General features: G+C 44.9%; 14 protein-coding genes across 18 annotated transcripts; 8 read left to right on the forward strand and 6 right to left on the reverse strand.

Moving 5' to 3' along the window:
• Positions 1–5269: 5269 nt before the first annotated feature.
• On the reverse strand, positions 5270–14386 carry LOC128304033 (uncharacterized). The gene is made up of 4 exons (XM_053041156.1): positions 14090–14386; positions 13941–14018; positions 6655–6824; positions 5270–6593 (listed from the first exon to the last, which is right to left on the reverse strand). The coding sequence occupies exons 1-4, from the start codon at positions 14240–14242 to the stop codon at positions 5384–5386; spliced, it is 1611 nt and encodes a 536-aa protein (XP_052897116.1). The 5' UTR covers positions 14243–14386; the 3' UTR covers positions 5270–5383.
• Positions 6989–12539, reverse strand: LOC128300370 (little elongation complex subunit 1). Its single transcript, XM_053036398.1, has 2 exons — positions 10868–12539; positions 6989–10585 (listed from the first exon to the last, which is right to left on the reverse strand). Exons 1-2 carry the CDS (start codon positions 12537–12539, stop codon positions 7815–7817), a joined length of 4443 nt encoding a protein of 1480 aa, XP_052892358.1. The 3' UTR covers positions 6989–7814.
• Positions 14387–14954: 568 nt separating the features above from the next.
• Positions 14955–54054, forward strand: LOC128301524 (ankyrin repeat domain-containing protein 11-like). The gene is made up of 6 exons (XM_053038063.1): positions 14955–14975; positions 15507–15657; positions 15725–15892; positions 16372–16629; positions 50011–51583; positions 52071–54054. Exons 1-6 carry the CDS (start codon positions 14955–14957, stop codon positions 53836–53838), a joined length of 3939 nt encoding a protein of 1312 aa, XP_052894023.1. The 3' UTR covers positions 53839–54054.
• An 88-nt stretch (positions 54055–54142) lies between these two features.
• On the reverse strand, positions 54143–55464 carry LOC128301528 (probable malonyl-CoA-acyl carrier protein transacylase, mitochondrial). Its single transcript, XM_053038068.1, has one exon. The coding sequence runs from the start codon at positions 55390–55392 to the stop codon at positions 54205–54207; it is 1188 nt and encodes a 395-aa protein (XP_052894028.1). The 5' UTR covers positions 55393–55464; the 3' UTR covers positions 54143–54204.
• Positions 55465–55593: 129 nt separating this feature from the next.
• Positions 55594–57228, forward strand: LOC128301527 (cytoplasmic tRNA 2-thiolation protein 2). Its single transcript, XM_053038067.1, has 2 exons — positions 55594–56647; positions 56723–57228. Exons 1-2 carry the CDS (start codon positions 55653–55655, stop codon positions 56979–56981), a joined length of 1254 nt encoding a protein of 417 aa, XP_052894027.1. The 5' UTR covers positions 55594–55652; the 3' UTR covers positions 56982–57228.
• A 302-nt stretch (positions 57229–57530) lies between these two features.
• LOC128301525 (probable ATP-dependent RNA helicase DDX17) lies at positions 57531–65693 on the forward strand. Of its 2 annotated transcripts, XM_053038064.1 has the most exons (4): positions 57531–57633; positions 58119–59383; positions 63096–63274; positions 63351–65693. In XM_053038064.1, coding segments are annotated over exons 1-4 (2172 nt in total). In that variant the 5' UTR covers positions 57531–57631; the 3' UTR covers positions 64077–65693. The 2 variants fall into 2 exon arrangements, with proteins under 2 accessions (XP_052894024.1, XP_052894025.1); XM_053038065.1 differs by lacking the exons at positions 63096–63274; positions 63351–65693 and having other exon boundaries at positions 58119–63089.
• Positions 65694–67076: 1383 nt separating this feature from the next.
• Positions 67077–68888, reverse strand: LOC128301526 (b(0,+)-type amino acid transporter 1-like). Its single transcript, XM_053038066.1, has 4 exons — positions 68310–68888; positions 67959–68229; positions 67247–67890; positions 67077–67157 (listed from the first exon to the last, which is right to left on the reverse strand). The coding sequence occupies exons 1-4, from the start codon at positions 68791–68793 to the stop codon at positions 67093–67095; spliced, it is 1464 nt and encodes a 487-aa protein (XP_052894026.1). The 5' UTR covers positions 68794–68888; the 3' UTR covers positions 67077–67092.
• A 3918-nt stretch (positions 68889–72806) lies between these two features.
• On the forward strand, positions 72807–75386 carry LOC128302503 (nitric oxide synthase-interacting protein homolog). The gene is made up of 5 exons (XM_053039341.1): positions 72807–73030; positions 73098–73312; positions 73388–73697; positions 73780–73888; positions 73974–75386. The coding sequence occupies exons 1-5, from the start codon at positions 72855–72857 to the stop codon at positions 74043–74045; spliced, it is 882 nt and encodes a 293-aa protein (XP_052895301.1). The 5' UTR covers positions 72807–72854; the 3' UTR covers positions 74046–75386.
• A 733-nt stretch (positions 75387–76119) lies between these two features.
• Positions 76120–97245, forward strand: LOC128305045 (protein cycle). Of its 4 annotated transcripts, none has more exons than XM_053042327.1 (10): positions 76120–77431; positions 91515–91733; positions 93371–93442; positions 93518–93848; positions 93917–94034; positions 94290–94475; positions 94604–95413; positions 95500–95616; positions 96247–96480; positions 96548–97238. In XM_053042327.1, exons 2-10 carry the CDS (start codon positions 91540–91542, stop codon positions 96682–96684), a joined length of 2199 nt encoding a protein of 732 aa, XP_052898287.1. In that variant the 5' UTR covers positions 76120–77431; positions 91515–91539; the 3' UTR covers positions 96685–97238. The 4 variants fall into 4 exon arrangements, with proteins under 4 accessions (XP_052898287.1, XP_052898289.1, XP_052898286.1 ...); XM_053042329.1 differs by lacking the exon at positions 76120–77431 and adding an exon at positions 88842–88899 and having other exon boundaries at positions 96548–97240; XM_053042326.1 differs by lacking the exon at positions 76120–77431 and adding an exon at positions 89760–90242 and having other exon boundaries at positions 96548–97245.
• On the reverse strand, positions 97133–101190 carry LOC128305046 (probable cytochrome P450 305a1). The gene is made up of 3 exons (XM_053042330.1): positions 101103–101190; positions 98801–99050; positions 97133–98733 (listed from the first exon to the last, which is right to left on the reverse strand). Exons 1-3 carry the CDS (start codon positions 101188–101190, stop codon positions 97557–97559), a joined length of 1515 nt encoding a protein of 504 aa, XP_052898290.1. The 3' UTR covers positions 97133–97556.
• A 1269-nt stretch (positions 101191–102459) lies between these two features.
• Positions 102460–104108, reverse strand: LOC128302885 (probable cytochrome P450 305a1). Its single transcript, XM_053039731.1, has 3 exons — positions 104018–104108; positions 103702–103954; positions 102460–103633 (listed from the first exon to the last, which is right to left on the reverse strand). Exons 1-3 carry the CDS (start codon positions 104106–104108, stop codon positions 102460–102462), a joined length of 1518 nt encoding a protein of 505 aa, XP_052895691.1.
• Positions 104109–106096: 1988 nt separating this feature from the next.
• LOC128302416 (methyl farnesoate epoxidase-like) lies at positions 106097–108182 on the forward strand. Its single transcript, XM_053039237.1, has 3 exons — positions 106097–106242; positions 106518–107182; positions 107255–108182. Exons 1-3 carry the CDS (start codon positions 106155–106157, stop codon positions 107996–107998), a joined length of 1497 nt encoding a protein of 498 aa, XP_052895197.1. The 5' UTR covers positions 106097–106154; the 3' UTR covers positions 107999–108182.
• Positions 108183–109938: 1756 nt separating this feature from the next.
• Positions 109939–111678, forward strand: LOC128303885 (zinc finger protein with KRAB and SCAN domains 8-like). The gene is made up of 5 exons (XM_053040967.1): positions 109939–109970; positions 110027–110153; positions 110219–110402; positions 110479–111411; positions 111476–111678. Exons 1-5 carry the CDS (start codon positions 109939–109941, stop codon positions 111583–111585), a joined length of 1386 nt encoding a protein of 461 aa, XP_052896927.1. The 3' UTR covers positions 111586–111678.
• Positions 111679–111855: 177 nt separating this feature from the next.
• Positions 111856–114079, forward strand: LOC128301274 (probable cytochrome P450 305a1). Its single transcript, XM_053037666.1, has 3 exons — positions 111856–112392; positions 112471–112723; positions 112800–114079. Exons 1-3 carry the CDS (start codon positions 112302–112304, stop codon positions 113992–113994), a joined length of 1539 nt encoding a protein of 512 aa, XP_052893626.1. The 5' UTR covers positions 111856–112301; the 3' UTR covers positions 113995–114079.
• The last annotated feature ends 385 nt before the right edge of the window (positions 114080–114464 follow it).

Genomic DNA, 114464 nt, shown 5'->3' on the forward strand with positions numbered 1-114464 from the left:
AAGATGGCGGACAAGATGGCGGACAAGATGGCGGACACAAGATGGCGGACAAGATGGCGGCCAAGATGGCGGACAAGATGGCGACCAAGATGGCTGACAAGATGGTGGACAAGATGGCGGACAAGATGGCGGACACAAGATGGCGGACGAGATGGCGGACAATATGGCGGACAAGATGGCGGACAAGATGGCGGCCAAGATGGCAGACAAGATGGCGGCCAAGATGGCGGACAAGATGGCGGACAAGATGGCGGACAAGATGGCAGACAAGATGGCGGACAAGATGGCGGCCAAGATGGCGGACAAGATGGCGGCCAAGATGGCGGACAAGATGCCGGACAAGATGGCGAACAAGATGGTGGACAAGATGGCGGCCAAGATGGCGGACAAGATGGCGGACAAGATGGTGGCCAAGATGGCGGACAAGATGGCGGCCAAGATGGCGGACACAAGATGGTGGCCAAGATGGCGGACACAAGATGGCGGACAAGATGGCGGCCAAGATGGCGGCCAAGATGGCGGACAAGATGGCGGACAAGATGGCGGACAAGATGGCGGCCAAGATGGCGGACTCAAGATGGCGGACAAGATGGCGGACAAGATGGCGGACACAAGATGGCGGACAAGATGGCGGACAAGATGGCGGACAAGATGGCGGACAAGATGGCGGCCAAGATGGCGGACAAGATGGCGGACAAGATGGCGGACACAAGATGGCGGACAAGATGGCGGACAAGATGGCGGACACAAGATGGCGGACAAGATGGCGGACATGATGGCGGCCAAGATGGCGGACACAAGATGGCGGACAAGATGACGGCCAAGATGGCGGCCAAGATGGCGGACAAGATGGCGGCCAAGATGGCGGACAAGATGGCGGACACAAGATGGCGGACACAAGATGGCGGACAAAATGGCGGACACAAGATGGCGGACAAAATGGCGGACACAAGATGGCGGACAAGATGGCGGACAAGATGGCGGCCAAGATGGCGGCCAAGATGGCGGCCAAGATGGCGGCCAAGATGGCGGCCAAGATGGTGGACAAGATGGCGGCCAAGATGGCGGCCAAGATGGCGGCCAAGATGGCGGCCAAGATGGCGGACAAGATGGCGGCCAAGATGGCGGACACAAGATGGCGGCCAAAATGGCGGACATGATGCCGGCCAAGATGGCGGACACAAGATGGAGGACAAGATGGCGGACAAGATGGCGGCCAAGATGGTGGACAAGATGGCGGACAATATGGCGGCCAAGATGGCGGACAAGATGGCGGACAAGATGGCGGCCAAGATGGCGGACAAGATGGCGGCCAAGATGGCGGACAAGATGGCGGACAAGATGGCGGACACAAGATGGCGGACAAGATGGCGGCCAAGATGGCGGACAAGATGGCGGCCAAGATGGCGGACAAGATGGCGGACAAGATGGCGGCCAAGATGGCGGACAAGATGGCGGACAAGATGGCGGTCAAGATGGCGGACAAGACGGCGGACAAGATGGCGGACACAAGATGGCGGACAAGATGGCGGACAAGATGGCGGCCAAGATGGCGGACACAAGATGGCGGCCAAGATGGCGGACAAGATGATGGCCAAGATGGCGGCCAAGATGGCGGACAAGATGGCGGCCAAGATGGCGGACAAGATGGCGGCCAAGATGGCGGACAAGATGGCGGACAAGATGGCGGCCAAGATGGCGGACAAGATGGCGGCCAAGATGGCGGACACAACATGGCGGACAAGATGGCGGACACAAGATGGCGGACAAGATGGCGGCCAAGATGGCGGACAAGACGGCGGACAATATGGCGGCCAAGATGGCGGACAAGATGGCGGCCAAGATGGCGGACAAGAGGCGGACACAAGATGGCGGCCAAGATGGCGGACAACATGGCGGCCAAGATGGCGGACAAGATGGCGGACACAAGATGGCGGACAAAATGGCGGACACAAAATGGCGGACACAAGATGGCGGACAAAATGGCGGACACAAGATGGCGGACAAGATGGCGGCCAAGATGGCGGCCAAGATGGCGGCCAAGATGGCGGCCAAGATGGCGGCCAAGATGGTGGACAAGATGGCGGCCAAGATGGCGGCCAAGATGGCGGCCAAGATGGCGGCCAAGATGGCGGACAAGATGGCGGCCAAGATGGCGGACACAAGATGGCGGCCAAAATGGCGGACATGATGCCGGCCAAGATGGCGGACACAAGATGGAGGACAAGATGGCGGACAAGATGGCGGCCAAGATGGTGGACAAGATGGCGGCCAAGATGGCGGACAAGATGGCGGACAAGATGGCGGCCAAGATGGCGGACAAGATGGCGGCCAAGATGGCGGACAAGATGGCGGCCAAGATGGCGGACAAGATGGCGGACAAGATGGCGGACACAAGATGGCGGACAAGATGGCGGCCAAGATGGCGGACAAGATGGCGGCCAAGATGGCGGACAAGATGGCGGACAAGATGGCGGCCAAGATGGCGGACAAGATGGCGGACAAGATGGCGGTCAAGATGGCGGACAAGACGGCGGACAAGATGGCGGACACAAGATGGCGGACAAGATGGCGGACAAGATGGCGGCCAAGAAGGCGGACACAAGATGGCGGCCAAGATGGCGGACAAGATGATGGCCAAGATGGCGGCCAAGATGGCGGACAAGATGGCGGCCAAGATGGCGGACAAGATGGCGGACAAGATGGCGGCCAAGATGGCGGACAAGATGGCGGCCAAGATGGCGGACACAACATGGCGGACAAGATGGCGGACACAAGATGGCGGACAAGATGGCGGACAAGATGGCGGCCAAGATGGCGGACAAGACGGCGGACAATATGGCGGCCAAGATGGCGGACAAGATGGCGGCCAAGATGGCGGACAAGAGGCGGACACAAGATGGCGGCCAAGATGGCGGACAACATGGCGGCCAAGATGGCGGACAAGATGGCGGACACAAGATGGCGGACAAGATGGGGAACACAAGATGGCGGACAACATGGCGGACAACATGGCGGACAAGATGGCGGACAAGATAGCGGCCAAGATGGCGGACAAGATGGCGGACAAGAAGGCGGACAAGATGGCGGACACAAGATGGCGACCAAGATGGCGGACAAGATGGCGGGTGGTAGGTGGTGACTTTTGGGTGGAGGGTGGTGACCCGTGGGAGGCGGGTGGTGACCAGTGGGAGATGGGTGGTGACCCGTGGGAGGTGGGTGAAGACTCGTGGGAGGTGGGTGATTACCCGTGGGAGGTGGGTGAAGACTTGTGGGAGGTGGTTGGTGACCCGTGGGAGGTGGGTGAAGACTCGTGGGAGGTGGGTGGTGACACGTGGAAGGTGGGTGGTGACCCGTGGGAGGTGGGTGGTGACCCGTGGGAGGCGGGTGGTGACCCGTGGGAGGCGAGTGGTGACCCGTGGGTGGTGACACGAGGGGGGAGGTGACACGAGGTTGGAGATGACTGCTAATTGACGGCTAATTGACGGCTAATCGACGGCTTTCGGCGGTTTTCGACCAAAATTGCTGTACAAGGTGCTACCTCTTCCGTGGATGCTCTCCTGGTACTATGCACTCGGAAACTGGAGTTTTCGAAGAAATTTTTCACGACCAACGGGAAAGTTAATGTTTAAACATTGCATACCTTTCGGCGGTTTTGAGCAAAATTGCTGTACTAGGTGCTCTTCTAGATGCTGGACGAAGAAATCGTAGAAGGCGTTGGACTAATCAGGAATCATAAATGTACGTAAATCGTAGAAAATGTGATCCAAGTAGTGGCGTTATGGTTCTCCTCGGATTGGTTATCAAGACTCGGATTACAAGTTACGGTGGTGAACAGATCTGGTTTGCCCAAAAGCACAAACAATGATCATTGAATTTTGATACTGTGTCCTCATGTATCCGCTGCAACTGAGTGTTGCATGGCGAATATCCCGGAAGCACTGCGAGCGAACCAATTCGATGGCAAAGTGCTCCTTGAATGCTGTAGCTGTAAATTCCACCACGTGCTGCTTCTCGAAATTGGCGCACGTATGATTGTAGCTCCATTTAGAAGAGTACAGGTACAGTGGTAACTGGTGTTGGTGGTGATATAGCCGGTTCCGTTATTGTATTCGAAGATGGTGATGGCCCTGGCGGACCATTTGAAGAACATGATTAGGGGTGGCCCAGCGGCGAATAAGACGGTAGGCGGAGTAGGCCCTTTCTTACTGTGCTTTTCGCCTTGTCTCATTTCAAGTCCCCTCAATGTTCCCCTTCCCTCCTGCATCGTTTTTAAAATTAGAGGCCCCAACTATAATTCCGCCCTAGGCCTCCAAGGGGATTGATCCTCCACTGCAACAATCAGTGTCTCCGTCGAGCGCCAAGATGCTCACTCATGCTCATAACGTGCGGCATGATTAGGTAGCGAACAGCAGCAAACCCGACGGCAGGTCGATAATAAATGATCATTACATTACTAAACATTGTTTGTGCCTGTACGCGTGTATTCCTTTTCGGAACAAAAACGTCGCAGTGCCGGAATCAAAACACCAAACCTGTTCCCGTGAAGGCAAGAGTACGCTTTGCCTTTTCAACTGGACAAGACATAAAAGAAGGTGGGCAGCAAAAGGCACGAGGGCAAATTTCTTACCGATTACACTTTTTTTTTTGATGATTAGTTGACGGCTTATCTTATCAGGAATTACATAGCCAAGATTGAGAAACAATGATCGGTGCTTCCAGTAGATACGGTTGCGGTTAAAATAGCATGCTTTAACATGAGTAGGAATTCCAATCGTACCGTAACATATAAATTACATATGGTATATGATATGATAGCGTTGCAGTGCAACTCTGCTACCGAACCTATTTTTAAGGTAATTCAAAGAATTTTTTGTAATAAAAAGTTGTGACATGATAGTTTGATTGCCTACGGGAGAGTTTTACATATGTCAAACACTTCGTGACCCGTTGTTACTAAGGGATCAGGAGTCCATCTTGCGGATAATTGTTGAACTACTCGGAGCTAGTATTTAATCGCATCGCAAATATATTATCGATTCAATCTTTAATTTGCTATCATGAGAAAAAAAGGTGAGAATTGGTGAAAAAAAAATTAATATTTTTGCGTTTTGTTCGTAAAATGTTGCAACTAGATGAAAAACGAAACGAAATTAGAGCAGAAAATCAGTAAATGAAAGTCATCACTTACAAACTTTTTTTACACATGTTTGTTTTCCCTCTCTTATTAATATTAAACGGCATTTGAACAGTTCTATCACGATCGCTGTATCTAACCTTCATAATCAAGATCTAACAAAATGTTTAAAAGATAATAATAAAACAAATCGATTGAAAAGCATCATAGCACTGAAACGATTACACCATCTCAAAGGGACGCTTTTCAGTCCCAGGTTTCGTCACAGTCTTCCAACGTCATGGCAACTACCCCCCGGCTGGCCTTGGCTTCCTCATTATCATCCCACGCAGGATACCGATCGTCATCATCGAGCTCTCCGCCATCATCGAACAATCGTTCCTCGTCTGAATCATTTTCCTCTTCATCTTCTAGCGGTAAGTTTACTGTATCATCTTCACCAATACGGTAACCCGCCCGCAACAAGGATTGTCGCACCTCGCCGATGGTTGCCAGCTCTACATCCATGCAATCATGTATGGTCTGCAGCGGTATGAGGTAGTGATCCTGCTCCGGGGCGAGAAAATCGTCCCCAAAGTTGCGCAAACGGCGCAGTTGATATTCAGCAGCATCCTGAATGTGTTGTTCGCGTGATCGATTGTCCGGTTCTGCCACCGGGTACACTTCACTCACCACCATCCAATACTCGCGACTGGCTTCAGCCACATCTTCTTCCTCGAAGTTACCGCTATCGTTTCGTGTGCGCAATGTCCGTGCTACCTCCTCCGGAACATACATATCGTACATGATATCGTCCTCGTCGTCAAAGTCACCGTCGGAGTCATCGATATCATCAAGTATTTCGTTGTACTCTCTGTATCTCTCTTCTGCATCTACATCATCAGCACCACAGAGCACATTTTCCACCGCTGCATCGCCGACAGCAGGTACTCTACCGGCCACCTCTAAAATGGCATCGTCCGTTGGCGGTTGGATGAGAAGAATCTCTCCATTTACTTCGATAAATTGCGAATTAGGGCGTGCAGGCTCTCCGATTTGTGCGTTTGGTGTCCGTTGCTCAACTTCAGCCGATTCGTTCGAAACTGGAACATTTTCCTCCTCTGTCGTAACTGACGCCGCTACCGGTGGAAAGCTGGCGAGAAAATCATGGCGCACAAAAACCGCCATCTGGCTCACACATCCAACCGTTTCGGTACCAGCCGGTGCAGGTCCGATGCCAAAGTACTTCACACAGTAATCGGGATACCGTTGGCATATCGATTCACCCCATTGCTCGAACTGGCCCCGGGTCCACTCGAATTTATGATCTAAATGACGGAATCCATTTTCGTACAAACCATCAAACAGCACGTTATACTCTGCGTTCGGTGTTGAGAAGAATGCAACCTTGGGCTTAATGAAACCGAACACATTCTCGGGTACCTTATCCAGAACCGGTTGGTGCAAATGTTCGATACTAAAATTTGAGGAATTAGTTAGATAACAAGCGGAAGATAACAGTTTCGAGGAATACTTACATTTCTATCCCAACTACTACATCCGTTCCTTCGAGGCATTCGTAAGGTTCGGCAATATTGCCACGCCAAACTTCTACGGTGAGTGGTTTGGCTGGAGGTGATAAGTAATCGCTGAGCATTGGCCGCACAAGATGTCGCGATTGGTGTAAAATGTTCTCATCAATGTCAACCTGGAAGAACGAGTTTCGACAATCGTAAAGTTTAATCGCCATCAACAAATTACTGAACTTATAACTTTAATTACAAAACGTCTTTTGAGTATTTATTTCCTGTTATCCGAGGATGGACCTTTCCCATAAGTAGTAGAGTAAGTTAATTAAAATATTTAGTATTCAGACATATTTCCAATTTATAAGTTTTATTGAATCTGGTTAACTTAACGACAATATTAATGAAATTATAATACTATCCACCTTTAAGTTCTTTCTACTTGAGATATATACCGTCGGGATACGTAGTGGAATCATTTAATTAATTTGATATCGTGACATATGATCGCATAAGCCTGCCTACTGACTACCATTGCAAAGAAAGGAGGAGCCAACAAACCACGTTGGTGTTATCACCAGAAAAGTCTTCACACAAGTGTGAAAGTCTGCAGCCTGCCTGTGAGGTTCAATTAGTACATCAGTGATATCGACACGAGAATAGCTCGAAGAAAAGTTCCTTTTTTATTATTTGCACTATACAATTCAAATAAAATTTATTATAATTTAATTTATTTTGTATTTACAACTAAACTTTTATGCAATCCTGATCAAACAAAAGCTCATTTAAAGATACTCAACCTAGCCAGGAACTGGCAAGAAAAAGGAAACAAGCAAGGTCGTTCTACTGTTTAGCGATGAAAACTCATTTCTTCATAACGCGGAAACAATTAGTCGAACAATTAGTAAAGGTAAAACATACAGTGAAAAATTGATTGAGTAAAGAAGCAATTGAATCCTAATCACAGAAATCGAACGTCGGATGATCCACTAGTGAGAGATACCCGCAATGAGAGCGCCTTGAATGGTGTGATTACAGTTCGAAAACAAAACTAAAACTCTCCAAAATGTTAGCACGAATTTCGACACGATTGATGCCCAATTAGCCCCTCTCTTTATACACAAACACACCGGAACCAGTGGTCCCACCGGTTTCTCTTCTCGATTTTTTCTTCACACAATTCGATTTTCCATTAACTGTTTCCAGAAGAGAGGCGGTTTCCGATACACCATCGTCATGAGCATTAGCTTCATCCGATCGCTGATCGGATATCCCGGGTTCCAGCTGCTCAATCGCTGGAACACGTCCACAAACCCGAAGCGGCTGAACTTTATCAGTCCCGCAATTGCCTCCTCCTGAATCGCGCGATTCCCTTCTGCCAGCTGCACAATGGTGGTGAAAATTTGCATCACACGGGACGCATCTTCGTGCGACGGTTGCGTTTTCATGATGGATGCAATCGTAAAGATGCAGGTCACGATTCGATCATCCAGGCTACCCATAGCCTCGCTGCTGCTACCGCTCGCAGTAGCACTCATTGACGAAGGGCAACCCGTTGCGGTGGTGGTGCTGGCTCGCATCAATTCGAATTGCTTCAGATATTCGTTCAGCAGTGGATAGATACGCTTCTGAATGATGTGTAACCGGGCCCAATCGAAACCGTTCCGCTTGGCGACTAAAATCAGCGAGTGCGCCACATTGCGCAACTTGTTGGCTCGGATCTTTTCGACCAGGTTCACCACAAGCTCCGCGTACGATGGGCTCCCCTGCTGATACCCGTAGGTGTTCTTCAACAACCAAAGCAACTCCCGTTTCCGGAACAGCGCAGATTCCGGCAACCCCACGCAGGTGTCCGAATAGCTTACGTTCATCAGGATCGTACGTATCGTTGCGATCATCGCATCTGAATTGTCGTAGTGTGGGCTACCTTTCTTCGGCAAAGCGAATGGAAACGCTCGCAACAGATAGTACACCAGCGGTAAACCTTTAAACCCGAAATAGTACAAACATTTGAAGATGTACAACCGAACATTGTATTCCCGCTTCCAAGGGAACTCGGAAGGTTTGCTGTCCTCCAGACCAATGTACAGAAACGTAAGTGCGATCAATGCAGTCAGTGGAAGCGTTTCTCCTTTCAGCTGGAACATCCGCCTGTCCAACTCACGCATCAGCACCTGTTCTAGCGCTTCAAGGCCGTATCCCAGGTGGCGCACTATTAGGATAAGCTTTTGCTGTACCAACGGCAGAGGTGGTGCGGGTGGCGAGCAAAGCACATTCACCGTAATATCCGCACAGGAAATTACCATTTCGAGCAAGGCCAGCGTCATGAGGCGTACGTCTTGTGTGCAGTTCAGCACTGCCGTTATCGTTTCGTTTACTGCCGTCTCCGTCCAGTCGGGTCGCTGCAGATAGTTGGACAAAATCTCGCCCAGCTGCTTTACCACCTGTTGCTCCTGTGCATTGATTTGGCCAGTATGTTTATGGGACGGTTCTTGCCCATTTTTCGACTTGTGAAGCGCAATGAATGCATAGATGGGTTCATTTCGGTCGTGAATCTGTTGCCGTAGTTGCGAATGCAGTGCAGCGTGAAACAGCGGTATTTGCACCGGAGTGACAGATGGTGTTGCTTCGCGATCTTTGGGCAGTGGTGGTGAGAGCGGAGAATCTGTCACACAGTCAATGTGGCTTGTTGGTTGTGCCAATACCGGTAGGCCTGTTTCATGCGCCGGTGGTGACATTGGAGAATCCCACACGGTACATTGATTGTCCGATACAGGATCAATATCGATAACTAGTTCACCGATACTGCTGAGACTTACATTGAGCTCTTCGTCGATCTCTCCATCCTCTAAAGCACTTGGCAGCGCAATGGTATCAATCTTACCATCTGTATCATCCTTGGAGGACATATCCATATTTACAGGAACGTTTTCAACGATCGTGTCGAACACGATTGGATCGGTTGCCTCTGGCAGTGTGTTGATTTCTTCCGATGATCTCCTTTCGATCGGTAATTTATGTACCGGTAATTTGTTTCCTTCATTAGACTCTTGCGGTGTGTTGCTTTCTTCAGATATTCTCCTCTCCACCGGTCTTGGTGAACTGTTCGCGCCTTCAAGTTCTTGCCGCGTGTTATTGTTGGCTTCTGCTGACTTTGTGTCTTTTGGCTGTGTGAAACAATCCGCAGAATCTCTGACTTCAACTGTTCGATCGTTAGTTGGTGTAATACTCGTTACCGGATAAGTTTCTGCATTCATACTATGATCTGTTGGCGTAATTGCTAGCTGCTTCGATTCAGACAGTAAATTATCCGCTTTCTCTATTTCCAGATCTTCGCATTCTTCGAACCGGTCGGTGATCGGTGAAAGCGGGGTAGAATGGCTCTCTTTCAACGGCCCAATCATGTGTGCCTTGATAGAGGAAAACTTTTGATCCCAATCGTCTTCCAGCAAAAACTCGGTCGTAGGTGATGTACGTCCTGAATTCGGTTGCGTGACAAACCGCATCCGTTTCGAGGCATGAGGTAGCATTGATTCGTCTGAAGAAGGACGAGCGCGCTGCTTTCGCTTGCTAATAGGCAGCTGAGTCGGTGTTTTGAACTGATCCTTCACTAGCTGATTCGTTTCCTTTACCTTTATCGGAGAAAGGAATGTTGCCGTAGTGCTTGTAGAGTAACAACTCGTCACGTTTGCAACTGCTGGCGGTGTCGAAGAGCGAGGTGGTGAAAATAGTGTTTCATCTTTTGTTACAGGGAAAGAATATTCTAATTCTGGTTCAGGCACACTTGCTACTTGCAGCATACTTTCAAGCTGCTCAGAAGGATTGTCGGACGTTTGTTGGTTAGACGCGTCTGCGTTAATAACCGGCGTTTCCGAGGCTCGTGTTGTTCGCACCCCTATTGAAAGCTCGTCATCGCCTTCCTCCATCAGCTGCAATTGGTGTTCTATCCGATCGACTTCTTCGTCTAGTAGTGAAGAAGTCATATCAGACGTTGATGGGGTTGTTAAAGGTGAAATTGTCTTGGTCTGTTCCACGTTCTCGTTGCTGCATTTCTCCGATACCGTTTCGATATCATTACATTCTATGCTTTGAGCTAATGGAAGGAATATAGATGTTAAAACAGGAGCATTAACAAAATAAATAAGAAACAATGGTTCCCACAGGAGGAAATGTATGATGAATACCATTGACTACTTACCATCGATTCTCGATTCGTCGATTTCACTTTCAGTAATTTGCCGTTCAGGAGAACTGGATGAAACTAGCTCTGGTTCTACTAGGACTACTGCATCGTTATTGCTTAACTCTTTGGTTGCCGAAGCGCACAACTGGGTGATCTTTACCGGCACTGTGTCGGTTTCCTTTTCGACGATCACGACGCCACAATCATCTGCAGGCACTGCACATTCGGATCTTCTTACCGGTACCGTCTGCCGTGAAGTCTCCGTACTGGGTACAACGTTTGGTGTCAGTGGTGTGGTGCCCCGATCCTTCCCATACCCAGCGGCCGCTACCACCGTCGCACGCACGTTGGAAAACATGTCGCTCATCAGTTCCGATTCGCGGCGCCCATCCGCTACGATCATATCACGTATGGTAGCGAGCTGCTCGTTTAGCATGTTATAGCACTGATTATCAAACCGTCGGCCACTGTTCATCAACATGAATATGCTTTCTCCCAGCAACCTCCAGATGGTAGAGAGATGTGGATGCATGCTACCAAATGTATCATCTGTGTCGAAATCAAAACCCGATGAAAAAGGATAGTCTTCTTGCTTGATCTTGCCAAACAGTTGTTCTGCCATGGACGTGTACTGTTGTTGAAAGGACGTCATTCCACCTTCCACTGCACGGTAATCGATGCGTTTGCGAATGTTTTTCAAATTCGTCATTGTTCCACACGTGACATGAGCCAACTTTTCTACGCTAGGATCAGTTTCTACGGGTGGATCGGTTTGCGTACTGACGGATTCGTACATGGGCAGGATATCGGTGATGGGTGAAAGGAGTAACGGTGGCAGCGGGACGCATTCACGCAGAATTTCGTCCACCGATTTGAGTGTCACCTCGGGGAAGTTTACCCCGACGTCCACACGCTTAATGAATACCGACGTGCACGTCGCTCTAGTGATCGTGGACATGCTATGCATGGTGGCTTTATCGCAGAACGTCTTGTTGACCGGTTGCTCCTTTGGCAGGTAGGAAACCTCTAAAGCATCCGTTCCACAGTCCCTTACTTCCGGTCGCGTCGGATATGATTGGTCCGTGTTGTTTGCGCTATTTCGCATTTCCATTACTGACGTTTGACACTCCTGATCTTTCATCGTAGCAGACTTGGTGCGTCCTTTTCTTCGTTTACTGCGATGGTGTGGCGCTTGCTGAATGAACGTTTTCACCTCGTCCGGAAGTTTGAGAGCTTCCACCATCGCTAGATGTTGCTTTAGTTCACGTTTTTTGCCGGAATCAGTATGATCACCTGGCTGGGAGAAGTAGCGTATGAGATCGGTTATGAGCAACCGGTACCGTCGTTCATTCTCCTCGCTTTGCCGATCGTTTTCCGCTAACCGTTCCATCAGTATCAGATCGGCATTGATCTTGTCACTGTCGGCTTCCAGACACCGTTCCTCCAGCTGTTTACATTGGCTTACGTAAGATGCTAGCTGCGCTTCGACACGCACTACTTTGGCCACCTCCGCCTCGTACAGGTTCTTTATCTGCAGGGCTGATTCACGCAAGGATGTGATCTTTTCTCGCAGCAGATCGTTTTCCTCCTTTTGCTGCTTGTTCTGCCTCACCAGCTTGTCCGTATTGACGAGGGTACTGGCGATTACGTTCAGGTCGAACGCGCTCATGTTATCATTTGTGATGGCGCTATAAATAAAATCGTCCCCGCTCATCGTTTGTTCTACACCGCGGCCGGAACTGCTTGCTTGTTGTGAAGGAGTGGAATGCACGCAGCGTAAGTAAACGCCTTCGAAGAGGTAGTTCAGCGTATGATGTTATCCGCAGGCAACACCACCAATTTCCTCCAAATATCCTGACGCTAGTTCATTAGTTCGCGGTGTAGATGATGAAGGAAGATTCGGACCGCACAAGAAGAAAAGAATACACTGGAATACAGACCACCACCGGCAAAATGAAGCGGTGAATGATAACATCGGCTTTATGCAGCGACCGGGAAATGCCGGGTAGGCTTTGGTACGGGTTAACTCCGGCTTGCGTATACGTTAGTGTACCGTGTCCTTCGGCCTTTGGTACACTACCAATTTCACAATCAATCACTTTTAGTTTCACACACGCGTACAGACGAGGATTGGCAACGGTGCAATGACTGCTGTTGGTATGGGAGAAGGGTCAGGGTACTCCTGCAGATTCACACGCTTCTTGCACACACTCCGTTTTCGCTGGCACGTTCTGCCCGTAGCTTCGATTCGGAAAATCGAAGCCAACCCTTGGGGATGGCTAAATTTTCTCACAATTGGTATGGTAGATTGTTTTTATCGTAAACGCCATTTCGAATGCTATTTTTTGCAGTGAAAGCTGTGGAGCCCGTGGTGGTGAATCTATTTCTCACAGCGCATTTCACATGTTTTGACAACATGCGGCATATGTCAAACAGACGTCTGTCATCCCTTCGGAAACGTGAGCTTTGGTAGAATTGGCAAGCACGAAAAGAGCGAACATGCTGGAGGAAAAAATGCATCGCAGCACATTCACGCAATTCTGGTGAATACCAATAACTAAATAAAAGTTTTTGCTGACGATATGCCGATCGTTTCATATGCCTTCGTACTGATATTTATTCTGAACCAAAATCTTAAAGAGTCTCGAACTTGATGTATACAAGCAGACAATATTCTATTGAATATCAACGGCCAGAGTGTACTTTACGAAATAAAAAACAGCCTTGCCGTCTCAAATTAGATAAATAAAATATAGAGCAAATAGAGTATAGTTCGATTGGAGGCTGGTGGTTGTTGATGTAGCTAACCCGATCGAAAGGTTGAATTGTACTGTTGCTCATACGCAGTACTAACGATTAGGGTACGGAAATTAAACTGTGTAACTAGCAAAAAGAAAAAGAGACAAGATTAAACCGCCAATGGTTATAGAGTCAACCAATTGAATAAGAAGTCCCAAAACCTTCGTTCTCAATGAGAAAATCCTTTCCTTTACACTATGTACCACCACTGTGGCGCTCGTTGAAAGAAGAAGGCTTCTTAACCTACGTAATCCTTAACATTAAAGCGACCCGTAATGGTAAAAGATCTCGAATCTTACGTCTAGATTGTAAATACCTCCAATATTTTCTCGACCGCTGGTAATGTACGCAACAAGCGAAAAAACTTCATTTCCGCACAGCCAAATTCAACAATCTGGAAAGAAAATACGACCAGTGAGAACAACCGAATCTAAAAGCTGGACAACAGTTTTGTCCATTGATCACCTTCTTGAACGAAGTTTTCCAACAATCTAGCTCGAGCAATCGTAGAATGGTCCAGTATCGCTGCTCATAAACTGGAGGATCAAAGCGAATTTTCTTGTTTTCATCGTAGAAGCAACTGTTAGTAAAGTTCGTCGTTACTTTTATTTGATCCATTTTGATTTGCCACTACAATTCGGGGATTTAATTACACAAGACATTCAAGGCAAACATTACTTTGTAACACTTGAAATAGTGAAGCAAAAGAACTTGGAAACAAGGATAATCGCAGTAATATTTCGTGTATGGTCGCTGATTCGGCGTAAATGTAAACAAATCAAAAACGGCTGCTGTTCGGAACTGCTAATGACAATTCTACTTCTACAAAACAAAATCGCACAACGATCTTATGTGGATTTAACTTCAGTCAAAAATATCATAATGAATTATAAAATGTAAAGGAGATCAAAATTCCGGCTCTATCTGCGTGGATATGTTCAAATATGAGTGGAAGACGGCTTTCATTCATTTGTTGAAATGTATTCTTCTTCACCGATAGTTATGAATTTCCAACTGTTCAGTAAATCACATAAAAAGCTCGCAAATGATCCACAACATGAGAATCTCAACTGACCCTAAATCATGAAACCTGCCATGCAGTTCTTTTCAAAGATATTCAGGCTAGTTAGTATCGGTATTGAATATTTCGCTAATCGCAAACAGTAAATATAAACATTCCCAAATAAAATGTTGGAGAGATATTTTTGTGAATATTTCACTGTGCACTGAATAGCCAAAAAATTCGATGTCAGCAAATGTCAGAATAAGCTGTCAAAGAAAATGTCGCAGCTAAAAACAGAAAGAAGATGAAACCATTTGTCACTTTGAAATGAGCAACTTCCAAAAGAAAGTGAGTTTAATTTCGATAAATTTGTTGTGTTCCCTTTATTAAATCGCGCCAACGATAGTTTTTTATCGTACATGAACATCTCCACTATGTTCTTCCTGTGACAGAAGTTACTCAACGACTAGAAGTGATTCATAATTTACGACGCAATGTTCACCGTGTTTTGAGAGTTTCACGCGCTTGGTGGTTGCTTCGATACCGAAAGATGCATTTGACCGGGAACGTCAATATGTTTCGTATTCTTGGACTTGTGTATATTTTTGTTATGGTTCAGCAATGCTGCCCGTATTTGCCGTACACTACCCGCCTGATCCGAGTTTGAAATGGGATAAAAAATGCGTTCCAAGATGGGCACTTGGGGGTGTACGCGTCCTTCTTCCATGCTCGGATTGGTTTGTTTATATCGATCCATCATGACGTGCGGTATCCTCCTGGAGGGAATTCCAATTGTTTTCGACCAGCCTTTATGTCCTCTATTGAAATTCTTCTAGTCTACACCTTCATTTCGCTAACAATGTTGCTTCTCGATTACAGGATGTAAGCGGTATGCCTTCATCATCAAGACCACGAGGAATGTCTGGGGCTGGATCAGGCGGATCTGGCCGACCAGCTGTTACAACGCCAATGTCCGAACGTCAGCAGATGGCACTGCTTATGCAGATGACTTCTGGCACAAACGATGCGGGTAAGAATAGACGGTCTGTACAATACACTTTCGATGTTCAACTATATGCAAATTTTGTCCATTGTAGAAATGAGCCCCGGAGGTGGAAGTAGCAACTCAGCACACTCAAGATCTCGGGATCGTATCAACGAGCGTGGTGAAACTGCACTTCATATAGCGTCGAAGAAAGGTGACCAGGATTCGGTTAAAAAATTGTTAGAGCAAGGAGCTAACCCGAATGTAACCGATTTTGCTGGTAAGTTAAAAAAAAAACCCAGAAGGATGCCGGTATTCCGGGTCCCTATAGCCAGCTGTTCAATGCTGCGTAGTCTTTCAAGGTCTTTTAGGGTGAGATCCAAACCTGGAACTGGATTGTTAATGTTAATAATCCGTACTTTCTCGGCTGTATAAAGTATTTATTATTTGGATCTAGAATCATCTGTGTGGCTTAAATTTGAAACACAACTCCCGTTTTCTGAGGCGTGGTTTATTAGAGGTATAGACCGAACAGGGTACCGTGCCATTATTATCAGAAACTTTTATATTAACATTATCTCCAATATTGTTTAATTAACAGTTTTAGAAAATGAATTTATGCTTCTTGGCTCATGATTTAAGTTAAGCAGTTAGCTGTTTGTTTACCTGATATTTAATGTGGATTTGCAAATTTCCAAATATGTTTTGTATGTTTATATATAAATTTGCTCACATTTTTAAACCTTTATTGCTCCACAGGATGGACACCTTTGCACGAGGCCTGCAATCACGGTCATTACAATGTTGCACTGGCTTTAGTTAAAGCGGGAGCGAACATCAATGCTACCGGGTTAGAAAACGATACACCGTTGCACGATGCGGCCATTACTGGACAACTTAAGCTGGTAAAGATGCTCGTCGAGCGTGGTGCAGATCCGTCATTCAAAAATCAGAAAGGAAAGACACCGTGTGACGTAGCGGCACCGGCTGTGTACAACTATTTGACCCAAGCGAGAGGTAAGTGCATAATTTACTACTACAAATTACGTTTATTTACTTTATATCACACTGGTGCTACACTATTGAATGCGATTGGTCAGCTTCTTTGATTTCGCCAACAAAATTCAACATGTGCCAAAGTTGGAAATGTTTTGATATCGTTCGCAATATATTTGAGCACATAACAATACACATAAGTTCACCGATGGATTAATAACATTCTTATAATTATTAGTATGTTTACTATTTAGTACGACTGTTTTGAACGCGTTTTTATTGCTTCATCTTTGCGTTACGAACTACGTTACGAAATGAACGTTGGGCATTTGGTTTACTACAGTCAATTTTACCATAATCATTCCTTGTTAAGGGGGACCGGTCTTGTCGGGTGACAAACTAGCACCGTTACCATCTTTATAACTTAGTATACCCGTACGAAAAGGCTAAAGAAATTCGTCCTACCATAAAATGTTGTTGATGACGATTAACAATTATGTTTCCCTTTCGGGAACAAACTTTACAATCCACCATGAGCAAACGAATAATCGTTCGAAACGACCTAATTGGTTTATTAGCATCCGTGTGTCCGTGTCCGCAAACTGACGCAGATTTTCGATCCACCACTGCTCTAATACGCGTTGTGGCGCCGTTTGGCTGTGGTTGTTAATTTAAAATGCCACTTTTCTCACGTCATCTGCCACCCTGTTCGGTCATCGAACGTTGACGCTTTCGTTTCTTGATGCTTCCCCCGCGTTCACAGCGTTTGCCTTTGTTCATCTTCTCCACAATTTAAGCGATCAGCGAAAAGAAATTCCATATTTTCACGAACTTTAGTGGCACTCCTTGTACACTCGTTTTGGTTTTTGTTTTCAAACCTAACGAAGCTGATAATCTCAAGTATAGATGACCCCTCTGCTCCATTGCAGAGGAAAAAGTTATTTCCATGATGAACAAATGATCAACGGAAGGTCGATAAACTTAATCGATGTAAAAATGAAAGCACGTACCCGACAAACGTGAACGCGCCCGTATCTGCTATGCTCATCAATATTAATCACAACCCGCGCCAGCTTTGACGGATTGCCTAATAAACTAAATAACCTTCCATGCTCCCCCCAGCCGGTTATCTTTTATCAATCTGTCCTTTGGTTGGTGGTAAACAAGGCTGCACAGAAGCTTCATACCTCACAGACTAGATATTTCGTGAATATGATGATGCTATTTACCCTACTATATTATTAGATGTTGTGCTGAGGGAATGTCGTCAAGTTAGGTTGGTATAATTTGGAAAATAAATTGTAATTCTCCATTAAATACTTTCATTTAAAGGTCCTTGTACATGCTTAATGATGTCTGATGAATACAGCTGCTATGCTAATGATCGGAATATGTAACATGTACCATTTCAAAGCCATTCAAGATTCCAAGCAAGATTCCGGTAGCATATTGGTAATGGTTAAATAAAGTCGAAAAAAGCCATAAATGGTTAGGCCTAGACCTCTTGAGGTTGTTGTGCCGCTAAAGAAGAGGAAGAAAGAATCCCAAACTACGACAATTTGTTCCCAAAATTCCATTAAAATGTTCGAGGAAATAACTGCTGAATTGTTTTGCTTTACGATCTTCAATCTCATGCCCGTCGCATATCGGTTTTACCACGCAAGCGGAATAAGCAGTCCTTGATTTCGATGGCTAGTCTCGTCCAGAAGGGACTCACGACTCTCGGTGTGACAGAACGAACATCGAAGTACGAAACCGTGTTCAAAGAGACCGTCAGAAATCACATATTTGATCCATTTTCGCTTAATGTTTCAGTTTATTCGTGATTATTATTGTTCATTAGTACATTTTCGGGACGATACTAATAATTTTACGTTATATTACTAAAAGCAGTAACAATACAGTACTTATTAATAGTAAAGAGTTTCCATTATGTACCCAAGGCAGCAGCCAGTAGCAGGCAAAGGCAAAGTACATTGAAGTGTGATAATTCGTTAATATATTTTCATTGCTTTTCAGAACGCCACCCTGCTGCACTACTGTCGAGGGGTGTGTGTTCTGTCCAATACCCTGTAATGCTCTACCGTCTATTTGATAAATCAGACCCACGAACAGAGACCGCGCCTCTGGCCGAATGTGTGGAGCAGAACTAGGAAAGGGAGAGAAAAAAAGTTCACACTCCGGACGATAATTAAGTCTAATTGAAATGATGCACGCACGTCCCCCCCACCCCCACACACACACACACACACATACATACACGCACATGTCCAGCGGGAGTTCACAAAACACCCCTCTTCTCGTTAGCATTGCGTCTCCTTCGCAATTCCTAAAACCCCCTTATAGCAGTAACCAAACGGGTGGCGGCGCAATCCCCACTATGATGTTCATCGCTCTTCAAGCCCCGGTTGTTAGCTTCCACCGAAAACGGAGTAATTGTGTGTGGAATGTGGAGCACCACGCGTGTACATCCCATCCCCCATCACGCTTTTCCAACTTTAGCGCAGATTTTCTATCTTCTCCATTTTCCTTCCCCACCAAGACTCCCGGCTTCGTCGGTACGTCGGTAAACCCATCGGGCGGGGATGAATAATTTAAATGACTCAATGTAAAGGTTATCGGCAAAGATTAATGGGCGTGAGCGTGCGTAAGAGAGAAGCGCGCGGGAAACAACGGCGGTGGTGGACTGAAGATGGGTCGGCTTCCTTCTTTGGGGTTACGGTTTTCGCGCGGCTTCCTCCCAGGCGAGCTTACGGGTTTCTCTCGTTGATTTCCTAATTATTCGCTCACCTTGCGTCGGCTCTCGGACTCCTCGTTGGTTAGATTTGGTCTTTTTTGTTTGAAGCTTAATATTGAATTAGAGAACGTCGTCGCCGACTTGTCGGTCGGTTACTATGATGCGTTAAATGCTTACGACTTGCTGTATCGGCTGGAGCTGGTCTCTAGGGAGATCGATTTCCGTTTGCCATGGCGACCTCTGGTATGCGTACGTGTACTCTGCTAATCAAATTAGTATGCCCACATGCGTTGGCACAATTCTGTGTGGTTTTTATTCGCCCGGATTATGGCAACTTTATCACACGCAGCAGTCGATCCGACAGTGACGCTTATTTGCATAATCGAATCGATGGCAAATTAGTTCACAATCGCGTCTGTTACAATGAGTACCGATTCGCATGGGGTAGTTGCAACTTTTTAATGAACTTTCATTAATTACTTGTGATAGAAGGGCATTCGTTGTTTTTTATGTCCATAGCTTATTTTTCCTACAATTCGGATACGGAAATGGTGATGATTTTCCTTCTGAGCTGTAACATTAACGAGTTAAAGCTCAAGTTCACCATCCAGCGCAGAAAGCTTTCCCCAATCCCATCATCTCTGTCCCCCGTTCAAGTGTTACCGTGTATTTGTCTCTTTGCTCTCCGCCTCGTTTCCAGCAATGTTGAGTGGGGGATGATGCTAGAAAACACTGAAGGGTGAATTGACGCGCGTCTGTTCCGATCGCCGTTGGGAAGGTTGATCACCTTACCATCGCTTGATCATCAGCATGATCTACGGTTCGGTGGTGCTCGCTAGCGAAATGAACACTAGCACGTCCCAGGGACGGTCGTCTCGCTGGAGATGAGATCTTCAGTTCATTTTCTTCATCGCCAGTTCTCACTCAAAGCGCTCCCACCTTGTTCTCCGCCGCCGTTAACGATCGCGCGATACTGCTTTGTGTGTGTGTGTGTGTGTGTGTGTGTGTGAGTGTGTGTGTGTGTGTGTGTGTGTGTGTGTGTGTGTGTGTGTGTGTGCGTATGTGTCCCTACTCATACATTACTCACTCTCGCACGGTATACGCCTTTGCCCATAAGGACTGCGCAAGCCTTGGTGCTCTTCTCCACGCTATCGATGCAATTTTTAATACAATGCATCCGATGCACCGATTGGTTAAGGGGGAAAAGAGATGAATGGTTTGGAGCAAAATAGGGAAGCATTTTCCTTCTCGTTGCACACTGTTGCTGCTGCCGCATCAAGCATCCATCCGCGCTACGTCCGCTTTGTCGTTGCCGGATGCAAAGAGTTGGTGGTGGTGAAGTGTGGAGCGAATGCATATCATTTGCATGCGGCAAATCGTGCATGAAGAAAATGTATTCCCGTCCTCCATCAAGACGGGTCCCCCCCCGCCTCCCTCCTCCCGGCCGAGCTCTCCTGACGCTCGCCTACCGTTTTGCACTCCACTTCGTTCTGTTGTGATAGGGGCTAACCCTCACGTCCCTTTTTTTTTGTCAAAACCCGATCCCTGGGCCAGTTTTAATCCATTTTTATTTTATCATTATATTTACATGTGCCGTTGCCTTCTTGATGGCCCTCTCAAACCCGCCCAGTCCACCCCCAGTATGCAGACGCGAATGATGGGTGTGGGTTTGTGTAGTAAATCACAATCCACTCGATAGGTTTTACAGTTCCCTTTTTACCACCGGCTCGCCAACATCTGGCAGGTAGGAGTGTGTAGTCGTTTGCTCGGGACCGATAAATGTCGCCCGGTACATGCATTCCGGTACATTCCAGTTTGCATGTAATAAATTAACTTTTTGTTTTGGTTTTGCTTGAACCGAGCAGACTTCAAGGGCATCACTTTTAAGAGGTAGCCTCTGTGCGGTGAAGCGTACTTGGGTAAGTGAATAAGGTGTTTTTTTTATGATGAAAGTGATCCTATTTACGGATATTTGATAGCACTCGTCTTCGAACCCTTTTTGTACCCCTTAGCTAAGTATCATTATCAATGCTTTTACATATAATGCTTCAGAATTATGTCAATAACATACTCCTACTCTCGTCTTCTTGATTATGGTAATGATGCGATTTAGTCATGACGACTGAAAAATTCATCATAATCCTATTTCGACTCCCGAAATAACGCTTTCAAAACACAAATGCCAATCAACCTATTAGCATATGGTCGCATGGCGCTGTATGGATGCGAGTAGTCGACCCCAATTGGAAAATGTAGCTACTCTCTCGCCCCCCGTCGACACAAGTTTGTGTCAATCGGATAAAAAAGTGATGATCCATCACTTCCGTTCACCGGTTACCGGAATTCTCGTGCACTCAAACGTTTTCCCGCTGAGTTTTCCTGTGCGTCGTGAGAGAGCGCGCGAGTCCCCGTTGCTTCCTGTTGCGTGTTCGCCCGCCTGGTGGCAATGTATTTTCATGGTGGCCTTTTTCTTTCACCGTACGAGCGTGTGTGAGCGAGAGATTCGATCAAGAGGGAATGCGTTGGAGGGAGAAGATACTAAATTTAGTTGGTAATCGCATAATTTTTCCTTCCAACCTTGGCGAAATGAATGTTATTGCCTTACGGATGTGGGCTGGAGTCTAACTTGCCCGTGTGTTGGTGTACCTCAGGAAAATCTTTGTTGCTCAGCGGGGAAGCAGGCATGGGTGAAGGTTCAAAACGGTTTTCATTCTTTCTCTCATTAACAGAGACACGGTTTTGCGTGGGAGGGGCGGGGGTGGGGAGGGGGAGGGGTATGCTTGTTTCGGCTTGTACGGTGCGATATTTCAATCCACAAAGCTCCCTTCAAACAGCTCTTTATCGGAAGCGATCGGATCTGAAAATCTGGCCAACACAAGAAAAAACAAGTTCATTCTTGGGTTGTTATTTGTTTTATCAATATTATGAATGCCTCCGTGAACGGTAACGCATAAACGCACAACGTTAGATGTGGAAGATTGTTTTCATTGTTTGAAACCATAAAGCAAAGGATCGAGAACCGGAATAAGGCTAAGCGATAAATGCCGAGACGGGATGGAGAGGGGAGAGTTGGGGAAGAGGGTAGGTGGATGGAATCAGCCTCCAGTAGTGCAATCAATGGTTGGTGTTAATCAAATAATTTAACAAACGCTAATGCACCCCCCTCCATCTCCCTTCTTGCGATGTGGGCCAACTGCATCGATGAAGCTGCAAAGAACGAGATCGACCCCTCGGTATGAGAAGGGAGGGACTCGCTCACGCTCTCTCACACAGTGAGTGAACAGTGTCGGTGAACGTGCGTGAGAAAGAAATATGTAAATAAATTCCAACATGGAAAAAGTTGGATTTTTTATGTGTATTTATATTATTTTTGCAATTCGAACTGTTCGCCAACAACAGAAAGTTGTGCAATATTAATTACTGCTAATGAGGTTACCCATCAGATATTTTTATGATAACATTTGTTGAAAGTTTTCTTCGATTATCGTGGGATTTACCCTTAGATATTTACCATAATATATATAAATTGTGGACAAATTATTCATTTCCAAAGATCTTTAATAAGTAACATCAAGATTTCTTGTATTTAAAACAAAAAAAACCCTTTCTGATTGACATTTTGAAGTGTCTTTAAATTTTCAACTAAACGGTTTAGTTTTGTAGTGTTATTTGTTTATGTAATTGTTAAAAAAATGTTAAGCAATCATTTAAATGCCGTTTGTGGTGTTAAATCCTAAATTCGAATATCGTTAGGCCTGTAGATACGAAAACGAACACCAACACACGCGATGGTTTCGCGTTGCGTTCACTCGTCGTTCGCACACCGATGAACGCAGCTCATTCTCACGTGCGGTGAGTCAGTGGGTCATCTCACCATCTCATCGCTGTGCCTTTTAAACCCGGTTGCACCGCTGCGCGGTGTTCATTCGCCAACTGTACGTGCATCGGTACGGAACCGGGGGCCCGCCAGGAGCCACAGCACGGTCACAGCGCGCAAGTTTCGCGTCCGCGCTTCTGCTTTCTCGCGCATTTGCACGGTCGTCTGCCTTGCTCGGCTCTTGTACGTACGAATCTTTCCGACCACATCCATTCCATCTGCCGTACGTCCGTTCTTTGTTCGCCTTTCACGCCGGCGTATCGGTCTGGTTCTGTCGCCCTCACGCACGGTTGCGGACCTTTTTTGCTGCCTTTCCCCCTTTACGTACGCACGGTGTAGTCTCCGGGGTGCCGGCTTCATCTCGGTGCGCGCGTCCGTCCCGTCCGTGTAGTAGTTCCGCTGTTGCTTGTTTGTGGGGCCCGTTTTCCGTTTCACTTCCGGGCGCCGCAACCAGATTCAATTTCATCGTTGCCGCCGTCATCAGACGTTGCTTCCGTTATTTCGTTTAGTTTGTATGTGATTGTGCGTGTGTGTGTGTGTGTGTGTGCGTGTTTTTTTTATTGTTGCTACGAGATTTCTTCTTCTGTTGCGGCGAGATGTTGTGATACCTATCATCACTCTCATCCACATCATTCAACAGCGGCCAAAAGGGGGTTTAGAAGAATGTTGCCGACTATAGTTCCGTGTAGTTGACGATCGGTACGATCAGCTCTTGCTGTGTGCTTTTGTGGAATTGCCAATGTCAAAGATCTCTGGGAGAGGTGTATCAACAGCAATAGAGTTGTTGTTACTAATCCAGCACCCTGTGTATGTATGGCCGTTTCCGGTAGTGTCCACCGTGCGAAAGAAGGGATGATTTACTATCACCAGCTAGTGGGCTAGCTTTCGGCCATCTACTCAACAATGTGTACATGTGTGTGTGCGTGTGGAGTGGGAAGCTTAATCTTAGTGTCGTTCTCTAGTGGTGCTGCTGTTCACCAGCAGTACACCCGCAGGGCACCGAGTGTGAAGCGTTTGTTCTCATTCCAAAACAAGTGTTCCTTTTTTGTGTGTGTTTTATTTGTTCCTGTCTAGTTTATTATGTGCTATAGCATCGTTTTTTTTTTTATTGTACCATTGGTGTGTCTCGATGGTTGAATTCTTGCTGCCCTTCCTTTTGCCGACCGTTTCTCACGACACTATTGCCTCGTCTCTTATCCTGCTATTGCTTCTGCTCTCGTCCGGCCAGGCGGTCACACATCCAAACCAACAATAGCAACAGTCTTCTTAATGACGATAACCACCCAAGAGGGTGCTGGACGCGGAACGTTGTGAGGGAGTGGGGGTGGGTATACCGCTGGCCGTTAAGCGGGCGCGTGGTATTAGGGCGACCAGCAAAGGGCAGGGAATGGGGTTCATTCACCTAAAAAGAAGAACCACAACAGAATGGATAAAGTGTAGAACCACCGTACTCAGGGGGACTTTTTCCGCCGTTCTCGCCTTTTGCTACTACCGTACCATCCTTCCATTCCTGTGCCCATTGTTTCTGTTTTACGATCAATGAAATCCCCCTCGCCCCCCTCCCCCCCCACGTTAGAGAAAGGTTTGAAGTAATCTCATGGTACTGTTAAGTGAACTCTTTAAGTTTTGGGGTAGTAAGTTGTAAGAAAAACACTACTTAATTTGAGTAAATGGATAAAGCATGCTTAATAAATTCATGTTTCTTACCCTTTTAGATGAAAGATTAAACATTTATTGATATCTTATAGTGCTCAATTTCTGATAATCAGAAATAGTCGAAATTGTATGAAAATTGACCATCTTAACGCTATGATACACGCTTAAAACGCTTGGTAGTTTTTTAGTGTTAAATGTTCTTTGAACCATTCCTTTCATCTTCATTAAACCGTCCTTTGTGAAGTTTAGTGTTCGATACGCTGTACGATTTATGCTCCATTCCCAAACGACTAGAAGCGCTGTAAAATATTATTCCCTCGTGTGGTCATGTCGTAACAACGGTCCTACCGCCGTAAAATGCATGCACATCGTGTTTAGCGTGAAGAAAAGGGAAACATTTGAGCATGAAAGAGATCGAAACAGAGAGAAAGGGGTGATTGAGAGCGAGAGAGAGAGAGAGAGAGAGGGATGAAGAGAGGCTGAAGGAAAAGAGCTTGAGAAAAGGGGGTGGTGGTGAAAAGAGATAGGGGTTTGCAATTCGCGAATAATGGTGGCATGCAGCCGTATTCCACTTGGCACTGTAATAATTCATCCAATGTTGGCTCTGTATGACGATTCGGTGGATTGGTGCGGCACTAACGTTGGAATTGTGCTAGACATTTATAAGATAAATATGATTTGTGGATGAAGAGAATATTTTTTATCAAATCTCACATTTATATAGTTCTTAGTACTTAGTCAAATTCTGCGAGACATACATGTGTATTCAGTTCCCCTGAAAAGGCTTGAAATTCTCGCGTCAATAACAGCATTTTCACCCTGTCTCAAGATGTAGAAAAATAGACGACTTCATAACGTTTATTGTTTCGGAGAATATTTTCCCCAGCTGCTGCTTTCGTTTTCGCGCACGAATGGCGGCAACCGACAACGGTTTTAATCTAAACACCTTCCGAATTGTTGTTTGTTTTTTTTTTGTTCACTCCTATTGCGGGGAGACATAAACGGGAGAGCATTTCTGGGGTTGTTCTCTCGCGGTTCGTTTTTTTTTGCGTTGCGTTGTGAACTGCTTTCACACAACCGCCGTTCTTTTTCAGTGCCTACTCACTCACATGAGCTAATGAGTGTTGTACTACGCGGTTCACTAGACGTAGCCGCGGCTACTACGATGATGGCGGGGAAACAAAAGATTCATTGCGTGTGCTGGAGCGAGACAGCACCGTACGCACGTACCTCACAAACACACTGAACGACAGGGGTTGAATGTCGTTCGCGGCCTGCTGTCACGCAAATGTTCGCGGTGACAGACGGCGATGCGATGCCCATCACTGCTACTAACAAACGACGGCAAATAGTACGCGCGTAGTGTAGAATGCAAACGTGCGCTACCAACACACGGCCATTTTGTTTGGGTGATACTATGCACTACCACCACCACCACCGTCAGCGCGATTGCAAGCAGGGGAGGGGGTTGCTTAGATGGGGCAACCCGACACAGCTGAGAGCCACTCGAAGTGCGTCTCTCGAGTGTGTGGTGTAGGTTAGTAGTGCACACACCGGATAAGGGTGTACAGTTTCGTTGGTGTATGTTATCGCGCGACCGGAACCGGTGAGGGAAATAGTATCGGTAAGGGCGATATCATCCATTTGCGTTGGTTTGCCTTGGTCGGTGGTGCAAGCACTTCGCTCGTACACGATAAATTGTCTCGGGTTGATGTCGTTTACCTCCTTTTATTTGTACAATGTGTTTATCAATGTTGTGTTGAAACAGGGAACAAGTGTCTCGATGGGGTAGTTTCCGTTACCTATAAGCAGCAGTAGAGAAGAAGGAAGTACTCATCGAATCTAGTTCGAAATCGCTCGTTTCCGTTTCGTGTGCCCTCTTTGTTCGAGGTAGTTAATATCCCATTGTCAAGTGCTGAATGTGACACCCCGGATGAATTATTAACGGGGGTTTATGTCATCCCCCAAAATTTAATTCCCCTGTGCGTGCGTGCGTGCGTGCGTGCGTACGAGGTACAACCACATACACTCTTGCGGGTATTGCTTGCCTTTCTCGATAATAACAAAACCGACCCTGTGTGTACACACATGCTCAACGAAAGGGGAATAAAACGTTGCACATTAAAATTGGACCAACGGTTGTGAAGCGAGATAGGGGGATGGTTTTGTTTGCACGCACTCTCGCTCCCGCACATGGCACGAGTTGCGTTCCACTTGGCACGCACGAAAAACTCGTCTTTCGCTCTTCCCACGATTCATTCATTTCCCAACACTCTCGCTGCGTTTGTGTGATATGCCATTTTCTCGCCACTCTCGCGTACTGTTTGCTGAAAATCGCGAGCGGAAACACATCCCTGCTCGGTGTGCTGTTTTTGTATGGACTTTTTTTTGTCTGTTGATAAATTCCATCTAGTATGTGTTCAGCTATTTCTCACCTTGCTCGCTGGTAACCTTGTGGTTTGATGAATGGTTGATGGTGAAGCAGATGATGTCAATTATGATGTAGTAGTGTGGTTGCATGCGTAGAAAACCAGCACAAGAGTACACGCACCAACACAAACGGAGGTGATGCGTAAAAATGTAACAATTAAAGTAAAGTTTATGACTGACTAATAAGGGTTGTTTCAATTGCAAATGATTTGAATGCTGTTAAGCGTAGTGGATACATTAGTAGAATAATTCGTCTCACTATGCAACGAGAGCGATGAATGAATGAAATCGTATCGTATCGTGAGAAGAGCAGATGCACGATGAGTGAACACGCGTTCTTCGCAAGGATTTATGCTTCTCACGGTCATCTCACCTTTGTTGAGATTGTGTCAGGACGAGTGAACAGCGGAAAATTCTTGGAGTGCCATTAAACAAACGGAGCGTAAAGTGTATTATTGTTGGGAGTTTGTGTCAATACAAAATTGATTTGTTATTGCCGTGACTCCGTGATATTGCTCTTCATGTTAACAGAAATGAAGCTACAAAAGTTTGGTAGAAGTTTCAATGGCCAAATTTGCAAACACCAAACACTCGAAGCACTTAGCTCGAACCGAGTGGATATATGATATTATAATCAACATTTACATCATCAATCCGCAACCACAATTTCGTTTCAAGCAATTGTTTATGTGTGTGTTTATTAGCAAATACGCATTGAAAAGAAGTATAAATTTCATCTGCTTTATTTTTATGTTTTCATTCTATTTATTTTGCAACGCAAAGCTGGTTGTACAAAAATAAGACAAGGTCGTGTCGCTAATTGCCTTATGACTTGAGACAGCAGCAAAAAAACAAAACTGCCTTATTAAGCTAATTAATCATTGCCCCGCTTATCATCTCCATAGATGACATGAGCTGATGGCACCCGTCTCGTGATGACACGTTTAGTGTCACTTTTTTCTTAGCTTACACTTAGCATACACATCTACGTAAATGCAAGTAACGGAAGCAGTAGGAAACACACAAGGTGATTTTATTTGGTAGAGGCGCCGTAGGAATAGCTAAGTGAGATTGAATAAAGGGGAGGAAAAGTTCATCCAATCAAAAAGGGTGGGTGATTGTCAAATGTTCATGATCCCTTTTGTTCTCCGCTGAGGCGTGAATATTATTCAGTGCTGAGCAGTTTATCGGTAAAACAATTAGCATTTTCCTTGTTGAGGCTTTCTACTTTTTTATCTCAATAAAGTTCATTAACCCATAAAAAGGAAAATTGAAACATTGAAATGTTTTATTGTAAATCTTCAAGATATTAAGGATAAATCATGCAAGAAATTTGTCACACAATTATGATATCCTTTTTTTGAACGATTTCTATTCCAAAAGTTTTTTGTTTTTTTTTCAGAAAATTTGTTACATTTATTGAGTTTTATTGAGCAGCATCAAATGTAAATAGAGCTTTATAACAACAGTTAGAGTTATCATTGAAATGTTTAAGCCTGTGTAAAATACGAATATCAGCAGTAGTTATTCCTTTATATCATAGTGAAACCTTCTATATTATTTACCGACATCTGTGTTTTGTTCACCCGCGCAACTAATCTTTCAAAGAAACGTAAGAAACGAATTGTAATCACCCAAGGAAACCTTATGTTGCTCATCGCAACAAAAGGTAGTGTGAAAAAGGGTCTCTACACGGTTCAGTGTAACCGTGTATCCCCCGAAAGTTGCACACCTACCGCAACATACCACGTTCGAAACACCCCGAACGCACACGTACCAATATCAAAGGAAACTTGTATATGTGTGTGTGTGTGTGTGTGTGTGTGTGTATGTGTATGTGTGCACGTGTGCTAAATTGACGTTCTTGTCTTTATCGTCGTTTGATTCGTTCGATATTCCATATTCGTTGCACCATCAAAACACTGTTAACATGCTGTTAACATGTGTGTGCGGCTTCTTCGGTCGTTGAAACACGGCATATGTTTCGAGTGTCCCTTGTATTGCCGGGGCCGGTTCTTCGGCGGCCGGTATTAGGTCTCGGACACACAACACATTGTGAGGCGAACCAGCTGAGCAAATAAAGGCAGCGCAGGCATTGTTGTGGGTGTTTCCGCAGTGAAATGGAAGTTTGCTGCTCTTGTTTTGTCGTTTTTTTTTTCGTGTGGAAAATGTCTTGTTTATCACCGTTAGATATTAATTTCAGTTCGTCAAGCGAGAAGGAAATTTAAAACCCGGCTGAGTTGCAAGAATTAGAGACATTTATGTTGGGAGCTCGACGCTTCTCGTTTATAAAGTACCTTTAAACATTTCCTTACGATTGTTAAGCTTTTTGTAATGTTCAAATGTAATCATCATTAAACGCTTGAATCGTGAATGTTACAATAATAAAACCATATCACCAACCTCCTTCTGGGTGCTAAGCATTTCCAGAAGGAGTAGTAATCTGTTGCTTCTGCTACAGGACGATGCTCAGCGTTGGATTACTTCCGCTTCCGGTGCTTGTGGGAGTGTTTCGTACCATTCCAGCCGGATTCTACTCTGCGCATCTCCTGCGCGTAACAGCAAACCAATTCCGAGCGTGTCCTTTTGCATCTGGCTTTTTGCTACCGGGGAGCGACAAAAAGATGAAAATTCTCGCTCGCCCTCCGGGTATGCATCTCACGTTCGCCGCTGCAAATGTGTGTGCAGAACATCACGCGCGGGCTGCAACACCTTTTCCTTTCGCAACCTCTCGCAACCGAACCGACCATTCTTGGCATGATTTGTTTATTTCGCTTCAATTACAGCGGAATTAATGTGTTTTCGATGGGTGCAAAGCCGCGTTTTGCCCGTACCGTTGGCAACATTGGCAAGCGAGAAAGTGCAACGTTTAGGATTCCGTGTGAGTGGCAGCGCGGAAACGCGGGAGACTTTCTTCATTCGGTGCTGTTCGCTGCTGGGCTGCGCCTTGAACGACGGTGCACTTTTATCGGATTTTCATTGGCAGTGTTGTATCGCGATCTTTGCAAGACGTTGTCGGGCGTTTTTCTTTTTTTTTTTTGGGTGTTTTCTTCGATGGCTTAGTTTTAACCTGCTGGTGGAGACAAACCACAGTTGTGGCAGGCAGGGCACAAGCGCAGTCGCACGCAAAGGTTAGATTGGCTCTTTTTTTATCTTCTTTTGTTTCGCTTATTTACTAACCTTCTAAAGTGGAAAAAAAAAGTTTCGTTCTTTTCTTGGTCGGGTTGGTTGTTATCTTGTGGCCCCGCGTCTAGGCATGCTGCATGCACACCGAACAGGAAGTTTATTTGTTTGTGTTTGTTTATCTGTTTATTTTCGTCCCGAAACGAATAATGTTTACGATCGGGCTCAAATTCTATTGGAAGATTGTAGCACAAGCATTGATGGGACGGTTGCTTGCTCTGCTCGTGGTGTTGGTTAGGGTGATACATACGGTTGAGTTGTTTCTCCGGAATGCACCACTCGATCATTCGAATTGCATACAGAGCCGTAATAAAATCTTGTGAATCATCGCATTTTTAGACATCGTAGACAAAGAACAGCGATTCAGGTTTAAAGGTTCCGGTAATTCCGATTACGTTTGAAAGCAAGAATGATATTATTTGATGTAATATCACTCCAACATCAGCTAAGTGAGATAGTTCAAAAAATTGCTACAGATTGATTCCGGCGATCCTCATTTGCATTCCAGATGTGCGCCACATTCTCACCTAAGCCGTTTATTTATTTGTTCGAACGGTTCTTTGCGTTTCCACTGATAACCGTGCACAGACACCCATCCCATCATCCCATCCCGTCGACGTCGTGTAACGAGGGGTGAATACAAATGCAAATAGCTCCCGACGGCGGAGCTGACGACAATCGGACTCGCACAATCGCCATGAGCGATGCAGCCGGTGACTGCACCGCGGTTGCATCCAACTGCACACGGGTGGCAGCGCGGAATCGTTGTTTTACATAATCTTGACTAATTGATAGTGATAGAGTGGCATGTCTATTGCCAATCGCCCATCGAAGTTGCGGATTCAGCGAGGTCAAGTAGCCATTTGCCACACCAGGTGTAGGATTCCGTAAAGATGGGCATAATATTGTGATAACAACGATAGTTTGCTTCGGGAGTTTGAAAGATTTTGTAGATAAATATATTGACAACTTCATTCCGTTGATAATTGAGTGTGATGTTTTTTAAACATTTAAAAATTAGGAAGCGATGAAAGCGCTTGTTTTTTTATATGTTCTAGAATTGTATTACTTTGTTTGTAAAGCAACGAATGGAATATATAAAAGTTTTTAACCAGGCCTTTCTATGTGTTCTATATTCCACAACCACCATTACCATTGGAACTTTTGGGGAAATACAGAGCTAAATCAATGGTTATGTTTGTTTAAACAAACTCATGTGATGGTATTAAATAGAACTCTCAAAATAATATTAAATTTAATTGGGATTTTGTATGACTACTGCTACTGTCTGGCGAGTTATCAACCGAAGAGAAATGAACTCAACAACTTAATTTATTCTCATTTACAAAACAACATCTGATGCAAAACACATTTATGATACAAAATATTCCAGATTAAGGAAACTATGAACTGCGATTATTCGATGAAAAATATAACTATTAGAGGGCGATAAATTCTGATAATATGGCAAAGAGTCGTTGTATAATTATAAAAAAAACGATAATTTCTATTTACATCTGTTAGTGCGCATCTGTTAGTAGGTTATGTATAAAACATGCACTACAGCAGCAAATCAAGTTAAAAAAGTGCAATTTTGATCGCATGGTTCAGTTTAATTGGTGTGCAGTTCACCTATGTCTAATATAGTACGAAGGTTATATTTAGACCATTTCCTTGATGAATGAGATATATTAATTGCAATTTAAAATACAAAACAAATTGGGTTCTTCGTTAAGTTTATAACTGTACCTTAGTAAAAAAGAAACTGTGTTGTATATATTTTTGTTGTTTTTTAAATCATTCTTCCAATTGATTAATACCCTTTGTTAAAATCATACTCCAGATAAACTTGTTTACGAATGGTCATTATGTTTTGAGGCATTCTAAACCGCAATAAGTTGAAGAACTGTCCATCTACCTGGTTTATGGCGGGTTCTGTACAACAGTCTATTTTATCCATCAATAACACCATTGCATCATGGTTGTGCTATTTTAGCCAATTTTATTTCCAATATTAAGTAGAGCTGGCGAGTTGGCGACCGACAACAATAATGTTCGCTCTTCCCAGCAGCCATTGTCAATACGGTTCGTTTATTCATATGGTACGACGAATATGATTTTCTCGTTTAAGTTTCCATCGTTTGCGTTGCGGAGAACGCGATAGGAACGCAGAGCACTGATGAGGGCTGTAGATCGAGGGCTCCAGCTGTCGGTTATTTGGCCTTCATTCAGCTAGGCGACACCTTTTTCCCTTTTTCTGCGCGCTTACTCTCACTTCCAACCGGTGCTCTTCACTGTCGCTGGTTTTCATTTTGACTTTTCAAACACATCATTACTGGGAAGGTACTTGTCAGCCACCACCGAGGCCAACATCAATGGGGGGTGGGTGGGTTGGGTGGGCGGTAGTTGTTTGTTACTGACGCTCATCGTTACCTTGCCGAGCCATCCGAGGGCAGTGCAGTGCACCGGCTTCTGTTGGGGCAGCCAGCCAGAGGCATCTGATATCGGTTTCCGAACGGTGAGTACTGGTTCGGGGCGCGGTCACACCCCAGTCCAAGAGCGGGCTGGCGAGTTGCGATTCATTTGGTGCTCCGGATCACCGCCGGGGGCCTTACCTTTCTGCTTGTGATGCTGCTGGGTGATGTAATATGCGGCTCCAGTGTAGGCGAATGCCGCGTCCACCTTCCTACGGACTGTCGATGCTTCCGAACCGAAATAGAAACCGGTAAAAAGCTGATCGAAACGAGATGTGTACTTGTTGCTGGGCTTGTCCATCCGGGCGGATTCCTTCCAGTCGATAACCGTAGGCTGGTTTTGGGTGACGACAGAGTAACATAAACGGAATTATTAACGAAGGATTTAGCCGTTCTGGCCGTCCATGATGTCGCAGGATGTTCGAGATGGTCGCGTTCCGTTTGGTAGAAAGGTTAAAAGTTATCACAGCCAGGGGAAGCACTGGGACTGCCATTGATTTTCACTCCAACGCACACTTTGCCGATCGTTTTCACGCAAAAACACGTGTAAGTCGGCTGGAAGTGGGTTTGGGCCATCGAGCTGTTGTTTGTTGCCACTTTGCACGAGGAGATGTAAAAGGTACCAAAAATAGCAATCGCACTAAAATTGGAATCCGCTTGTGATGCTAAAAATATAATGCAGTTAACACACACACAGCGTTCTGCTGATTGTACTGCTCAACGGAAAAGTTGGAGAAGGAGCAGATTGGATGCTCATTGTGAAAAGCGATACTTAATTGTAGTTATTTTTAAACTTAATTAACCTAATCGTTGATGGGTGCATCTCTCTGGGTGCCTTCCTAAACCATCTGTAGCTTCATTCGCAACAGCTAATCAATCCAAAATTAGGCCCCCGTTGATTGCTTGTCAAATTTTCCAATTCAACTGGTTTCTTTTCATTATAGTGTGTTTTTTATTCGTTTTTATCCTTTTTTTTTTTTTGTTGTTATCCACCTGGTAAAAAAAGCTTTATAGACTAGACTTATGTGGGCTTACAGGCGAAGAACATGTCGACTTATGAGTAAATGTATTAAATCGGTGTGTTTAATTGCCTCTTGAAGGTTCCCTCTCCAAACTCGTGACTCATACCTTGACGTACTTCAACAGTGTTCCGTCGTTCACAGGTTCTCGAAAAAAAAGACTCCTCTACCTTTTGCTTTCCATCGCATCCACAACCATCGATAACAGTGTGTTGTGTGTGCAGTGTTTAATTGCGTATCGTTTCACCAACTCAGTGACACTTGCCATGGGTACCGACGTTGTTGTGCTACGTTTTACAGTACATCAACCAATCCCACCGTTGCCTAAATAATTGGATGCTCCTTCTGCTATCAGCGATTGACACAGTGGGTAAAGTGTGTGTAGATAGAGAGCTGCACAAAAGAAAAATCCTAAACAAACTCGAATGGATTCAGCGTCCGCTTCGGTTAGCTGTTGCAAGTAACGCGCCTTTCACCATCCTTTGCGCTGTGTCGATCCCGATCGATACGAAAATTGCACCCCCAAAACCATCCCGCGTCACCGCGACCGGTGCTGATATGCAGCGCCGTGGCGGGATGGCCCCGGCTGCAGTTTTATCGCAACAGCAGCAGCAGCAGCAACAGCAGCAACAGCAGCAACAGCAACAACCACATCATCATCCACCACCACCGCGGAGTGAACCGGCGACGGTTTTGGCATCGCAAAGCAAAGGTAAATAAATAAGCCCACCCACTCCCGGGTGGGCGATCCGGGCAAGAAGCACCGGGCAAAGGAAAACGATAAGCCCAGTGTGGTAAATGGCCTGGTCCTTCGCTGATTACGAGCAATGCATCATCGGTGACGGTGACGGTAGCCAGGAACCAGTTTGCACACAGCTTCACTTTATTATCATCTAATTACTGTGGACTTTGAAGTGTGTTTACAAACTACTACTACGGCTTGCCGATTCTGTCCGCAACTTCGCTGGTGATGTGCGGTCACTAAATATGTGGTTGGGGACGTCCAGCTGTCAACAAAGCGCTGCACTAAGAAGTCATCCTAATCCACAGGATTGGGATGGGGTTTTCCCATCGGTTCGGCATGTGTAAGCTGTTTGGTTGTCGGGAATTGCAATTGTTTTTCATTTTGTATGTCACTTGTGCACGCTTCCCAGCTCACAGTTACGACGGCAAGTGACTAAGTAATAGGTTCAATTGGGATGAGACCAAAGTCAAATTGGAATGTTACGTCAACGAAATCGCGTAATTGGTTAGAATTCTTATTCTTTTAGAATTGTATTACTAAAGAATGAAGCAAGTAGTCTACTAAATTACGAAGGACAGATTCGTGCTAGCTCGGTAAGAACGGCTCCTTCTCTGTTATGTGTGTGGATTTTTGTCAGACAAAATTGTCTTTAGAGTACCAATTGTTCATGTGTAGTAATACGAGAAATATTAATTATAATAATATTCTTGAGAATCACGTCGTTCTCTTACATACAGAGGAACCTTCCAAATTATACTCCATAACATCTTCCTCTCTACAAAAGGTACTACAAGAGCCTTGAAGAACAATTGCATCGGATGGATACGCGGACACACACACACGCAGTGCTTAATCTAGCACACTCCACCGCAAGTCACGAATTGCAATGCAGGTCCGGATCGACCTCGGCCGCGCTGTACGTGTTAAATCGACTACGTGTTCAACATAATAAACTGACCAACATAAGGCCACAATCGTCAAGTTAACCTCAGAGTTAGACGCCGAGTTTTAACGCAAGCGACAATATTTGATCAGTCTAAGCTACACCAGTAGCAATTATGATCAGCGGCGGATCAGTAGGCGGAGTCGCCTAGGGCCTCGCCGTGTTGGGGGCCCCAATAAATTTGTGCCTATTGTGCGATTTTTGAAAATTTTAAAACAAAGTTAAATTATAGCAAAAAAAAAATAATTTACAAGGTAGAAAATTGATCAAAAATATCTTCCTTGGTTATATAAAACATTTTTTTCTATGTGATAAATTAAATGCAGAGAAGAATATCGACTTTGTGACTTTAAAGTATAAACGAAAATGCACCAGGACCAGGACACTAATTTTCCCGTTGGTCGAGAAAAATTTCTTCGAAAACTACCTGTTTCCGAATGTATAATACCAGGAGAGCATCCACGGAAGAGGTAGCTCCTGGTACTGCGCCGTAAGGTATGCAAAGTTTATACACTAACTTTGCAACCAACTTGCAACGCAATGCACCGTAAGGTATGCAATGTTTATACACTAACCTTGCAACCAACTTGCAATGCAAGTTTGGTGCATGCAAGAAACTTGCAGCAAGATGGCGCACAAGATGGCGCCCAACTTCGTACTTGCATGCAACAAACTTGCATGCAAGCTTGCATACAAGAACTTGCAAGTTTGTTGCATGCAAGTACGAAGTTGGGCGCCATCTTGCGCGCCATCTTGCTGCAAGTTTCTTGCATGCACCAAACTTGCATTGCAAGTTGGTTGCAAGGTTAGTGTATAAACATTGCATACCTTACGGCGCATTGCGTTGCAAGTTGGTTGCAAAGTTAGTGTATAAACTTTGCATACCTTACGGCGCAGTACCAGGAGCTACCTCTTCCGTGCATGCTCTCCTGGTATTATACATTCGGAAACTGGTAGTTTTCGAAGAAATTTTTCACGACAAACGGGAAAGTTAGTGTTTAAACATTGCATACCTTTCGGCGGTTTTCGAGCAAAATTGCTGTACTAGGTGCTACCTCTTCCGTGGATGCTCTCCTGGTATTATACATTCGGAAACAGGTAGTTTTAGAAGAAATTTTTCTCGACCAACGGGAAAGTTAGTGTTTAAACATTGCATACCTTTCGGCGGTTTTCGAGCAAAATTGCTGTACTAGGTGCTACCTCTTCCGTGGATGCTCTCCTGGTATCGGCAATCTGAAAACAGCTGGTTTTGTATGCAATTTCGTACCAGCTAATGGCGATCCAAGTAGTGGCGTTATCGTTCTCCTTAGCGCATACAAACGTTTATATGTAGAGACTAGCTTACTAGGCCCGTTTACAGGGCTACGCAACAGAACTCTGAGATGTACGCAAAGGAGCTTTCTTTCCGAGACTTTGCTGGTGTTGTTACATCATGTTTGAAGTACATCTCCCTAACACCGATAATGCCGTAGCAAAATTATGGGCCCCCTTGAAAAATTCCGCCCTGGGTCTCCAAGGGGATTGATCCTCCACTGATTATGATTCGCAGTATGATGCCATAAGGCGCACATTTAAATTGATCTTTGTTATCGATAATTTCACCAAAGTGATGTTTGGAATTTCCAATGTGAAACTTGAGTGACCTTGTTTTGTGGTAACAATATTGAAGCGGATAGGGATCTTTTAATTTATAAAGATCACAGACTATAATGACGCCATCCTTCACGATTTCTCTTGAATATTACAATAAGTCCCTGTTTTTGCAGGAGTCAGGGAGTCAGGCACTGATCAACGCACCACAATACTGTGGAAATTTCATAATTAAAATTAAAAAAATTCCTCATTTCCCTACATTACACTCGAATGCCTGAATCTGTAATCCATTGACATTATCCAAGGTGCTAAACCGTTGGGATTATTGCAAATCTCTCTATGGCCAAACACACACAAAATGGCCAACCAAACACCAGAACCTTCCTAGCTTACCGATAATGTCCATTTCTGTCATCGGGAAACGGTCCAATTCTCGAACTCCACCACACACTTGGCCGTGTTGTGTGCCCGATGTGGTGAGCGCAATGGAGATGCAATCCCCTTGCCGGCGAGGACACTCAGGCACGAGTCGCGAGTTGCAGCACTGATGTGTGCGGATTAGACCAAGCGGCAACCGTTTTTGGAGCACAATTCTTCCCCCGGTGGGGCTGCTGTTTCGTCTCTTTCTGTCGCGTATTGTTCGGAGGGGGCGGTGGTGGCACACACATTACCTTATGTACTGCTTGCTGTGGTGCATATTTGTTTAATCAAGGCTGCAAAACTGCACTACCACCGGGGTCACCGGCGAGGGCAATCGGTGTTAGTTGATGGCTGAGCGATGGCAGCATATAAAATGGGACAGCAGCGGAACGACAGAGGGTCATCATGGAAGGGAAAGGGGGTGTGTTTGAGTCGCATGCAAGTGCGATAAATAGTACACACATCTGTACCCCTACCCTGCCCACTGTCGTCCCTTCTGGTGGAGAGGGGGGTGAGATGTAAGGTCGTCTGGTTGACTCCATGCAACGTTTGTAATGATGGTTACGTCCAGGTTCGGTCCAGCCGGAGACGGAAGCCATTTGTTCTTCTTGCCACCGGGCAAGTATTTTTTGCTTTCGCTCTACGCTCTGTCCCCACCCGCGCTGTGCCACCATTTTTGTGGCTCGTTGTTTACTACTAGCCGGAGCGAGTGTTTTGTATATGATACACACCTTTCTATTAGCGGCCGGAGTGAAACAATTGTCGTTCGCGCACTCACTGTAGATTGCATTTTATTCGCCTTGTTTTGCATAACGCAGGCCAAACGTTACGTTTCGAGTATGGTTGGCTGTTCGAACTATTTTTATGATAAGGCTAGATAGATTGTTTTACAGTTGTAGTTGTAAATGTTAACGACATGAGCTTGTGGTGGGGTAAAAATTTAGTTTAATTTACATTTTCAGTTTACAATTTTCCACCAAATTACAAATCCATAACTCAATACGGATGTGAAACATGTTTGAAGTCGAGCGCTGCACAAAGCTCGTTGTGCGCCATTTTGCGTTGATCAGGGGTTGATAACTTCATTCCGGCTGGAAAGTTTTTAGCTTTCCGATAGCACAAAACACTAATTCTGCTTTTTTTTGTTATCTTTTCGTTATTTAATTTCCCGTTAACAAAAAAAAACGAGGAGAAACAAAACCAAAAACGGTTTCAAACTTTACCGCTGGTTTGATAGTTTCTCGGTTGGTCAAATGTGTTTTTTTTTTGGCCCATGTTTTTTTTCCGTGTCAGGGACGGACCACAACACCCCAATGGGGGCCACCACCACCGTTTGGCACACCACACCCCCGGTGTTGGTGGGTCCCGTGAATGTGCCCGTTCGTGTGTGTGTGGTTGAAGTCAGTTGTGTGAGGAGAACGAGATAGGGCAATACAATGTTTCATGTGTGATTTTTGCTGCTTTCGGTGCAGTGTGTGTGTAGTGTGTCTGTTGGTGAGGTGAGGTATCGAGCCATTTCGTCGTCCCGACACCGGGCACCGGGCGTGTTCCGTCCGCCCAGTTGTGCCAATTTATTCCGGTCTCGATTTCATTTAATTCCATTTTATTATCGCTACAAAAGAAGCATATGAAGTAGAGCAACTTACCCGCCGGTCTCTCTCTCTCTCTCCCTCCCCCTGCCTTGTTGTGACCTCCACCCCTCCCCGTTACGCTTACCATTTCTTGAGGGTAAGTTTATGGTCTGTTTCCTTCGGGGACTCGGGCTCCCCCTCCGCCGCCGCAGCTTTCTTTGCTCGCGAATGCAACCGAACGTGCGGCAATGATGCACTTGCAACAAAACGTACCGCCGCGTCCACCGGGTGGTTGCATTCCTTCCATTCCACGTCGGCAGTGACAGTTCGTCCTCGAAACGTGGAGAATTGGGGCTGCTTCCTGGTGCCCGTCACCAACTCGAACCACCGAGAGTGTGACGAGTGTGACGTAAAGTCTGTGCGGTCGGCAAAGCCAAACAGCCGAAGCTGGAAAATAAAACTTCAACCAACCACGTTGTGTTACACATTCCAAAACTCGCGGGAACTCTGAAAATGTGGTGCGGTAAGCTGGGAATCATTGATCGAGCAATTTGAAGTCACCGAACAAGACATAGGGCGGGAGGTTAGTGCACAATGTTCGGTTTTGTCGCGTTCGTCGTACGGTTAATAAGACAAATCACCCAAGGGACAAAAGGGAGAAATATAATGCTGCCGATGAGTGCTGGAGTGAGCTGTATTCTGCCAGTGCCACTTTGCCAGGAGGACATTATTTGTGTGTTTTTTTTTCGTTTCGCTTTCCGATTAGCTTGCGTTTTAGCTGGACTCGGTATGTTTGACTTTTCCGGAGCGCAACCCCTAACTAAATGTTCCACTTTTATACATATTTCACATCCTTTCCAGAAAGCCGATGCAGCCGAGGGGGTGGTTCCATAGTTCCGATAAATTAGTCCACCGGGCTATGAATAATCTTTTATCCCCCTCCCTTGGGTGATACTAAAAACCGCACGGGACACACTCTTGGGCTGTGTGTGGCAGTGTCTGGCATCTGGTAAATGTTTATTATGAGATTTAAGTGTTTTACACTACGGATGAATGAACCCGCATCATGCTCGTGTGTGTGTCTGAATGTTTGAGTGCTGATGATTTAGTAGCTTAGTCATTGTTGGAGAAATTCTTCACTTATTTCGACTTTTAATAACATCTGACTAACATTATGGGATACAGAGCTTCAACTTGTCGTATTAAGGGATTCCACGTTACGAAACAAATTCAAAATTGATATTTCTAATTTGTTCTAATGAGGAACTACAATAAAATGTTATGTAAATGTATTCTTATAACAATGATATGTAATGTTTTTGCAATTTGAAAATTTTATTCTGCATACAAAAACAAATTCGTGAAATGTCAAATTTTTAAAATTTGCATATCTCCGAATCCTCTTAAAAAGAAAACCGCATAACTCCGGGAATTGACTGTATTGGAGTTTTGTTTGTAATTAAACCAGGGAAATTGCCCGCATTTTTGACGAATTTTTTTAAGGTTGTATCTCTAAAAGTTCATTATTTTTCCCTTAATATTTGTATGGACACAGTCGAATTATTTGTTAAAGGGGTTTTAATTTCACGCAGTTGCAAAGAGAAAGAGATAATTGTACATTTTTTAATAGTTCTTGTATCTTCAATCCCTTACTCCTTATGCCCTTAACGGGAGGCGAACTGAGAAGTGATATAATAGTGTTTTGTAAGGAAATCTATCACCTCTCGATTACTCACTTCTCTTTGTAAAAGTGTTTAACAATGATCCGTGTTATTACTTATGTTCCTTGTGGAAGCAAGCATGAATCATGTTAATATGTCGTAAGCAAATATTTTGACGTGAGTACATGAGTACTCACCAATTTGCAAAAATAAGGAAGGTGGAAAGGAGGGGATGCATGGAGGCACAATGAACTCAATTCCGAATGTGGAAGTCTGCTTTTCTCTTGAGAAGAAATTGTTACATACCTCTCTTTCGGAAAAATTGAAAATAAATGTTTTTACGTCTCACATGAGACTTTTGCTCTAGTTTTATAGAAATTACAATTCATGTTCTTATGGTAACCTCTTACCTGTACGATGAGTTCCACTCCTCCTAATATTTATTTACCTACAACCAATTAAAGTACCACAGTGCTAGGCAACCGCCACAAGTGTGTGGTTCTAATAAAAGATAAATGTACGAGGTAGCGTTCCGGACCATTGGGCACTAATTTAGTGTGTTAAACTAAATATAAGAGCGGCCTCCGAAGGGTGGAAAATTAGCTCACCCAAAGGCAAAGAAAACACAATGAACAATGCGCTAACACGGGTAGATGTAGATGTGCGGTTGAACCTCCCCGGAAAAATGGTCTGTAAACGCTGGTGGGGATATAAATGTACGAGCGGCGCGTCATAATAATGAAGTGTGATTTATTGCGAATGGCCATCGCCCGTTTCGCCCGTTTCGGTCGTGCATAAAATTTGCCCCGGCAACTTCATCCCCCCCGCCAGTAGCATCTTGCCCTCGGGAAACCGTGTCCTTGCCGGGGAAAACAGGGGGGGCATTGCTCGTGTGTGTTTGAGTGTGGCAGTGTCACACCGAGATTGGTTGCCGGTTGGTTCCTCGGAGAGTATGCAGGACAAGTGCTGTTGAGAGAATAATTTATTGCTGATAAAGAGCGAAAGGATCCCCAACAAGCGTGAGACATGTACCGTTCACACCGCGTACGGCGGGAGCAATCTATCGAGCCAATCGAAGGATTTCCACGACGTTCGACTGCTGTTGCTCCTTGGGCGAAGGGTGGGCAGGGAGGATGTTTGGTTAGCGCAAAGGACACGCACGGTACCGGCGTGCCCGACGCTCCGCCAGTTGGTTAATATACTTTTGTTTTATTGGCAAAGTTTTCCTGCTTTAAATTTGCATGTTTTATGCTTGTGGCATTCATCATGCGAGCGCGGTGTACCAGATATCGAAAGAAAAGGTAAAATGGCAATACTGCCCCACGTACAGCAGCAGTGGTGGCAGCAGCAGTAGTATTATGGGTCGGATGTGATAAAATAACAGAGCTGAAACTTTCCGTTTTCCGTGGTAAACTTTCATTTCTCGGTTTAGCTTCTTTCATTTTTTTTTCTCCTATTTGTTGTGCCCTTTTAAAAGCACTGAAACGATGGAGAGATTTTAAAAACAAATGCTCCCCTCGGTACTACTACTTTTAAATGGGCAGGTTAAATGATGCTGACCGAGGAAGAAGAGCTTTTTGGTGTTGCAATTATAGGTGTTGTTTTTTTTTTATTCATTTGATATGATTTTTCCAACATTTTTTTATGTTTGTTTTAATTATTGGCAATGGAGTAGTGAGGTAATCAAAAAAGTATCCTTCCCTTTCTGACTTTTGCCCTTTTAAATATGCGGATTTTACACGGTGATTTCATTAGTTTTTCAGTCTACGATCGATCTAACTATTTTCAATTTCAATTTTTGTTATAAAATTACGGAAATTCCAGGCGCTTCTGGCTTCAATTTTTGGGTTTCTTTAACCTGATTAGCGCATCGAGGGTCCAAAATTTATTCGTGGGCATTATGATCCCGACGGGATTAGGTACCAACACTTTCGTGTCAAGACCAGCACCGCTGCCACTAATCGAGGATTTATTAGGTTCCCTAAAGTTGTAAATTAATAGGACAACTTCCTATCTACGTCAAGGAACATCAAGGTATCAGAATAGTATATACAATAGTAAAGTTTTTGAAAAAAGAAATGAAAACATAAAGCATGAATTAGTAATGTGAAAATAATTGCACTATTAAACAAAACCGAACAACAATAACAACCATCTCTGACCAACCGTTTTCCCTTGACGACGACAGCACACTTCGTCGCGTGAAAGACCGATGGATTAAGCGCAAACTCCACTAGTCAGTGTTGCAGGTTTGGAGAAAAAAAACGTACACTCGTACACACACATTTCCAAGTGCGGCGGCACAGCTCAGGGCTCTCGGGATGGGGGAATTAGCGGACCACTTCTTCATCGGTCACCAAGCCAAGTCATCGGAAGCAAACACGCGCGACAAGTGCACACACCACGACGACGGCTTCCCTTGGGGTGTCAGCTTCCCTTTTGCCGTTGAGCCTTGGAGATCTCAATAATAGCTTCGGGGTTGGTTCGGTTACATTTCACATCGGTCTGAAATGGAACTTCCTTCGGTGCTGTTTCGCGTTTGTTTCTACTCGTTTTTTTTTTTTTGTTGCAATAGCGTCATTTTGTAGCCTCATCGGGTTGGATATAGTAGACACAGAGACAGAAACAGCGGCAGTGCTGCTGCTACTACCCCCCGGCGGGAGTATGGTGGTGCTCAAGCTGGGTGGGTTTGCTCTAATGATTATGTGCTTAGTGATCATTTTCAATTTCTTTTTGCCCTTTTTGCGCGCGTTCAGGTTCGAAAGGCGGGACGGACGGCGCAAGATATCTCGAGAATCATGATATTTATGTTTTAATTCAATTGTTGTTTACATTTCGAAGCAGCAGTGTTGCTCGAACCTCGTCGACCGACCGTATGGTCCCTCGAGCTTTTTGCGGGCTAATGACAAACCATTCCTAACCTTAGAATGGCTCCGCTACTTGCTAATTCGCTGGTGGGAGTATGATCCACTGCAATCGGTTGCGACGCACTGGCGCCCCGTTTGCGCGTTTTTTTTCTCCAAGCAATTTCTAATTGTTATGGCTACAGAAATGCAAACCGTTGCCCCCGGTGTGTACGGCATTCCCCGGAAGTAATGTCCTGTCCGAGGGGCAAGTAATGCTCGTATTCTCGTTAGCATATTATGAAACGCGTTGTCAGTACGTGCCTGCACAACAGTCGCCATCGAAAAAATAGGCTATTTATCGCTGTTGGTTGATTGAGATGACAACGGATAACGGGTAATGATAGAAAATTGTCAGGCGTGTGGCACAAGTACGCTGGTTTTAACAAGAACATTATTTCTTTATTGCGAGAATTGTTCTTTCACCCGTTCAACATCCTTAGCATCTCAAAGCATGTAGCAAGAACTGATTATCCGGCTACGTGGTAAAGTAAATCTAATACATCAGAAATGGCATACATCATGACCTAATGAAGGGTGTCCCATATCAAATTGCTCCACGGGTGAAACGCTGAAGAAGATTTACGAAGAAGAGGTTACCGTTCCTTTTCTAACTTCCAGGCAATGAAATGTAACCCTCAAGTAAGCTTTTGGCCATTCAGCTTCAATACCATAACTCCACTCCAGTTAGATTCTGTACAACATCTGGCTGCAGTTTCGTCTGCACTCGAACTCATTTCTGCTTCATATCTGCATAAGAATTGACCTTTTTTGAGATGGATTCCTAGTGTCTGATTCATCCTAGCATTTTTCGTTGGGTCTTAATTCCGGTGCGTTTGGGGTGGTTCATGACATTGGGTAAGAAAGTGAGCATCTTCGCTTTGTATCATTCCAGGGAAAAGAAATGATCAGACTTGAAAATCATTGAGCCCTAGTGTTGTTTCTACATAGGAAACGGACACATCTCTAGGCATTTCTTTGGCTGGATCTTCCCCGTTTACAGTCTCGGTAGTAACGACCCAACGAACGCGTACTATTTTGTTTGTGCACATGAGCAATTCTTTTGTCAAATCATGTAATTTCCAATTTGTCGGTAAATTTTGTAGGATTCTGTAACCTAAATGCCTCCGTACATCAAATTTGTCATCGGTGATGAATAACAGTATCTCTGAATCCATGATGGAGACAAGAAGGCTTCGACAGCCTCTTGGGACGCAGTTTTCCACATGTTCGCACAAATTAAGTCTTTCCAATTTTATAATAATTGATGTCAGTAAAACATCATTATAAACAATACACCCTAAACTAGCTCTACTCAAAATGTCAAAAGAAAGTACCCAACTGGTAATTTTCTAGTGCGTTTCAACCATGATGCAATTTGATCTGGACTATCCTGTGGATCGTTAGGCCAAAAAGAGAGAGATTCTTAATAACCTGGAATACCCTCTTTTATTCTCTCTATCGACTCTTTCACATGTTCATTTCTTCAAGTATCATCAAATGGTACTGATTCATTTTCCCAAAGACTGTACTGCTCCTTGCATCTGACCAGTTCTACTGGATTTCAATTTTCGAATACCTTCGAGAATTAGAGGAATGGCCACTTATAGCCGTATTATTAATGAATATAAGTGGCGAGAGTAGAGCTGTACTATTGAGATCTCTGTATGCTGCAGCAGTGCTTTGCGTGATATTGCCAGGACCTTCTGGATATTCGAATACAACATCGTCTCATCATTTATTTCATTTGTTTAAAACACTATTGATTGTGCTAAAGCTAATAAAACTTATGTTTTTATTTAGAAAACATATCCAAAGAGATTTTTGAACGTTTCTTAATAGAGTACTTGGGTTAAGATATTCGTTTAGAAGGTTAAGGATATATGTATCTGTTTGTTCTTTATATTTAGTGATATAGCTTCATTAGCAGTGGTTTGATAAATGCAGTTTCATGGATGAAATTTTGTTCTTTTCAACGCTCGTAAGGGGAGGGAAATAATCTACAAAGCATTCGATTTAAAAGTTGAATATTCTCGTAAATCATCATAAATCAGTATTATAGTTCTTAATTTTATTTTTACACAAAACTTTACCCATCCTTGTACGCGGTTTATCTAAAAATCCTATTAAAATTTTAACGAAATTTAAACGCCTCAGATACTTCTAGCAGCACAGAAACACCATCCATCCGTCAATGGTATGCAAATTTCGTGCCTTCGCTTGTGGAGACGCGTCCATAAAATGAAATTAAATTATTATTTCTGCTTCCACGGCTGCGGGAGATGGCTGTGCGTTCATGTCTGTCTGTTTGGATGATATGGGGAGAAGTGATGGTGGTGGTCGCACGATAGCGTCATAAATCCGAACTCCTGAATTCTCGCACCTTCACCTCACCTCCGCCGTGTTTGCAATCGGAGGCTCTAATTCATTTTTACTGCACCAGCCAAAGGGGGTACCATGTCCGTGCAGTATTTAATATTGCAGTATATTTCATTTGCACTGCATAGAATTCATTTTTTGTTGTGTGTATGTGTGTGTATGTGTGTGTAATTTGTATTTTGTAATTTGTGCAAAATGATGCCGTAAAATGTTATTCCACCCATTGTGCAATTTCGCGCGATCATTACATTAGGGGATTCGTGTGCTGATGATGGACTGTAAAAAAGATGGCGGCAGCTATATGAGCGAGGAAAAGTCAAAGGGTAACACATGGCCAGCAGCAGTACTAACAGTGGTCAGACCAGTTACACTCGTTGTGGTGCAATAAAGTGTAGAGCTTTGGGTCGGACACATCAATGCATCGATAAGAAGGCGTTGTGCACCTCCAAGTGCATCTCTGCATTCGAAGATTTGCCAACGTCCGAGCGATCGATAGCTCGGGGGTGCCATAAAAAGTCATCCGGTCAGCAAAAGCAGTAAAAGATGATCGCGCTAATCCACCACCACAGCGCACTTTCCGCGGATGATTGTAAAAAGCTCAAGGATTCGTTAGCTGCACACGGGGGAACACGATCATTTCAAAGCGGCAAAGCGGGTTTTCTCCACACACATAGACATGGACAGTTTATAATTAGCGCACGCCAATTTAACATAACTAATTTAATTCTGTTCCGAAATTGCATTGCAAAACCGGAAACTATTGCTGTCGGCGATCATTAAAATGCCAGCGGTTCAAGGAATTGTCTTTGCGGGTTTGATGAGTTCCTTCAAGCTTTGTGTTGTTGTCCTCCTTAAACTGAATCCTTTTTTGTGCTTGTGGTGGCTGTGTGTGTGTGTGGCTTGTTTTTTTTTTTGTTGTTGTTCCAAAGTGCTAACCAACTGCTCCAGCGTGTAACCTTTTGGAGGTTTGTGACTGGTCGACTGGTGCGGTTTGTATTTTTTACGCCGTTTTATTTTTTAGTGCTTCCTACACGGCGCACCCTGGCTGGCCCCGGTTGTTAAGCGATAGCGACAAAGCGACCCCTCTCCGGGCAAGGAGGTGGCAATAAAACGGTTAGCGTTTTTCAAAAAGCGCATCGAATAGTTTGAGACGAAAACCGTTCACACGTTCTCCGCCGGCGCACTGCTAAGCGTTGCTAGGAATCTGGCTTCTCGTTCTCGGTGGCAAAAGAGACCCCGCAGTACGGTCGTAAAACTCTCCGGTCCCGGAACGGTGGTGATCCGGAGATGATCCTTGTAACTTGCCGGAGTGTGGCGTCCGGGCGTGGGGGGCAAACAGGAATGCAATGTCCGCGCTCGTGCTTGTGTTGTTTGTCTGTTTTCGAGCCCTTTTTTTCCTGGTTCGGTTAGGGTGTTCGGTTGGCGAAACTAATAAGCCAGCAGCAGGTCAACAGCAGTAGGGTTTGCTGCGGTAGTAAAAACTCATCCTTATCCTGTAACATTTTTCACCATTCTCATCTCTGCGTGGTTGCAAACTGCTTATCTGCCCTTGCTTCACGGAGGTCTTGCCCGCACCAAACACCACATGCACAAGCCCTTTTTTTCGTTGTTTCGTTCTTTCGGGGTTTTTTGTTTAGTTTTTGCAAACTGCTTCTTGGTTTAGTTTAAAGTCAAGCCTCTTAAACCGATCAGTTCACGGTCGTGTATAGGGGCTGGTTGGCTGGCGATCGATCGCGAATATCAGCACAAAATTGACGAATTTCAAACGAATTTCAATTTCAAACATAAAACGGGTTGATTTATGGATGCGTGCGTGTATTTGGCTTTGTGTTGTGTGCCGGGAAGCGTGTTTTTTCAAACCAGCGGGGGAATATTTTCAGCCAATAAACACTCCAACTCCAACACCATCCCCGCCAGTCAAACGAAAGGGAAAGAATGTGCCTGTGGTGCGTTTTGTTTAGATGTGAATACGAACGAGGAAATATTCATTTTTAATTTAAACCCGTTTTGGAGACATTGCTTTTGGGTGGGGATTTTGGTAGAAAGGTATTAGGAAAGGTTTAATTCATATTCTTAATATCTCAAGCATTAAACACCAATGCCCTCTATCGATCTTTCTGATAGATTCGTTTCGTCCATAACAAATTTTTCTCTCCTCATTTTAGCGGTTGGGGATATGTTTAAACTAGAGATGTGCACGCTGAGTAAGAGTGAGTGAGTGATTTGAAACCTTGAAGAGAGTGAATGAGTATAAATTAGCACGAAGAGTTTTTATGATTCCTTTAACCACTCTTTTGTGCCTATACTCACTCTCACTCATCATCAGTGTTTACAATCTCAAAAGAGTGATAATACTATTTTACTCACTCTTGCAGAGTGATTATAATCCAAAGAGTGATAAAACAGTTATACTCACTCCTGTGTGAGTTTCTAGTCGGCACAGAGAGTGAGAGTGAGTATAGGCACAAAAGAGTGGTAAAAACATTAATGCAGTGTAATACTTTTAATGAATCTCAAAAGAGTGAGTAAAGGTTTCAAATCTTTAAACCCACTCTTTGACTTTGATTCAAATCCTTGAAAAGAGTGATTATTCTCATCTCTAGTTTAAACACATCTTTGAAGATGGTGCCGCCATCCAATCATATCCATATGTATACACGGACCTCATTATGACGGTCATCACTTTATGATGAATTCAACGAAGGCGGCACCCCCGGCAACCCAGACCCGAATCGCAATAAACTCACCCGCGTACATGCGCGGCTCATCAGCGTCTCGGAGATTGACACCAGATTGGAAACATATCTGGTGGCAGCACACAACATAAAACCGTGCAGAAAAATCCATAGATTGGTGGCGATATCATAAAAAGAGTCCCCCCCGCACCGCCGCTCTCTGGACACGCTGAAGATCGAACCCAAGAAGCCACGCAAACGTATCGTCGGCGCACGCGGGCTCTCTCTTGCCGGCGGTCGGTCGGTTGGTCGGCGTCGTCTGTGCCATCACGTCGCAACCCGCGAATAAATGCATACAGTCATGTGTGTGTGTGCGTGTGTGGGTGGATGGGGGGAGGGGGGGTGGAGGGATATGCGTGTGTTGTGGCGGTAAAGGCACATTAAATATTTCCCTTCGATCCGCGCGAGGCCATCGAACTTCCTTTTTTCCATAAGAACGAGTCTGTGGTTTGAGCTGCAAGGAGCAGCGGCGAAGGTAGAAGAACCGTTGGCTGCGGGGAAGTCAAGAAAACCACTAAAATAGAACAAATATTATCGCTGCGCCGGTTTGTGTGTTATTATATCGAGAGGTTCGCGGTTTCTTCATCACCGTTTCGTCACGTGGAATCGGTTCCACCGTTTTGCAGTGTGTTTGCTTGCCCTCATTACATTATGGGAGGATATGGCGCGCACGGCGGTGGCCATGAGTCAAAATAATGTGTGTATGTGTGTTGTTGTGTTTTTTTTTGTTCCCCCCATCCCCTCTCTCCCACCCAGGCTATTTTAATAACACTCCAGCAAAGAAGCTACTTATCGCTGTTGCAGGTCTCGGTTTAGGACGGGAAAATAAATACTATTTTGTGATAAAGATTTGCACTCGTGCGTTCGTTTGCTTTGGGTTGGAGGGAAGTCATTAGCATCTTCGTTACGGAAAGCGCTCTGGACGGTTTATCGTTTAATATATAAAACGTTATTGCAAATATCATTCTCTTCGTCGCCTATGACGCATGGTCGTAAAACTGTGGTCGGCCGGCTTGCGCACACACCAGCAGATTGAACGATGTGGTATTAAATTTTATTTCATTCTTTATTTCCAGACAATGCCGTCTCCCGTCACGGGCAGCATTTGAAGAAATCATCTTCGTCCGATACCGGTGGTAGCAACACCGGCAGCAGTAGTAGCGGTGGAAGCGGTGGAACGACAGCTGGTTCTGGGTCTGGCACCACAAGCAAGCGTACGCACGGAACCGGCACGAACACGATGGGTAACACCCACCAGGACAATGACCATACCGGTGAGAACACGGGTGTCGCGGGGGGCGGTCTGAGCAGTTCCGGATCGGGATCCACCACAAACAAGGATAAAGACGAGGACGATATTTACGAGTTTAAATCAACGCCGAAAGATTCCAGCTCGAGCTCGAGCGACGAAAAGGAAAGTGGTGGCACGTCCAGCAAGAAAGGATCATCCGGGGACAAATCGGGCGAGCTAGATAAGCAATCGGCCGGTCCACAACAACACCATGACAATGAACCGCACGGCTCACAGGAACACGCGCGGGAAGGTACGGGAAGAGAAGGAACGGCCGGTACGCAACAGTCACGGGACGATTCGCAAACGCAGCACCCGTCGCTGCAACAATCCTCGTCGGAAGGCGGCGAAAAACAGTCTCAGAAGGAGGGACAATCGACAGGGACATCATCTGCATCGTCGGGGGTTTCTTCCGGGAATAGCACGATCGGTACGGATCATGGACCGGGCAGTACACCCACCAATAGTGGCAACACAACCAGTGGCACGAGTGCTGGTGCGGAGCGATCTAATACGGGTTTATCTGCAGGAGGAGGCAGTGCGAGCGGCATATCGTCCTCCTCATCATCCGCTTCCGGAGTTCCGAAGCGAGCATTTTCCGAACTCAACGATGGCGCCGACGACGGTGGCACCACGAACGAAGATGAAACGAAGCGCAAAAAGCGCAAAGAAACAGATCCACTCGGTGGTTTGGGTGGCGTTGGTAGTGGGGCTGGTGGAAAAGATGCTTCTTCATCCACTTCTGGTCCGTCTTCTGGCAGTGGAACGGGAACTTCATCCTCCTCTTCGTCGGGCAAATCAAGCGGCAGTGTAAGCGGTAATCGTGGTTCCACGCCGCGTCAGGAAAAAGGTACAAAGTCAACCGGTGTCCCATCGTCGAAAACACTCGGTCTATCGGGCAAAAATGCATTGGATCGTAAAAGTCCCTGTGCTAGCCCGAAACCATCGCAGGGTGGTGTGGCTGGAGCGGGTGGAAACAATGCCAGTGCCGGCAACGCTTCGTCATCGACAGGAGCAAACGCCGGGAGTAGTGGTGGGACGTCCACGGGTGGAGGATCTTCGTGTACGGGAAAGGGTGGATCGTCTGGTACGAGCAGCAGCAACGATAGTGATGGCGAAACTGGCAGTACCGCCACGATGGGTGGCACCGAAGATGGAGTGGGAGGAAAGGGCACCGGCGAGTCCGGGTTTGGCGGTAGTTCCGGCGGTGGTGGTCCGAAAGTTCCTCCGCTAAAGATTGTCATCCCGCAGCAGAGTACGACGGGTGATGCGGAGGTTGGTGGAAACACGCGGAATGGAAAGAACGCCTCGACCAGAAATCATGCCGCCCTACCGTATGTGGTTGCGTCCTCCAATAGGTAAGCTTCAGGGGCATAGGAGCGTGAAGAGCACGCGAAAAGATTGATGGTGGGCCTAGTGCATAAAAGAGTTGTTTAAGGATAATTTACAGGGTTTCCAATTTGAAGTGGAAAATTTGTGCTATTTTATGATTGGATTTAAGTAGAAGTAGTGTGTTTGGCAGTAGATGGGGAATCTCTCCTACGATAAAGGAAGAATGGAAAATTCGCATAAACTAGAAAAGTAAATTGGATTTTATTTCGTCAATTAATGTATAATTGATTTAGATGTGAATTAGATGTGTAGTTTTTCCCCTTCTGAAGCTTTTACCAAAAGAAATAGGTTATTTACCAAGCTTTTAGACATGACAGATATTCTACCTCTAGTTCCAATTGTAAATAGTTCCAGTTTGTTCCCCAGTGCTCGTAAACCCTTTAACATATTCGAATTCGTCTGAAGGTTGACCGTAACACTAACTTAAATCGTTGTTTTTTTTATGTGTTTTAGTAACGATTCCACGGCGGACAAGGAAAGCACATCTTCGCGCAGTGCCAGCCCAGCCGATTCGAAAAGTTCGGATGAGAAAAATCCATCCCAAGGCAGCACGAAGGACGAACGCACGCAACAACGTGTCCTGCGCAGTTCGCATCGCGGTGGCAACGGAGGCAATAGCAACAGTTCCACCAAGGATGGCAACACGTCCGGTGTCGATCGGTCAAATAATTCCTCTCCTCAGATGCAACAGCAAGGCAACAGCGGTTCACCCTCCCCACTGTCGAATGCTAGTGGATGTGATTCGGCCGAAAGGGGTACCGGAGGGTTAGGAGCATCTGGGACGAACGGAACTGACGGTGGTCGATCAGCCGGCTCAGTTCAAGCAAATAGTCCGGCCAGCAGTGGGGCACCGACGGTAACCGTGGGTGAGGGTGACAATGGAACATCGGCTGGTAGTGGTGGTGGTAGTGCTGGATCCGGTGGGAATGGCAACCCAAAAAGTCCTTCCAGTGTGAGTGGTACAACAGGAGGAGCAAGTGCTGGTGGTTCCTTGACTGGCGGTGCTAGTAACGCTGGATCGGGTGATACAAATGGCGGAGGTAGTGGAATCACCGGTGGAGCTAATAGCGCTGGAAATGGGTCTTCCGCTTCTTCCACTAATCCTCCCGGAGCACCCAATACTACTACGGGAACTTCTGGCAATGGAACTTCTGCAACCGGTGGACAGTCTTTAGCTACTGGCACCGGGAATGGATCAACACAATCTCAAACAACCGGTATCGGTGCGACCCAAAGCACCAATTCGTCCTCCTCCACGTCCTCATCCTCTTCATCATCTTCTTCCTCCTCCACATCGGAAACATCCGTCCATCCGCGTAAGCGTAAGATCAAAACGAGCAAAGAACAATCCTCTGCTTCGTCCGCAACCTCCGTTGCTGGTAGTACGACCGGATCTAGTGCATCCGCGGGAACGGCACCGACCGGTTCTGCGTCCTCATCGACCACAGCCGGATCTGGGAGCAGCGCAGCAGGTACGGCCACGAACGACGAGAAGAAGGAAACGCGCGAAGAAACTCCGGACGTTCATCCGCACGATCAACCGATCACGAACTGTTACCAGATGTATCTGAACATCCGCAAGCAGATCGAACGGCGTCAGAAAAGTTTGTTCCCGGTACAGCCGAAACCACCGCAGGGTTTCAAGGACTATCTGATGAACCGCTGCACGTACGCACTTGCCGGCAAAACTCCGACAGAACCGAACGTTCAGGTGCCCGCTACTCTGGCTGCCTCGCTGAAGGATCTTTTCCAGGCGCAGGAAAAAGAACGGCACAAACTCCGCATGCAGCACATCGTCGAGAAGGAGAAGCTGGTGCTGGCGGTAGAGCAGGAGATCCTACGCGTGCACGGACGGGCGGCACGGGCTCTCGCCAACCAATCCCTGCCATTTTCCGTGTGTACCATCCTGAAGGATGAAGAGGTGTACAACATCATTACGCCCGAGCAGGAGGAAAAGGATCGGAACGCTCGCAGCCGCTACAATGGGCGGCTGTTTCTGAGCTGGCTGCAGGATGTCGATGACAAGTGGGAGAAGATTAAGGAAGCGATGCTGCTGCGCCATCACAACGAGGCGGAAAGTCTGCATGCGGTACAAAAGATGGACTGGGAGTGGAAGATGAAGGAACATTCGCTCTGCGAGTTTAAAGCGAAACCGATCATCGACGATACATACGTGCCGATGGTGAACGTGAACGATGATTTCGATCTGCTACCAGCATAGGCTTTTAAGTTTAGTGGGAGTGTGAGTGTATACTACTGCTCCGGTATACACGGATTAGTATGCGTTTCGCGTTTTTTGCGAAACACGGACATTCTTTTGTATCAATTCGAAAGGGAAAAGGATAGAAGAATAGAAGATGTTACTTCTAATAGCAGGGTAAGCGAGAAAAAAGGACGATTGTTGATGTAAATATACGTAGTTCTAATCTGCTACAAATAAAAGAACTAAAATTTAATAACGCTTTCTATGTTATGCGGCAGAATATCTAAGGTAAAATTAAGACAATTGAGAAAGTTCACGACTGGGTGTTTTATACACTTTTTTATTTCTTTATCAACTAAACCCTATATGCACACGTTGTGTCGTCTACGCTTCCACGTTTAGCGTCGTATCCCATGCCTTGGCATTGACCTGCTTCAGGATCGCTTTCAATCCTCGTCCGGGTCCACACTCGAATGTTCGTGGAAAGTGTTCGCCCTGCTGCCGCTCGTACATGATGTGTAACGTCTGCTCCCACTTAACCGGTCGTACGATCTGTTTTGGCAGCTGGCCCACAATGTGTCCCGCGTTCTTGTAACACTTTCCGTCCACGTTAGAGTGCACGCTGATGAGTGGATCTTCGATGCGAATTTTTCTCAACGCCGTAGCAAATGGTTCCACCGCTGACTGCATTAACTCCGTGTGAAATGCCCCGCTCACTGGTAATCGCTTCAGCCGGCGTATGTTGAAGCGTTTCGCATTTGCCTCCAAGAATCGCAGCGCTTCCTCGTTACCGGCTAGTACCTTGCAACCGGGATAAAGATAGTTCGCTACCCGACAATCCGGACTCTCGACACCCTTCTCGATGCACCAATTTTGTGCTTCCTTGCATGCCTCTCCTATTCGCCCATCCGCCCCGAACAGTACCGTGGCCATACCACCTTTCGTTTGCTGGCTCGCTATCTGCATGGCTTCCGCACGGATCTGTACCAACCGCAGTCCCTTATCGAAGGGTATGGCTCCGGCAAACACAAGTGCGGTTAGTTCACCCAAACTGAAGCCGGCGGTTGCGAAACAATTTTCAATCGCATTCGGACGCTCCTCGCGAAGCTGTTCGAGAGCAGCCAGGGATGTTACCATCACGGCTGGCTGACAATATTGTGTCTGGTCGAGCTTACTCTTCGGCCCCTCGATACATATCTTCAGCAGATCGTACCCAAGCACCTCGTTAGCCAGGGCAAAGATGTCACGGGCACCGGGGAACTTCAGCAGCTTCGAACCCATCCCCACGTACTGGGTGCCCTGGCCGGGGAAGATAATCACATTCGTTTCCCGCGGGTCAATCTTAGGTCGAATGGCTTTTTTCGACTGATCGCGGCTGATGTAAGTGCCGGCAACGTACGGAAGTGTGGCCCACTCGTTCTCCATTCCTTCGGACGATGTAATGTCCTCGAAGGTGGCTGCATTTTCCAGCAGTTCTTTGACTTTCTCCGTGCCGACCGGAGGCACTTTGGCATCTGTCCCCAGAAGGCGTAGTGTCCGGTGTAACCTACGATGAAATGCACGGAATAACATTACGGAAAAGAGAGTATTGCTGAAGTAAAGATAGAGGAAGTTAGAGTGCTACAAAAGGCCGCCCCAGCACACCGGTTTCGATCGTTATGTTTACAGTAAATTCGTCCTTGACAACCGGAACTGTCATAGTGACAGCAGCGCGATAAACAACGTGCTATTTGTTATTGTTTTCGTGCGTATTCAAAGACACCCTGCTGTGTGTAGTGTATTCCGCGCTTCGAAAGGTTTGTCCTATTTTATTTTAGTCCCCCCTTCTAAGAATGTGCAGTATTGTGGAGGACGATTTTGGTGACGATGGAGGAGCGCATGGTATGAAGGAAGACACACCACAACCGGAGCTAGCGGCAAACGAGCTGTGTCGAAAGTGTAACACCGAGATGGCCGTACTGAAGCTTAACCTAAAGGAGCCGCAGTGTAGGGGTTGCTTTCTGAATTACGTTCGGCACAAGTTCCGTGCATCGCTGGGATCAACGAAAATTGTACGCCTAGGGTCACGAGTGCTAGTTATCTTTACCGGCGCAGCGGAAAATGTTACCCTGCTTGATATGATTCGTTTCGGGTTGGAACAGGATTCGTTCAAGCAGCTACGAATAGTACCCATCTTGCTGTACGTCGACGATGACTTTGTAGAAAAAACAGATGAACTAAGAATTCATCAGCTTACAAAACGGATAAATGTTCTGAAACAGTTTAGCAGCTTTCCATCGTACTATACCGTGTGCGGATCTTCAAAGTATGCTGAAATAACTTTCGACGATTTATTTTCTCCTTCCGGGTTCGAGCAAGATGAAACGCGACTATTGCAAGTACTGGAAGCGCTCCGATCGGTATCTTCCAAACAGGATCTCCTGGAACAAGTGCACAAGCAAACGTATCGTACAATCGCCAAAGCACTCAACTGTAATTACGTGTTCCTCTCGGACATCGGGATCGATCTGGCAAAAACGCTGCTGTCCAACGTGGCCCTGGGACGCGGTTGTTCTCTTGCGCAGGATGTTGCATTCTGCGACGATCGTGACGATGCGACGAAACTGATACGACCAATACGAGATCTGAACCCGGATGAGGTTAGCAATTATTTGCAGTTCGCAGAGCCACAACTGCTCTATCTTTCGCACGTGAAACACTTCGAGGATAAACCAAGTTTGCAGAATTTGACTTCAAAATTCATCGACAATCTTCAGCAAAGCTTTCCTTCGACGGTGTCTACCGTTTTTCGTACCGGCGACAAACTTGATGTACTGAAATCAACCCAAAAAGCAACTACCAATGAGGGGGCAAATTTTCTGGAAATGTTCGATAAATCACTTACGTTAAACGATCAATCGGTGGGAGAATGTTGTCGGTTTTGTGGCGCTGTTCTGGATTATAAAGGATCGAAAACGCTTTTCGCTACCGAATACTCGAGGCTTGTGTCCTTAAGAATAAATGCCGCCTGTAACCATGAGGATATTTTGCAAAAATCAAAACAAATGGAGCTAGACGCCGAACGTGCTGTGAATGGGGAGGAAAATGAAGAACAACATTCTGTACTATTGCAGCACCTGTGTCATGGTTGTAGGAACATATTTGAAGATATAAATGAATAACCGAGATAAGCGATTGAAGATGTATTACTATTTGCTTTTAAAAAACCCAATTTACTATTGTGCACAGAAACATTGTGAGGTACGTTACTACATTGTTCGTAGTAGAACAAGCAAACGATAGATATACGGCCTGGCCGTTCTTCCGTTAAATAAAAAAAAAAAAACAACAAGCAAACGAAATTTTAAATAAATTAAATAAATATGGTTCAAATTTCCATAAAGTTACTGTTCGGTTTTGAATCAATTGAAAACAGAACAGGATTGAATTGAAATCCCGCCGTAAAATAAATTTCGCCCGAATTCGCCACACTGTGGGAGCCTTATATGTACATCTAAAATTACGGTTTTAACTTATTATTCGCTGTTAGTTTGATCGAAACATTTCAGGATGAATCATAAACAATATAAAAAAATTTACGAACCATTATAAAATAATTATGATCGCAGCGAATGTGACGGCACAAATTGGGAATTTATTTTTTTTCAAGGCGTGTGCTTATTTTTGCAGCTTACTGTGCACAGCATATGTCAATAAGGTGTCAAAGTGTTGGTGAGCAAAAACGGAGAAGGTCGTGCAAATCACACCGTGAACTTTATTATCCCGATTTTGTCTCGTTATCAGCAAGGATCCATCTCAAAACTCCATCAAAATGTAAGTAAATGCTTCTGTTTCAAGAATATTCATATATTTTGTTGGGGGAAATGTTTTCCTGCACCGGAATTGCGGTTGAAAATTTCATCATTAGCAGTGAGCCCCGAATAGTGAATTTCAAGATGGCGGCCATAGAAAAGGGAATAGAAATTTTTTCCATCAATTACCTGTCCTAAATTTTAGTACGGTTGCTATGCACCAGTGTGTATCATATGGCTGGAAATCATGATGAAACTGATATAACAAGACAGCTGTAATAAACTATAGTGACTTCGGATTATCGAAGTATTATAAGCCACTTGCAATTATGTAGATAATTATTGATTATCTACGTCACGAATTAAAGCGTCCACTGCTGAGTGCTGTGAAGATGATTGGATTTTCTTTAATGAGTCGGCGCAATGTCGATTTGTGGATGCAGTTGATTTTAATAGTAAATTAAGGTTTATATCTAAGCACGTTTTCTCTTATGTTTACTGCCACAGGTACGGAAGTCGCCCACAACCTGGTAACGGAGGTTTTAACCGCGGTGGAATGCAGGGCGGTCGGCCAGGTGGCCCAATGGGTGGTGGATTCCGACGTGACGGAGGGGCTGGTGGTTACGGGGGCGGTAACGGTGGTTCGTTCGATCGTCAATCCAACAACGGAAAGAATCTCCGCAATGTCAAGTGGGAACCAGAGGATCTGACACCTTTCGAGAAGAATTTTTATCAACCATCCGCTGGGCTCATGAGCTTGACTGTCTCGGACATTGAGGGCTATCTGAACAAGCATCAGATCACGCTGAAAGGTCGTGATGTGCCCCGTCCCAGCATGGAGTTTGAGGATGGTGGTCTGCCCGTGTACATCATGGAAGAGCTGAAACGACAAGGATTCAGTAAGCCAACGGCCATTCAGGCCCAGGGCATGCCGATTGCTTTGAGCGGTCGGGATATGGTGGGTATTGCACAGACCGGATCCGGCAAGACGCTTGCCTACGTAGTACCTTCGTTGGTACACATACAGCACCAGGCGAGCATTCGACGGGGTGATGGCCCGATTGCATTGATTCTTGCACCCACTCGTGAGCTAGCGCAGCAGATTCAGCAGGTCGCAACGGACTTTGGAACGCGTGTTAGCGCGAACAATACGTGCGTTTTCGGTGGCGCCCCTAAGGGACCACAAATCCGAGACCTAGAACGGGGTGCAGAAATCGTGATTGCCACCCCTGGGCGGTTGATCGATTTTCTCGAGCGCGGCATAACTAATTTGCGCCGTTGCACTTATCTGGTACTTGACGAGGCCGATCGCATGTTGGACATGGGTTTCGAGCCGCAGATTCGTAAAATCATGGGACAGATCCGTCCCGACCGGCAAGTGCTGATGTGGTCAGCCACTTGGCCGAAGGAGGTGCGCAATCTGGCCGAAGAATTTCTAGCCGACTATATCCAGATCAATATCGGGTCACTGAATTTGTCGGCGAACCACAACATCCTGCAGATTGTGGATGTGTGCGAAGATTACGAGAAGGATCAGAAGCTGATGAAGCTGTTGACGGAGATATCGGCCGAACCGGACACGAAGACAATCATCTTCGTTGAAACAAAGCGCCGCGTCGACGACATTACTCGCATCGTCAACCGCAATGGATGGCGCGCCGTTGCCATTCACGGTGACAAATCGCAGCAGGAGCGCGATTACGTTCTCAGCACATTCCGTAACGGACGCCAGGGCATCCTGGTGGCCACGGATGTTGCTGCTCGCGGTTTGGGTAAGTTTTTAAGTTTCCTCTTTGGGTGGCATTTGTTTTCTAGGAAAACAGTACATTCATATCCTCCATAAAAAAAACATGAGTTTTAGACTAAAAACAATCCAAAGCAATGCAAACGGTAAATGTAGAGACTGACGTCTGGTTCGCAAACCCTGAAATCGTACAAATGTTGCAACAAAATTCACAGACTATTATGTACAGCAGTTATGAAATCTAATCTAAGCGTTCTAATTGCGTTCTTGAAACTGCAAATCGAACGTTATAGCAATCGTAATTAGTAAATTTATCTAGTATCTAATAGCTGCTATGTCTAGGAGTACAACAAAACGGACGGACATAACAGATCTTTCTGTCAGCTATCGCGCATCAGGTTGCAGAGATGTCTGTCTACATGTTTACCATTAGATTAAAACGCCATGTTATCCTTAAAGAAAGCATAAAGTCTCTTGTAATCTACACACGCCTCACACTATTCATGTTCCGGACTTGTTCTTTAATTCATTGTTGGGATAGTTATTCTGCGTTCATGCATCTTTGGAGGCAATGAACTTTCTCTACCAATCTTACATCATCTGCAAGACAAAAAAAACTTTACATTGACAAAACTTATATCTACCGACCGACTTCATCGAGACATTAAACCCCTGGTCAACGAAACGCACCTTTTGTGCGGGTTGGCGTTCGTTGATTGTGAACGAAAAAGCGAAAGCAAAACCTTGTCAGTCAATTGATTACTGGCCGAGATCTTGATTTAAAGCGATATAGAATGATAAGCATTTAAGAGTGCCCAATGGTTAGATAATAATGTGTGGAGCCAAAACAGACATACCTCTCGCAAGCATTCATAAAACTAGCATCGAAAAATCGGTGCAAACACTAGCTTTCCGAGCTGTTCAGACCAAAGCTCAAGCGGCAAGACACACCTGCTTAAAGGGATATTCTTCTGTATTTGTTTGGTACTATTGTTTCTATTGCTGTCTCTAGCGGGAGCTGAACGCGAGAGTGAGACGATGAGAAAAGTGAAAAAGAGTGCAAATGTTGTAAAACGTTTTATGTATTTCCTGTATTCACACAACCACGATAAAATAACATAAAAATTACAGCAGTAGCGCTTGTAACATTTTCCCAAAAGTGACAGCCGCCAACTACTAATGCAAAGGTGTGAGTTGGAGCATGGAACCATTTATTGCGAGCACAGGTATGTATGCATGAACGTGATTTTAATTATTTCTTGCAGCAACTGTGCACCATAATGCTGAGCGTCGGTTCGAATGGGATCTGTGTGTATTGGGTAAATTTAAACACAAATATAACTGCAATATCGTGAATATCAGGAAAAATATAAAATACAGTAGCTTAAATTATATGATCGGATCGCTGGTTAGTATCCATCTACGTCGTAACCATTCAGACTTCCCTTTCTGTCGATCTGTGATTGCAGTGGGTGGTTGGGTATGGCATGAGGATGCTCTAACCACTTTCCATCATGGAGAACGTTTCTTACTCGCAGCTGAAACACAGAAACAAATATGGAGGCAGTTGAACAAGCAGTGTGCTTTGCTTGGCGCTATTAAACCATTCATTAGGCATTAAGGACAGTAACTGCGGCGCAGTTGCATAAGGGTCGGGTGATATCAAAAATAGTATTAGGTACCTAACTTAATTCGTGGAGTATATTGCCGGTCGTTCTATACGGCATGGTTGAGCGAAATTTTAACTGTTACGGAAGCATTGCTTGCCTTACCAAACATTTCTATGTGGCAGTTCGGACAGCACTGCATCACCATCGATAGTATTACCTTGCGAATTAAGTTAAACCCCCTAATATATAAGCATATCAGTTGTGCTTTGTCGTAATCTCGATTTGATGTCAAAATAGAGATGTATTCTCAAATTCATGGCGCTTCTAGTTTAAGAATAATGTTTGTTTTTGGTTCCTTCATTGTTAAGTTACATCGTTTCTTTCATGCCCTGTGTCGTCGTATGTCGATTCTCACCATTGTGCGATGGGGTAGCAGGGAAAGAGACGCGATTACTATCCATTAAACTAACCTAAAAACACTCTGCAGATACCGTTTAGCGACACTTGTTGTGATTTCTATTATTGCTGTAGCTCTTCACCCACGCATAAGGACTTGAACTCACCGCTATCTTATCACATCGTATGTTTCTTTTTGCTCGATTGGTTGAGTTTACTGGTAACGTTTTCGATGAGCCGCATGCAAGTTGGTGCAGCCATGTCGAGGATTTCTGTTTGTCTCCCAATACACAGTGTGTTTGAAACCTTGATTAGCTAAACGGACAAATGCTGTCAGCTGCGTTTAGCATAACGCACAAAGGAAGCGTGCCTGTGTGAGGTCCGTCCCAGGGACTAAAGTACCAAGAAATGCAACTATTTTATGATTTTCTTAAAGTTTTCTGTTTCTGTACGGCATTTCGAAAGTACGTTTCGCCCGGTTTTTATCGTACACGTTTCGTGATCCACCATTCAAATCAGAAACCATGTTCCTTCTCGTGCCCGTCCACCAGGCTATAGTGTTTAATTATGCAATAATGACTGTTGATATCCTGGTTCAAACACACTCTCCATGCTTCGGACAATAGTTTGATAAGTATATTTGTGCAATTTGAAAGTATTCACATTTCCCGCTATGAATAAGCTCAATGACCTAAGAACCGGCGACAGGTTTCGATTGAGCTTTCCTGCAATGCACGGTGTGTGCTAATAATTATGTGGTAAGGCGTACCCATAGCGCACCGCACAACATGATAAAGAGTTCCTTACGAGTGAGTGAAACAAAACGAAACCAGATATATAAATCTGAAAGAAGCTTATGCAAAGTGTGATCTCCCGGCCATTTGTTTGACTGTACAAAGGATGAAATCGGTTTTTTGTATACCTCAAAAGACAAAAGTGAAAATAATTCGATAAAGACTATTGGAAGGTTAACATAAACTCTGCCAACCAACTGCAACAGCTTCATTGAAAGCATCGACCGTTGCACGTGTAGGAACACAAGCAAGGTGTTGTTTTTTAACCAGTGTTGCTTAGTTTAGGGACATTCAATTACAAATGTATACGTAGTCAGTCAGTCTCTGGAGAGTTGTGTGGTTCGTTGATTGTTATTGTCTTCTTGCACGACGACCACTACTATCCGTCCACGGTCAGGATGTGCAATGGTATTGGATGATTTGTGAGATCTGATTAAAGAATACAAGAATAATGTTATCCCACATACACTTTCGAATGTTTTTTGAGTCCACGGTTTTCGTTGTTGCGGTAGGATATCGGAACAACTGCAAACATTATTTCGCGCAACGTTAACCCGGCTCTGATGAGAGATCTAAATTATTCTCCTGATGTTTAATCCCCCTCCCCCCCACAAAAACAAGAACAATTTCAATAGTTGCCATGTTTAATGAATTAAACGTAATCTACCTATCATATGCTTTTCCTTTTCTGTTTCCGACATCTTCGCTACCTTTAACTCTATCGGTCTATCTATATTTATTACAAAATGGCACAATGATTAGTAATAGTCCCATTCAGTGTCTTACATCTTACTTCCCAACAAAACCCTTTTTGCGATATGTGTGTGTGTATGTGTACTCTCCAGGGCAATCGTCCCTATTCTTCCGAGTACCGAATTTTCCTTTCTAATTATTATATGCGAATAACACAAGCCTTCCCCCGTGTGTCACATGCCTCCAGATGTGGAAGACGTAAAGTTCGTTATCAATTACGACTATCCGTCGAATTCCGAAGATTACGTGCATCGGATTGGTAGAACGGGACGCTCTAACAATACCGGCACCGCCTACACCCTGTTCACCAACTCGAATGCCAACAAAGCGAACGACCTGATCAACGTGCTGCGAGAAGCAAATCAGGTAAGAAGCCGTAGTGGAACACCTGATGAAATATTAAATCGCCTCGTTTTTTTTCTCTTCACCCTTATTTTTCCAGGTGATCAATCCGCGGCTCGTTGAACTGGCCAAACCGAATATGGGCAAAGGTCGTCAGCGGTACAACAATCATCGCTTCGGTGGCCAACAGAACCGTCCTCCGCGCGATGGTCCGTACGGTGGGGGACCACGCCATGACGGGGGTGCTGGGCGGTTCGGTGGGCAACGTGACGGGGCACCGAAGTATGGTGGCGGTGTTGGTGGTCGAAACGATGCGGACAAATACGGTCCCCCACGGTCGATGTACGGCGTGAATGCTGGCCTACCGCCACAGACACTTGGTGGTCTTGCGGCCAGCACTGCCATGGGAGGTGCCAAACCACCGGGAGTTGGTGGGGTAGGTCAACGCCAGAGCCGCTTCTCGGCACCGCCCTCTTCTGCCACAGCAGCGGCCGCCGCAGCAGCTGCCGCATTCGCTTCCAGCTACCACCAGCAGAGTAAATATCCGAGTGCATCATCCGTGGGGGCTGGTTTGGCCGGTGCGCACCCATCAGCCGGGGCTAGCGCGACACCATACGGAAGTTCCGCACCATCGTACAAACCACAGTCCGCCACGGGCAGTGAGGCCGCTCACATGTACGGTAGCAGTGGCGGTTACAGTGCGCGATCACAGCCCTCCGCACTACCAACGGCAGCGGCCGCGGCAGTAGCCGCAGCGTACCAATACGCCGCAAACGGAGCGACGCCGGCATTCGCCTATCCGCCGCCCCAAGTTGTGCTCAACTAGAGAGTTTCTCATTAGTTTAACATTTACATTTTTTCATCCCACTAAACTAATACGAAAATAATTTAATGTATTTAACTTTGAATGGATAGGAATCCGTTTTGAATTAGGTTTAAACATTCACATATGCGCTCACTATTACATTCTGTGTAATACAACATTAACGAATTCGCATATCCTAGCGGGTCATTAGTCCAAATTGTGCTAAACCATCTCAAGCCGCATTGAAAGTAGCGATTGCGGTCTAGCGCATCGTATCGGCGACCAGCAATGCTTTCGCTTCGGAACACTTTTATCAAAGAGGCGGGCTACACATGAGGCGAGGATGATGCTGAGTGATATATTTTTGTTTATGAGTTAGTTTTGAATGATCAGAGTAGTTTTTATATACCTTTAAGTTTACGTCGCATGCAGTGCGCTGCAGTACTAACGCCGCAGAGAGCAACTAATTATACAGTTAGAAGTTTTCAGTGGGATCAGCGCAGAAGAAGCTTCCGAATTTACGTTCACAAAAAGCTGTATTTGGAATGCTCAACCTTTGTTCCAATCGAACCAAATCGAACCAACCCTTTCCATTGAAAGCCTTCGCTGCTGTCGTTCCACTGGAAAATTCGCCATACTTAGATGATTCCACAATTTTACTTGAAGTTGCGTTTTTGGGAAGGAAATGTAATTGTTTAAATATCGACTTCAACCTTCTGATATCTGCTGCCAACACTACCCTACCCGCTCATTTCGTTCGGTTGGTAACCATACGGAGTGTTTATGAAAGAGAGCTTTATCTTGTGAACTGTAACAAAAATTTGTATGAATTATCGATATCGTTTAAAAAGCGTATGCAAATAATACTTTCATTGAAATACACAAAAGAAGCAGCTCACGCACCATCAGTTTCAACAAATCAGCATCTGTTTATTGGAAGTTCCACTATAAGAACAGACAAACAAAAATGCACACAGTAAAACAAGTGACAAATTTTAAATGTAAATACAATAATGCAACAGAACAACACACAAACTATCGCCGTACCACTCACCCCCAGAAGAGGGAGAACGCTGCATAACAAAAACCTTGTGTTATGTGGGGTTCGATTTAGCCAAATCTAAACCAACAAATGGAGCCAACAACTCCAGTACAGCAATGTCAACGATTATCCCTTTATAAACCCGTCTTATAGAGACTTTTAATACACATTTAGCACATTACCTTCAATATGGTTGGTGAAAAAAAAATAGTGAAAACAAAACGAGAAGTGCAACAAAAGGTAGCGTTATATACATGTATGTATTGGTAGTTTAGTGCATTTTTCGTGCATCAATGGTGTATTGTTTCGGCGTGGAAATGTACTATTTCCCCTTAACTTGTTTTCTATATATAAAAAACACACACACACATAACTGTGAATTATTCAAAACAAAACCTTGAATAACAAAATAATTGCCACAAAAAAAGTACAGATGATAAAAATGTTGAATTAATTTAAATTGTAAATCGAAATGAAACTGTAACTCCAAACCGTGTAACACGGATCAACCGCCCCGAAGTATTTAAAGGGTTGCGTTGGTAGGGAGCAATGTTTATTTTGAATGCACAATAAAGATTAATTCATGGCAGTTGATTCAGTTGTGGGGCTGCTTTTGTACGTTACATCCGAATGGTCTTTAATAAGCAAAAATCTATCTTTCGGTGTCTTTTATACTATAACACAAGGATAGCGGCGACGTATTTGGTAGCACCATCAGAAGAGACTCATGAATCTGAATCAGATTAACCCAACACTACTCTAGACCACTAGATTTTTGTGCCGCCAAAGAAGGAGATAAGGGTGTAACTTGGTTAGGTTCTTCCAGGTCATTTGCAACAGCGTCTTAGTTTGATGACCTTCGAGTTCAGCGTTCGGAAAAGTGAGACAAGTCATCTCCTCAATTGAATATCTAATTATATGCAATAATAGTTGTATTGAACTATTACTTTACTGCCTTGACTTCAAGGACCGTTACGCAGAGATGCTAGAACAAGAGAGTGTGAATATCTCGTATTCTTTCAATTGTTGAAATCTTCTATATCATTCAAGGAAGCAGTGGAGGATCAATCTCCCTTGGAGGCCCAGGGCGGAATTATATTTGGGGCCTCTAATTTTAAAAACGATGCAGGAGGGGGACATTGAGGGGAAATGAGACAAGGCGAAAAGCGCAGTAAGAAGGGGTATACTCCGCCTACCGTTTGATCCGCCGTTGGGCCGCCCCTAATCATCTTTTTCAAATGGTCCGCCAGGGCCATCACCATCTTCGAATACAATATCGGATCCGGCTACCTGTACTCTTCTAAATGGAGCCACAATCATACGTGTGACAACTTCGAGAAGCTGCACGTGGTGGAATTTACAACTACAGCATCCAAGAAACACTGCAGAAAAGCATCCAAGAACACAGATGACACACTCCAATTCCATACAAAACCAGCTGTTTTCAGATTTCCGATACCAGGAGAGCATGTTTTTCAAGCGGTGACATCTTTCTTCCCCCTCTACCCCCTTCATCGTTCACTTCCGCGCCCGACTAGGAGAACATCCAACGCAGGAGGATGCTTTTTGCGTGTCAATCGAGGCAGAAAACTCGCCAAAAATGACCAGTTTGTCAAGCTCTGATACCAGGAGAGCATCCAACGCAGGAGGATGCTTTTTCCGTGTCAATCGAGACAGAAAACTCGCCAAAAATGACCAGTTTGTCAAGCACTGATACCAGGAGAGCATCCAACGCAGGAGGATGCTTTTTCCGTGTCAATCGAGGCAGAAAACTCGCCAAAAATGATCAGTTTGTCATGCCCTACTCCGCATACTCTGCCTACCGTTTGTACGCCGCTGCAAGGAAGTATCATCCTCTAAACTAGCTCAAATACTTACTAATACTGAATAGCTTTCCTGTATTCATCCATTTTTAGAATTGTTAGGTAACATCATCTTTAGAAATAGTAACTTTTTTATTAACATAAACCGGATTTCGATCCAGTTCAGGTATCGTTAATCTAATTTACTGGACGATGGAACCACTTCGAAGAGCACTTGAATGATAAAGGTTAACTTATCTGTAAATAAAAGAACAGGATTATATAATTAATTGTTGTCCAGATAGCCTGATATCCGCAAAAAAGCTGTAATCGCTACGGCCACTTACTGATCCATCGTGGTCGAACTTTGTAGTACACGAACGGCGTGTAGACCAACACACCGCTCAAGATAAACGCCACGGCGAAGAGGTATTTCGGCGAAGGATCACTAATAACTGGCACAATCGACAGGAAAATGGACACGGCCAGCGTAATGTATGGCACGATCAGCGGCACCTTGTACGGCCGGTGTACGTTGGGCTGGGTTCGGCGAAGGGCTAGTAGCGCCACCACGGCCGCACCGTAGAAGAACCAGATCAGGAAGGAGGCAAACTCGATCAACGTTTCAATATTGCCGACCAGTATGAATGCGAGCGCCAGCACTCCCTGCATCGCGACGGCCGGTGCCGGTGTTGAGCGACGCACGTGAATGTAGGAAAGTGGCTCCAGCATCTGGCCCTCCTGGCTGGCAACGTAGCAGAGCCGCGTAACGCCAAACTGAATGCTGAGTGCGCAGCCGAACGTGGCGAGAGCGACACCTAGCGGAATCAGGAATGAGAACGAACCGAGCGCACGGTCTCCGAAATCGATACCAACCGCCTCCGAGGCAATCATCTCGCCCATCGAGAGAACGGTCATGTAGGCGAGGTTCATGAACACGTACAGTCCGGTGATGATCGGGACGGCGATCATGATCGAGCGGGGAATGTTTCTGTTGCGAGAAGCGAAACGTTGTGCATTAGCGGGGTGTTGTGCAAATGTCACACCGACTCAACTTACACCTCCGGTTTCTTGATCTCCTCCGTGATGGTCGTAACGCTCGACCAGCCATCGTACGCCCAAAGCCCGTTGTAGAACGCAAGTGCAATATGACCTGGGCTGGTGTTCGTTCCCTGAAATCCGCCGGCTAGATTTGCCGTATTGCCAATCGCGAGTTGGTAGACGCCACCGAAGATGACCACCAGGCAGGCGAACACCTTGCAAAACCCGAACACGTTGTTGATGGTGACGTACAGCTTCACGCTGCTTAGATTAATGTAGGTGATAATACCTGCGATGGAGAAGATCGTGAAGCTGATCAGTCGTTCTGCTAATGCGTGCAGCAAACGGGGAGGCGACCGTGTCTCTTACCTAATCCCAAGATCCCTATCAGCTTGATCAGCAGATGGAGATCGTCCGCCGGCATATCCTCCAGTCCGAGCAGATGGCGGAAGGGCAGTATCGAATATTCGGAAAACGTTAAAATGATGACGGCGATTTCCGCCGGACGCAATATCATTACATACACCCAGGCGCATATGAACGATGGCAGCGGACCCCAGAAGGAGTGCGATTTCTTAAATGCCTCGATTAGATAAGCGTACTCTGCGCCGGACCGTGGCACAACCGTGCCGAGCTCGGCGAAGCAAAGTGCACCCAGGAGCGAGATTCCACCGCAAACGGTCCACACGACCAGACAGAAGCCGACACTGCCGGAGTACCGTAGCGCGGCCGTTGGAGACACAAAGATGCCGGACCCGATCATAACACTGATGATCACGTTTATCGCCGACATGAGGCCCATTTCGCGCTTCAGGCCGGCGGCGGCACTCTTAGGTTCTGCGGCGACCGTCATGGTTTGAGCGGTGTGTTTTGCGAGTTTGCGGCTCAACCGTACACTAGCGCAGGACTACTTTCACTGTCCCGTTGACGGGCGGTGATAAGAACGCACACGATCCTAGCCTGTTTTTTTTTTTGCTGCCACTGCACTGCACGAACGCGCGGGAAGAACACAAGGTTAGTCGTATGCTAAGGGGTTACTGTACATTCCAGATGGTTTGTGGAGCACCACATGTCGTTTCTCGTGGCGGCGTAGATCTGCAAGAGAACGCAAATGTCTCTGGTACGGTTGTTATCACCATTCGGGATGTTGGCGTTGGAAGAAAGCATTGTTCAAGTGGACACACGCACGAAAACTGATTTCCCGAACATGGAACTACAGGCGACAAAACGTGCATTGACAACAGAGACGCGAGTGATGAGCACAAGGGAGGTATTATCTTATCACCAGAGATTGGTATTCCAGGTACGGGACTCTACGGCTGAACTGTCCGGACAGGGTGATTCTACCAATAACTAATCGTTCAACCGATAACGGGTCACCATCTCGTCGATGGCGCTAACATAGACAGGCGATAGACGTAGAAGACGGTTTCACACCAGACCCCGTTCGCTGGGTCACTGTTATCACACCGAAACTAATCCTTCACAAATGCTTATCGAACACTCTTCTCGTGATAATCTCTCCACTTCGAGGTCATCGTTGAGTTTTATCTACCTTTTTTGGTGGTTATCGACAACTGATTGATCGAAGATTTATGAGAACCAGTGCAGGGTAGAGACCGACTCTCAGATCTACATGCGTAATACGCCTTAAAAGCCCACACGTGATGTAGTTCACTTAATCGTTTAAATGACGCGTTTTGCCATTGCTTCCAGCTCAGCTTCATATTTTAGCTGGCCGAAGATCGAATGCGTTTGTGGGTCATGACCAAAGAGATGCCTAATGCACAATGAATTTCCCTAAAGGAGCGGCCAGTTTACACTATCCATTATCGACCTCATGCAATGTTTGTCCGCACTTAAGGCAGTAAACTTAGGCAAAACCTGCCAGTAATTCCGAGATCGCAATTTTCAGCCTGATTTGATATTGAAACTAAACGACTTGGCCTAAAACCAACCAGCCCCACAGAATCTAAATCTGTGTTGGAGCTGTATCGTCAGCTTGGAGTGTTGGTTGAATCATCTTGGTCTCATGGATCATGGAATGATCACGGGAGCGTATATCGCGGGATGATCTTAATTGTGTGATCTTGCGGAAGTTGTCAATTTTTGCCGCTGGGGTTCGTTGACTGAACGCAGTTTTAGATGCTGCCCGCGCTTAAAGATACTGCTGTATCACGGAGGCTTTGAGCATTTATAAATAGGAGTACAATGCGGAGTACATTCACACATTTACGGAGAGCGAAAAAAAACCCCTGATAATATTTACTGATTCGTCTATTTTGTCCCCACGAGTATGCAAACAGGGCAAGGTGCTGATGAATACCCGTGAAGCCATCACACGGCACCGTGGCTCGTGGCTTATTGAGGTTGTGTCCCAACGGGCACAACACGTGAGGAAGGATGGAGGGTGAGGCAACCATCATCATTAATTTGCCCAAATTGACACTACTCTATCGATCGCGAAGTGAGGCGGCGCATAGGGAAGAGCGTGCGAAAACTTGTCAAGCTGACACGGTGATGGATCAATGAAACCTAGTTGACAATCCATTCGTGTGTTTGCGGGGGAATGCGTTTGGAAGATTGTCTATCCCTTTGGGGTTTGGGGGAGTTGAAGTTGGTGGAGGCGCCCCATGAGCACGATAACGGTTGAACGTGAATGGTGTGTGCTGCCGTTCGATGACGACAATGAACAAAAATCGGACGCACTTATTGATGGGACACTGGACTGGATAAAGTTTGGTGGGGGCCGGAAAGTACCGGGAGAGAGGAAGAGCAAGGTAAATCGAATATAATTGACTGTCGCGAGGTTAGAGAGTTGGAATCGTTTAATGCTACGGGGCAGTAGTACAACATGATCTGCCCGCTAGTAGCTCGTTCCCAACCACGTGCGCCAGTATCCACGTTGCACCGGAACACTGTTTGTAGTGAGTGGGATTAAACTTGGAAAAGGCATATGATATTGAGCATTTTTCACTAGATGCTGCACTGTATTGATAATGGTCAGTTTTGTTGTTAGATATGCGAAACTAGTAAAGTGCTCAGATCATGTCTAACTCTGTTACAAAGTAGCTTCACAACGCACATGTTGAACTATTGAACTGCTGCTGGGATGTTATCGCTATTCGCTTTGGGTTGTTTGTTTCCTCCCTCCAAATTAACCACTGATAACAACTTCATTGGGCAATTCCAATCAAAACAAAAACCACCAAGGGCGATGTCCTAGGTGACGGTTCTACAAACTAACTTCACTAGCACTGCTCGCACTGCCATCAATATCCACTAGCGGTGGCAATAATGGGGACCACCTTGTTGCTGCCTTGTGTCAAATCACCTGCACAGTGCTGTTAATTCACCGTTGATGATGATGAAGTGAAATAGCGACCGACTACGGGGCCGGTATTATCAATGCACCCGAAACGATAAGGAAACCCGGGAAACCGTCCGGAAACCGTTGGTGCGACTGTATGCCGACGATCCGCTTCTACAAAGCGACAGCGCGATACTACGCCAATGTCTTACAGTTACTGGAGGATGCGTCGTGTTCTCGCTCGCTGCGCCATACAGCGAGCATGATGATGTGCGCCGAGCATAGAATGTGCCACCGGCGGAGTTCCTTTTTGCTGCTCTCTCGCCGGAGACTCCTCTTGGGAGCATCTCCCCACAACCGAGAAGCCTTGAAAAGGCCGGGTGAATTGGTTAAGGTTGAATGAGTTATGCTGCCGATTAATGGCCGAGCGGTCGAAACGGCGCGTGGAGTTGTGTTCGCGCGGCGTGTGGTGGACGAACCCCGTGTGAATCTCGGCCGGTCCGAGTAAATTTCTTATCATTGGTGCGCTATTGTGTATCAATTGGATTCGGAAGTAAACATTTTTTTGAGGGGAGGGGGAGCATCGTTTGATGCTGTAACGCACCAGCAGTTTAGCAGTAATGATGGGGTTTGGAAGAACTTTTCGGCCACTTTTCGAATAAAAAAACAAGTAAATCAAAAACGCCACACTTTAACGTACACAGACAGATGATCGTTTGCTTATTCAAATGAAAAGAGAATTAAAGATAACATCACGCAATTTACGCGCGAATTAGACTGCGTCGGTATTCAAAGAAATCTGGTAAAATATGGAACTAATGGCGCAGCAGGACGTAAAGAATTTACAACAAAGAATGGAAGAGAGAGAGAGGGAGGGAGAGAGATCGAGAGAGAGAGAGAGAGAGAGAGAGAGAGAGAGAGAGAGAGAGAGAGAAAAGGCACCCCTGATGTAGTTGTCGTTCGCAAACAAAAGGCAAAGAAGCATTCCCTTACGAGGGTATTGGTCATAGTTCACCCTCCTTCCTTTTAAATTCCTGTCCTTCAGGATATACATACTTGATGATAGAATGGAGAAGTAACGCAAAGCGGTAAAGGGTTGTTATCTTTGTTGAATTAATAAGAAAAGCAAAGATATCTCAAATGATTATGCTGTATTTAACTTAATGCATACTTCGCAAATTGAAAGTGATAACTTAAAATATTGATAAGAGAGTTATTTTAATATCCTGTTACAAATTTGAGAAAATAGATGAAAATTACTTACCTTCTGAATGTTTAGGGTGTTTAAAAACTGAATCTTTAAGTAATTATAACCATATTTGATGTCACAGTACCCAGTAAAAATGTTGTGAGAGCGTGTGTGTTTTTATAAACTTATATTAATTTATATTAATTTATTTACAAAAAAAACTGATAATTCAAATTTGAATAAAACAACAGAACACCCCCTTGCAACTCGAAACCGATCTAAACGTACCATCAGTGCTATAGCGTTGATGGCAACACTGCTTCACTGACAGTTGGCTGTGTTGATGTTAATCGTTGTAAACAAACAAGTGCTGCACGTATTTGCTCGTAAATTCAGAAAGAAAAACGCGTTAATAATGACTCGCCACGCTAGAAATTGTACTGCCGGAGCGGTTTATACGTACCACGAGAAGAAAAAGGATGCGGCAAACTCCGGGTTCGGTACTACATCCCGCCGCATTGGTAAAGATTCGGTGAAAAGTTTCGACTGTTGTTCCTTGACGCTGCAGCCTTGTCGAAATCCAGTAATAACGTATGTATTTCTTAATAAAGCTGTACAATGCAAGTCAGTCTTGAAGTGTGAATGATTTACATTGCAGAAAAGATGGTTATTTGTTTGATAAGGAAGCCATCCTTACGTACATCATCTCGAAGAAGAACGAGTACAGCCGCAAGATGAAGGAGTATGAAAAGCAGGTCAAGCAGGACGAGGAAGAAGAGACTGCCAAGGCAAATGCAGAACAGCAAAAGAAGCTGGACCGGTTCATCTCGACGGAGAAGAATATCGTGAGCAATAAGGCTGTCATACCAAACGGTTCGTAGCGTTAAAACACCAACACCAGCTCCGATAGCTTTGACTTACTCTGCACTTCATCTTAAATCATTTTAGCCGAAAAGCCAAGCACTAGCGGAGCTATCTCGAACGTGTCGCTTGGTAAGCGAAAGGAACTGCCCAGCTTCTGGGTACCGTCCCAAACACCAGCGGCCAAGATATCCCGTATCGAGAAGCCGGACAGCAAAATCTACTGCCCCGTATCGAACAAACCGCTAAAAGCAAAGGATCTGATTGAGGTGAAATTTACGCTCGTCAAGGATCCGGCCGATAAGAAATCGTTGATTGCGAAGGAAAATCGCTACATGTGTGCGGTGACGCACGATATCCTAAACAACTCGGTACCGTGCGCAGTGTTGAAACCAACGTAAGTCGATGGGAAGAGTAGAATGTTGGCTTAACGTGGAAAGTGTTGTTGAATTAAATACGTTTGATTTTTCTTTGCAAAGCGGAGACGTCGTTACCATAGAGTGTGTTGAAAAAATCATCAAAAAGGACATGATACATCCGCTATCGAATGAAAAACTCTCGGAATCGGATATTATTCCTTTACAACGGGTACGTACATAGCGATAAATATTATTATTTTATCAATGCTTTTTGTCGCTTGCTTATAATCCCAATTATTTTCTTGTTTTCACAGGGTGGAACTGGCTTTGCAACGACGAATGAAAAATTAGAAGCCAAAGAGCAAAAACCATGCCTGCAGGTTTAATTTAGTTCAATTCTAAGTAAGATAAGGTAATCTTTTTTAACATTCTGGACCAAACAGGACGTTCTGGTCTAAGCTAAGTTGACATTTTAATCCAGATCATCTTTTGCTGTATACATTAAACACAATATAAGAGTAAAGATCGGAGGTAATTGTAAGCGTAATGGCCATAACATTGGTCAATGACTGTAAATTGCAGTGGTAAAAGTAGAGAAATTCACAATCACCAAGTACATGCAAGGATATTGAGAACAGTGCAAACTGGCTCCGTGAACCGGTCAACTACCCTGAGCTCGGTGGCCATCAGCTGCAATTTGGGAGAAAAGGCCATGGCCATTCGACAAACACCGGAGTGCTTTACAGTGGGCAGCCACAAAGCAAAAGAAGCAATGCGTCATACGGTTATAAGTGCACGTAAATAGCCTCCTCGTATCACAGCGTGCAGCTGGTCGCAGATAATTGTCGTCCCATCCCTTGTACCATTCCCTTCCTACGTACTTTTGCTTCCCATTCACGTACAGATGGACAGCACGGAATGTTTGTCATTTTTATCTATCCATAACCGCTGCCATAACGGCACACGCGCGAGAGCTATTGAAGCGATGGCCTTGCGAGAACGATCAGAACCGTTCGCGGTGGGCTAGCTGCATCAAGCTGCATATATGACGTATTTGTCAGCTCGATGGAGAAAATACGGCACTATCAAAGCAGGAAATGAATGTGTTGCAGTGTCTTTTAACCGGAAAACACTTTAAGGTGGCGCCCATTTCGGTGTTGCCCTAGCTGGGTACAGGCTGTAAAAGAATGAGGCACTGCATGTTGCAAAAATGTGCGCTAAATGTTGATAACAATAAGATAGTTTTATTGGTTTGACCATTTGCCACGATGTGCGCGTCACACTACGAGCAACCCGATCCTCGTATACACACTGCCGTGTACCGCACTCATGTAATGCTCGTTTGTTTTGTAAGTTTGCTCGCTTCCTGTACTCATACCCGGATCCCCCACCGATCGTACCGTGACCGTGACTATGGAGGGAAGTGTGGATGACCTTCGGCGATAGTTAACGTTACTAGCGAACTGACGATGGTTACAGCAAAACCGCGTGTGTGCGAGATCTATGACCGGTTTGATAGTGGTCGTAGAAGGGTAAGCCGTGTTGTACTCCCGGTGCCTTACGACTCCGATGGGGGTGCATGGATGCGATAATATGGCAGTGTGTTTCTAATACCACAATCATTGCAAGTATTGCAACTGCATCAAAAGTGCGAGAACGGGGCCGAGATGAGCCAACACAGCACGAGCAGGCCAAAAAAAAGGTAACACAAATATTTTTAGAGAATTACGAATGAAATAAAATAATTGTACAATCAACTTACATGTATTGCTGCTATCGAAATTTATGGGCAGGAGTGTGTGATATTTTTACGCCTAATTTTAAATTAGTATCTAAAGATATTACATCAAATCGATGATGATATTCAACACGTGTATTAGTAGGCTATTTTTTTAAATTGAACTGCATGGAAGCGCCTGAAAGTATGCAATCCCTACATCAATTGATGTATTCTACAAACCTTTATCAATTTTTGGGCTGCAATTTAGATCAACGCTCTATCAATCGAAGTTTGAATACTATTGATATATTGGTAGGTATTATGAAATTAAATTTTCGGATAATTATACGTAAATGAATAAACGATATCACAAGTAAAGCTAATATTATGTAGCAGAAATATAAAAACAAAACAATACAATTATTTATCTTCGTCTTCGTAGATAAAATGTTCCACTTTAATAGAATGTCAACAATAGGACCTTATCCAACAGACCCCTCACAAAACGTGCGCTTGATGTGTTTATTTTATCACTACTGTTCCGTTCACGGCTTACCTCGCGCACACAAGCCACGCATCAGAATGTGGCTCATTTGGCCCCAGCCTCCCTACACGATCGGGAGGCTCGTGTACACTGTGCACAATTGACCTTCCAATCCACTCACCACCTACCCATCGGTGCCACTCCCACCGCAAGATTGATAGTGTGTGCGCGAAGCCCTTTGGTAGTTGGCGGTTTGGTCGGAGACCCTCCATGGCTTAGAATGATAAAAGCCACTGCTCAGTTCCTCCGTGGCGGTGCTAACGCGGCGAAACGCGAAACGCACCACGGCCTGTTGTTTGGCGATCCGTCCCATCGCGGTCAGCCCATTGCCACCCCGTACACGATGCTGGCGGATTAAAGTGCTTGTTATGAGTGAGCGACTAGGGCGAATGCGAATGTGTGCGTACGGAACTGCATCTCCCCTGCCCTACCACTTTGCATCCCCAATCATCCGATGCAGTTGCCACTCGGTGGTGGTTACTCGTGGTGCAAACTGATCGGGGACGGCTTGTGCTTGACATTAACCTGAATCAAGCCCTGCCAGGCAATCGGACTCGGAACTTGAACTTGAGACATCGGTACATTCCGCACATTCTGCTGTCCCTTCCGTCGTGCACAACTGCTGACCCGGGTGCAGTTCGGAAATTTTGGGCTCTGCCAGTGGTTTCCTGCTGTTCCGCTGTTGTCCGCTCTAACGTGTTGGAAAAGCGCGTTGTCTCTATCGTTTCCGTGCCATCGAACACGTGGTGTTTAATTAATTGTTTGTGATTGCAAAATAAAACAAACCGTGGAAGCATTCGAGTGACACAAAACAAAACACGTAAGAAGCAACACGGTCAAAGTGGCGCGAAAGTTTGAAACAGTTGATGATCGTTCAGTTGTCTCGCGCGGAAAATGAAAAGTTTGCTAGTTTGGAAAAACAAAATGAATCAGTGATGCATATATAAGCGGGGGTCGTCCGTGCATTTGTTTTTATCGGTGATATCTTTCCATCTGTGTTCCATCTGGTTTGGGTTTGTTTGTCGGAAATGAAAATAAAAAGTTCCCTTCCGGCCTGAGTGGGGGTGAATTTGAGTGGCGAATGGATAGCTGCCGGTGGAAATAAAACAAATCTTATCAGTGAACGCTGCAGTGCAACGGGGGGAAATTGTGCAAAAAGAAATTTGTGTTGAAATTGATTGTGCAAAATTATAACACGGTTGTGGTTTTATTACTCTACACATTGCAGAAATCGTAGTGCGTTGTCCGGTGGTGTAAACCACCCTTATTTGTTATTCCGATCGTTCACAGTGAAATCAGGAACGGCAATGAACAGAAGAAAAAGGCTTGTGCAGTGCAAACAGATACATTTTAATCAAAAGTCCTTTCCGTGTACGATCGATTGAGAAACCATCACACAGACACGTGCGAGCTGGACGAATTTACAACGATTTTCCACCTCAATTCCCAGCTTGTAGGAAAGAAGAACGAGTGAGCGAGGCAGAGAGGAGAGAGAGTTAACGCTGGAGGTAAGAAAATGGCGCACCTAAGCACACACACACAAACACATACACCAATCATACCCTATTTACATGTAATCATTTTCATCTCGGTTTGATCCGTGTGAAGGAGCGGAGCAAGAAAATGGCGGAAGGTTTGCAAACAACAACAGCATCTTCCATACGGCGTATGACGTGAGCGGTGGAAGTTACGCAATCGCAGCAAGCTAAGACAATTGATGATCAAACGGGAACGGGAAAGCAAGGGGGTAGAAGGAAGTGGAGTTGTTTGTAGATGAGCTTATTCGAAAAGCCCTACTAGAATATTGACGGCAAACACAAACCAATCGAAGCAACCGGGCATGATTTAATCGGGGAGCTAGTTTGGTAATTAATTCCGATTTCATGCATATTATCAAACACGATGCGTAAAGCGGGTTAGAAGATGAGTGTGAATGTGTGGTTACATATTTGAGTGACGCTTTCCGGATACTTCGAGGCACTAGGTACCGGTCGGTGAGGCGAAACAGAGTGTCTGGGGTTGGCACGGTTAGCATTATTCATCGTTCATTCATTGAACGTGATGCATTGACCAGTTCTCTACGGCCGTGTTTTTTTTTTATATTCTCGAACGCTACGTTGCATCATTAGAACGCAACGGACGTTTAGTGTGCAAATTGGTGTGTGTTTTCGTTGCATGCTTTGCTAGAGTGCGCTTTAGATCTTTAATTTGCGATTGAACTATTTTTATAACAACAAAAACCTATCCATATCCGGAAGGAAACTTATTTGTGGGAAACGATTGTATGATTGTGTCCTAAAGTGTTGAATATTAAAGAGTTCAAAGTAAATTCATTATTTATTGAGTCTGTTACAACTCACTAATCTGTTATTATTTGAGAATCAAGCTGGGATTTACCACTGATCGTGAACGTGATCTTCAATGTTAAACTTTTAGCTTTCTTTTTGATGCTGTTTATTCTATTGTCCTTATTACATTTTACATTTCTTGAGTACATTTATGATCCATTTAATAATGTTATCTGATTCTATCACACTTTATACGCGTAACATTTTGCATGCTGTTAACATTTATAGCTCCTAGAGCAACTATACAAGAACAATTTCTTAACATGCTCATGTCGTGGCGTGTTTGTAGTATAGTATCGGTTACATGAACATTATACCATTATAGTACAAGATACTGTAAGAACTATACGATTTGTAAGCAGTTATTAGTTTAAACCATCAAATGGAAACATATAATCATTTGATTTGGATTTTAAAAATTAATATCATATCACGGTTTTCTGCCATTAAAATTCCCAAATAAATTATGAATTTACTTCAAATTTTCGAATGCAATTTGAAATATATTGTGGAATATTAAATTTAAACACTCAATTTCCTATTTTGGCTCTTCTTAATAGATTCCATGATTACTTTTATGTCAATTAGCAATAAGCTCCGAGAAGATGTCGACCATTGGTGTAAGGTACATACGACAAAATCCACTGAAATGTTTAATATGAAGCAGATAAAAGAGGGCTAAGTGGGGGGAAGGGGTGTTTTTTGATGAACCAAATTTTTAAAATTGTTTAGTAATTTCTATGCAAATATTAACCACTGGATTAGTATTTATATTACCCTTTAAAAGCCAATGAATTCAACAAGCGAATCAACATTTTGCCCACATATTGAAGTTGTTTTTGAAGTCGTTGAAAAAAATGGTTGATTAAATAAGATCTCGGTAGAATATTACACTCTCAATCTAACGTTCAACGTTTGTAGTACAAACCATTGTAGAATTATTAAAAAAATTCTGATAACTATTTATCGAGCAATAATTTGCTGTACACGTTTCTAAGTATTTGTTTCACAGCCCCAAAGGCATTTAGTTGAATTTCATATGAAAGGCTCATCAATCGTTAATTAAAACGTAAAGTGCGGCTAAGAACAAACGGCAGCCACGTAGATGTATTCCGCTGGAAGCTCTCCCAGTGGAACCAGCACACACACCCACTTACATCCTTTTACAACCCCACACACTCACGCGCATATTACACAATCGTGCGCAATCGAATCAAAGCAATTAGTTTCATAAAGCTAAAGTGGCTAAAGTTACCGTCTCCCTAGCCACCCTCGGGACGGGTTGCACTCCCTGCCGCTGCAACTGCAAACCGTGCCACCACCCGCAACCCGATGCTAATATTCGCCGCGCAAAAAGATGCACGCGTGTAGCGTATTATCAGCGCGAAGGACGCCCGTGGCCGTATTCTATTTAGAAGCTTCCAGCTCGGACTGTGGAGGTTGTGTGTGTGTGTGTTTGTTGCTGTATTGCCTTCCTCCCGCTGGAACGGTCACGGTGATGGAGACGCCTGGTCGGTGGATGGCGTGCAGCAGGGAAAGCGTTAGGGCGTTACGCGTTACACGTTCGAAACGGAAACCAAACTTTCCGTTGTACAGCGTAGTAATTCCCCGGTTGAAACCGCATTCGACCGGTGCATCAGTACACGCGGAAGGTACAGAACGAAGCACTTGTGTTGGTTGCGAGAAAAAAAGGTTTGTGTACAAACAAAATACGGTTCACCCGGGAAGCGGAGAGTAACGTAATCCATCCAACATGAGTTTAGGCTTGTTTGTGTGTGTGTGTTTTTTTTTTGCTGATATTGTTGCAGCTTGTTCCAACCCCCGGCTGGATGCACTTTGCACGTTCGTTTCTCCACGCCAAACGCCACACGCGATCGATCTATTACGTGATCGTAGTCTGTCGCTGTTTGTGGCGCTCGTTTCGTTGTCAAAATGTCGAGGAGCACCATCGTTTGTTACCTATAAATCATGCTTTACATTTACGGCACTCGTACACTAACACGCGAGCAGATTCCGTTGCACTTGGAAGGGCTCGCGGGCGCGCTCCGTTGCATTCTGTGTGGTGTGTGTTCCTCCCTCCAAACCGTTGGGTGGAAGAGGAAGTGACCGTCGGTGAACTGTGTGTGACCGTAACTTTGAACTTGCTGCGTGCGCAAGGGCCCCTTTCGGTGGAGATGGCGACGAGTCGAAGAGGGTTTGCGCTCGTGTGACTTTACTACAGCGTCAACGCAATTACATTAGCAAAAATGTATGAAGTGGCGTACTTGGGGTTTTGTTTCCAGTTTTCCACTTCAGTAGTGTACCAGTGCTTCATCAAAAGCGAACCAACCCACCCACACAAGTACCCGCGAAATTACACACGGGAACATGAGACCGTATCTGGCACGGGGCGTGAAGTATCGGAGTGCTGTTGTTGTTGTTGATTCGGTTGTTGGTCGGCGGTATTCTGCTTACTCACAGTCAGCCGGAATGCATGCTGTTTAGAGCTATTTTGTGACTGTATTGTTTATTATGACATCAGGTGACACGGGCCATAAGCTACACGAGAGCGTAGTGGATGCAGCGATAGTGCACTGTTGATTCCCCGTTTGAGCGTAAACATGTGGCAAGAAGGGAGATGAGTTGCAAACGGTGTTGCCCGAAGTGATGCAATGCAATAATTGATTAGAGGAGGAAAACAAAAGAACCGGAGCTAAATGTTTACCACACTTTTCCGTTGTGGTGTGGGTTTTCGAGTACTTTATGCACTTAAAGTTCAAAACTATTGAAAACAATATAATGAAATTTAAACGATTGCTTCTCATAGATAGACTTAAGCTAGACTAGATACAAAATATTCGGCTGTCAGTGCTGAAATCTTCAATTATTTAAAGCATTTACCTTGATAAGGGGATTGGTTCGAATTTAGTGTAAAGTTTGACATGTATGTATGTCTAATTATTGTTTAATTCTATCTCACATCCTCTCAAAACATATTCCCACATCAGACACTACTGGTCATAGTTAATATCGCTTGAAGCAATAGCTCATATATCTAACTGCAAATATTTCAGATACCTTGGAATCCTGAGACCAGTCGTCTTAGAGACCCGAGGCCTCAGAGTCTTAAAGTCCAGTATATATATAAAGCGTATGAAATGAATCCTCCTTGTAGTTGTGTAGATTTTGTATGACTTTTATTCAAATCTTTGTTCATATCTCATTGTTCTATTCCTACTCATTAAACTGCAACCTCCAGGTTCGTGGTCTTTTGCTAGTTTGAATCATCAATTCCTTATTGATTCTTTCAATTGGTCATTCTTTTATCGTTTTTCCTGTCTCGTTTTACATTTTCTTTCAATATTACCCATTTTCTAAAGTATGTTCTTCTCATCCTATTGTGTCCAGTCACGTGATTCGGGGTTTGGTGGAATTGACTATCGGATTACATAAAAGCTTTCACAATATCTTTAGTCGTATATTAAAACTAACGGAGGCAGGAATGCGCAAAAAGGCCTTAAGATCAGTGGAGGATCTATCCCCTTGGAGGCCCAGGGCGGAACTTTTGAAGGGGGGCCTATAATTTTGCTACGACATTATCGGTGTTAGGGAGGTGTACTTAAAACATGATTTAGCAACACCAGCAAAGTCTCGGAAAGAAAGCTCCTTTCCATACACCTCAGAGTTCTGTTGCGTAGCCCTGTAAACTGGCCTAGTAAACTAATCTGTATATAAACGTTTGTATGCGCTAAGGAGAACCATAACGCCACTACTTGGATCACATTTTCTACAATTTACTTACATTTACGATTCCTGATTAGTCCAACGCGATCGCTTCTACGATTTTTCGCCCAAGGTGCAGTTTTCAATCGGTTTACTTTACGGTAACAATCAGAGAAATTTCTTAGAAACCTGTTTCGCTCATGTTGATGTTTTAGGCGATGAACAACACAATTGTTTTCAGATTTGCGAAACCAGGAAAGCATGTTTTTCAAGAGATGACACCTGCAGAGTGGAATAAATTTGCCCATCACTAATGCATTGCATATTATCAAACCCGTGAGAGCGATCGCTAGTGTAAGGAAGATGGATGAAACGGAAAACATTCTCCATCTGGCTTAAACTTCCCGTCGGCTGGTACGAAATTCCATACAAACCAGCTTATTTCAGATTGCCGATACCAGGAGAGCATCCACGGAAGAGGTAACACCTAGTACAGCAACTTTGCTCGAAAACCGCCGAAAAGTATGCAATTTTTAAACACAAACTTTCCCGTTTTTCGTGAAAAATTTCTTCGAAAAAAAAACCAGTTTTCGAATGTATAGTACCTGGAGAGCATCCACGGAAGAGGTAGCACCTAGTACAGCAATTTTGCTCGAAAACCGCCGGAAAACTGCTTCAAAAACTACCAGTTTCCGAATGTATAGTACCAGGAGAGCATGCACGGAAGAGGTAGCTCCTGGTACTGCGCCGTAAGGTATGCAATGTTAATACACTAACTTCGCAACCAACTTGCAATGCGCCGTAAGGTATGCAATGTTTAAACACTAACTTTCCATACAAACCAGCTGTTTTGAGATTTCCGATACCAGGAAAGCATGTCTCTCAAGAGGTGACCCTCAGACACTCAGGCACTCAGTCACTCAGTCACTCATGAGTGACCGGAACTCATGAGTTACCGGCACTCATGAGTGACCGGCACTCATGAGTGACCGGAACTCATGAGTGACCGGCACTCATGAGTGACCGGAACTCATGAGTGACCGGCACTCATGAGTGACCGGAACTCATGAGTGACCGGCACTCATGAGTGACCGGAACTCATGAGTGACCGGAACTCATGAGTGACTGAGTGACTGAGTGCCTGAGTGTCTGAGGGTCACCTCTTGAGAGACATGCTCTCCTGGTATCGAAAATCTCAAAACAGCTGGTTTGTATGGAAAGTTAGTGTTTAAACATTGCATACCTTACGGCGCATTGCAAGTTGGTTGCAAAGTTAGTGTATAAACATTGCATACCTTACGGCGCATTGCGTTGCAAGTTGGTTGCAAAGTTAGTGTATAAACTTTGCATACCTTACGGCGCAGTACCAGGAGCTACCTCTTCCGTGCATGCTCTCCTGGTACTATACATTCGGAAACTGGTAGTTTTCGAAGAAATTTTTCTCGATTAACGGGAAAATTAGTGTCCTGGTCCTGGTGCAATTTCGTTTATAGCTCAAAGTCACAAAGTCGATTTTCTTCTTTGCATTTAATTTATTACATAGAAACAAATGTTTTATATAACCCAGGAAGATATTTTCGATCAATCTTTTACCTTTTAAATTAAATTTTTTGCTAGAAAATAACTCTTCTGTTAAATTCCCAAAAATCGCACAATCGGCACAAAATGTTTGGGGCCTCCAACACGGCGAGGCCCTAGGCGACCGCCTACTCCGCCTACCGTTTGATCCGCCGCTGCTTAAGATATCATACTACACTCTTTTATTCAAGCCTTCAATGATTGAAATTCGTTTTCACTCCTCGTTCTTCTGCGATTTGCGACCAAAATTTCCTCTCTAATCTCCAAATCATCCACCAAACAAGAAAGTACATCTAAATATGACACAAATGAAGGTGTTTACCAGTCTGCTGTTGCTGGTTTGAAGTCCTGCTATCTGAACCCTATAATAGGTTAATAAAGAATTAAATTAATTGATAACTCTTGCTACCAAAATCGGTCCCAGATGAGATTGATTTTGGCCTTGGACTTTGAATTAAATGCGGCTGTGATTGGCGAGACTAAGTCAATTAATCCATATTAAAAACGGTAAATTATTTCACAACCGATTCCTTATAGTTTTGACAACGAATGGCATCACAACACAACAGATGCAAGTAAACAATCGCATGAGTGAATATTTACTATTTAGAACAAAAGTTGTTTATGCAGACAGTATGTTTGAGTGTCATTTCCAAGAGTGAGACAGGTTAAATTCTCTAAAACACTCTACAACAAAGTAGTTTACATCTATTTCAAGTCATCCTAGAATAAGATCAACAGTCTTTCACTCTGCAGTTTAAAGGCATTGAAACACTAACAATACGTCAGCAAAACGATTACCATGCGCTTCATGCATTCGTTTCTCGCTTTCTCGAACGAACGAACGAACAGCATCTGCATCACAGTGGAACTGCATTGTTGGAGTAGCAGGACGAAAGGCGTGACCGTGGAGCAAATATAATGATGTAACTACAATGCAAAAGGTGAGAAATATTCGCCAAATCACCTGGTCCACGCAACACGAAAGCACGGATCTTCTCAGCATCAAACAAATGTGGGACATAATTTTCTAAAGAAAAACGATCTATCACACCCACCCACACGAACACACTCGAAAAGGGAAACAATTTCTCCTCCATTGTGAGCCAATTATTTGTGTAAAAAGATGGAAATCGGAAAAATTTACTATCGTCTACCCCCGCTACGTACCGATGCATTCATCGTTAACGGCGGTGTTGCGTTATAGGTGCCGATCGAAGGGAAATTGTAACTTCGTTTTTCATTATTTTCCAACTCATGTCGGGTTGTTTATTAGCAGCATCCGCGTCTAATGGTTCCACGTTACGAGTGGAGAGTAAACTACTAACTGTTTTCCATTCTTTTCCCAACCCAACCCAACGAACAATGTGTGGGTTTGTAAGAAGGCTGAACAAGGATGCTTCGTTTCCCGCGGATAGGACCATCCGTATTATGCAATGTTTGCTCTGCTGCTGAAGGGTCCAGAAATCGGATCCGGCTACCTGTTGTCGATGTGTTTCATTTCATTCAACCCTGTACAGGGGAGTGCATGGATTGGTGCTTGGCCCTTCGCACACACCACCGTTGCCACCGTCGCAAAGGACTAGTGTTTGCGAGCGTTTAAAGTTGAGTGGAGAAATTGGGTAATCGGCGTATTGAGTACAGTGGATTATGGTAAGCAAATAACTGACGAACAGCTGTATTCCAGCGTGCTCGAGAGAAGAAGGCGAATGTTCGGGTCTGGATTTGACAAATATTTGACGAGTCAGACAATGCGCAGGGATGTTTTAATCTCGTTTAGCGGTTTCAATACAACCGGTACCATGAAACGGTTCCTTCGATGTAAACAAAGCAGTTTCAGGGATCTACAAGACTCTATTATTATTGGTTAAATTGTTTAACTTTCTTTTAACGACACAGTAATAATATTATATTTTACTAATTCTTAAATATTTCGTAGGAAGTTTGTAGAATATTAGAATATTTTTACAAGGATGTTAAACTTGGTTCAACCAAAGAACTGCGTTGACTAGTGATGTGCACAATGACTATACAAATTGAAAATTGAATTCATTCAAAACACTACAAATTTAACTCTTTATGGCTTTCTTCATGAGCGATTTAAATCATGATTTATCGCTTGTAAGAATTAATTTAGTGAAGAGTCAAATTCCCAGTTAACGCTCGATTTAACTCAAGAGTTGTAGGTCGCAGTTCCCAGGTTCACTTGCTTGGAACCTGTATCTTGGAATTGTTGGAATCTTCATGAACGAGTTAAAGAGTTAAATCTTTATTATAACTCTTTAACTATGATTTAAGACCTTAAAAGGTGTTAAATTTCCCATCTCTAGCATGGACCATTGTTAAGTTACTCTTGGAGTTATAAAATACACAAATCATTCGAGCCTAAATGTCAGCAATTTCGGTAATGAACGACTAATTTCCGCTTTCATATGTCTGAATGATTTAGTAACACTCTAAACATCACTAAAAACGAAAAAAAAATGTCTCTATTGGACATCTTGAGGACCACTAATGACCACTAATGATTATGATTGTATATATACTTAGTGTTAATATATGAAGGAGACATGAAACTTAATTCTTTGTTTCTAATGTAGTGTTTTTTTCCAATAACAATGATCTTAAGGGCCAATATGTACAAATTAATCAGTTTCTTAACAATAGCTAAATTATTTAATGCTAGTAAACTTCAAAATGAAATCAACCTTTAAAATGTTTCTAGAATGTTGGAAAAAGATGTTTCATGCTTTGTTGTACATACAATATTTATAGCATCACAAGGCAAGATATAAAAAAAAAACAGAAAAACAATCTAACAATAGCAGATAAATTGAAAATTTCACTATATGCGATAATATTCCTTTGGAAAGTAGCAAAAGAGATCACAGAAAAATGATTCTGGTATGATTAACTTCATGTATTTCATCCTCCCTGACAGATAGCCAAGTAGCGTTGTTCTAGGACGAGATAATTGAAATGAAAATTGATCCCTACCAGGATTCCGCACCTAATTAACGCATTGCACCGAGCCCAGGCCCTTTCGTACTACCGGGTTCCCCCTCAGGAAGACGAAAAAAGGTTCGCTGCGTACGTCATTCGCCAAAGGTAGCGAGGTAACCTGAAACCGAACGATCGCTATCGAATGTGCGGCTACCGTTGACACCTTTCGAGGTTGTTCCAGCATTATCCACGTTCTGTGTGTGTGACGTTAATCAATGGGTCCGGTTGCGCTTGTGAAGATGTACGATTGCTTAACGATTAAATGTGGCCGGCACAGCTCGTTTGTTTGTCACCGGCTGTATAATGCTCTTCTGCGCCCCAGGTCGCTTCTTTCGCTTTACATACATTGAGATGCGACAGGGGCTAGAATGAACACAGACACAACACCGCAAAGAATGGCAGACGCGGCTACGGTCACCGTTTGTCTCCAACCGAACCGTATGGTAACGAAGTTTAACGACCGAACATCAGGACGATTTACGTCGGATTAGCATGTCCCGCCGCGAAACAGTGCTCCACTTAAGCTGGCCGGTACGGTCAAGTCATCCATTAAACATCATCGGGAAGTGAAGATTGTATGCTGTTTGTCTATGGTTGGCCCGTTTCGCGGTTGCCCACCGTTCGGGCGTATCGAAACAATCGAAAACACCCCTTCGGCCGCTGTTTACGTTTTGAGGTTGATTTTAATTCCAAAATAATAATGCCCGCTTTAGCGTGGATGCTGCCGGACAATGAGGGTGCAAGGGTGGGGTTTTTTTTTTTTAAACTCCCCGCCGGTGCCGGAATGGTTCAATATTTACCCCATCGCCGTAATCGCATCAGCCAAACGGACAATCGGTTACAGATGATCAAACAGATTAAATCACGCTTGTGCTGTGCTGTTGCAACCGAACAAAGGGCGCTGGCAAATGCTCATGGGCAACGGAGAATGTTATCATCACATTGAAGACCAGCAAACCGGCAAACCGAAAACCAAACAACGAAGGCTTTAAGTTGTGGTATTTCTATTTGCGCCTAAAGTTAGGCAAAGTCGCATGCAAAGCTTTCCTGTTTGTCATGATTAGTAGCATGTATATGATAGGAAATTGATAGTCTCAGCATTCTTCGAAATACTCCTACACGTGTCCGATAAATTGATACCTACCTTCTTCCTCCCTTCCTTCCCCTATTCATCTGCTCGCCCCAGGTGGGACGAAAAGATTTCCTCCATACCGATTAAAAATAAAAGCCCTGTGTGGATCGGCTCCCCACAGCAGCAGTTCTTGCAGTGGACAACCGACTGTCATGTACAATCGTGTCGCTGTGCAAAATCCTCCGCCACAGAACAGTGGGCAACAGTGCACGAGAAAGAAATTATTACATCATGCGGCCCACCACCAGCAACCGACGGCGACCGATGTTCCCGGGTGGTATGTCGCACGATAAGCCGGATCCGGTGTAGCTACCGGATTGCATAACCGGTCTCGGTACGTGTGTGGGTGTTTGGTTTGGTTCGGTGCCTTTGTTTGGTGCAACAAACTGTTAAACTGTTCGATTAGTTTTCGAAAGGAGGTGCTTTCCATGCTTTTACACCCCCCCCCCCCCCCCCCCCCCCCCCCGGTGGGGTTGAGTGAATGTATGAAGTGGCCTTGCTCTCCTGTAATAAATGTTAAAAAAGGGGCAGGATCATTTTACCACACCTGTTGATTCGGTTCCAAAGTCGTCGATTGACGGGGAGCAGTGGGCACGGAGTGTAGGGCCGTAGTGGTCTGTGAAGAGTTTCCACTCGGTTTGACCATGCGCCTCACGGACTGCGAAAAGGTCCCGAAGCTGATGTACTGTAGAATCGATTTGAACGAAGCATTTTACTTCGGAACAAGGGTATTTGTGTGATATATTGTACAAAAACAATTATTCTTAAATATTTATTTTACTAAGAATACTAAATAAGCACTTAAGATAGGTTACCATGCCTTTTCTAATATAAATATGAATTTGAATGTTATTTCCTCGGAAAAACATCGTCCAAAACTTCTTCCTCGTTAAGGCGCACTGTTCTGGGCGCCTTTCCCGTAGTACCCCACCTACAGAATAAACGACAGGATTTGTGTTGGAGCTCAAATAAAACCAAAGCTCCCCAAACCGAACCGCACACGAACGAGCTCGCCATAACGCCGGGTTCGGGATCGTCCCGAACCCGGTAGTTACGCCGAGCTTATAAATGGCTGTCACTAACTTCGGTCCGCCCCAATCGTTCGCTGGCAGTCCACAGAAAGGAAGCCGTTTGACGTCTGCCGGCAGACCCGGGTTCGTTGCCGGAACACGGTTGAAGTCACCGTCGTGTGTGCGCGGGTTCCAAACACGGGGTACGAACAACAATTCCGTGACACATTAAACCGGTGAATGTGTGACATTGCGCATCGTTCTGGAGGTGTCGATAACGGTAGATACCCGAATGGAATTTAGTTTATTTATGCCCCGGCTCTCAAGTGATGGGTGTAGCGCATGCAGAGGAAACACGTACGCCCCCCCCCCGCGTGGCGTATGTGTCACCGTTGCATAATCTAATTAGAACCCGCGCCGGACAAGAGCACTGAACAGTAGATCATTCACGGAATAATACCATTAGAGTGAGTGTGTGGTGTGTTGATGGTGGCCTACCATGGCCAGCACAGGGTTAGCTGTGCTGATTGCGTCACGGCGCTCCTTTTATAGCCTTAAGGACGAAAGGAAATGGTGCAAGAAATGGTACCAATTTGTGATTGTTTTGCTTTCCTATTACGTTTTCCGTGTGCAATTGTGCTGTTTGAAGCGTTTCAATCTGAACCAATGCAGTGCTGTTGAGTTGTGTTACGTTTCGTTTGCGTTCCAAGAATATAATTTCCATGACACGATGTGTCATATGTACTAGCTCGACGGGCTAGCAATAAGCATCATTTAATGGCGTTGAAATAGAGAAGAACATGATGATAATGGGTGTACAAAGCAGTGCAGCTAGTGCAAATAACTACGTCGTGGTACTGCTGTAGGAACCGCTAAGCAGCTTACAGGAGTATATGAAGCTGTTTAAGTGTGCGTTCTTACTGTTAACCAGTTTCTAAGGAATTAAACGATTTTCACTGAAAACTATATTTTTTTTCATAGGAATAACTGATTGGGATCGAATGTTACCCTTAGTGTCGGTAAAAGGTGTAACTTCTAATCATTTTTATTGAGACGTGTAGGTGATAAGGTTACGCCTTGCATCTGCTTTATGTATTACGAACTATCACAAGAGATAGAATCCCTTAATAGGCAATGAGGCAATGAATGTGCGAGGGTGCCAGTGAGCTAATCCGTTTCGACGACAGAATTCGACGATGTGCGAGTGTGCAGAAGCAGCAGCAGCAGCATAAGTTATCATGGTTGCGCGCAACTTCTCGCTGCAGGATCTACCGTACAATCGTGTTCTGCAGGTGCCGGACGAGGAGCGCGAGTTCCTGGCACTGGATGAGCTGAAACCACACCAACTGACCGAGCTGGGCGTAAGCGTGTCGGGTGCGTCGGTCGTCGGTCCGCCACAGCCACCGGGCCATCGGAGTCTGCCGGTCACTGGCACGGATCAGGTCGAGGTACCGAATCCGGTCATCACGACCGGTGGCCTATTGCAGAACTATCACCACCATAACGTTTTCTATGAGCTTGGAGCAACAACACACTCGCCGTCCAAGTAAATATGCATGACTGTAGGCCGTTGTTGTTGAGTTTGTGTGTGCGTTGTGCTCGTTTCCTTTGTGTGGTTTGATGTACACGCATTATTTTCCTGACTGTTGAGTATGTCGTTGACGAGAAACCTTAACGGATAGTTTGTGACATTTGTGCATAAAGTAAGGTGGGTTTAATGAGCTTTACTGTAGTTTAAGTTAATTCAAGTTAAAGGAGTTTAAGGAGGAGGACATTAATTTATACCCCCCTTATACCGCATATACAATCTATGAGACATTGAAACATCTTAATTGTTAAATCGTTTTTTTTTAATACTCCATAAAAATGTGTACACAAAATGCATATGTGGTAGTAGAGTTAAATAACTGTTGGGCAATGGGTTTATCAACAATCGTTCGTCAAAATGGCAAATTAACGCAATTTCCTAACACAATCTACAATCGCGCATCGCAATAGCCATGAGCAATAAAAAGATTGCATACTTTCAGGCGTTGTTGACACAAGCTGCAACATTCGAATAATTTATCAAGAGAAAATCGTGAGGATTCCCATTTTACATACTTTCATTTTTCCCGAGTTGGTTTAAGATGGACTTTAAAGAAGTTGTAAGATATCTCTAGTTGCGAAATTCAATAATACTAAGTTGATTTTTATTCAAATTAAACGTTATTTTTGTAGTAGCAAAAAAATCCTGGATTTAAACATCTTTCATTCTCTTTTAATCTTACATGTTTTAGGTTTAGTTTTAGGTTTTTTAGAAGTTTTTCTACATTTTTATACAATAGTGCAAATATTTCAAAATGTCAAAAAAGCTTTGCTAAGGGATTGTTGCTAAGGGCACATTTCTTGAGATGTTGTGTTCATTCATTTAATGATAAGGATAAAGAGCTTTATAAGCATCAACTACTTCGTGTACTATACTTTAAAAGACACCATTCTTTTAATGATCGAATATCTTAGTTGCAACAACGGAAGATGAAATGATTTTGACATAATAAATTGAGTATGGTTTATTCAAGTGTTGTGCTTAAAGAATCTTTTGAGAAGAGTTATTCATATGAATCTTTAGTATGAAGTCGCTCAAATTGCGAAAGATTCACGAATTCTCGAAGCAGGATTGTTTCATTATTTACATATTTTCAAGACCCTTTCCGTGTATGCTTGTACTTGTTTGTAACTGCTTGGTATCTTCATATTTGTAAAGTTTATTACGATGGTAGTTAAATTGTGGTTATTTACCTTAATTTCGTTTCATTTTTCTCTTACTTCCTTTTAGTGCCAGTGCGGTGCCGACCGAGCACATGACCGGAGGCCCGGATGCCTCCCTTCTGGTGGATCCGTTGCTGGCCGGCACGATGTCCGCGGTGAGCAACCTGAGCACCCTTTCGGCAGCCGGAAGCGGCAACCATCATCTGCATCTTTCCGACCATGGGCACTCGCACCATGATCACCAGCACGCTTCCGGTGGGGCACGGAAGCGAAAGTTTTCCTTCAAGTAAGTACATTGCCCGTACGGGCGTAGGTACCGTTGTGCGAGGCATTGTCGAGTTGTGTAAGAATGCATCGGGTTAACCTTTCCCACCGGAGGTCAATACGTGTGCGTCACCCGAGCAAGACCATTGCCCATACAGTGGCCAGTTGGTTACATCAGTATGGAAGAAAACTCTCGAGATCGCCGTCCGTGGCCCGGTCGGGGCGAGATGAAATCTTACGACTGCAGCATCAAACACAACTTCGGCTGCCAGGGAGAATGTCAAACAAAGTTCTGGGCGTAAGTTTGTGCCAAGAAAAACGACCATAAGTAAACCCTTTCGCGTCGGGTTGGATTGTTTGCGACCGGGGGCCCGTTGTAAGGGTTGCAAATGTAAGCGACCAGCCAACTGTTCGTTTGATGTTAATTTAGCAGCAAACACAGAAACCGCTTAAGAAAGGCGCCAAATGTTAAGGATTCCGTTCGGTTTTCCCTGCTACTTCTTAAGAGCTTTGTTCTCGCGAAATGAAGTACACAATTCGAACAGGCATTACACAATCGGTGTACCGTCCCTACCGGAGAGTGCCCTCCATTTCGTAGTTCCCATTTTCCAGAGCTACATTCCCCAAGAGACCGAGATGACTTTACCCTCGCTGATGATGCCATCGATGGCTGGGTGGGTTAATTTAATAATTATGTAAAATCTACCAACCTGTTTGTCTGCTACCGTGGCAGGAGGCCAAAGCAAGGCCAACACTTTTTTGGGTGTTAATTTTTCACGGCTCTTCCGTCACAGGTTCATGGGACAAAACAACAGTGCTACGGCAACCGTTGACGAAAGGCTGCAGAAGGAAGCCACGGAAGTAGTAAAACCGTCGCAAGTCGCTTACTTTTTCTCACCCATAAGGTACGGTTCGGTTGAGTTTAGTTCCGTTTTCGGCCTGCTGACGTAATGTAATTTACGATGCCGCACGGTATCCACGGGACAGTCGTAAGGATTCCCGCGGTCGTGTGATGTGTTCGTAGCGTCTTGGTACGATTGTTTTTTTTTTGTTGCTGCTGCCGTTGCTTCTGGGACACTTCAAACTGAGCAAATCATCCGACGCGTGGCATTGTAATGGGCACACCGAATTGATTTCAAATCTGGTGGAATTTACGATTGCGAGCTGATGTGGTACCTGTGGTTCATCTAAATTAGGACATGGTTTAAGTATTTTTATCAACAACAAGCCAAGATCAAAGCTTTGCTTGGTTGCCTTTCTTTCCGAATTTGACTGTCGCACGTTTTGCTATTCAAATACTATTTTCGAATTCACAAAAAAATAATTCTGAGGAAGTTAATTAATTTGAATAGAAAATATGTATTATTTTAGTATTATTGGACAATTTTAGTATTATTGGACAAATATCTCTTCAAAAACAATACAAGAGCCAAAGCCACACACATTATTCCTAGAATTAAAGTGCTTTTAATTCTGACGAAAATATCGTAAATGATTTCCGACAACTCGAGAACAGCTTCTATCAAACCATCGTTGATATCAGATATTTCTCACTAGCAAATTGCGGCAGAATTTGGAAGAAATTACATCAATCCTGAAGAATAGCAGTGTACCACTAACATATACTCTCTATTTGTTCTCTAATCTCTACTCCAAAAGTGATACGAGCGACATTGAAGATGACACCTGTGATGATTCGAAATCCGTCAGAACGGCCGACGAAAGCAAAAAGTAAGTTTAAACCATGAATCATCGTTGCGGTTTCCCGCTAAACTAACGTCAATTACCGTTCGATCCACTGCGCAGACAAAACCACAGCGAGATCGAGAAGCGGCGGCGCGACAAAATGAACACCTACATTACGGAGCTGTCCGCGATGATACCGATGTGCCATGCGATGTCCCGCAAGCTGGACAAACTCACCGTCCTCCGGATGGCGGTGCAGCATCTGAAAACGATCCGCGGTGCGGTACATTCGTACACCGAGGGCCACTACAAGCCGGCCTTTCTGTCCGATCAGGAGCTGAAGATGCTGATACTGCAAGCGGCCGAGGGTTTCCTGTTTGTGGTCGGTTGTGACCGTGGTCGGATACTGTACGTTTCCGAGTCCGTATCGCACATACTGAACTATTCCCAGGTACGGTAGTACGGAGAGCAGGAGGTTGTAGCGGTTGTAGATTAATCGTGTTTTCGGTTGTGGTACAGGGTGATCTTCTAGGACAGAGTTGGTTCGACATACTTCACCCCAAGGATGTGGCGAAGGTGAAGGAGCAACTATCATCATCCGATTTGAGTCCCCGGGAACGTTTGATCGATGCTAAAAGTAAGTACAGCACTAAAAGGAATTCGTGCAAGAGAATGCTCCCAAATTGAGAGAATAGCGCCTGAAAGTATGCAAAATGTGTGTCGGAAGTACGTGTTGAATTAGAGCATTTGATAGTATATTGCATACATGTAGGCGTAGATTAGATTACATGTTCAATTGGAGCATTCGGTAGTATATTGCATACATTTAGGCGTAGCAGGTAGATTAAATACTCTTACAACTCATTATATGACCTGCTCTTGAAACAAACAGCTATGCTTCCAGTCAAGACGGATGTTCCACAAGGGGTGACACGGCTCTGTCCCGGTGCCCGTCGTTCCTTTTTCTGTCGCATGAAGTGCAAAGCGAACGTGCAGGTAAAGGAGGAAGCGGATCAACCGAACAGTGTGTCCAGCGTGAACAATGTGTGCCATCGGCGCAAAAAGCAAGTAAATTCCGGTGAGTGTCCCCCGTAAAAGGTTCGGTACTGGATATCCCCGAGAGTGTGAGTGGCGTGGTTGTGGTGCTCCATTTGTTCGCCCAGAAGCACAAACGTCTCATATCCGTCGCTATCCGTGGCATTTCAGATAAGAAATATTCCGTGATACAGTGCACCGGTTACCTGAAATCGTGGGCCCCGGCCAAGATAGGGCTGGAGGAGAACGAAACGGACGGCGAGGGCGATTCGTGCAATCTGTCCTGTCTGGTGGCGGTCGGCCGAGTACAACCAAACCTCAACCAGAGCTGCAATATGACGGCGAACGGTCTTCACACACCGAGCGGCACCAATGGTCGGTCGAGAGGTGGCAACAACACCAACTCCGTGTCGGGTGCGGGCACGAGCGGTGGTACTACCGGGTCGTCCAGCAATGGTAATCCAGCGGCCACACCGAGCAACGGTAGCGGGAAGTCCTTAAATCGCAACAGCAACAACATACCCAACCTGCGCAACGTCCAGTTCATCTCACGCCACGCGATGGACGGCAAGTTCCTGTTTGTCGATCAGCGGGCAACACTCGTGCTGGGTTTCCTGCCGCAGGAGCTGCTCGGTACGAGCATGTACGAGTACTACCATCACGAGGATATTCCGGCACTGGCCGAATCGCATAAGGCTGCCCTCCAGGGCACGCAGTGCGTTACCACCTCCGTGTACCGGTTACGCACGAAGGAGACCGGCTTTGTGCGGCTTCAAAGCGAGTGGAAATCGTTCCGCAACCCGTGGACGAAGGACATCGAGTATCTGATAGCGAAGAACAACGTTATCCTGTCGGAGCTCGGTGACACGGGTGCGGCCCGTGCTGGTGGGTATGGTATGGGCGAGCTGGGTGATGGTACCGGTGAACCCGGTTCCGGGGCTTCCGGCCAACCGGGCGTAGGATACGAGTTCTTTAATCACAGTGAGTTTTTATTGGGTGTGGCACTTCTGGCGTGGGTGAAATGGTAATGTTTCTTTGCTTTCGTTTTGCCACCTCGCGTTCCCCAGCGAATGGACGTGAAATACAGCGCATGATCAATTCGCACGTGGAGGCAAGCAAAATTGGCCGCCAGATAGCGGAACAGGTGTTGGATCATCAGCGACGGGTTGGAGATTCCTCCTCGGGTAAGCATAAACGATCGTTTCTCAGATGTATGTTATGTGTTTTATAGCCAAGAAGGTTATCTTGTTGAGCCATTTAAGCTTTAATACTAACAAGCTTTACTATAAGTTCAATGTTTCTAGTACGTTTCGGAAACTCCTGTACTTAGAAATTCATCTTAAATATCCGGTACTTTATTGTACGACGATTTATTGAAATGTTAGACTTTTATGGTCAGGTTGTCCGGTGTCATCCTAATGACATGACAAACCCACTGGAAACTATAAGGTATACTTGCAGTATATTGAGGTCATCTAGCAACCCATGAGGCTCACTATTGTACTGCGAATTTGTATTCATTTGGAGAAATAAGTAGGTTTCGAACAAGGCTATCTCTTCCAATTTCTTGTTGTTCAATTGCTACATTTATTTCGATTGTAAATTTTCAAAAAAGTATTCTGAATTGCATAAACTTTGGCTCTGAAGTATTTGTCACAAGGGGATCAACAGCCAACAAATAAACAATTGTAATGGGAGAGATTGTTTAAGAAATATTAAGGATTACCAAAGGTTTTAGCAAAGTTTTCCGATAATTTGGTGACTATTATAGAATGTAAATAATTTTACACTTAATGTTCTTCATACTTTTACAGAAAGTAGTCCAAACCCCAATGAATCGGCAATGCAGCCCGCCTTCAGCTCAGCACTGTCCGAGGCGAACCATTCGAACGATGCAATCACGTCCGGTGAGCACAGCATGGTCACCTCGACCGGTGTGTCACCGTCCTCGATTGCCGTCGTACCTTCGACAGTTACCACGCGCATCAATGGCACTCTGCCCGGTTACAGCCATGTGCAGACAAACGCCATCATCAGTCCGGAGCATGGTAAGTTCGGGAAGGTTCCTGATCCTACGCGATCGCGACTAAAAACACCGCACTGCTTTAATTGTAGATGTATCGCAAACGCAAGCCAGCAGCACGGATGGCAATGACGAGGCAGCGATGGCGGTGATTATGAGCCTGCTGGAGGCGGATGCCGGTCTCGGTGGTCCGGTAGATTTTTCCGGCCTGCCCTGGCCACTGCCGTGAGCGGAAGAAGCTCCAGTACTACAGTACACATTTCATCAAGGCTATGATCGTGATCAACCGAACGTACCGTGCGTGCGTTTGTGGAAACGAAAGTTACCAAAATTAAACAAAAAAAAAAACAAGGCAAACTCCAAAACCCTTCCGTTTCTGCGCCGCCGGGCGTGGAAGCGTCCATGTACAAAACCATTTGCAAACGCATTTAAATGCATTAACCAGAGAGATAGAATAAACAATCGAGCTGCTGAATGGGAAATATACCGCAAACAAAGCTAGTTAAGAAGCTGATTGCAAAGAATAGTAGTTTAGCATTAAAGTGGAAACTGAATTCCTAAGGTGCACTGTGATGGGCGTTACAATGAGGTTATGAATATACGTAATAGTGAAAAAGGAAACAATAATGTACAAAGTAACACAAAAGCGTTTAATATTTGTTTCATTTTGTTCGAATAGTTTTATTACCTTTAATGTGTGTACGAAGTTGCTTGTATGTATATAAAATGTGTATAAAACCTTGCTTTTATTGGTTTAAAGTTTACATCTCGCAAATTCCACCTTCCACCTGTTATAAACTTCAGTTTCATTTAATTCACATAAACGCCTTAAAGTATGCAATATGCAGCGCTGCACCTTTTAATTTATGCGTTGTTCGGCAAACTTTTCTGTGTTTATTCGCCAATATGCGAGAGTATTCCTTGGTTATGGTGATATTTGCTATTTTTATTAGAAAAAAAGGCAGCAGTCAGCATTGCCCTTTACCAAAAAGCAATTAAAAGCAACTCTAATGTATGGCACTTTTCTGTTGAATATTTGTATTACTAAGCTGCTGTTACTAAAAGTGACATTTTCTATCCTATAACTAGCATTAAATTGCACTATAATCGTGACCGAAACACTACTTCGTACGGTTTGGGCGAGAGCGTTATACCCGGTCGCAGCACGATCGACGGTTCCATCGCACGATTCCCTTCCGTCGGTTTAAGTAGCTCAAACTTTTGCATCACTCCTACGAAAAACGTAAACAAACAGGCCCGCGCTAGCACCTCGCCCAAGCAGCGCCGTTTTCCGATGCCGAAAAACATTAACCGGTCGGTGTGTAGATGGGCCTTGCTCGTCGTATCCTGCGCACACTCGAGGAATCGCTCCGGGCGAAACACTTCCGGATCGCCCCAATAGTCCGCATCCATGTGCACGGTTCGGAGGCCGATTAGCACGGTGGTATTTTTCGGTAGCCGGTAGCCACCCAGCGAACAATCGGCGAGCGTACGCCGCGGTCCACTAACCGGGACGATGTGAAAGAATCGTTGAATTTCCAGCAGGAACGCGTCGGTGTACGGTAGCTGCGAACGATCGGTTTGCTGCGGTAGCTCATCGGGACGTAACGTCGCATCGATCTCCTGACGAATGCGGGCCTGTATGTCCGGGCGCAGGATCATCATCATGAAGGCCAGATCAAGCGTTGTGCTCGTCGTTTGTCCACCGGCGATGAAGATGTCCAGTATGATCATCGTGAGCTGAAGATCGGTGAAGGTGGATTCGGGATCATCGCGACGGTCACGCATTTCCTTGATGTAACCGTAGATCAGGTCGTCATTGGCTTTGTCATCGGTGAAATTGCGGTGATGTGCGGCGATGGTCGGTGCAAAGAATTCATTCAACTCGAGATTGAAACGACGCAACAGGTTGTATCCGCTCCATTCCGGCAGGATGAATCGAAGCCACGGCAGTTGACTTAACACCCCACCGGACATATCGAAGGCTTTTGAGCGTTCCTGCAGCAAACGGAGCAATCGCTGTAGCCGATCATCTTCCCGTGGAATGCGCGATCCGGTCACGAATGTCCACAGCACGTTGATAACGCTCGTTGACAGGATGCTGGCGGGCCATATTGGTTCTCCCTGGCGCACGCGTATCACATCCACCAACTCGTTCAGTTCGTTCTGTATCTGCAGCTGCATCGGTTGCCGACCGTACCCGATCTGTCGCAGATGGCGCGTGACAAAGTTGCGATGTTCCGCCCAGAACGGTCCATCCGTGCACGTTACGCCAAGTCTACCAAAAATAAAGGAGGGAACAACAGTTGAGTGGGAGCTTATCAACGCCATTAGAATGCCTTTACCTTGTTCCCATTGTCCGCAAGCGAATGAAGAAGTTATCGGGCCGTCCGGCAAATACATCGTTCCGATGGACCTCATTGACGGCGGGGTAGTTGAGTGCAACGACAACATACTCCCGGCCCAGCTTCAGTCCGATCACATTGCTGCGGTAGGTTTTACCCAACAGTTCGAACACTTTTTGCTGTCCTCCATATTGCCGCGCGAGCTTTCGTATGTAGGGTGTGTTTCCTACCACCGGAAGCCAGGGTGGGCCTATTGTAAGATAAAGAAGGTAGTGAGAGTTGTATATAGGACTGTGTTTAATCATTTTATATTAAACTTCAACATTAAATCTCGTTCTTCGGATGTAACTTAAGTTGGGTGTACTTAATGCCGATACATTCGATGATTCTATCATCATTTACCCCACGTGAGTATCAAATGATCATCCGACGTAATGGCTTGTGCTGTCAGCAGATCAGTATTCAATTTTAGATTTATCAATAGCTATTTATGGGAGTTTAATAAAATATTCAATTCGTCCATTTTAGTATCGTTAAAAGGCTGTATTCTTATCTCCGCCTAGGGCGAGTTAGTTTGATTAGGATTTTATTTGAACAGGATCCAGTGTTTAGTTTTTATATTCATATTATTTTTTATATTAATTTAAATTTGATTTTTCTACCGCAAGGATTTTACAAATTTGTCTTATTAGCTACGCTGGTCTCGCGTAGATGTCAACGAAAGTGGGACGTGATAGGAGTTATTGAAGTCCGATAGCGCTCTAATAAAATATAGGATATAAGAGGGGGGCCATCGCGTAGACAGCGGGATGGCGGATAGAAGGGAAGGGACATTCAGATCATCAAGGTTGAAAGTAGGAATGTCAAGCTTCAATGAAGTCTAATAGAAGATGTTGACAACGAACGGGATAGAAAGGGGGAGCTTGTTGATAACCTGCATGGAATCGACGAACAGCCTCGTCTCGGATGAATCTTTACAGCACACTCTCCTGTCTAGTCATTACAGTCGAGCCTGGGAAAGACCAAAAAAAGACGGCGTAATCCAAGATGAATCGATCGCAGCAACAGAACAAAGTATGGAGGAAAGTCTAACAACTAGACCTTGGGATTTGTTGAACCTGGCTATAACATGGTCCACATGTACATTGACACTCTCTGTCTCATCCAGCCACACTCCCAAGTATTTTACTGAAGATGCTCGACTTATGACAGTGTCACGAAGGGTGTAGCTGAACGGAACCTTTTTAGATCTTCCAAACGAGAGGACACAATATTTATCGGGACAAAGTAACAGGCCATTTTTGCGACACCAAACGGAAAAGCTGTTGAGGAAAATTTGTCGGGAAATCTAAAAAATCTACTGGCTAATTCACTGGAAGGAAAATTTTGAGGTCGTCCGCATAAAGCAGAAATGGTCTCTTGGCATTCTTAACACAGCTCTTCGTAGTTAAGATTACTTGTCAAACTAGTTGTTTAATGTCTAAGTCCAATAATCTATAGTTATTGGCAAACAACTGAGGCTTAATATGGATCACTATAGCATAAAGAAGATAGACCGATCCATTTTAAGCATGATCTACGTTCAAAGTGATGTCTTCTGTTTCAATTCCAACTTGGTCACCCGGAAAACACTTGAACCCTTCCAAATTTCATTGCGGCATGTGCCTTTAAGATTCAAAAACGGTAAAACTACTAATTTATAGTACTGGATACTCGCAGACTTAAACACTTCCCATTCTTCTGTGCACTTTATCAGTCTAATGCATCGCTATTGCACATGCACCTCAACACACTCAACCGCTCGCATTCAATCACGCTGCTGCAGTATCAGCTGTTTTGGGAAAAAGACTCACATCTACCAATGTACGGAATGCGGCATGTTTGTTTTGCTTCCTTGCTCGAACGCATTCGTTCGTCCGCATCTATAAATAATAATGAAAGTGCAGACGCATGCGACTCCGGAAGAAGAAGCTCGAGAACGCAATCGAATCTCGTACTCTTTCCCGCTCGTCCGTGCCAAAAGGCAGCGTTAGCGAAGGGGATGTATGGAGTTGATAAGGGTTTCAACTGTTCCCACGCAGATGGTGCCGTCATTCCTTATCAATTGTAACGCCGCTGACCGATGGAACTGTGTCTCGCGAGCAGCTGAAGCGGCTCGTGGCGCTGTCTGACGACTTCGAGACAGCTCGCGCTGGATAAGCGTATTGTTGTGTCGGTCGTATGGTGGAAGTAAGCGCATGAAACCGAATCCGCACCGTCTCGACGTGAAGACACACGCATAAAACCTTGTACCTCTACTCACCCGGTGGGTAATTGGTTGGTCGACGAAATTCATTGATGAGATAAGCAAACAGCAGAGCCACCGTAACACCGAGCAGGATGGCGAACATTCTGACGGTAGCACTATCAAGCACGTTGATCACCTCAGCTCAGCTGCGCTTCTGATTCGGTTGCATAACGCGCAACCGAGATTACGAACCCGATCGGGCCAATTGACTATTAATTGATTCAAATGCGCCAGTGACACTGCCTACACTGAGACTACGTAGGACCCTGTTCTTTGTGAACAGATCGAAACTTCCTTCTGCACCGAACTGGATGTGCCGTTCGAGTTGATAACTATCGGTATGCGCACGTGTCATCTATGAGCTTCCTGTTTTCGTGTCTCACTACGCGTAGTGCAAAACGTTGACGCAACTGAACCTCACACGTATGTACTCTCTCGCGCGCCGTCGGACTGCTGCTACGAATTCCCAAACGAACCGCACTTCCCGAGCGCACTTGACGGACTGAAGGTTTGCGATGTGCTTCGGAGTCCCTTGAGGTTAGCAATCGATCGCTTCGGACCGATGGTAGTTGCATGCGTAGCCTCCGATCTGACACAATGGGCTGTGAATCGACTTCTAGCTTAATCTTATCAGATCGCTGGTGGTCGTGCAACTTCCAAAAACTTTCTGAAATTTAGAGTTGGCTTTGAACATTACTGCAAGTACTGCTGCTTCGAAAGCAGAATTGAAAATACTTTTAAATTTCACTAATATATTTTTAAAAATAAAGTTGTTGGTACATCGAAAGTTGTTGATAAATTGTTCGTTGAAAAGAAAAATTACGTTATGGAAGATAAATAAAACAATTTATTTCTAGAAATGTCCATTATAATACCCCTAGTTTTGCCCTGTTAACAAGATACTTCCTCTTGATTAGAGTTGGCTCGCAAGAACTAACCCTGTATAGATCGAACAGCTAATTTAAGTGAACGAACGAACTTAGTTCGTCAAATTATGTTAATAGTCCCCAGATTGAAATATCTATACAGACAGGTTGGGTAAATTATGCTTTAAATGTAAAAGAAAAAGAACGAGCAGTGAGGCAGGTTGAATGACACATATTTAATGGCTTGTAATGCAGGTTGATCTGGGTGTAATGCAGGCTAAGCGGTAGGTAGAGCGACCTGGAGAGCCGTCGAATGTAGGAGCACTTAGTGAGCGACCTGGAACGGTAGGTTGAGCGAACGTTATGAACGAGATAAGGGATGAGAGACTCGTTCGTTTAGTTCCACGTAAAGAACGAACCGATTCGCTCAAATTCATACTAAGCGTTTGATTCACCCAACCCCTATTCTTGATAATCAGGTCTGTAGTTTAATTCATCACTAGGTACTATACAATTTTCCGTGGTTGAAAGACCACGTTATAGGGTTTCGCTGAGAGCGTTATTCCTGGCTTAAGCGTCAAGGACGGTTCCATGTCGGATTCCTCCGCAGCATCGTCCGGTTTGAGCAGACAGAATCGCTGCATTACACCCACAAAGAACGTAAACAGACAGGAGCGGGCCAATGTTTCACCGAGACAACGACGCTTTCCCTGTCCAAACGACAGCACACGCTCGGTGTTGACGATTTCACGTTGCTCGTTGAGGAATCGCTCCGGTCGGAATACCTCTGGATCACCCCAGTGCTCCGGGTCCATGTGTACGTTGCGGAGTCCTATAAGAACCGTGGTATTCTTGGGTACCCGATAGCCCCCAAGAGTACAATCAGTAATGGCTCGCCTTGGTCCACTCAAAGGAGCAATGCTGAAGAAACGATGAACTTCCAACAAGAATGCTTCCACAAAGGGTAGTGTGTGATGATCGTTGTAATCAGGAACAACAGAAGGGTCTAGCTGGGAATCAATTTCATCGTGGATTTTTGCTTGAATATCCGGACGCATGATCATCATCATGAATGCCAGATCCAGTGTTGTGCTCGTTGTATGACCACCGGCTATGAATAGATCAAGGATGATCATCGTCAGCTGCACGTCGGTAAAGTTGGTATCGGATGTATCCTTGTGGTCGCGCATTTCCTTAATGTACGCGTAGATAAGATCGTCCACAGCTTTATCCTCCGTGAAGTTGCGATGATGCTGCTCGATCGTTGGAGTGAAGAATTCCGTCAGTTGTTTGTTGAAGCGACGCACCAAATTGTAGCCACTCCATTCAGGCGCGATAAAACGTAGCCATGGAAGCTGGTTCAAGGTTCCACCGGACATGTCGAAGGCCTTGGAACGTTCCTGCAGCAACTGCAGCAGTCTCTGCAATCGATCATCTTCTCGCGGTACTCGTGAACCGGTTACGATCGTCCAGAGCACATTGATAACACTGATGGCGAGCATCGATCCAGGCCAGATGGGTTGTTCCATACGATTATCGAGCACTTCCAACAATTCGTTTAGTTCCGTTTGAATCTGAGCATGCATCGCCTGACGCCCAAAGCCTGCCTGCCGAAGATGTCTCGTAACAAAGGTTCTCTGTTCATTCCAGAATGCACCATCAGTAAACGTGATGCCCAATCTGTAGTATAATTGAGTGTAATGAAAGGTTTTAACATGTAACATCAACGAGTTATAGTACAATCTTACTTCGTTCCCAGTGTACGTAACCGAACGAAGAAATTATCCGGTCTGCTCTGGAAGGCTTCGTTGAAAAAAATGTCCTTCACATCATCGTACCCCAGACCAACCACTACACGTTCCTGGCCAAGTTTCAACCCAATGACGCTACTTTGATACGTCTCCGACAACTTGTCGCACACGTTCGCCAACAATTCACCATTCTTAGCCGCCATGTTGCGTACTAGAGGAGTATTCCCGACAATCGGTAACCATTGGGGGCCTTGATGTAGGATGGAATAGAATGTTGAAAATTATAGAATAATTTTCATGAAGATGATCTTACCCGGAGGATAGTTCGACGGACGCCATAGTTCCTTCACGAGAAATACAACCAGCAAGATCAGTGCCAGTGCTGCCAATGATAGTGTGATCATTGTGGTGTTTTCCTGCAGCCGCTTATGAAAGATGTGTAAAACGCTAGGCTCAACCTTAATTCGATGTATGTTGTCTATGAATTTGATGTCTAATGGCAAGAGCTAACAACTTTGCGATTTTAAATACAATCATTAGCTTTGTTCGGCAGAAACAAGTGTCCGTGTTATTCTGAGTTCATTGTTCCGATGGAAAAAAGCGTGCCAAGAACGTTACACGATAAATGCATGTAATAGCAACACAACAACTGGAGCAACATCATCAGCAGCGGCGACGAAACAAGATAGAAGGTGCAAAACGTACAAAATGGTGGCCAGTGCTGTAGCGTGCCTGAATCTGAGCACGCGATGAATCAATACCAGTAGCAAGTATCCATTAAGCAGTAGAAGAAACTGATCGCGGAAATCTGGCAGGTAGCACGAGACCTGAACGAGAAGAATGTGAAGGAGTTGGATGACGACGCTATGGTTCGTTTACAGCTACAGAACCTAGGTTTGACCGACTATAATCGGTACGTAAGTATTGCCATTTGTTGCCCAACAAGTTCAACAAGATATTAAACGATCGGATACCAGTTGAATTACAGGAGTCCGAAGTAAGCAAAATGTCCAATGATTGCAGTTGCGGAAAGAGAAAACAAAAGACTACGTTCTATTGTCTTTTTATTCTTGGCCCACTCACAGTTGACCACGTAGTGCTGAAATGGTCAGGTCATCAATCAAGTGTTTGGTCAATCTGATTCTTGAAACCGAGTGAATCTTTGAAGGTAGCAGAACTCCTGTACTACCTCAAGATCGTCAACGTCAACTGATACTCTGCTCCCTAGACGGGCTCTATGATAATCGGAGCCTCCGGCAAGCCTAGAATGGACGTAGTGTTTTTCTGCAATGTTAGAGCGCAGTTGAAGCTAAACCGGCGGGATATGTTCCAAAGGAAAGGAGTTTTCCAAAGCCTACAGCTTAGAGCACTCTGACATTTGAAGATCACAAAAGCTAGATTAAATTAAATCTCTTTTATTTCCTAACGTTAAAATTATTTTTTAACCTAAAATACCGATTATTATATACCGTATTTTAAACTTCCATTAAAAAGAGGACCAGTCATTCACAAGCCTCCAACCATTACTTGAGTTTAAATTTCATTCATCATTGCCATGGTAACGAGGCTGCTAACATAAACCTTTGTTACGTTTTTTCCTACAATTCCCGCTCATAACGTAGTGAATAGCTGCTCATAACTTGTCACACATGTTTGCACTCCCCAATCCCGGACAAAAGCATTTGCGTGCGATTTCTGAATGAACTGGAACAGTTCCCGCTTTCCACAGCGTGCCAAGAAATATGGCTACCATTGAAAAGCAGTACTATCTAGATAACCTTCGTAACCCCCGATCACCTTGGCTACGGCATTCGTCGTCCATCGGAAGACATCCCTTACTCCCCGGGTTGATCACTCATCATCAGATCAGTTTGGAGTTTTGTTTGAAACATTGGTTTGTTTGTAAAAATACCTGGGAGTCTGCTGTGGTCCAACAGTCAAGTTGAAAACCGGAACCTGGGTCAAGCTAAACAGCAGAAGCAGCATCACTTCCTGCTCCACACTTTTCCAACACGGCTGCTGGAACACCCGGGAGGCCCCTTTTTGGTCGAATTGGGAAGAAAACATGGAACCACACAACACCCGCACGCCGTCTGGACAGTAAGGTCTCCAACGGTGCCGGTTGGTTGATTGTTTAGATTATGATGTCGCGTAAAAATAGATCCCATCTTCGAATGTTTTATCGTTTTTTTCTCTCAATTTTTTCCAAAGTGTTCCTTTCCCCTGTTCAGCGCCAGGGAATGGACCAACATTTACATTACAATACGTGAACGAGGCGCGGTCGGTACAATGTCACGATGGACACTGGCGCACAGGGTATAAAGCGCTCGGGACGCACGGTATCCGGCCTCAGTCACGTGGTTCCCGTTGGACTCGGCTGGTGTTGGCATAGGGTTTAAGAAAGGTCAGTTTTCAAAGTGCTTGTTTGCAGTTCAGTTCGTTTCAAAGGCATGTGGAACGGTGTGCTTGTCGCGATCCTACTACTCTCGGGGCTGTACTGTTACTGGGATGCTCGAAAACCTAAGAAGTTTCCACCGGGTAAGTTAATCCGGAACAAAAGTGTCAACTGTTAAATTGTTCTGTTCCTACTAGCAACTATTCGAGTGATCAAGTGATCTTTTTTTCATCGATCGATGTGTGGAGTTCTTAAGTGTCATATTTCGTCTACTTTACCGCTACTACTAGTACTTTATAGGGCAACATCGAGATCTGATCTGAAGATTCTTACAATACTTAGATCTTGAGGTTTCATTTAGATGGTAATGGCTCTATAAAGTGTAACTAATCCATCCATCCTGATCGCTCTCTGTTAGGTCCAACTTGGCTTCCATTCATCGGCAGCGGCTTGGTGGTGCTGAAATTGGCCCGGTCGCTCCGCTACTTTCATCTGATGTGGTTGGCACTTTGCCAGCGGTACGGTCAGATTGTTGGTGTTCGCTTTGGCCAGGATCGTATCATCGTCGTATCGGGACGGGAGGCAATCCGTGCCATGTATGCCAAAGAACAGTTCGATGGCCGGCCAGATGGTTACTTCTTTCGGATGCGTTCGTTCGGGCAGCGTCTTGGAGTCGCCCTGACGGATGGTTCACACTGGGAGATACAGCGGAAGTTTGCCGTCCGCACCATGAAACAGCTCGGCATGGGGCGGAACGAATTTGTGCGAGTGATTGAACGGGAAGTGCATGAATTGGTTGAGCTCTTTCGTCGGAGAGCCGCCGCTGGAGAAACATTCCCGATGAGCAGTTCCATGGATGTTGCGTTGCTGAATGTACTGTGGGTTCTGCTGGCGGGCGAACGATACGAGCTGGAGAACGAACGATTAGGTTGGCTAGCCGAAACCATCCATCAAACGTTTCACGTAATCGACGTGTCGGGCGGTACGTTGAATCGGTTCCCCTGGTTGCGCTTTGTTTGTCCGGAAAGCTCCGGGTACGGTCCGATGCTACGATTATTAAAGCCACTTTGGGGTTTTCTGGAGGTAAGATTACCATGCAGTTCTAATAAATGTTATAATAGTTTAAAACCATTGTCCAACAATACTTCTCCCCAGGAGACGATTGAAGCGATTAGGAAGAATCCTCACTGTCCCAGTCGGCGCGATAGTCTCATCTCGGCCTTTCTGGTGGAGATGTCCAGAGCCAAACATCACAACTCGTTTACCGATTCGCAGCTCGTCAGTCTGTGTCTGGATCTGTTTCAGGCCAGCATTGAAACGATTAGCAGTGTGCTCGGGTTCGCCTTCCAGTACATGCTGCACTATCCGGACGTGATGCGTAAGGTGCAGCGGGAATTGGACACGGTCGTTGGGCCCGATCGTTTACCAACGGCCAACGACAGACCTCAGCTGCCATACACCGAAGCAGTCATCCTGGAGGTGGAACGAATAGCGACCGTCGTCCCGGGTGGGCTAGTACACCGAGCGATGGAGGATGTGGAGCTGTGTGGGTACCACATACCCAAGGATGCCATCGTGCTACCGCTGCTGTACTCCCTACAGATGGATCCGCAATATTGGACCGATCCTGACGTTTTCCGTCCGGAGCGGTTCCTAAACGAGGAAGGTGATCGAGTTGTGCAGCACGAGCTTTTCATACCGTTCGGAGCAGGACGACGACGCTGCCTCGGGGAGGCACTAGCCAAACCGGCCGTTTTTCTGTTCTTTAGCGCGATACTGCATCGTTTTACGATCGAGTGCGGAGACAAGGAGCTACCTTCGTTAAGCGGAGTTGATGGTATCACTTTGTCACCGCAACCGTACAGCCTCAGAATGCTGGAGAGGGTGTGCAGGGAGTGATGATAGCTGCATAAATTTTCAGTATTTAAATACCATAAAAATGAGTTGACTGGTTATTAAAAGAAATAAGATATGTGCATTGTGGTGTATTGTCTCTCAAACACTGAAAAGCGGCAAATCTTCAATGATGTTTTAGTAACGACGCTTTATTTTTAGTTCTGTTCAAACCGCAGGATTTTTTTATTCTCGCTAATGTAAAATTTCCGATTTGTTGAATCTGTTTTCCGCGGAAATGGAGGTATGTCCCGAAGAGAACAGTTTGAAAGATTACATTACATGTTTCTTTATTTTATTTTACAAGACACGACTTTTTACAGTTCTGTTAATAGGTGCACCATAAGCGTTGACAAAATGCTGACAAATTTGTCCAAATTCCATACAAACCAGCTGTTTTCAGATTTCCGAAACCAGGAAAGCTTCCACGGAAGAGGTAACACCTAGTACAGCAACTTTGCTCGAAAACCGCCGAAAGGTATGCAATATTTAATCACTAACTATCCTGTTGGTCGAGAAAAATTTCTTCGAAAACTACCAGTTTCCGAATGTATAGTACCATCCACGGAAGAGGTAGCACCTAGTACAGCAATTTTGCTCGAAAACTACCGAAAAACTGCTCCAAAAACTACCAGTTTCCGAATGTATAGTACCAGGAGAGCATCCACGGAAGCGGTAGCACCTGGTAATTTTGCCCGCCTAAAGGTATGCAATGTTTAAACACTAACTTTCCATACAAACCAGCTGTTTTGAGATTTCCGATACCAGGGGAGCATGTTTTTCAAGAGGTAACGCCGAGTACCAGTATGTTGCACAACACATGTTGCGCAACATATGTTGCGCAACATATGTTGCACACCATCTGACATGCAACATATGTCGCGCAACATATGTTGCGCAACATCTGGCATGCAACATCTTTCATGCAACAACTTGGGATTGCAACTACCGTGAAACGCGTGATTTGCTCTGCTGGTACCAGGTGTTACCTCTTGAAAAACATGCTCTCCTGGTAACGGAAATTTGAAAACAGCTGGTTTGTATGGAAAGTTAGTGTTTAAACATTGCATACATTTAGGCGGGCAAAAATACCAGGTGCTACCTCTTTTGTGGATGGTCTTCTGGTACTATACCTATACATTCGAAAACTGGTAGTTTTTGAAGCAGTTTTTCGGCGATTTTCGAGCAAATTTGCTGTACTAGGTGCTACCTCTTCCGTGGATGCTCTTCTGGTACTATACATTCGGAAACTGGTAGTTTTCGAAGAAATTTTTCTCGACCAACAGGATAGTTAGTGTTTAAATATTGCATACCTTTCGGCGGTTTTCGAGCAAAATTGCTGCAAAAGGTGCTACCCTTTCCGTGGAAGCTTTCCTGGTATCGGAAATCTGAAAACAGCTGGTTTGTATGGAATTTCGTACCAGCCGACGGAAAGTTTGAGCGAGATGAAGGATGCTTTCTGTTTCATCCATCTTCCTTACACTAGCGATCGCTCTCACGGGTTTGATAATATGCAATGCAATAGTGAAGGGTAAATTTATTCCACACTGCAGGTGTCACCTCTTGAAAAACATGTTTTCCTGGTTTCGAAAATCTGAAAACAGTTGTGTGCGCCGCAACGGTATAGTGGTTTTTCGCAGTTGACAACCTGATTTTGCCACTTGACAAATTTGTCAGCATTTTGACAAATCTCGTGGCCCTGCACCTAATCATCAGATTTTATTGTATTGTTATGTTATGAATGCAAAACAACGAATTAACAACCTTTTTATTCATAATAAAGTAAATAGATTTTTAACTTTTGCATGCGAGCAGCCTTGTTTATACTCACCTTGACCAAGAGAAACGTCAAACGCACCGGCCGTGTTTTGTTGTCAGCTGTGCAGTGAATGTTTTGTTGTTATTTATTTACGTGTTTTTATTCAATTTTACACACCTCTAGCACCATGTCTTCCACCAGCGAAATGGATTACGATAGGTAAATGTAGCATTCATTGAAAAGTTCGTGTTCTCATTTTAATCGCTCCATTTCAGTCCCTTCGTGAAAAAAGAAAACAGCTGTAAAATCTGTGGCGAAAATGAAGGACCGATGGAATCAATCTTTTGCAAGGCAGACGACACTGCACTGCTGAACAAGATCTACAAATGCACCCGAGTAAAAGTAATGCACCGTATAGAACAAGCTCCTTGTGGAACAGCCAAAGAATAATTGCATTTTGTCTCTAGGTGACACCTGTTTGTGGATTAATTTCACCCATCTGTGAGTACTGCCATCGGCGGATCGATGAGTTCGATGAGAATGCACTACCGAAGGTGGTAGAGTTTGTGATCAAGACCGAGCTGGAACCCGAATCTCTTGATTACGATCCATTGAATGTTGGCAACATGGTCGATCCGATGGCTATTGATGGTAAGGTATCCCGGACCAGTGAACTCAATGATTGCTCATGCTATTATTAAACGATATTGTTATGTTCATGTTATAGTTAAATCAGAAGACGATTTAGAAGCAGAAAACCCCACAAAACGAAGGGGAAGGAAAAGAGCAATTAATGTTCAACCCCGGAGTCGGACGGTTCGAAAAGCTGGACGACCAAGATTGAGTGCTGAATCGAAGAAAGTGCAGAACATTGTTAGCAAAGCTCGTGGAAAGAAACCATCTGTAGATGATGGGAGCACCGATGAAAACGTAGAGGTAGACCATTCAGTAGCTTCCGCAGAACCACAACGGTCGCAAAGAGAGCGCATTTCCCCGCAAGATAACGATAAAATAAAATCCAGCGACTTCGAATCGGATTTTGAGAATGGTAATGAATCCGCACTTGAGGAGGAATCCGACCAGCTAAGTAACTCTGACGAAGAACCTGTAAAACGGGGACGTCTCAAGCGTGGTTATGGTGTGAAGGCTAAAAAACCGAAACGTGCCGATTCCCCGAAGCAATGCGAAGTCTGTGGCAAGCAGGTGCAGTATATGCGCGAACATATGCGTCTACATCGGATAGAGTCGCAGCATCCATGTCCACACTGTGATCGAACGTTTGTGCAGGCAAATAACCTAAAGTACCATATAAGAAAACATCTGGGCGAGAAACCGTACGCTTGCAAGCAGTGCAAAAAGGAGTTCTACTGCGAAGCACACCTAAAGTCGCACATGCGCGTGCACGGACCGCAAGGTCTGTTTCAGTGCAGCATGTGCCCGAAAAGCTTCAACCAGGAGTGTAATCTGAAGAAGCATCTGCGAGTACATACTGGCGAAAAGCCGTACGTTTGTGACAAGTGCGGGAAACGATTTAACAGCACGTCTAACCTACGCAACCATGCCCGGTTGCATTCGGATGAGCGGCCCCTTACGTGTGATCACTGTTCGAAAAGTTTCGTCGATGTGCATCATCTGCAGCGGCATATACGGGTTCATACGGGTAAGCGAGGGTATTGAGCATACTGCTTGGAACTGGTAAGAATAATCATTGTTTCGCTTCGTAGGGGAAAGACCGTATATTTGCCATGTGTGCTTCCAAGCCTACTACTGCCAGACCGGCCTAATGGACCACCTGAAGACGCACATCGAGAAAAAATCTTTCAAGCTAGACTAGCTAGATAACATGCCGACAAGGGAAACTGTGCCAATTAGGAGATGATATTATCGTTTTAAGCTTTATATACGTAATGTGTATTTCGTGTTGTGTATTTGTGTTTGATGGTAGGTAGATTTTTTTAAAAGTTGGTAATTTTAATTTTTCGTCTTAGACTCAGTTTAGGAAGTTTCAAAAGATTTTTTATTTGATACCACGATATACTTATTACGCGTAGATGGGTAATTAGAATTCTTTTGGTATACTGCAATGATCATGATAGCAGGAGAACCTAGAATAATTGCACCACTACTTTTAATTAAACTGGTACAGTATACTTTTCATTATCAAGATCTACTCTTGTTACGTCATGAGCAGTAAACATCACAAATTAGGTTTAAAACTCAAAAACTAAAAGTTGAAAATTGTAAAAAGGAACACAAACAGTGTTAAGTTTACGGTTAGCATGGAGCCAGAAACAAATATCGCGGTAAATCAGAAGAGGGAAGCAGATTGCGTGCCAGTACAGTCTACACGCATCTTCCAACAAACGGTCATCGAACTCAATCAACAACACGAACTCGGTTGGGCGATACTAGAACAAAGATAGTGGTCATATTTAAAGGGTCTTCGTTTCTTGGTTGTGCATCAGAGTTCGATTTGATCCTGAGCTTAAAGCAGTCTAGTCCATCTAATAGATCCACCAACGGCAGAAAGGTGCACAGCATATCATCACAATGATCACACTAACGTTGGCAACACTTGCACTGATCTTCCTGGTAGCTTTTCTTGTGAAGGAACTGTGGCGTCCAACAAACTATCCTCCAGGTAAGGTCATTTTCATAAAGTATATATATATATAACAAAATGTTAATTTTCTCTTCATCTTTTTCCATCCCTTTTCAGGACCCAAATGGTTACCGATTGTCGGGAATACTCCTCTAGTACGCAACATGGCGGCTAAGAATGGTGGATTGTTGGCGAACGTGTGCGACAAGTTGTCGGAGACGTATCAAAGCAGCGTCATTGGGTTGAAACTTGGTCGGGAGCGTGTGGTGTTTGGTTTGGGATACGATGATGTGAAGGACATTTTGTGCAACGAGGCATTCCAGGGTCGTCCAGACAATTTCTTCATCCGATTGCGTACACTAGGGACAAGGTAATGGAAATTCGGGGAATTAATGTTATAAAGTTTCGATTTGTTAACGTTATCTCGTGCTTTTTGTTTCTTATAGATTGGGTATCACCTGTACGGATGGTGCATTTTGGAATGAACAGAGAAGCTTCGTCACACGACACTTGCGTCATGTAGGATATGGACGCCAGGCAATGCATGCTCAGATTCAAACGGAACTAAACGAATTGTTGGAAGTGCTCGATAACCGTATGGAACAACCCATCTGGCCTGGATCGATTCTCGCCATCAGTGTTATCAATGTGCTCTGGACGATCGTAACCGGTTCACGAGTACCGCGAGAAGATGATCGATTGCAGAGACTGCTGCAGTTGCTGCAGGAACGTTCCAAGGCCTTCGACATGTCCGGTGGAACATTGAACCAGCTACCATGGCTACGTTTTATCGCGCCTGAATGGAGTGGCTACAATTTGGTGCGTCGCTTCAACAAACAACTGACGGAATTCTTCACTCCAACGATCGAGCAGCATCATCGAGACTTTACGGAGGATAAAGCTGTGGACGATCTTATCTACGCGTACATTAAGGAAATGCGCGACCACAAGGATACATCCGATACCAACTTTACCGACGTGCAGCTGACGATGATCATATTGGATATTTTCATAGCCGGTGGCCAAACAACAAGCACAACACTGGATCTGGCATTCATGATGATGATCATGCGTCCGGATATGCAAGAAAAGGTGCACGATGAAATTGACAACCAGCTGGAACTGAATGCAACACCCCATTACGACGACCGTCACAAGTTACCGTATGTGGAGGCATTTTTGCTGGAGGTTCATCGTTTCTTCAGCATTGTTCCGGTGAATGGACCAAGGCGAGCCCTCTCTGATTGTACTCTTGGAGGCTACCGAGTACCGAAGAACACCACGGTTTTCATGGGACTCCGCAACGTACACATGGACCCAGAGCACTGGGGTGATCCGGAGGTATTCCGACCGGAGCGATTCCTCAACGAGCAACGTGAAATCGTCAACACCGAGCGTGTGCTGTCGTTTGGACAGGGAAAGCGTCGTTGTCTCGGTGAAACATTGGCCCGGTCCTGTCTGTTTACGTTCTTTGTGGGTGTAATGCAGCGATTCTGTCTGCTCAAACCGGACGATGCTGCGGAGGAATCCGACATGGAACCGTCCTTGACGCTCAAGCCAGGAATAACGCTCTCAGCGAAACCCTATAACGTGGTCTTTCAACCACGCAAGAGAACAGAGATGAATATTCGTGATGAATAGCACCGAATCCGCGTGAAGCGTTTTGGAAACGAATGTAATGTGTACAGTGTATTGGATTTTTAAAATAAAATAAACATCACTTAAAATTACCCTATAAATCGCCGTTGAAGATTATTGGGGTGCATGTACCCACCACCAGAGGGCGCTACTAGAAACGCGAATAATCCTAAACGATTTTTAAACTATTGAAGAGACTTGTTGGGACTGTTTGTTAAAATAATACTACGTCATTTACCCCGTCACGATACCACAATGAACTTTCGGTATTTTAATCACCCTTTTATAGTATCTTATTGTTGATAATTGGGAACTGTCGATTTAAATCTCCCACACAATCGGCTCTAACTTCTTCAGTTCAAAACTCCAAATTTCCGAATCGAATTTCATACTTTTATTAGAAATCAATGAAATAGAGTCATTGAACAGTCAAAGTGCGCTCATTTGTTTTCCTTCTTTATTTCTCATCTTGT

Source organism: Anopheles moucheti, chromosome 3, assembly GCF_943734755.1.
Source record: "Anopheles moucheti chromosome 3, idAnoMoucSN_F20_07, whole genome shotgun sequence".
Classification (NCBI taxonomy): Eukaryota; Metazoa; Arthropoda; class Insecta; order Diptera; family Culicidae; genus Anopheles; species Anopheles moucheti.

Excerpts from the sequence above, each read along its gene's own strand:
- LOC128300370 (XM_053036398.1), bottom strand. The coding sequence starts at position 12,539 with ATGAGCGGGGACGATTTTATTTATAGCGCCATCACAAATGATAACATG. Across the intron at positions 10,586-10,867 it reads TGAACGGCAAATTACTGAAA|AACACCAATTGCAGCTGATG; the intron begins GTGAAATCGACG and ends TCGATCGGATAG.
- LOC128301527 (XM_053038067.1), top strand. The coding sequence starts at position 55,653 with ATGTGCAGTATTGTGGAGGACGATTTTGGTGACGATGGAGGAGCGCAT. Across the intron at positions 56,648-56,722 it reads GATGTACTGAAATCAACCCA|GGGAGAATGTTGTCGGTTTT; the intron begins AAAAGCAACTAC and ends CGATCAATCGGT.
- LOC128305045 (XM_053042326.1), top strand. The coding sequence starts at position 89,935 with ATGGTTGCGCGCAACTTCTCGCTGCAGGATCTACCGTACAATCGTGTT. Across the intron at positions 93,443-93,517 it reads ACGGCCGACGAAAGCAAAAA|ACAAAACCACAGCGAGATCG; the intron begins GTAAGTTTAAAC and ends TCCACTGCGCAG. Across the intron at positions 93,849-93,916 it reads ACATACTGAACTATTCCCAG|GGTGATCTTCTAGGACAGAG; the intron begins GTACGGTAGTAC and ends GTTGTGGTACAG.
- LOC128301525 (XM_053038064.1), top strand. Across the intron at positions 59,384-63,095 it reads TGTTGCTGCTCGCGGTTTGG|ATGTGGAAGACGTAAAGTTC; the intron begins GTAAGTTTTTAA and ends ACATGCCTCCAG. Across the intron at positions 63,275-63,350 it reads TGCTGCGAGAAGCAAATCAG|GTGATCAATCCGCGGCTCGT; the intron begins GTAAGAAGCCGT and ends TTATTTTTCCAG.
- LOC128301524 (XM_053038063.1), top strand. The coding sequence starts at position 14,955 with ATGAGCAACTTCCAAAAGAAA. Across the intron at positions 15,893-16,371 it reads GAATGTAACCGATTTTGCTG|GATGGACACCTTTGCACGAG; the intron begins GTAAGTTAAAAA and ends ATTGCTCCACAG. Across the intron at positions 51,584-52,070 it reads GTGGTTGCGTCCTCCAATAG|TAACGATTCCACGGCGGACA; the intron begins GTAAGCTTCAGG and ends TATGTGTTTTAG.
- LOC128302416 (XM_053039237.1), top strand. The coding sequence starts at position 106,155 with ATGTGGAACGGTGTGCTTGTCGCGATCCTACTACTCTCGGGGCTGTAC. Across the intron at positions 106,243-106,517 it reads ACCTAAGAAGTTTCCACCGG|GTCCAACTTGGCTTCCATTC; the intron begins GTAAGTTAATCC and ends GCTCTCTGTTAG. Across the intron at positions 107,183-107,254 it reads CACTTTGGGGTTTTCTGGAG|GAGACGATTGAAGCGATTAG; the intron begins GTAAGATTACCA and ends ACTTCTCCCCAG.
- LOC128302503 (XM_053039341.1), top strand. The coding sequence starts at position 72,855 with ATGACTCGCCACGCTAGAAATTGTACTGCCGGAGCGGTTTATACGTAC. Across the intron at positions 73,698-73,779 it reads TGCGCAGTGTTGAAACCAAC|CGGAGACGTCGTTACCATAG; the intron begins GTAAGTCGATGG and ends TTCTTTGCAAAG. Across the intron at positions 73,889-73,973 it reads ATATTATTCCTTTACAACGG|GGTGGAACTGGCTTTGCAAC; the intron begins GTACGTACATAG and ends TTGTTTTCACAG.
- LOC128301274 (XM_053037666.1), top strand. The coding sequence starts at position 112,302 with ATGATCACACTAACGTTGGCAACACTTGCACTGATCTTCCTGGTAGCT. Across the intron at positions 112,393-112,470 it reads TCCAACAAACTATCCTCCAG|GACCCAAATGGTTACCGATT; the intron begins GTAAGGTCATTT and ends ATCCCTTTTCAG. Across the intron at positions 112,724-112,799 it reads TTGCGTACACTAGGGACAAG|ATTGGGTATCACCTGTACGG; the intron begins GTAATGGAAATT and ends TGTTTCTTATAG.
- LOC128301526 (XM_053038066.1), bottom strand. The coding sequence starts at position 68,793 with ATGACGGTCGCCGCAGAACCTAAGAGTGCCGCCGCCGGCCTGAAGCGC. Across the intron at positions 68,230-68,309 it reads GATAGGGATCTTGGGATTAG|GTATTATCACCTACATTAAT; the intron begins GTAAGAGACACG and ends TCTCCATCGCAG. Across the intron at positions 67,158-67,246 it reads AGTTCGACCACGATGGATCA|ATAAGTTAACCTTTATCATT; the intron begins GTAAGTGGCCGT and ends TTTTATTTACAG.
- LOC128304033 (XM_053041156.1), bottom strand. The coding sequence starts at position 14,242 with ATGGATCAAATAAAAGTAACGACGAACTTTACTAACAGTTGCTTCTAC. Across the intron at positions 14,019-14,089 it reads GGAAAACTTCGTTCAAGAAG|ATTGTTGAATTTGGCTGTGC; the intron begins GTGATCAATGGA and ends TTTTCTTTCCAG. Across the intron at positions 6,825-13,940 it reads CGGTCGAGAAAATATTGGAG|GTTGACATTGATGAGAACAT; the intron begins GTATTTACAATC and ends TCGTTCTTCCAG.
- LOC128301528 (XM_053038068.1), bottom strand. The coding sequence starts at position 55,392 with ATGTTATTCCGTGCATTTCATCGTAGGTTACACCGGACACTACGCCTT.
- LOC128302885 (XM_053039731.1), bottom strand. The coding sequence starts at position 104,108 with ATGATCACACTATCATTGGCAGCACTGGCACTGATCTTGCTGGTTGTA. Across the intron at positions 103,955-104,017 it reads TCCGTCGAACTATCCTCCGG|GCCCCCAATGGTTACCGATT; the intron begins GTAAGATCATCT and ends TCCTACATCAAG. Across the intron at positions 103,634-103,701 it reads TTACGTACACTGGGAACGAA|ATTGGGCATCACGTTTACTG; the intron begins GTAAGATTGTAC and ends ATTATACTACAG.
- LOC128305046 (XM_053042330.1), bottom strand. The coding sequence starts at position 101,190 with ATGTTCGCCATCCTGCTCGGTGTTACGGTGGCTCTGCTGTTTGCTTAT. Across the intron at positions 99,051-101,102 it reads ACCAACCAATTACCCACCGG|GCCCACCCTGGCTTCCGGTG; the intron begins GTGAGTAGAGGT and ends ATCTTACAATAG. Across the intron at positions 98,734-98,800 it reads TTGCGGACAATGGGAACAAG|ACTTGGCGTAACGTGCACGG; the intron begins GTAAAGGCATTC and ends TATTTTTGGTAG.
- LOC128303885 (XM_053040967.1), top strand. The coding sequence starts at position 109,939 with ATGTCTTCCACCAGCGAAATGGATTACGATAG. Across the intron at positions 110,154-110,218 it reads ACAAATGCACCCGAGTAAAA|GTGACACCTGTTTGTGGATT; the intron begins GTAATGCACCGT and ends TTTTGTCTCTAG. Across the intron at positions 111,412-111,475 it reads GCATATACGGGTTCATACGG|GGGAAAGACCGTATATTTGC; the intron begins GTAAGCGAGGGT and ends TTCGCTTCGTAG.